General features: G+C 35.3%; 12 protein-coding genes, 1 long non-coding RNA gene and 1 pseudogene across 19 annotated transcripts; 7 read left to right on the top strand and 7 right to left on the bottom strand.

The window, feature by feature from the left end:
- Positions 1-22089: 22089 nt before the first annotated feature.
- Positions 22090-23279, top strand: LOC133861087 (vascular-related unknown protein 1). Its single transcript, XM_062296792.1, has 3 exons — positions 22090-22638; positions 22768-22842; positions 22953-23279. The coding sequence occupies exons 1-3, from the start codon at positions 22327-22329 to the stop codon at positions 23106-23108; spliced, it is 543 nt and encodes a 180-aa protein (XP_062152776.1). The 5' UTR covers positions 22090-22326; the 3' UTR covers positions 23109-23279.
- Positions 23280-38924: 15645 nt separating this feature from the next.
- LOC133859572 (uncharacterized) lies at positions 38925-39500 on the top strand. The gene has a single exon (XM_062295004.1). The coding sequence runs from the start codon at positions 38925-38927 to the stop codon at positions 39498-39500; it is 576 nt and encodes a 191-aa protein (XP_062150988.1).
- A 4519-nt stretch (positions 39501-44019) lies between these two features.
- Positions 44020-51642, top strand: LOC133861203 (syntaxin-132-like). 2 transcript variants are annotated; one of them, XM_062296933.1, is made up of 13 exons: positions 44020-44212; positions 44885-44998; positions 45271-45327; positions 46268-46316; positions 46750-46838; positions 46912-46985; positions 47090-47132; positions 47207-47267; positions 47500-47525; positions 47613-47690; positions 48622-48702; positions 48776-48841; positions 48952-49301. In XM_062296933.1, exons 1-13 carry the CDS (start codon positions 44195-44197, stop codon positions 49123-49125), a joined length of 930 nt encoding a protein of 309 aa, XP_062152917.1. In that variant the 5' UTR covers positions 44020-44194; the 3' UTR covers positions 49126-49301. The 2 variants fall into 2 exon arrangements, with proteins under 2 accessions (XP_062152917.1, XP_062152918.1); XM_062296934.1 differs by lacking the exon at positions 48952-49301 and adding an exon at positions 51227-51642 and having other exon boundaries at positions 44062-44212.
- Positions 51643-52229: 587 nt separating this feature from the next.
- LOC133859934 (uncharacterized) lies at positions 52230-56462 on the bottom strand. The gene is made up of 3 exons (XR_009898830.1): positions 56323-56462; positions 53468-55131; positions 52230-53285 (listed from the first exon to the last, which is right to left on the bottom strand). It is a non-coding gene; the product is annotated as an uncharacterized LOC133859934 (long non-coding RNA).
- A 2489-nt stretch (positions 56463-58951) lies between these two features.
- Positions 58952-63179, bottom strand: LOC133859581 (isocitrate lyase). Its single transcript, XM_062295022.1, has 5 exons — positions 63150-63179; positions 61458-61697; positions 60119-60999; positions 59388-59869; positions 58952-59199 (listed from the first exon to the last, which is right to left on the bottom strand). The coding sequence occupies exons 1-5, from the start codon at positions 63177-63179 to the stop codon at positions 59102-59104; spliced, it is 1731 nt and encodes a 576-aa protein (XP_062151006.1). The 3' UTR covers positions 58952-59101.
- Positions 63180-75170: 11991 nt separating this feature from the next.
- Positions 75171-76261, bottom strand: LOC133861249 (transcription factor CPC-like). The gene is made up of 3 exons (XM_062296988.1): positions 75980-76261; positions 75572-75659; positions 75171-75481 (listed from the first exon to the last, which is right to left on the bottom strand). The coding sequence occupies exons 1-3, from the start codon at positions 76026-76028 to the stop codon at positions 75394-75396; spliced, it is 225 nt and encodes a 74-aa protein (XP_062152972.1). The 5' UTR covers positions 76029-76261; the 3' UTR covers positions 75171-75393.
- An 8306-nt stretch (positions 76262-84567) lies between these two features.
- On the bottom strand, positions 84568-88212 carry LOC133861093 (protein translation factor SUI1 homolog 1). Its single transcript, XM_062296798.1, has 5 exons — positions 88072-88212; positions 85525-85632; positions 85203-85408; positions 84936-84989; positions 84568-84852 (listed from the first exon to the last, which is right to left on the bottom strand). The coding sequence occupies exons 2-5, from the start codon at positions 85559-85561 to the stop codon at positions 84808-84810; spliced, it is 342 nt and encodes a 113-aa protein (XP_062152782.1). The 5' UTR covers positions 85562-85632; positions 88072-88212; the 3' UTR covers positions 84568-84807.
- Positions 88213-90645: 2433 nt separating this feature from the next.
- On the top strand, positions 90646-91410 carry LOC133859584 (uncharacterized). The gene has a single exon (XM_062295026.1). It carries the CDS (start codon positions 90646-90648, stop codon positions 91408-91410), a length of 765 nt encoding a protein of 254 aa, XP_062151010.1.
- A 5003-nt stretch (positions 91411-96413) lies between these two features.
- On the bottom strand, positions 96414-97178 carry LOC133859586 (uncharacterized). Its single transcript, XM_062295028.1, has one exon. It carries the CDS (start codon positions 97176-97178, stop codon positions 96414-96416), a length of 765 nt encoding a protein of 254 aa, XP_062151012.1.
- A 2491-nt stretch (positions 97179-99669) lies between these two features.
- LOC133860707 (APO protein 4, mitochondrial) lies at positions 99670-110542 on the top strand. 6 transcript variants are annotated; one of them, XR_009898911.1, is made up of 4 exons: positions 101319-101587; positions 102385-103238; positions 103929-104021; positions 110142-110542. XR_009898911.1 is itself a non-coding variant. In XM_062296286.1 (3 exons), the coding sequence occupies exons 2-3, from the start codon at positions 101325-101327 to the stop codon at positions 103118-103120; spliced, it is 999 nt and encodes a 332-aa protein (XP_062152270.1). In that variant the 5' UTR covers positions 99670-99737; positions 101323-101324; the 3' UTR covers positions 103121-103482. The 6 variants fall into 6 exon arrangements, 2 of the variants coding, with proteins under 2 accessions (XP_062152270.1, XP_062152269.1); XR_009898912.1 differs by lacking the exon at positions 110142-110542 and adding an exon at positions 104640-105036 and having other exon boundaries at positions 103849-104021; XR_009898910.1 differs by lacking the exon at positions 110142-110542 and adding an exon at positions 104640-105036.
- Positions 105558-106321, bottom strand: LOC133859594 (uncharacterized; annotated as a pseudogene).
- Positions 110543-112932: 2390 nt separating the features above from the next.
- LOC133860706 (senescence-specific cysteine protease SAG39-like) lies at positions 112933-114700 on the top strand. The gene is made up of 2 exons (XM_062296284.1): positions 112933-113421; positions 114033-114700. Exons 1-2 carry the CDS (start codon positions 112992-112994, stop codon positions 114638-114640), a joined length of 1038 nt encoding a protein of 345 aa, XP_062152268.1. The 5' UTR covers positions 112933-112991; the 3' UTR covers positions 114641-114700.
- Positions 114701-115796: 1096 nt separating this feature from the next.
- LOC133859601 (uncharacterized) lies at positions 115797-116258 on the bottom strand. The gene has a single exon (XM_062295052.1). The coding sequence runs from the start codon at positions 116256-116258 to the stop codon at positions 115797-115799; it is 462 nt and encodes a 153-aa protein (XP_062151036.1).
- Positions 116259-123065: 6807 nt separating this feature from the next.
- LOC133861371 (peroxidase 3) lies at positions 123066-125140 on the top strand. Its single transcript, XM_062297155.1, has 4 exons — positions 123066-123350; positions 123592-123783; positions 123901-124063; positions 124467-125140. The coding sequence occupies exons 1-4, from the start codon at positions 123141-123143 to the stop codon at positions 124880-124882; spliced, it is 981 nt and encodes a 326-aa protein (XP_062153139.1). The 5' UTR covers positions 123066-123140; the 3' UTR covers positions 124883-125140.
- The last annotated feature ends 16826 nt before the right edge of the window (positions 125141-141966 follow it).

The raw sequence follows: 141966 nt of genomic DNA on the forward strand, positions 1-141966 counted from the left end.
TGATTAAAAAAAATTGGTTTGAAAATCTTTCAAATAAAGAGTTAGGAACTTTGGTAACGTATCACATATAACATAACTTTTCTTGATGAAAACTTTAGAACCATCTTCTCATCGTCCAATTTGTCTATCACCAGAGATTTTGGAAAATTTGATCCCTTCCTTAATTGCGCAGGAGGATAATGAGATTCTTTGTGCCATCTTGGAGGAGAGAGAAATCAAAGAACAATTAAACAGGGTCCCACAAAACTCATGGTCCGGATGGTATAAGGACCATTTTTTAAAAGCACGCACTAAAAGAAATTGTGCCATTAGCGGCGACCTAAAAGTTGCCGCTAACGAGGGCTCATTAGTGTTGACCTTTTAGTCGACGCTAATAACTTGATGGAAATATTTTCTGGCACGCACGTTGAAATGGGAAGCTATTAGCGACGACGTTCTACCACTAGCGGTGACAAAAATCGACACTAATAATAAAATATCAATGTCGACTCAAATGTCGTCTCTGATGTTATCTAAATTAAACATATTAAATAAATAAACATACATTAGCTTCGACTTAAAAGTCAATGATATTGATTCCAAATTAAAAATAAAAAAAAAATAAAAAATAAAACACACACACAGTCTTTTGTCGACGATAATGACTCTAAATGCAAACAATTAAATAAAAAGCATTAGCATCGACTTTTTGGGTCGACGCTATTGATTCTAATTTTTTTTTTTTTAAAAAAAGAAGTCTATCAATGCTATAGACTTCCCTTCTCGGTCGACTAAGAACCTTAGCTCGGTCAATTAAGCGAACTTTAAGTGTTGGTCCAATCTTCTTTTGCCATGTGTCATTGTTTACTGACATGTGGCTACTATTCATTGGCCTAACTTTGGCTCCAAGTTTGTTGACACATGTCTAGCTGCCCATGTCCACATTGTGCACTCTCGGTCGACATGGAAACCTAGCTTGGTCGATCAAGCTCTTGTTTGATCGAAACTGTAGTTTCGGTTCTTGGTCCATTTTGTGCCTGTTTGCTCATATTTTTATAGGGCATTCCTGTACCTCATTTTTAAGCATTATAATAAGTAATTTTATGCATTTTGACAATACTTTATCATTATTTTATATGATTTATTTTCTCAGGCATTACATTCATCTCTCCTTATAGAAATTTTGTCTTCAAAATTCGATTTCATAATTGCATGTTATCTTATGTAAATCACATAAAATAATTTAAGTCATAACATAAATTACCTAATCCTAAGGAGGATTCTCAATCTCGTGCTCAGTTACTTCTTGTGGGATCTCATCACATCCATTTTTTGGAATTGGTTGAACCTCTTCTTCGAAATCATCTTCAAATTCTCCAAATGCCTCTTGGTTATCCCTTTCATTTCATCTATTTTCATATCCTCATGGAAGTGAACACCTTCTGGGATATCACTAGGTTATGTGATAAGCATGTCATTCACAACATGGTAGTCAACCACCATCATGATCTTGGGGGTAGTACTCATATGACCAGTACCAATCACCCTTAGGATATTGGGGGTATTTAGCTCATGTTTTAGTTTTTTTGAAAAGGAAATGAATTCATTTAGTCGTTTTCCCCACATCTTATCTTGATTTCAAAGATATGGATGATATATTATGAAAATACCTCAAAGGAATTTCAAACCTACACAGATGTGGGTATATGTTTCTCATCTCTTATTATAATTCCTATGAGGCTTTTTCTATTCCATGATTTCACCAAATATCTTAACAAGTTGGATCATTTTTGTCCACAACTGTTGTTCCTTGTAGTCCAAGACTTGAACTGGCACCTCTTCATAAGTCAGGTTAGCTTTGATCTACAATGGCCTAAAGTTGATTACATGCAAATGGTCGTACAAATATTTATGTCAAACTGATACATGGAATATGTCGTGTGTACTCCGGCCAAGTCCTGTGGTAAAGCAACTCTGTATATTACAGGACCAGCCTTTTTGGTCACCTCAAACGGTCCGACATTGGCCGGGCTTAGCTTTCCTTCCTTGCCAAACCGTACAACTCCATTCATTGGCAAGACTTTCACAAACACTTGGTCACCAACCCAGAATTCTAGCTCTCGGCGGTGCTTATATGTCTAATTCTTCTGTCGAATATGAGTAGTCAACATCCTTTGAAGGATAAGTGTAATCTTTTTCCTTTGTATCTTGCACAAAACTCGGTTTGAATAATTGTCGCTCACCAACCTCATCTCAATACAGGGGCAATTTGCACTTGCGTTTGTATAACACTTCATACGGTGCCATAGCAATAATTGCTTGAAAACTATTATTGTAGACAAACCCAACTAAAGGCAAGTATTGAATCCAACTACCTTTAAAGTCAAGTATACACATCATTTGCATGTCTTCTAAAACTTGGATGATTCTCTCTAACTGACCATCGATCTATGGGTGGTATGCCATGCTGAAATTAAAATTTGTCCCCATCGCCTTTTGCAGATTGAACTAAAACCTTGATGTGAATTGAGGGTCTCGATTAGAAACTATGGCAGCTGCTACTCTATGTAATTTGACTATCTCTTGAATGTATAGCTTTGCCAATTTTTGCATCGAATCAGTGATCTTAAAGGCAAAAAAAATGAACACTTTTTATGAGTTTGTCGATTACCACCCAAATGACATCTTGCCCGCTTGATACTCTCAGCAAACCAACAATGAAGTACGTGGCAACTTTCTCCCATTTGCATTATGGGACGTGAAATGACAAAAGTGGCCCCATCGGCCGCTAATATTTAACCTTCACTTATTGGCAAGTGGAGCATTGCACTACATACTTCGCAACATCCTACTTCATATTGTTCTACTAATACTTCTTTTTCATATCCTGGTACATCTTGGTGCTACTTGGGTGTCCCGTATACAAGGTATGATGAGATTCTTCTAAGATATCTCTCTTTAGCTCATCATAATCAGGTACACATGTTTGATTGTTGTTGTTTCTTAGAACATCATCCATCATGAAATAGAAGTTGGGAGCTTCTCCATTCTTCGCTTTTTTTTTTTTTTTTTCTAAGTTCTGTCATTAGTGAGTCCTCCTTTTGCGCTTCTCTATTCTGACCTCTGTAAGTGGCTGGATCACTAGAGTTATGACGAACACCAATTCTTCACTTGGTGTGATGTCCACGAGAGAGTGAGAGAGAATGTTTTAGATTATTATTATTTTTTATTTTTGCATTGTATTGAAGTGCCTCTCCTAATATAGAGAGACACTATAGCTCAAATGTAGTTTATATTGGAGATGGCTAATCACATGTAATTTTTTTTTTTTTTTTTTTTTTTTTTGGGGGGGGGGGATAGCAATCTATTTTAGCTAACCCAATATAGATGCTATAAGATGGCAACAAAAGAAAGATTTGCTCAAGGGAGTCTTCTCCAAAATTGCAAAGCGAGCACTTGACAACATTTTTGTCTGGGGTAAGAAAATAACCTTTTATTTTGGATTTGATGGGGAGATTATGAGTAATCTTATACAAAGTCCTACTTCCACACTCTTATTCCCATGCTCCTTGACGGTGATTTGAAAATCACCATTAGATTTAAGATGGATCACTATTGAATTTTGATCCAATAGTGATTTTAAAAACCATGTCAGGCAATATGGGAGTGAGATCGTGTGTGTAGCATTTCTGAGAGATTATGCCATGCTATCTCACAGGTCAACACTTTCAGTCTTTCGTAAATTTTAGCCTTCCAAAGGGTTTTCTACCTTTTTTTTTTTTTTTTTTTTTTGAAGCTTTTAATATCTCTAGAGGGATATGAGATAGCTTTTAATGTGGACAAAATATACACAAATTAAAAGCCTTAGAGATAATAAATTAAAGCATTAATAATTTTGAAAAGTCAGTTGAGATAGGATCATAGGAATGCTGATTTTTTTGCAGGCATATATATTAGAGATAGAGATACCAAAGACGAAGGGTCTCTGTCACCAAGAACCATGCTCAGCAAGCCAAGTCTCCACCACCCTATATTCATATCTATCATTCAACTTCCTCAAATTCAAATGTCCTTTCTGGAATTAATATGATTCAGCCACGTCGTTATGGCCTCTAGCCACAAACTTTGCTTTCGTCTTTCCCTGGCGATAGTACACTGTCCCAATATTAAATATACATGCATGATATAAATAAATAAAGGCTAGGATAATCCTCTATTTGTCTTATAATATAGATGCCATATTGCCATTCCTATGGTTTCCCAATTTTGAATTTTGTCTGACATATATGGGAAAAAAAGAAAGATTTATTGGAATAGGTATATATATAAGGGTTTTATTTATTTATTTATTTTTTGAACTATTGAATGTTGAACAACCACATGTACTCATCCATAGAAATAGCCAGCATGTAAATGAATGTCTATAATTTATACTAATGTTTTAACCCTTAGGAATTAAAGAACATAATTTGGTTTTGCTTGCCTTTTAACGGTGTTCATGAATCTTCTTTTAATTACTCTCTAACTTGGTCTTGGGTTTTTCTGACGTAATTTTCTAGTTTTACTTGCTTGTTTTGCCTCTTTGTGAGCGCTTGTTTGTATAGGCCTGACTTTTAAGAGGTGACTTGTAGATTATCCTTTTTGTTCTTATTGAGTTTCTTCAATAGATTCTTAATTATATATAAAAAAAGAACATAATTTGGTTATTGAAGATATTATATTTGAGCACTTAATTGGTGGTTAATGTTTTTAAAAAAGAAATAATAGAGAGACGCCGGTAGGAGCTAGGCAACACGGCTGTGATATATGGCAGGTGATGAAGTGTTTGTGGTGGCGGGTTGCCAATAGGGGTAACAACATTGTGTTAGAGTACATTTGAGATTCGATATTATTTACGATTATAATCAAATCAAATTTGAATACATTCAATTCTGATTTGATTTGATTTTCATTAATTGTAATTGATTATAATCAAATCATATTTGAATATATTCAATTCTGATTTTATTTGATCTTCCATACCCTTTTGTATTCTCTTTATATCTCTATAAAAAAGGATTATTTTTTTTTGTAAATTATCAAGCAATAAGAGTATAATGTAGCTTTTTGGGTTTTATTCTATGGACGTAAGTCATAGACTGAACCACGCAAAATTCTCTTGTCTCTATTTTCTATTCAAATCTGATTCGATTATAATCATAAATAATATCGAATCTCAAATATACTCTAACACATTAATGGGGGTTCGCAGTCTGGTGGCGTTGGGTATGATATTATAGTTATGATAATAGGCTTCAAACTTGAAGGAAGCAGCAGCAGTAACAACAAAGTTAATTAGTGTAGACTAGAAAATAAAGCAAGTGGTGATATTCGTACGTAGCTGCAGGGACATTGCAAGCCCAGAACCCAAAAGAGGGAAAAAAAAAAGAGAAAAAAAAAAGGTAACTACCCATGGAAAGTGGTATGGGTTTTAGCTTGTGAGGTGTAGGACTATAACACAATTCCTAGCAAACTAAGAGCATAAAGAGAGAGAAAAAAAATAATATACTTCACTTATCCCCTAATGTTTAAGAAGTACTTTTACAATTAAAAAGTTGTAATATCATATTGTCATGTTTGAAAATTTTGCAATGTCACTAATCCATTAAGATTTTTTTGTTAAATCCTATTAAAAAACGTGAAAATATCTAAAATACCCTTGTTTTTGAAAAAGAAAAAATAGTCGTCACTTAACCCACGACCAAGCCATGGGTCGCTAGCCTTGGTCGTGGGTCTGGCCAAACCCACATGCAGCCAAGGCCAACCGTGGATTAGGAGAACCACGGCTAAGGCCAGCCGTGGGTTAGCCGACCCACGGCCATTGAGTTTTTTTTTTATTTTTTTTTTGTCATTTTAATTTTAAGGGTTTTTTTTTTCTTAGTTTTTATAGAGGTGTAAATGATATTTTTACCACTTTACCATCTGATTTAACTTAATTTAAACCCTAACAGTAGGGGTGGCATTGAAAACTTTTCAAACATGAAAAATCCGACGTTGCAACTTTTTAAACTTTGAAGGTTTGATTGCAAAAGTGTCAAAACATCAGCGAGAGTAAGTTTCATTTTTTTCTGGAAAAAAATGAAAGAAGGAAAGAAAAAAAATCAACGAAACATGTCACGATAGACTAATAAACTAATATCACGTATTCTCGTTAATTTACCGTCCAATTAATTATGGACAGTGCCATGGTATAGTTTATGCTTAAAAAAAAAAAATTATGTATTGAAAAGAACTTTTATGTAGCTCAGAGGAAGGTGAAGTGGTAACGTCTGACTTTTTGAAGCCAAACGTAGACTCCAAGAGAATATGGTCATGCCCGATTCCACTCATTGAGGACCTGATCATGTGATACTATTTACACCAACTGTCTTTGTCTTTGAAAAAACCTAATTACTTGATCCGCACGCAGTACGTACTTCTTTTTCAATTTGATAATCTCTTTAACAGATCGAATTAAGATCTTGTGATCAATAATTCCTTGTGGGTCTTTTGTTTATTCAATTAGGGAATGAATTTCTGATTGATAAAAATTAACCTATTCCTGCATCCCCACCAAATTTATTATTCTCGTGATACTTCGGTGAGAGATCTTTAATATATATACATATATATTCCACTTTTTTATTTTTGTTATTATTTATTCATTGCCACTAAGTGATGATAAGACATGCTACATATCCTGAGAGAATTTGATGGTTGGTGAGGTTCGTGATAAATAAAAATGAGTCCATCGAGCATTTATTTTGTGAAGATATATATATATATATATATATATATATATATATATATGGGAGTGAAGTTGAATAAATTTAAGCTCGATCTAATTAGCTTTTCTTGCCTAATTCATATGTTGGGACTGCTTAAGTTGTTCAATAACTTAGTAGGTAGCTAGTCACATGCTTCCCCAATTAAACTTGTACCCAAGATAATTCTATTGAAATCTCATATCTCTAACACTGCAAATTAGTGATTAATTAGTTAAAAAGAAAATCAGAAGCCTAGCTAGCTAGCTACCGGAGATTCTTTGCTGTTCCCCTATTCGTTTTAAAACAAGATAACCATAAAAATACAGTATTATTGAAGATAGCTCTTTTTCATACTCCTAAGTCCTAAGAGCTTTTCGCAAAAGATAATTTGTACCCAGGAAAACCAAAAAAAACCAAAAAAAAACCTCTTCAAAATTTCAAATGCAAAATGCATTAGTGCAACTACAGATAATTTTTCTATTAGGATTCTAGTGGAGTCTAATTTGAGTAGGGTAACACGATTCACGAATTTAATATAAATCCAATATAAAATTAGTGGATTATGGTTGAAGAGTTTGACCCGTTTAATTAAATGAGTCTAGTTTAGAATTGATTTATATAGTCTTATTAACTCTTATACACATCCATCAATACGACCCGAATCCAACACGAGATATTTGGAGCTGACATTTTTTGATATGATCCACAAACTCGACACGAAATTAGAGGGTTAAGATTAATCTATATCATCTTATATTTATTTTGCTTTTATATGACATTAACTCAACACACAAATATAAATTACCACCCCTAAATTTAAGGTATATATATATATATGAGCGCGCACCAGATTAAACCAGGCTATGACGTATTGGTCAGGTACCCAACGCTGTCATAGATGCCTAACTTTAACGCCACCATTAGCAACTTTTATTTTTTCTTTGTCCGGTCCTACTTCAACTGTTTTCTTGTTTTCTTCTAAGTTTCTTGCTGTCTTAAACCAGACCAGAGCTTCATGACTGATGTCACGCCAATATATGTCTTGGGGGGTCTCTCGTAGCTGTCATGGCCCTCATGGCAAAGGCAAGTGGCTCAACTTAATCATCATATATAGACTTGGAAAAGTTCAAGTACTTTTTTGTTGTTTTTGTTTTTTCCTCTGAGAACTTGGAAAAGTTCATGTTAACCCTAAAAGGTTTATCGAATTGAAGGGGTCAAACAAAGAAGTCTTGGCAAGGCCACAACGTAAAGTCTACTTGGCTAAGTCAGTGTCAAACTGTACATGTGGCATGCAGTGCACCGGCGCAATTGAATGTTTCTTTTTTTCTTTTCTTGTTGCCATTGAATAACCAGTCTAATTATTAAACATGTCAAAGTTGATCAATGCAGTTATGTTTTTCCGAGCAGTTGTCAAACTTAAATTTGTTTTGATTTAATTTGGTCACCTTTCTTAAACATTTGGATCAATTAACCTAGTTTGATCGATGTATATATATATATATATATATATATGAGACCCATTGACAGTGTCACCAGACCAGGTTGAGAAAAAATGGAGTGGACTTTTTTGCAAGATCACGATCACAAATTAATTATTTGTTCCCTAGTATTAAGACTTGTGATAACTAATCTCGTCTGCAAATTATTGCTGGAAGTAAATAGTAATGTTACGAACAAGCTAGGAGCAATATAACTTAATTTTAGTATAGGATAAAATTTTTCTTTAAATTGGGATGTCAGAAGAAAGTTCTTCAACACAGTCTATTAAATTGGGATTTGTCTTTAGAGCTTGTAATCTTTTAATCCTATATATAAAAAATAAAAATCAAAAATCAAAAATGCATGTGAGAATTACGTGTTACAATTATAGATGTTAATTTAATAGGCCGGGTTGGAAAAATGTTTTTCAATCCAATTTAAAGGAAAACTTTGTACTTCAATCGGAAAAAAACTGTCTTTTGTGTTTGAAGCCTATCTCATAACAGTAACAGGTTATGTTAGAAACAAAAACTTTACATGTTCAAGAACATATCCAGGCCCTATTGTTTTTCCCAAATAACTTGTTGAGGATATGCACTGTTGGAGGAACTGTTCCAACTGTGACAATTGATGGCGGCAAACAGTCAAATCCTTGATAGCAGTTGCCCACTTGTATAATTTTGCACCCAGAAATTAATATTGTGAGTCAATATAGAGCAGTACTACTCACTTGTATTAAACTTGCAACTTCTTTTATTAGGATTTGGAAAGTGTCAGATGAATATTGAATCCATTGACCTTAAATGTTTGAGATACTCCTTTAAATAATGTTGGGTGTTCTTGGTGAATGATTTATTATGAAATTTAATCTTCTTTCTTCATGCAGTTGGTAGGAGACAGAACATTTCATTCCTTTTGGATAACAACACTAGGGCTTTAATGGGGGAAAAAGGTTCAGGCCGGGATATTTCTTGCATTTTCTCTTACATTAAATGTTTTGAGGTAATTACAAGGTGCAGGAAGATTTCAAGGAAAATTTTATTGTGGTGCATATATAATCAGCAAAGGAGAAGAGAATTTTGGAAACAATGTGGAGCAGGCAAGATTAATTTTGGAAAAACTTCATAAAAGGGTATCAAACTATCGCACTTTTTCAATTAAGGGTACCGATGTAGCAAAACGTTCAATTGAGTGTATGCATTTATCAAAACTAAAACCGTGCAATGTCGGGTATTCTATCAGGATTCAGTGTTAAATCCTAATGGAAGTGGAGTCACGTGACTTCCACGTAATTTTTAATGGCGTTCTTCCTGTTATGCCCCACAAGAAAATGCTAAAATACACATAATGGACAAAACTTATGAAATGCTCCAAACGACGTCGTATTAATAGCCCCAAAACACCCTAGACATTGTCTTCTTCGGTGATACCACCCCACCACTTTCCCTTCCATCTCGGTCCGAGCCTGGGACATTGATGGTGAGTTCCTCTTCATCGAGGCCGTCGTCCACCTTCCCCGCTAACTCAACCCCAATACCAGACCCAACCGCGTCTTCGTTCGCCAAAACCACCTCTCAAATCTCCGGTAAGCTCCGGCCTTGATGCTCCTTGTCGACCCGTCCAAGCGGCCGGACCCAAAAAGCCCTCTCCGGGCACAGCAGCTTCATGAGCCCCCAGGGGTAGCAGTAGCACACGGCCGCGAGGGGTGGGCTTTTTCGATTTTGGTGTTTTGGTTCAATGGCAGAATCGGGTGGGTTTCGAATCCCCAATCGAATCCCCTTGTTGTGTTGTGTTTTTTCTCCGATTCTTTCCTTGGCATCAGAACAATAAAGATGAAGCTCTGAATCATAAAACCTTAACGAAATTAACAGAGTATATACAACAAAAATTAAGAATTGGAAGAATATTTCCCTATTGAACAACGGAAATTAATAGGGTCTTCCTCGTGGCTGAAAGACGTCGTTGGCCGAAGGTTTTGATGGCAAAAATCCCTAATAAAACACTACTCAATTCCTAAATGCCAAAATCAATAATCCCTAAACAGCCTAAAACAAAAACCCAGAGATTTTGACGGCAAAAATCACGATCACGGTCGACTCCATGAAGACGGCAAAAATCCCTAAAAATCACAATCGCGATCACGGCAAAAATCCCTAAAAATCACGATCATGATTTCAAAAATATGATATTGAAAATCTCTCCCTCTCTTCCTAACAAAGATTTTGACGACAAAATCCCTAATCACGGTCGGTTCTGATTAGGGTTTTTTTTTTTTTTTGATGATAAGTTTTTAATAGATTAATAAAAGATTAATGAATATATATTTTTAATAGATTTAAATGAATATATTTTTTTTAATAGAGGGGCATAAAGGGAAGATTTGCTTAGAAAATCACGTGACATGCACGTGATGGAGGTTCCGTCATGGATTAACAGCGAAGCCTGGCGGAATACCCAACATTGCACGGTTTTGATAAATGCATACACTCAATTGAACGTTTTGCTACATCGGTACCCTTAATTGAAAAAGCCCGATAGTTTGATACCATTTTGTGAAGTTTCCTCATTAATTTTGTACTTCATCCACATACCATTTTATTTTTCAAATAATGGTCTTGTTTGTTAAAATTTTTGTTTTCAGTTTTTTTTTTTTTTGTTTTTTATTCTCAAAACAAAAATATAAACAAACAACACAAAATACAAAACTCACAAAATATTCATCAAAATACAAAAACAATTTTTCATTTATTCATCAAAATACAAAAACAATTTTTCATTTATGTCATGTCAGAACACTTTTTAAAAACAAAATAAGAAATAGTTCCAAAGCACATACATTAACAAACAGAGCAAATATTGTTTGAATTAGTTGAACTTACAGTGTTTGTCCATAACTATTGGTACAAAGAAACAACTTCAAGAGTCAACTGGAGAGCACCTCTCTCCTTTCCCCAACTCCTCTGTGACTCGTTCCCCCATGTTTTTTATTCCCTCCATTGCTCCTCCTTCTTCTTTTCTTGGGAACTTGGGAGTCAGATTTATCATGTTTCACCTATTTCCTTTGTGCACGCGCCTCACCACCCCATTCTCTGGCCTACTCCGCTCCTCCCTGCTGCCTCTGCCTAAGCGCGTGTTTGCCACGCGCCTAGTCTTTGGCTCCCCGCTCTTTCCCATGCTGGATCTCCATAGTTGGTTTCTTGTTTTCGCCTATGGTGATCTCTATATTTGGTTGCATATCATTTTGAGGTGTTCTCTAAGCACCGTGCTAGTGCCTCCCACCGGTGGCTTTGATCTGACCACCTTCAGTTCCTTCCTTGATGCTATGGGGGTTTGGGAAGGGTTGAAGGACATTTCGAAGTTTGTGCCCCTTTTCATGCCTCTTGTCAATGCCGTTTTTGGTATGCCATCCCAAACCGCCATAACTGGCGGCCATTTTTCTTAGTATTCGTGCCAAGAATACATAGGGTCGTGTTCTTCATTTAGTTTACCAGCACTGATTTGGTTGTATTGGGGTTTATTGGTGAGTTGCCTAGCCATTTTTCTGTGTCTTGTTTTTGTGTAATCATCCCCCCTATTATTGTTGGGGATAGTGATGCAAAAATATTATTGCATAGTGAAAAAATAAAAAATTTCCATTCCAAGATCGAACTTTGTAAAGAACATGTGAAAACAATGCTATTTTTAAAATTAAACAAACAAGAAACAAGAACACCTACATGGTATTATGGCCACTCCTTAGCAATTGGACCAAATCTTCTTGCTTCTCAATGAGAATCACGTATAGCATTAGTGATGTTGAGACCTTCAAGTCTTCACACCAAGTTGTGGGCTCTCAACTTGCTCTCACAAAGTTTTTAACTTTTTCGTAAGAGTGCTCAAGAATATAAAAGCTAGTAAACACTGAAGAACTCAAGTAATAGTATGTGTTGAGAGAGCTACAGGTTTAATTTCTCTAATTATAGGCTTAGCATATTGAGAGAGAAGAGACATATTTTATCAATGCGGGACTAAGTTCCCACTACATAGTGAACGGCTAGGGTTGTGAAAACTCCAACCTCCACATGCTCCAAAAACACTGCTAGGCTAGGGAATTTTGGGGATTAATTCCCCAGCCCAGGCACCAATGTTGTGGACTTGTGATTGAGTTTTATCATCCAACCCAGTCTCCTATTCATACATTTCATTCATTGTTTCTTTCTACCCATGTTTTAATACATAAAAACAAGCAGTTCAATAAATGAAACACATGACTTGGTTAATTTATATTAGCTCGGTGAGGGGCCCAATGGAAAAATAAAGATTAGCTTCAAATAGGTGTGTGTTACTTGTCATCTCATAACTATCACAAGTTACTATTTAATTACAATTGACTTCACTAAAACAATTGTAATTGCACTCTAGTTTATATTATTTTATTAATTCAATTAATCTAATAGACAATTCTCAATATTTGACTTTTGATTACTCCATGAAACTTTCATGGCAGAATTGAAGTCAATAACACTATTACTTTAATTATCTACCTCTTTATCATTGAGTAATTGATTTTATTTATTATTCTCATACTTGTGAAACTTTTTTCACCATGCACATAAGTATTTTAATAACTCTTACCAAAGTGTCATGGGCAGGGACTGAGAATAATTCAATCTATAAAATCTATTTTAATGAAAAATCTCTTCTCCCGTAAAGAAAGGACTTGGTTCCTTCTTGAGAAATGTGTTTCTACAATATTGCTACATGTGATTACATAACGCACCGAGAATTTTGACTGCTGTAAATGTCTCACTTCTAAATGCATCAAAGTGATCGTAATTTGACATTTGAGTTTACAATCTTCTCAGGATTTAGAATTAATATCAGAAGAAGTCTTTGTGAGCTAAGTTATTCCTATTGAAAGTGTTTCATAGGAATGCCGACTCACATGATCCATTCAGTGCATTATCTACACATACACATCAACCCGAAGTCTCTATTTCACTAGATCGAGATAGATCATGATCATAATTGATGTGTAACACTTTTTGCAAATGGAATGCCCAATTTCATTACCGACTACGAACAAAAGGGTTTTTAGACTACAAGGTTTATAGTTTAAGATTTTGTGTGATAATCTCATTACTTACACCACAGACTATATTCAATATAATCCAAGAATCATTTACATGAAAAACATAAATAAGCATGTAAAAAGATTATATGACATATCCTCAATTAAATAAATTAGTAAATAACAACTTTATTCATTACAAACTAGAATCTCATTAGGACATAATTCCCTACAACAGTCACTTTAATTAAAAAAAAGAAAAAAAGAAGCTATTAGTACGAAGCTTAATTCTTGGAAATTGGATTATGTTGATGTATGGTGAATTTTTCTTCAATGGATCTCCCTAGTAAGATTGATTCTAGGGAAGTGGTTAAAGTTTTGGATAAATACCATTCTTTTTCTTCATGCATATCATTTTTTTTTAATACTCATAGTAATTGAATTGCAATTTGTATTCAATAAATCCGTGCAATATTCATGAATTTAAGCACAAATTTTTCCAAAAATAAAAAATAAAAAATTCCTCCAAATTGACTTCAAACAAATTATTGAAATACAATCTATTAAACTAATATATTTTCTTAGAATATGTGATTTTCACATGCATTTTTAATTCACATATGCAGTACATACTCTAAGGATAGATGTCAATTTAATAGACTAAATTGAAAGTTTTTCTTTCAACTTTCTTTCTTTTTTCTTTTTCTTTTTTTTTTCTTTTTTTTTTTTTTTTTAAAAAAAGAACCTCAATACAACCGACCTTTTGGTGATCAAATTTCACAATTGAAGTTCCCCTAACCTAAGGGTCTCCCGCCACTTCATTCAAAAACCTCTGTTCTCTCTCCTTCTCCTTCTACCTGACACCTGCTGTTTATCTTACTGGTTTTGGTTTTATTTGTGTTTTTTCAAGCTGTGCAACTGTTCTTCTTCGGTTTATGGCAGTGCTTGTTCTTTGGTTGGGGCCTTTTGAGCCCTTTTGCCATTTGAAACAGCTTCGTGCAGCCATTGGAGAGGCCCGGCTTGTTTGTGATTCTTCTGGAGTCATGGGTGATAACCATTGCTTACTGTTACTTGTTTGTTTTTGTGTTTGGTTACCTTTTCTATTTGAGTTTAGTTAGTTTATTGTTGTTCTTTCTGGGTTAGTTGTTGGGGAGCCCACCCCTTCTTTGTTTGTAGGATTCTCCACTTCTTCTTCCTTTTGGATCAAAAGTGGAAATGATCTTCCCCTGTAACCCTTTTCCTCAATCAATTAAAAAAAAAAAAAAAAAAGTTTCCCTAACCTACTCATAATGGACAACCAAATTAACTACAAAAAAGTTCGGCTAGAAATGGAAAAAGTTGGTACTTGGTACTCAACTTAATTTGGCCCCTCCTTAGCTAGCTAGCACTAGCACATCCCATCCCTTGGTTTCTCTCCTCGTATGTATGCTGGGGGCTGGGGGACCTTCCCAAAATATTTGTCTCATGCACCTCTTCTTGTCTTCGTCTACATTCATAATAATGAAATAAAAAAAATAAAATAAAATAGTGAAATAAATAATAACAAATTAAAAACTAAAGATTTTACGGGTGGTTCAGTGTTAGACACTTTGATTACTTAAAAGCTAAGAGGTTAAATCAGATTTAATCATATATATATATATATTCTAACACGGAAAATGTTATATTTACAACACCAATACAACAACTGTACAACAATCCCTCACATGAGGGTGAGTCCCACATACTGGGGCCCACCCTCATGTGAGGGGTTGTTGTGCAGTTGTTATATTGGTGTTGTACAAGAATCAAATCCCTTCTAACACATACCGATGATGATGCAGTGTTTTCATTTTTCTTTGGTCTCGGTTATTTTACAAAAATCCAGACAGTCTAAAAAAGAGAATTGTGGAATGCATGCAAGTGCGTCCCACATTTTAGACTGCTCGAGACAAGTAGAATTCGCAATCTTTCTTTCAAGCAACATAAATTTGTATTAAAAATTCGAACAGCGTAATAATAGAGAATTTTTATTTAGGAGGCATCTAATTCAACTTCTAGTTGGTTGTTGAAATTTTGGGCCAGGTTTAATACGTACAAAAGGCCCATGTTCTGGAAGAACAATTGACTCAATACTGCCCATTCTCTTGCCCAATAAACCCATCTACCCTTGGACCAAGAAACCCCACCTACCCTTGGACCAAGAAACCCCACCTAACCCAGCTGGGTACCAATGGCTGACCCATCACCGTTTAATCTGGCCCATCCACGTGGATGAGGTGTGTGATGGATCTTTTACGCTTTTCTGGGCTAAGCTGGGAGTCCATTGACCTTAATGCAATTGCATTTCTCTGACCCAAAAAACAAAAGGAAGTTTGGTTTGTTAAGTGACCTTAATCCAATTAGTCTGAATTAGAGGCTTAAAAAAAAATAAAAAAATAATAATAATTCAAGAATCGGTTGAGACTGATTCGTCAACATCATCAAATATTAGATAAAATTGTAATAGATAGAAATATGAGTAGGTCTCAAACCCAATTCAAAAGGGTAACTATTTATAACCCTTACTCATATGCTCCTAAAATATGGGACAAAGTTCATTTTCATCCAAATTGAGTTCGAGGAATTGACATGTGTTCAAAATGCATGTGATTCTCATATATATTTTTATTTTTAACATCACATGCTAGTTTAGTAGACTAAATTTCTTTAACCTAGTTTGAATGAAAATCTTATCCTAAAATATGTAATGCTCGTGCCCATTTGGTCGGCGATACGTATATGTTATCATTACTTTATTACTAATATTGTTTATTCATGTTAGGGATTGCGCCGGCTAAGCCTCAATGACTCGTGGGCCAGGGAAAGTTTGGCCCACAAGCAAAAGGCCCAATCAAACTAGCAGTACCAGTTGAGGATCTCAATTCTCACGCCAACTACAAATCATCAAAATCCTTGATATCCCAGCCTCCCAGGGATAGGATATCAAACGGCTTAATCCCTATCATCAAGGAATTAAGCCTAACTGCTACAGGCTCCTAAACTTCTATAAAAGGAGCAGGAAGTCTAGGTAGGGGGGATCAACATTTTTCTATCCTCAATACGCCTTGATTATAATCTATTATTAAGTCCATTAATATTCCTCCTATACAAGGAACTGACTTGAACGTCGAAATTATCTTTATTGGACCATCCCGATAAGCCCTGATTTTTGTCTATTTTGCAGGTCCTCGTACACGAATCCAGAAGTACTCCTGAAAACCGAAAACTGTACAACAATTCATATATTTATTTAGTGAACATATTTGTAATTGGTCAATATATATATAGCTTTTGGAACAACTTTATCCCGATATATATGGGACTGTGGAATAATAGAAAAACATCATCAAAGATTCAAAACAAAGCTTTGTTGTATTCAGATCTTCCTTATTCTTCGGAAAAATACCCCACTGAAACAGAATAGAGAAAAGATGAGATCGTACGTTTGATCCCCACGAGTTTCTATTTTGCTGTCTCTTGCAGTGCATAACACACACACACACACACACACACACACACACACACACACACACACACACACACACACACACACACACACACACATATATATATATATATATATATATATATATATATATATATATATATATATATATATATATCTTCGATTTCGATTCCCATAGATTTCGATTCATATGGGAAATCATTGAACTACAAATTTGAAAATAGAACCTTAAGACAATGCCACGTGAGTTTGACTTTCTGTGATGGTACGTTTTTCTTCTACCTTTTTAGTACGTTGGGCCATATGTGGTTTATGGGATTTGTTGAGCTGTCTATGAACTCTTGGCTATGGTGCATTTCGATTCTTTTTCTGCTGGAAATAATGGGTGCCCTCACCATGATTAGTGGTACAGAAACTGTTAATCATTTATGTCTATGGTCCCATTCAAGCAGATGAATTTGTACGAAAAATAATTCATGAAATATATGGCCGTGGTGTGAATGCATGTTTAAATATGGATCGAGTTCCTAACTCACAGTTAAATCATTTTCTTACTAGAATATCTTACTGCTATTCTTGGATGATAATGCAAATTTACTCATAAAATTCATGCTTGTGCTTCGTAAATGCCCTGTATGCTATTCAGTGATATTCGGGATCCAGATCGGGTGCAATGCAATATTGAACAGCGTCATCTGAGAGGGCATCTATTGCGTTATGGCAATGCATCAATAGATTTTTAAAATGATGCATTAATGAAGCTAAGCTGACAATGGTAATTAATCAAAATTTGCAGTGAAAATGTAAATAGTTATGGAAAGCTTTGAGTTGCATAAATTTTGGGACCTATTGCTTCGAGTAACAAATGTTTGGCAGACAAAAGGGTTTTTTATTTTTTATTTTTTATTTTTTATTTTTTTAAATGAGTCCTATATCCAATATAAGGAAAATATGTAGACAAATGGAATACTCTTGGGAAAAAAATACACTAGGAATTTCTTTGTGAGATTATATGATTTGCTGCTGCCATAATCATTTCCATCACCCCATTAGCCTTTTGAGTTTCCTGCTGGATTTTCTTTTTTCTTCAATAATTATTATTAGAATATTAATTAAATGATTGAACCAATCATTTCTTATAAGCTTACGTTTTTGAAATAAGTGGTGATTTAATATAATATCAGAGTAAAGATCCTAAGTTCAAACATTGTTTCTCTCAATTTTCAACATATTCTAGTTAAATAATATTCTGTAAGTTAGCCCATTCGTAAAGGGAGTGTTAGAATATTTAATTAAATTATTATTATGGGACCATTGGGACAACCACTACTGTGATGTGTCTGTCCATTTCAATCAGAATGTTGCAGGCCTTTTTCTAAGCTAAAGATAGATAGATAGATATCAGTCCAATCAGTAAAAGGTGATCGAGCATGATTTCCATCTTTGAAAAAGCTCTAGTTATTGATGATTATAGCCATACATGTTTCAAAGACTTGCATTTTTAGAGGAAAAAATTCTATGACTGCCATTATAAAAGCTATCCAGATCATATCTTTTTGTTCTATATATATATCAGAAATGGCAAGGAAGTAGTAAAGACAGAAGTACAGAGTTCTGTAAATCGACAACCCACAATTAATCTAAATTCTTATCAGTAAATCTCAGAAACCATATTATCAGTAAATTTCAATGCAAAGAGAAACAATATGCATGAAGAAAAACACAATCCCAAATGAAAATATAAAAGAATGGCGGAATATATTAAAAGTAAAACAAATACAAGGATTTTACGCAGTTCGGTTTATGATCTACATTCACATGATAAAACTCAAAAAAATACATTTTGTTCTTATTTTTTAATAAGTTTATAATACAAAATACTCTATCTATAGAGGTTAAAAACAAAATATAATCCTAATCAAATCCTTCCTCAAAATGCATGTGCGCCTATACACTGCCTATTTTCCTACGAACCTTGTCCTTTAAGCCATAATTGACAGAGGTTGACACAATGTTCATTGCTTTCACCAATGAAAACCCAATGTCGCACGCTTTTGAGTCACGGACGGTAACCTTTGAGTAGAACTAGCTAGCCATAGCTAATGGCTACAGATTCAGTTGCTCCAGTAGTTCTTGTCACATTGAATTATGTTAGGTTGCTGCTGCCCAACCCACTAATAATTGGTGAAATATCTCAAACCTAACCCGACCCAATAAAACCAAGATCCATTAACGTACTTTGGTACATTTTCAACTATCATGCTGAAAGTTTTCGAAAAATACCAACAAGTCTGCTAAATATATATAATTAATCATAGTAATTTCGTGGATTAGGTGATGTTACCCTACATAGCATGTAGAATAAACGTTGGGAAAATTGACACCTTGAAGAATTTTTTTAGTGGGATCGTACTATAGTTTAAGCTTATGAATTTGGCCTAACTATGCTATATTAATTGTTACAAATTAACTTTTTTTTTTTTTTTTTTCTTTTTTTTTTTTTTTTTCTTTTTTTCAGCCAATTTGGTCATTGACCATTATCAAGATTTACTTTGTTTGTGGGAAACGTTTGGTCATTAAGAGTTTTCATGACCATTGAATTGCTAATGGTTATGACCGAGTCTTGGCTTATCATGATGACCGTTTGGTCTTTTAGAGTTTTCACGACCATTGAATATGGTTAATGACCGTTTGGTCATTAACCAGTATCAACCTTTTGGCTTCTAGCTCTTTAGAACAAGGCTAATTATATTCACGACTATAAAAAGACTCACTAGAGACAACTATATATATATATATATATAGCTCTACAAAATTCCGAGACTATTATTATATATATTCACAATGAAAGGACTATAGTTAGACGGAGCTTAAGAGGAGAAGCTAGCCTTAGACTTTACCTCTCGGAAAATAAATCTGAAAGGAGGAAGATCTGCTTACTCCTCCTATTTCTTTCCCTTTCTACTCCCTATTCCTACCATCCCTTTTCCATTCTGGTTGTTTACTTTTGTTTGTAGGTGTTCTCCCACTAGATTAACAATTTTGGCATCTCCGCTATGCATTCGTCCATCTACCATCGTGTTGTGCCGTTCATCTTCTCATTGGCCACTGCTATTGTTTACTGATTGTGTTTTTATTTTGAATAAGAGTTTTCTTCTCTTTAGATCTGCCATCATGAGCGATCTATGTGATGAAAGTTAATTCGGTGTGAGGAGTTATATTTCACGACCTGAATAGTTCGGTGTGATGAGTTATCTCTCACAGCCGATTTAAATAAATTTTTCTAAAAAATTTGGCTACCATTATCTTAGATCTAGTATGCTCGTAGCAGATTTGCTCTTTAACTATTATTATACATAGGTTAGCGAAAGATGAAAGTCATAGGTAGCACTTTATTATAAGAATTTTGTTTGTATCTATGACTATGTAACCTCATAGGCTCATAGCATGTGACTATGATTTTGCAGAACTTTATGCTTTGTCATGTAATAGCTTTATGTTCGTGATCTTTGATCAATTAAATACTCAGATATTTCGTTAAAGAAAAAAAAAATTCACAATGAAAGACTGAATGGTTGTTCATAATTGACTTTTGTACTTAGAAGTGTGTCCTTAATAAAAGTAGACGTTGTAGTCTAATCATCGGAGGTCATGTGTCAATAGACACAATCGCACCGAATTGAATACTCCAAGAGACCCGAGCCTATGAGGTTACATAATCATAGATACAAACAAAATTTTTACAATAAAGTACTATCTACGACTTTCATCTTTCGCTAACCTATATACAAATAGTTAAAGAGCAGATATGCTCTGAACATACTAAATCTAAGACAATGGTAGTCAAATATCATAGAAAAATTTATTTAAACCGGCCGTGAGAGATAACCACTCACACCGAACTATCTAGACCGTGAGCGATAATCCCTCACACTTGGCTAATCTCCATTCCATAGATCGTCCATGATGGCAGATCAAAAGAGAATAAAACTCATATTCAAAGTAAAAACACAACCAGCAAATAGTAGCAACGGCTAAGGAGGAGATGAACGGTACATCACGAAAGTAGATGAACGTATGTACAGTGGAGAGACCAAAATTACTGATTTAGTCGGAGAACACCTACAAACAAAAGAAAAACCAGAATAGTAGGGGGAGGGTAGGAGCGGGGAGTAGAAAGGGAAAAGGAGATGAGGAGGGAGGAGATTTGCTCCTCTCATATCTGTTTTTCAAGGAGTGTTTTTTTAGCCATACTTGTAATTAGAATTAACCACACAATCTTTTCAATGTTTACACTCAAACGTGTATATATACTCAACAGTAAACTCATCCAAGTGGGTGTAACAGAACATGGGATTTAGATTAGCAGAATTTAATCCATTAATTGTGTGAAATGGCATACTAGCTAGTCTTCTTATCTCAGGTGGGTTGGTAGTCATGGTCAAAATTTTCTAGTAGAGGCTTATTTAAGAATCTTTGCCTCCGAGGAATAATATTAAATTCTTATAGTTAGTCTCCATTGGAGTAATTTTATAATTAATTAAGCTTACCTTCTGGACACTTATCTCCTCTTGTTTCAGGTAAAATATTGGCAGCGTGCCCCGGCCCTATGACTTCCAAATTGGAGAACAATAATTGCTATATATTTTCAGCACCAACTGAAGAGGATATGATCGAACCTGAGGTATTGTTCATCATCCTTAGCATATATAGTTTGTGGTGTAAGAAATTTTTCAATAAAGTGTGGTTTAAATTAAACTCAATAATGGGTGTTCCATAATTTACTCAAAATAAGGAATTATTTGTGGAATTGAAATCAGAATTGGCTTTTATTTTGATTCTAGCTTATTCCTTGATGGGATGAATAAATAATTAAGATAAAGTCTGATTGAGGGTTGCTGTGTATTTCATCAATATGGGCATGAAGGTTCAATTAGGTACGCATAGGTTAAAGTACTAATTAAATGATTAAATTTAATAATTTTAATTAACTTAAACTTTAAGAATCCTCTATAAAGTCCAAGTCGGGGTGCACATTTTCATCCCCAAAGGCTGCAACCTGAAATTTCCACAGGTCCTGTGGGGACCTAACCATTGAATCAGTTCACGAGGGTTTGAGTCCGTCAGCCTTGCTGAAATAATTAGTTCTTTTTTTTTTTTTTGGGTTTCTTATTGACTCATTTATTGGTATGGTTGAAAGTAACTCCTAACAAAGAAAATTGGTGCTAATGCTTTGTGAAAATCCCCTCATAACCACAAAGGTCAACCCTTCTCCTTCTATATAATTTTGTTTTTTCTTTGCACGTTCTCTCTCTCTCTCTCTCTCTCTCAACCTCTCCTTTGGTTTCTGTTGCAACTGCTGATTAACTTCCCCACCACACCTGGCCCACAATGAGATTCTACAAAATGGGTTCATTTTTTTCCCATCATTAATCATCTATCTTTCTCGATCTGTTATAAATCCTTCTTTACAAAGAGGCTGCTCAACCCCGGCCTGGCAAGACAAATCTAGCGTCTCTCTTTTATTTATTTTCTTTGTTAGATTGATGGAGAACTCCATGAGTTCATGTGTGAACAAACCTGTTGCTTCCAAAGGAACAACAAAAGACTGTCCTGAGGAGAGTGGTTGGACTGCATACTTTGAAGATTTCTCAAGTTATAGAGAAAATAGTTTCTCTTCTAGTTTAGGTACCTCTTCTTTGGTCTCTGATGCTGCTTCTTCTGCTGCATGGAAAATCACCACCTACAACGATCTGAAGACTCCTAAGAGATTATCTTTCAAGAAAACAAGAACCAAAGTAATTTCTGTTGATGATTCTTTGGAGGATACTGCCAGCTCTCCAGTTAATAGTCCCAAGGTCAGATGAAACATCTTTGTCATCACCTTATTTTAATTCCTAGCTAGCTTCCTCTTATTGTAGCTGTTTTCTGTATTGACTTTCTTTTTTCTTTAGCTAATATTTTCTGTTAACAATTCTTGTGAATAGGTTAGTGATTTGGAACGGCCAGTTGATCATATGAATCCTAGAAAGGCACATCATGATCCTATAATTAGTTCTCTGGTATTCTTTTTTAAGTTCTTTTCATATAGGAAACTTTCATGGGAATTAATAAGATTGGTTTGGTGTTAAGAGACTAATAATTTTTTTATGGGTTCTGATGATTTTTGTAGGGAAAGGGAAGTGCTTTAGAGCATTTTCCAGAACTCCAGGCAGATGAAAGAAGCTGTGAAACGAACTTTAGTGGAAAGAACAATGACAGTACAGATTTAAGGAAGAGGGGGCTGTGCTTGGTTCCATTGTCCAAGCTAGTTAACTATTTTGGTTGAAAATCTTTATCACTGAAACATATCTCTCTCTCTCTCTCTCTCTCTCTCTCTCTCTCTCTCTCTCTCTCTCTCACCTCCTTCATGTAAAACAACCAGTAGAAATGTACAAAGAAACTTCCTGCATGTCAACTTGTTGATTATATATAATGGGTACTGCTAAACTCATATCTATCTCTCTGTCTCTCTATTATCATCTGTGAATCAAACTAAATCTTGTCAGATCTTCTATGTTGTGTCCATAGACAGAAAGAAACTGATGATCACCCAATGTGATCTCAAAGCAGGTGAGATAGGCTAGGGATATGTTATTAGTAAACTGCACCAAGCCACCAACCAAAAGTTTCATAGAAATGCCATTAAGGCTGGTTTATGTTGAAGAATTATAAGCACCAAAATTAAATAGGAAAAGCATCATTCAAAATGATGAATATAAGATTAATAAGAAAAATAAAGAATCACCCGTAAAGCCCGGATCATCAGGATCCTCTTCATTTCAAGTATTTCCTTGTCCAAATTAAATTTTACAGATTTAATAATATATATATTGCCTTGCTATCGTATTCGGCCTTGGCGGCATTTTACTGTTATGTAGAAGAAAAAAAATAATTAAACAAATTAAGATGTTACTGCTAATAATTAAAGCAAAAAGGTTGCTTTCTACATATTCCAGCAGGTAAATCAATAATGCCTCCCCATCCTTTTTCTGCTTTCCTTAATTATAAAGAAAATGTTAGATTTACAACATCAATACAATAACTGTACAATAATCCATCACATGAGGGTGAGTCCCACATATACTGGTGCTCAACCTCATGTGAGGGGTTGTTGTACAGTTGTTGTATTGGTGTTGTACAAGAATCAAATCCCTCATTATAATATTAATTCTCTTACAAATGACTAGACATCTTAGGGAAAATATTGACCCCACCAGAGAAGATACACTAGGTTTATTTATCTTCATATAATATGCTAATGGATGTGTAAATTATTAATCATTTGATGCATTATTCATGGTGGGTATGAGAATCAGAATTGAATCCAAAAGGATAGAAGTTCCTTGTACCTTATTCAAAGCCAATAATATTACACAAACTATGAAAAATAATAGCATTAGTAAAAAGAAAGAAAAAAGAAAAAAGTAGATTGATAGCTTTAAATATTAACCCAGCTCCAACCTCTAGCAGTAGCAGGCCATTGAATTAAAAAAAAATCAGACAAAAGACCCCTCCATGTGCATAAGCATTTAAAGGCTGGTGAGCACAGAAGAGCACGCAGTTGTTAAGGACATTCAGTGATAATCCGACCATTAACTCCTCTGGTTGACTCTTTCCCCATCACATTCTTGTAGATCCTCTAATTCTTTCTATATTGAGAATATGTCAATTGGATAGGAAATCAATATCCTTTTTTTATTATTATTATTATTTTATTTTTTTACAGTGATTACTATTCTATATCTAATTAGAACACAAGTTAAACTTGTAATTAAGCACGTACGGCTCATTAATTACACAAAAACGAAATTCTTGTAAGCAAGTTGTTATTAATTTAAAATTTTTAAAAATTGATGATTTAATATATATATATATATATATATATATATATATATATATATATATATATATAGTATCAGAAAGGGTTAGAATATTAATTAAATTATTAAATTGTATATATTTTATTATTATTTTAAGTTTTTGAGATAAAAAATAATTTAACAGAAATTGTACCCTGAATATTTATTGTGTTATTATCTTCTCTTTCCTTTTTCTTTTTTTTTTTCCTTTTTTCTTTTATTTTTAACTGTGATAGGGTTTTTGACAAAGCTCTATATATAGACAAAAAAAGCTCTATTACCACAACAATTCCAAACATATGCCCTAAGGTGATTTTTGTCACTACATTAATTGCAAGAAAAGGATTGTTGATGCATGGAACTATATATATATATATATATATATATATATATATATATATATATATATATATATTAATTAACCATCTATCCAATCGTTGTTTAATTAAATATGAGGAAACTCGACAGCAAAAAGGGAGCTAGCTAGCATCTTTGCAAGTTAAAATTGCTCTGAGAAATTACAAATTACAACATGCAACAGACTTTTTTTTTTTTTTTAAAAAAAAAAAGAAACCCAATTCCCCTAAAATATGTGCTAATTAAAGAGTTTCAAACTCCTGAAATATGTATGTAAATCTAATGTTGTTGTTGATAATGAAAGCTCCTTTTCCGCACATGGCCCTCCACTGCTATTGGCTAATATCAGTTAATCATTTATATCTTCCAAATCAATTATATATGTAATTATAGAAGACGTGCGATAGGATATATATAATTTAGCTTAGGAGTCATGCTGTGTTTGTATTGTTTTCAAGCTAGTCAGCATCATAACTTAGATTATATGAAAGGGGAAATGCATATTGCTTGATGACAATTGAAGATTAAATTAAATTTCACAACTTGGATAGTTGGATTAGACCTAATTAAGAATGCTAATTGGATAATTATATTAGCACACAAAAATAAAAGACAAATTTTTTGAACTAGTGGCTTTAAATCGATTAGCTAGCATGCAGCCCAATGAGTTAGGTAGCCAATCACATAGTTAACAACCACTAATGTTGATGTGTTTTGAACTTTTGGAGGCATGTACATATCAAAGGTATATATGGACGGAACTAAGAATTTAACTCTAACGGCGTTGGACCGCATTAATTTTTTTTTTTTTGTTTTTTTAGATGCCATTATTAATGAAAAAAAAAATATTAAAATATTCTTTTTTATCCAACCCGGCCCCTATGGTCCATCGTTGATCATCAAAGGTTCATCAATCTCATGCTGGACTTCAAAGAGATGAGTCTTCTTCACCAGTTGCATTAGTTAATCTTGACCATGAAGTGATAAAATAGAAACGATCATAAAACCAGTCTAAAAGTGTTTAATTATGAGAAACATTTTAATGAACATAGTAAAGAAGTATAAGCCCCAATAGCCTTAAAATAAATAGGAAAGAATATTGGATTATTAAATTGTAATTAACTATATATTCAAATTATTAAGGTGGTTTTGGTATAACTGTTGTACCTTGCCATTCCAGAAAAGACATGTTCTTTTAAAAAATAATTTTAATTAATTAGGTGTAGCTAGACATGTGGAGGGGGTAGAAAATGACTCCCCTGAACAATATCTATATAATTTCTGCCGTCACATCATTATCTAATGTAATGTGGCTTCTCAACTGTTTGATTAGATACCATAATTTATCTCCTAATTATCAACACATGCCGGCCTTGGTCATGCATTCACCTTCGAAACACCATCATTGCTTGAATAAAACTTTATATATATATATATATATATATATATATATATATATATATATATATAGGTTCATCTCAAATACCCTTCAATTTCATTTTTTATTTATTTATTTTGTGTTCAATTATTTGAGTTAAAAAAGATTAAAAAAAGAAGAAGAAGAAGAAGAAGAAAGAAGAAGAGAGGTTACCCATTATTTATCGTGTATATATATGTACTATACGTCGTAAGATACCACCCAATTATATTCGACATTACGTCAGATTCTACTTCAATTGTTTGAATATTGTGTTCATCTAACAGAAAATTTGGTAATTGTATATATAAAAATATATTATATATGTCCAAAGTTATATAAGTTTTTGAGCTTTTTGCCTCGTGGCCTTTTGGTTCATGAACTTGTAATTCAAGGTGAAATGTGTATTATATATGTGTGGGCATGCACGTCTTGTTTTTTATGAGATGCAATTTGTTGATTAATGAATTATTTCTTTGAGCCTATTAAATCAACATCTATTGAGGGTCAGAATTAGGATTTTTTTTTTATGTTTGAGGTCCGAACCTACATAAATAAATAAATACAGATTAAAAAAAAATAGTTGAGTACATAGCTAAATCTGCATATCATTTAGTCATCTAGAGAGTGAAAAAGCCATCATGCACGGGAACATGATATAGAAAATAATATTTTTATGAAGATTTTTTTTTAAAAAAAAAAATTGGAATTACCAAAGACCCTCCAACCTTAGAGGTAGGTCTACCCCTGCAACTACCCTTACGATATATGTGATTATCATATGTATTTTTAATAAAATAACAGCTCATGTGCATTTTAAATATGAGATGTGTTTGGTGACATTCTCATATACATCTCTTGTCCATTTTTTTAAAAAATCACAATTGAATTTATAGGACCCATATGTAGGTCTCACAGATTCAATGGTGGATTTACACATCTCTTGTATAGAGATAGACAAGAGATGTGTATAAGAATGAAAACAAATTAAAGACTTCTTTTTAAAAATATATATGAAAAACATATTTTCTTTTACCCCGTTTAGAGATATGTGTTTAATTATTAACGTGTTTTGAGGGTGCCTTTTCTTTTTTGCTTAAAAAAAATTGTTCTGATGTGATATAAAGGTAAAAAAACGATTTCTGTACTTAAAAGATTATTTTGTATTAAGAGTTGTTTATTAATAAACATAGCCTTTGTCCTTCCATAGGAGAGACGTGCCAAAGAGGTAAGTTTTGGGCTCCATATATACTTTCTAAAAGAGGTGAGATTATTTGGGTCCCTTGACTTTAAATGGTAATTAAGATCAAAGGGTAGAATTAGGTAAATCCCATGATTTTCAAAGTTTGTCTTGTAATTAAAAAAGGGTATCTGAAGGGACCCCAACAGGCTGGCACGTATATAAGGAAGAATTGTTTATATATTTAATTATATATTATATATCTCCAATTATGGTTGGCTAATGGAATGTGCATAAAGCAATTTTGGGTGCTTCTTCTTCTTCTTCTTCTATGAATCTATAATGAGACCTCCCTCAAATCCATGACGACGGCTAAGCGTGATTTTCGGGAGTTTAATTGGGCGGCCAGCAAGATTAATTGATCCAATGGCTGTGATTGTATTTTTTATAAAAGCCCACCAAAAAGGGTGGGGTTGAATTATCGTTGATTGATAAACCATGTGCAACATGTTGAACTCCCATGTAATTTGTTTTTGACTTTTTAAAGGGGACATGTTACTAATGCCCCGTGACAAAGTGAAACAATTCTTGTGGTCATTTAGGCCCCGTGACTACCAGGGAATTGCACTCATTTATGGCTGCAACCAACACATACCTCTAACTTGGACAAAGATTTTTCATCGAGGCGGTGGCGATTTGCATTCGCTTGTCGGGTTCATATTGCGTCGACGTCGTTGAGGCATGAGTATAAAGCTAATTATATAGGTTAACTCTAGCTAATTCAGTCCAATTAATTAAACGGCTCAGGCCCCTTAACCTTAGTTCGCTAATTTCGTATTGGGTTCGCGAGTCATGTAAAAAAATATTATCAAGCTAAGATTAAATGTCGCGTGCCGGGTTTGGATCTTATCAAGGCAAGTGTGTAAGACTTTATAGGTCAACCATAACCGGAACTATTTAATTAAATGAATTAGACCCCTAAACCTTAAATTGATAATTTCGTATGGAGTTTGTAAGTCGTGTCAAACTTGACTTGCAAGTCCTAAGTCTATTAAATTGATATATGCAGTTCAAGAGTACATAACGCTTACATGTATTACATATTTTGTAAATCCTATTAAAAATACATGCGACTCTAAGAACAAATGACAGTTTGATAATAGACTGAGTCAAAGAAAATTCATTCATTTACTTTAAGTGCGTTTTGCATTGCGATTTTGCTGACAAAAAGTGCAATTTAAAACCAAATCGTAGAAAATGAATCATTTGAAATTGTGTTTTTAAAAAAGTCTCATTTTAAAAACACAAAAAATTTGTATTTTCAAATCGCAGGTAAATGAGTGATTTTTCGAAAACGTAGAATTTTAAAGGCTAAATTGCGATTTTTAAGGCCAAACTATGAATTTGTCAAACGCTTAAGTGAATTTTTAAAATTCGTGTTTTTCAAATCGCACATTTTAAAATTGTCATTTTTAAAATCTCATTTTTTGAAATCGCAACCTGAAATGTACATTCCAAATTCGGTTTATTACTGACTTCTTTATTTGCCGTCTATCAAGAACCTCTCAAAACAGCATAAAATCGTGGAACAAAATCTCATATATCTTTTATAAATGAGAGAGAGAGAGAGAGAGAGAGAGAGAGAGAATGGTAAATCAATCATTTGCAAGAATCAGACAATGCTTATTAATTATAGTATTAGTAGGTTAATTAGATGAATTATATAGGTCTCCTAGTTTTTCATTCTACTCGGTCAAAAGAATTTTGGTCCATGTGTACAATGTTCAATATTCCTCTTTAATTCGTTAAGTTTAGACCCTCCAACTAATCACCTTCTAGTTTATTTATTTAAAAATTAAACTTTAAATTTAAAGATTGAACCTAGCTACCACAGGTGCACAAGGTAGAACTTATCTATCATTAGGTCAAAAACAATAATAAACAAATTAATAAGGTGGTGAAGGAAGCACAAAATATGGTCTACATTCTCTCCCAAAAAAACCATATATGATGCATGCGAGAGCGAGAGGCCAGGCTTGAATTGTTGAGGCCAAATACGAGTTCAAATTCTCAGTACGTATCAGATAATTAATTAAGAATTGTGTTCAAATATAATAATTTATTAGGGGGAAAAAAAAAGGAGAGAGAGAGAGAGAGAAAAAGAGTGCATAATCTTATGTATAATCGTATCTCATAATTCAATCATCAAATTAATTAAAGACCAAGTATATATATCGAAATCCTAGAGCATGCTCGAAGTCTTGTTATCTTTCACAATCACAAGATATATATATTTATAGAATTAATTAAGATTCCAATATTTTTATTCCATATATATAAAACATTTATTGAAAGATAAAAAATACAAAATATTATAGTCGTATCTCATAATTTAATCACCAAAGACCAAGTATAACTAAATCTAAATGCAAGCTTAAAATCGTTTTATATTTCCCAATTACAAGATATTTACATATACATTGTTTTTTTTTTTTTTTTTTTTGACATGACATATACATTGTTACGTGCTCGATTTCTTGATTCTCTAGAATTCCATATATGTAGTAATGCAAATAAATTCAATTCGCTCATAACATATGGTAATGAAAAACAATATATAGTTAAATCACGGGATGCTAAAGTACATATATGATCATATTCACAAGCAAATATATAGTAAGCATTTATCCATTTAATACATTGAATTTAAGCATATTGCCCCCACTTAATAATTAGGTTGTTAAGCATATCATATCCGCTTAACTATTGAGCTTGCTAGTCGAATCGCCCCCTCCTAGCATTGGGTTGTTAAGGGTATTTTTCCTCCTTAACCATTGGTTTATTAAGTGTATTGCCCATTCTTAACCAATATTGATTTTTCTAAGTATATTCTTCCACTTGACCACTAGGTTGTTGAGTGTTTAATCCTCACTTAATGCCTTGGGTCGTATCGAAACATTTTCTCATAATCTTTTTTTCGTTTATAGAAATTATTCTTTTCCTTCCAATTTTTTTTTTCTTCTTTCAAAACCTCTTCTTTTTCAAAATTCGTTCTTCTTCTAAAATTTATTTTCATACAAATCATGCAAATCTCAGTGCAACATACGTACATTGACATATACGAACTTAATTAAATTCACAAAGCTCATTATCACAACAACATATACTTGTATCATTACATAATAGCATATGTCATGTGAAACAATTTGTAAATGTTGGTTTATGAGTTTATACTTACAACTTTTGCTTAATCCACTACAAAAAATAAAAATAAATAAAAATAAAATTAAAAGGGAATTTAGTGTCATCTACTGTATGTTGAAACGGCGCTAATTAAACTTAGAGTTAGTACTGTTGGATCCTAAAATGTTACCTGAACCCTAACGGTATTTTCTTGAAAAGTCTTAACTTTTCATTTCTAGGCGGTCTCGGTTGAACGGACCGCGACTGCAATGTGGTCTGAGCTCCGGTCCTGTTCTTCACCTCGATTGAACAGTCTTCAACAAAAGCTCTCAGGTAACATCCCGGTCACTATGTGTTCGAACAAGGATGTGTAGATATTTGCGCATCGACTAAAAATATTTACATCATTCATAACCCACCATACAACTAAAAATCTTAACTTTTACGTTCAAAGTCTTCCTTATTACATGATAACCTATTTTTCTTTCAAGAATATAATTAATATCTGGCCAGAAAAGGTTCACGTCCAAACTTGTTTGACACGCATAGGCACATGCACACAAGAAAATTGTAGTCAATCCTCTATCACTCCTTTAAGAATATCCGTCTAAACGTAATGACTTTTTTTCCAAGGGTACTTTGAATTAATTTACAATCTGACTTTCTGCATGCAAATTGAAATGCATAATTGTCATTCTTAATTGTGAATCTAAGCTCAAAATCTTAATATGTGTCATAAAGTCAGTATGTTTGGTTTTACATTTCCAAAATGTGGTGTTTAAAAAATTGTGATTCAATTTAAAACGTGTTACTTGAAAATGTAATTTTTTAAAACGCAATAAAGAGTTTAGTAAAATTATGGTTTGGCTTTTAAAATCATGCAGTTTTTTAAAAACGTACTCTCTTACCTGCTATTTAAAAACATAATAGATTTTTTTCTTTTTCTTTTTCTTTTTTTTCAAATTGTTATTTTTTAAAAACGCATTCTCGCTCGGACGAGACAGTTTTGATAATTTTCTTTAAAAACATATTTTTGGGCCTCACTTGGTTCGTGAAATAGACCTCTGGAATTGAATGATTATTTCTATAAAAGTCATTTATTTGTTTAGTAGGGGTCTATTCCTTGGAATAGTTATTCCAATGAAAATAACTATTCCCTTATGAAGATGAATGTTTTAAAAAATGAGAGGGATAGCTATTTCAATGGAAATAGATTATATTTTTCAAAAAAAAAAAAAAAAAAAAAAAAAAAAAAAAAGAGAAGAAGAAGAAGAAGAAGAAGAAAGAAAACCCCAACTGCCCTTTATAGTGGTTGGCCGACCACCCCAATGGGTGCATGGTCGGCCAACCACATATGGCACCAGGGGTGGTGGAGTGTTTGGGGGTGGCACAGGCCACCCTCGGAGACAACTCCACAGCCACCCACTTAGCTTTCAATTTTATTTTATTTTATTTTTTTTTAATTTGAGTTTTTTTTTAATATATTTATAATATATAATTTTTTAGTAATTTTGATTTGATTCCAATTAAAGTATATAAGTTGTTACCAAACTAAAGATTAGAAATAACTATTCCATTTCACTCTTTTTTATTCCTGATAATAACTATTCCATTTCTCAATATAATATTCATTCCGCAAACCAAATGATGCATTCTCGTGCGAAATTGCATAGACAAATGGACTCTTACAAGATAAATTTGTGTCCAAACAAACGGTTTAGTTCAAGTTACATGACACAAAATCTTGTGACCAAATATACAGTGTAATATACATATGCACACGTGCATGAAAGAAGGTAAAGAAGGAAGCTTATGATATAATTAATCTTAAATTCAATCATTTGCCACCAAATTTGGCTTGGCATTTTAATTCTTAAAAATCAAGCTACCCGAGATTAATTCATTTAAAAGCGTGATCATTCGAGACTAACAATTTAGTGTCGGACTATGATCATCTCCATTTCAAGCAAAATTGAGAGAGGATCCATATTATAGTCCATAGTAGATTTACAAATCTAATAATATATATATTGCCACATAATGAATATATTACTATATTATTTAATATAGATCACAAAATAAATAGCCCAAGATACTTTCTTCCTGCTAAAGCTACCTAATGAGCTGCACTAATTTGATTATATCAATATATCTTTTGGGATCTATACCAAACTTACTTTTGTCTTGACTGTTGGGCCACGGCCCAAGGTGAGTTGGACTTGGCCCGTAGAGTTTTCCTTGTTGGGTCTTAGGCTTTGGACTTTGGAGTTCTTTATTCCTTTGGTGAAGATCCAAGGTTGCAGGCCCATAGTGGCCCATCAGCATCACTTCTGGTCAAAGTCGTTTAACAAAAAAATAAAATAAATTAAAAATCATTAGGGCACATCAAGGAAAGGGAAACGACAGAACATGGAACGTGTCAAGAGAGAAATTGTGATCAATGACAACTCAAGAAATCAAAATCAAGCCCATTTGGCCATTTGATTTGTTATTTTCTATGTAATTGTTTTAAAATCTCCATGCATTCATGTCTTGTCAATTTAGTCGCGCGGGGGTAACTCACCTCCCAATTATTTATTTATTTATTTTTTCATTTCCTCCAAATTTTAGATTTTAATTTGATTTTCTTCATAATAATTTTATAATTTATATTAGATTTTACAATAGCATTGTACATAGTGCCACATCATTTAAAAATTTTAAATAACATAGTCTATGAAGTTTAATGTGGGCTATGAAATAATTCCTCTCCTTTTCAAGCCATGTTCCTTATAGTTGGATTTAGGGCAAGTGCCAAAATAGTACATGTAAAGGCTAAACATTGACCACGCCATTCATTATTCCATCAACCAAACGCCTTCCCCATTAACGACGTAAATTGCATCAAACTTTGGTCTGGTTTAAAATATGTGACTTGATAACCAGTTTAGACCAGAACACTAGATGATTATGTTTAAGTTACGGTGTGTTATGTTATGATACTTTTAGTATACTTTGGTTGTTACTCTTTTATAGGATTGTAGAATTGCCTTTTTAATATGAGATAAAGTTTGTCATTGTATGCTCTCTTATGAGGATTTTAAGATTCTTTGCTTTGATCAACTACCAAGCAAAGGGTGCTCTAGAGAATATGATCATACACTGGCTAACTGACTCGTACAATCTAATATTGGGTTTATATATGACCATATAGTCATATACTGGCCAATTATCCAATTTAAAATGAGCCATAGATTATCGACAATAGTATTATGTGAGCCTTACTTGCAAATTTTCGATGATCATAATAGATTACCTGCATCACGGGCTCTCAGTAATTACACTTTTATAGGGCTCTAGGCCTCAACTCTAGCTTTGTTCAGCTGCATTGTGGTCGTTCAACGGCCTTTTGGCCACACAACATCGACCCCTTTGGCTTTTGTCAATGTTATTATGTGGGATTGTGTTGTTTAATTAGTGGTCTCGATCTATGCCAGTGCAGTAGCAACCTTTTAGTCAAGGGTGAAACTAGAATTTTTAGTGAAGGGGGTGAACTTATGTGGACGTGGATGACGGTGTTGATGAGGGGTTGAACTTCCACTCCTATGAAAATGTATTTGAGAATTATTTAATTTGATGAGAACATTAAACGTTGAAATTCTTTGTCATATGCAAGTTCAAGTATAATAGTCGCTTCAAGCAATAGGGTCAAGCACATGAATTGAATTGGGAATGAAAGTATAGAAAAAGTAGAATGAGATCTCAAGTCATATACAGTCGATGCATATGAGGACTTTTGGTGGATTTGGAAATCACATGGAGGAGTAGCGGTTGGGAAGACTTGAAGGAATGGCCCTCGATCAGCAACTTTTTCTGTATTCATAGTCTATGTTCACTATTTTCACTACTTTTATGAATTTTCGAAAATATTATATGTTACATCTTTTTCACTATTTTCTATTTTTCTGAATTAAAGAAACATTTTTTTAAAAAAAAAATAAAATAAAATAAGAACATCTTGCTTAACATCGAAAGCAAGAGTAGACGTTTATACACACTGAATCTACAAAGGAGTGACCCTTTTTACGTGAATGATTTTTCAAACATGCAACGAGATAATTTGATAAGTTTTGAGGACGCGTAGACCTTTTAGATTTTGAGAGAACCTAATATTTTCAAAACACAAGGTTTAATTTGTGATTAATATGTTTATTTTTTGTTAATCACTCACACATATAAATAAGAGAATTACAAAGACATAGAATAAGAGATGAACTCTTACCTCTACCGTAAGATAAACTCCTAATATAAATAAACTACTTAGAAATAACTCCAACTGTAACTTGGAGAAACTTACTACTAAATAATTTTTGCATCATAGTACTACAAATAATTAAAAGACTCGACTTAAATATATAACTATAACTATATTTATTTAATTAAACTACGATTACTCTAAGATAAATTAATGCAAGTTATGTCAATATCTTCTACATATTGTAGAATTTTACTTTCATAACACCCTCAACGAAAAAAAATTAATTTATATCTATTAGAATTTAGTTTTTGTTTGATTTAGCGACTTCGAAACTTGCAGTTTTTTTTTAAAAAAATAGCGTTCTCAAAATGTAATTTTTAAAAATACAGCGAAACGTTTGGTATGCCGCCGAAAAGGAATTAGTTCAATAATCAGGGAATGGAATATAGGCAATGAATTAACTTAGCTAGATGAGGAAGACATGGCTAACTTCGAAGTGGACAAGGAGCTCTTGGCGTGTGTTCAGGCCGTGATTTGATTGGGAATTGAATGGATGGTGAGGGCTGTGGCCAGAATGGTCTTACGTACCTTTTGAAAGTTTGTTTACATGTGTGGAAATATGGTTTTTGATCTTTTAGTACATGGCTGATGTCTCACGTCTCTTGGCCTGTGAGTGAAGTGATCGAGATTATTCTTTCCCTAATCTGTGGGTGTAAGTAGTTTGTCTTTTCGGAATGGACCCAAAAAAGAAAAAAAAAAAAGAAAACAAGAGCATGAAGAGCTTTATTTAATAGTACCGAACTTTCATCATTTTTAAAAAAAGATAACTGATCAAATTTCAAAACGTCTCTGTATAAGGTATTCATTTTTCAGAAAATCTCAATTAGGGGTTTTGAATTTTTTGTTAAATCCTATCAAAATTCTCAAAATACCTCTCTTTTTTAGAGGGGAAATTGTTAGGATTTAAGTGTTAGTTAAAATTTAATGAAATTTGAAAAAATACTCATGCTTGAATCTTTGAAATTTTTTATAATTTTTTTTTAAAAAAAATTGAAAACACAATGGTATTTTGGAAATTAGGAATTAACAGAAAATCCTAATGGAGGACTCCTGATTGAGACTTTCCGAAAAAAAAAATGGTACTCTATATTGAAACGTTTTGAATTTCAGGTATATATATTCATTAAGAAATTGTAAAAGTTTGGTATGCTTAAGTGAAGTTCTTCTAAATATGTTTGTTTAATAATGTTAAGGGGTGTCCTCCACCACAAAGCAGGCTTTGCACAGGTTCCTCCCCCACAAAGCAGGCTTTGCACCGGAATTATCTTTCCATTTTCCTGCTTTCTTCTTGCTTCCCTCTAACCAGCAAACTTGTTTTCACCTATTCCCCTTCATCCACCATGCTTTTGAAGTTCGGAGTCGGTTTTTTGGTTTTGATCTACTCACTACCTTCCTCTCTCTCTAGTCATGCTCCTCAACACTGGGTTCACCGGAGTCTCTGGAGTCTGCCGGTGGTCTTCCCCTTCTCCTTCGTCGCCTGGAAGATGGCGCGTACTTCTCACTCGCCAGAAAGCTCTTGGAATCAACCAGGGCGTGAAGCTTCCGACAGCACCTTCCTCCACTTTCCGCTCCAACCCACGGTGGTTCCAGACGATTCTACCATTCCCTACTGTTGAGAGGTGGTCTTTGGGCGGCGCGTGGTTCTCCCGCGCCTCTCGGGAGGGCTCCCACCCTGCCTCCGCCAAACTTGCTGCTGCTGTTTTTATGTTTGTTTGTTTGCTTTACTGGGTTTTTTTTGTTGTATTCCTCTCCCCCTGTTTACTCCTGTGTTGGTGATTGAGTCATTGTGACAAATGCCTCGAGCCAAATGACTCGCATCTTCAAAAGCATTACTCCCGCTGTAACAATTGTCTTCAACTGTTATGAAAAATCAGTGTATAAAATGTGAGAAAAGAAGAAGAAATAAGGAAGAAGAGAATGAATATCTAAAATTGTATAGAATCAACCAAATTCGAGAAGGCTACTCTCCGGGCACGTTCAATAGTGCAAATCTCCTTTGTTCAAAGAACAACAATGATCCAAGATATCTACCATCAGCCAACCTACAACTATTTATACAAGTGATGAATTACAGCAAGAAATGTTGAACTGTATTTACAACTAGAAACAGAATTAACTACTCCTCCCAACTCCCAGAATTTTTCTCAAAAAAAAAAAAAAAAAAATCTAAAATAAAATAAAATTTTGTCCTTAATTTTGTTTACTTTTTTAGGTTTGCCCCTCCAAATTTTTTTTCTTTCAATTTGGCCCTCCCATATTTGCAAGGCTGGGTCCGCCACTGTGCCCAGCATAATCGCCTTGCCTCATGCAATAGTCTTCACGTGTACTGTTGACGGTCAACCCATCTTCTACGAGCTTCCCGCATCTTCACTCGAATCACTACCTTCCACTTACTAAGTTAACTATCATGCATCCTTAAGCTTCCCATAGAACTCCTCTGTAACCTCAATCTATCACCGTTGATCCTGCTTACTAAAATCCACCCGTGACACCCGCGTACTTTTGTTCATAGTTTAAATTTTGGGCTGCTCAATCCCTCCTGTGTTTGTGCTTTTTATTTCTTGTTGTAATAGTTCTATTGTATTTATAAAAAATAATAATAATAAGAATAATATTAAGGGAGAAGTAATATTATATTATTTGGTTTTAATTGGGGTATTGTCCAAACATGCCTCAAATTCATATTTAAACTAAATTGGAATTTGTTTTAGCAACCAAGAAGCAAGTTGGCAGAAAATGAGGAAAAAAAAAATAGAAAATATCTTCTGAAATTTTCAATTATTAGGAGATCGAGCAAGTACACATTACTTGATGGGAAACAACCAAGAAGCTTGGAAGAAAATGAGAAAGATCATAGAAAATATCTTCTGAAATTTTCAATTATAAGGGGACTAAGTACTAGATGGGATACAACTAAGAATCAAGTTGGTTTTGCGATTGTGAAAGGATTTAACTCTTTTGAGATAATTATTGATTTGTATTCCATAATTAAAGGATTTAGATGATTTGATTATCTAAAATTAGAGATATGATTTCCTGTCAACTTTTTATATAACTATTCTATGTGACAAGAAATCATAAGATAGTTATGATTTTTTGTTTTCAAAGAGCCAATGATTTCCTGCCACATAGGATAGTTGTGTTTTTAGTTATGTGAAAGTTGACAGGGAATCATATATCCTGAAATTAAGGGATTTGATTTGTATTTAAAATTATTTAAACATCTGAAAAGTTTTATAAATAAAACATTGTACTCAAATCGTATATAAAAGAAAGATGTAAACTATAACGCTTTAACGTATCCTTATTCTCTGTGTCTCGATCTCTTTATATTATTATCGGTTTCTATATATATATATATATGCATGGAAGAAAATTAGAAAGAAAATAGAAAATATCAGCTGAAATTTTCATTCATTAATCATAGAAGTTTGGATAAGATTTACAAGGTTTGTGAAGACACAGTTTTTGATGTGTAAAATTCAGCGTTATGTTCTTCTTTTTGTTTTACTTTTCCTTTTCCTTTTAATTTTCAAATCCTTAAAGGTAATTAACCCAAACCCAAACAACGTCTCTGTCTGCCACATAAACCTCAATTAGGATTCAACAATCATGTTCGTACAAGGAAACAAATGCAATCAAATTAAATTAAATAAGGATCACCCTAGAGCCCACGTTTCTTCTCCACCTAATTACCCATAAATGCCACCCATTATTGGCTAAACATAACTTGCAATCTCCATAGCCATCTTCCAAACTTTCTCGATCTCTTGAGGCCTACTTTTACAGTACTATAATCTTCTGAGAACATGGCTGCCGGAAAAACTTCTCGTAGAGGTCTCAAACTATGCTGTGTTTCAACGGCAGTTTTCTTAGTTATCATTGCAGTTGTTGTCATAGCCTTGGTCTTCACCATCTTCAAGCCTAAAGACCCCAAAATCTTCCTCCACCCAGATGGCCTCCAAAACATTAGGCCCTCAATTTTTATGAATGCTACAGTGAATGTCACGTTCAGCACGGTTATCTCAATTGAGAATCCAAACTATGGAAGCTTCAAGTTCAAGAACACTTCTGTTTATGTCAATTACCATGGGGATGTGGCCGGGGAAGCTCCGATTGTCGGACGACGGGTCGCTGCCCGAGACAAGCTTAACATAACAACTGCTGTGAGTCTTGTGCCCCTTAAGTTGATGGAGAATCCTCATTTTCTTGGTGATCTTGGAGCTGGGAGCTTCAATCTGACTTCAACAGCCACTTTGCCTGGGAAAGTGAGGTTCCTCAATATCTTCAAGCTGCATGCCACGGTTTATAATAGGTGTAACATATCTGTTTTCCTTCAATCTCAGAGTGTTGACTCCATATGTGAGACCAAACTCAAGATATAAGTGTTCTTCTGCACTAATTTTGCCTGGCTATTGTTATTGGGAAGCCTAGTAGACTTTATTACCTTTGTCAAATTAAGTTCTTTTGTATGCTTATGTTTTCTCAATTCCCTTAGACAGATGAGGGTTTTTTTTTTTTTTTTTTTTTTTTTTTTTTAAAAAAAAAATTATTATTATTATTTAAATTTAGTCTTTTCGTGTTTTGTATCATAGAAGAATCTAATTATTTCCAAAAATCAAGCTAATGGTAGATTGAATCTTGTTTCTCCGCCTTCAATGATAAGAGAACGACAATTAAGATACGAGTTTATTGATCTGCAAATGAGATATCTATGCTTTTAAATGCGACTGACCTAAGTATCAGAGTTCTTAGGACCGGCAGTTTTTCAATGACCGTCGGCGGTCTAGAAATTGCTGCAACAGTGTGCTTATGCTTTCCCAATTTCCTTATGCAAATCCTCTTTTTTTCTTTTTTTCTTTTTCTGTTTTTTTTGTATTTTGTATTTTGTATGATAGAAGAATATTCTAATTATTTCCAAAAATCTGGCTCTTGGTAGATAGATCGAATCCTGATTCTCCTCCTTAAATGATAGGAGAATTACAATTAGGCTACAAGTCTATTGGTTTAATTTAGAACTGAAATATGTTTACTTTAAAAAAGATTCAACCTTTCACTAGGAAAAAGAGACCTAACCAAAATGAATGTAAACAGAACATTAGATTATTGACAAAATATATCACTTTGAATTCTATTTTGTATGGACCTGGCCGCCTAATGCTTTACAAAAATCAAAACACAAGTCTTGTTCATATAAAAGAATCGGATAATAAGAGAACTCAACTCTCACAATGAAAAAGATATCTAATCAGAATGAAAACAAACAAATTTTTTGGCATTGCTAAAAAGTTCAATTTATTCCCTAGTGATCAATTTATTCAATTATTCAATTTATTTAAACGTTCAATTTATTCAAATTATCATTAAGAGTTCAAGTTGTAATACACTTAAGGGTTGTATAGATAACCTAAGATCATTAAGCCTGAAGATGAACATGATCTTTACTTAAGAATTTATTTTAATTGGGGTATTACAACTTTTATTATATTCTTTTTACAAATTGATGTGGCAGTTAATCTAGTATTGACACGTTAATCACAATTAAATTTAATCACGTCAATTTATAAGAAATTTATAGCAAAAAGTGGTAATACTCCTAACAGTACCTAAATATATAATGGGATTTTTTGACGAGGGGGTGAACCTACCCTTCACTTGGACCCTCACAATTTCAAATTGTTACTTTGATTGCTGTTGTTTATTTTTTGTTTGGCTAATTTAATGGGTTTGATTTGATTAATTTATATATATATATATCTACGTCTTTATTTATATACATGGGTTTGGATCCACAGGCAAAAAATTATGTTATTATGTTCCTTCCCTGTCCGGCTGTCGGGCCCCAACCCAATAAATTTTGGATCAATATGAATAAGATCTAGTTATTAATGGGATAGATACAAGTCAATGTCATTCAGCTTAAAATGTTGTCCCTACTCTAGCTCATCCCAACTAAATTTTTTTTTAAAAAAAACCCACCAATTCAACTGGATAATTAGAAGAGTTGCAATATATATATATATATATATATATATATATATATATATATATATATATATATATATATATTCAAACTTAATCTCAAACTTGAACGATTAGTTATGAAACACCATTAACTCGTATGTACGTGTATTAATTTATACGAAGAGATCATTTTGTTAGGGAGACATATATACCACATGGACTCAGGGCCGGCTTTACCATAGAAAAAATTAGGATGTTGCCTAAGCTCCCAATTAATGAATATTAAGAAAGAATTTTTTTTTTTTCAATAAAAAAATATTTGAAGGCTTAATTATAGTCAATATTCTTTAGTTAATGCCTCTAATTATAGTAATAAGTAATTAAAAAGGCATTAATATCATTTAATTCTCTGATATACATTTCATTCTTAAAATAAATCTTAAAAATGAATGGTATTATAAGATAATCAAATAATATTAAAGACATTCTTAAATAAAACCCATTTTTTAACTTTAAACGTTCTATTTTTAAAAATAATGAAGATAATGAAAATAAAAATAATATTCAATTACGTTGTGAGTATAGATTTTAGGCATTGTGATGAGGGAGCAGCAACCAAGATTTCAATTAAAATTTAAAAGGACATAAATAAATTTTGATCTCAATTGTCAATTGGATCATTTGGAAGAGACAAAGATTGATTTAACACTCAATGCTAATAATACATAATTTATTCCAAAGGTTAAAAATATAAAAATTATACTACACAAGGACTCCAAACAATGCTCAAGATGTATGGGCCGGGTTGTGGTCTCAGATAAATCCCTAAAGGCATAGATGGGGGCCCCACTTTCTTTGCTATCTTTGAGGAACTTATGGGGCCCTGTGATGTTTTGGACCTTGAGCTCGTGGCTATTATGGCTCGAAAAATTTGGTTCCGATGAAATGAGGTGGTGCATGGAGGTGACTTCACTCATCCCCAACAAGTACTTAGTGAAGCGAGTTTCTCCATTGAAGAATTCAGAAGAGTTGCTAGACTAGTTTTGACAATACCAATCTCTATCCATGCAGGACCTCCCACACTTTGGAGGCCACCCTCCTAGGTTTGTTTAAAGTTAATTGGGATGCAGCTGTGGATAAAAAGCAAGGTCAGATCGAATATGGCTTTCTTGTTAGGGATCATGAGGGGGGCCGTCTTGGCTGTGAGGAGCACTACTAAGAATTTTCTAGCAACATCAGAGGTGGTTGAAGCGCTAGCAGCTCTCCATGCTGTGGAAACAAGTAAAGAAATGGGCTTTCATGATATCATACTAGAAGGAGATACTATACAGATTGTCAATGTGATTAAAGCGACCAATAACAATTGGAGTAGCATCGGTCATATTGTGGATGACATCAAACTGGAGTTGAGGTAGCTGCGATCTTAGAATATTGACTATGTCAAGCGGAATGCGAATCAAGCAACTCATACCATAGCCAAAAAGGCTATTTTGGGTGTCATAGATATAGTTTGGATTGAAGAAATTTCAACTTGTATCTATAGTATTATATCTAGGGAGCTTGTTTCCCTAAGTGATTGAAGTTCATTCAATAAAGATTATTATATTTTTTAAAATAAAATAAAATAAAATAAGCACCTCTCAATTGTGCCCGATTCTCATTTCTATTTTTACAATCACCCCTACGCCAGCCTATACATCAATAAAAATAAAGAAATGCACCAAAACCAGTTGGTCCAATAAATATTAAAAACAGCTTACTTGTTATAAGCTTTTTTATTCTTCTCATACTTCTATTTTTCTTTATTATATCATAATAAATTTTAGTAAGAAGTACTTCTTAGTGTATTTATGCACATATATGTTTTTGTATATATTATTTTAGAGTGACAATTTGTAAATAACGTTCTTATAAAAAATTATACCAACAGTTAACAATGTGAGCTGTACTTAGATGATGTCATTGGAGAACTCAATCAAGATCTCTTCCTAATTTATTTATTTATTTATTCACATGTTATGATGTTAGCTTAAAAGAAATAGGAAATCATTGTTGTTGTGGGAAACATAAATTATGAGAATTATAGGAATAATAGCAGGAGTACGAAAGTAAAGAGAAAGAATTTAAAAATGGTTTGGTGTTATACACTTATTCCGTCACTACGATTTAGTCACAAGGGTTACATTATGTTCATTAACTTGTTTTTTTATAATACAAATGTCCATATTAATTTATAGGATTTAAAGTAAATACAAGTATGGTAATCAAATCCTCATGATTTAATTACAATCTCAATATTCAATTACAATTAACCCGAAAGTATAGAATATTTCAATATCTACCAAATATGAAAATATACAACTCAATATATTGAGTCGTAATGACTTTTAAGTGCGTGAATGAGTTGTTTGCATGTTATTTAAAAAATATAAATAATGTAGCATTTCGTTTAAATGACATGACATTATATATAACGTTAAGCTGATATGTTATTAATAAAACAGAGAAATGGATCGAAACCCGGTCCAATAAAAACAACTTACTTGTTATATAATCTTTGTAATTCTTCTCATACTTCCATTTTTTATTTTTTTTTTCACATGCACCATATAATCTTCTTTGTTATATCATAACGAAATTTTAGTAAGAAGTATTTTATAATGTACTTATGCACATATATGTGTTTTCTATATATTATTAACATTCTTATTAAATTTTTTGCCAACAGTTAACAATTTGAGCAGTACTTCGATGATTTCATTGGAAAACTCAATCAAGGTGGCATTTTTTTTCACATGTTAGCTTAAAAAAATAAATAAATAAATAATAAAAAATAAAAAATGTTGAGGGTAAAGAAGAATATATTGGTTTGTAACTGTTAAAAAATAAATTATTTAATTAATATTTTTTACCTTAACGACTTTTTGTGTGTGTGAATGGGTTGTCTGCCTGTCTGTCGTTTTGGTCTACCTTGTGTCGCCGGCCAACTATCATAACGTTGATTATTATTTTAGTACCAACACAAAGCTCTAACATTCCTGGGCTTTCCTTTTCATTCAACAGTTTTCTTGCACTTACGATCTCTCCCTCTCTCGCTCTCTCTGTGATTTTCAAGATGAACGACCTGCTCACGGTACGTTGATTCTAGCTTTCCAACTTTTGTCATCTGGGTGTATCTGTGATTGTTTTGCAATTGTTGTTGATTGATATCACTGTCTTGAAGTTGACCAATTTATTTTAATTACTGGGATATAGAAGTGGTGATTTGCTATTTGGGTTTTGAATTTCATGCTCTCTGTGTAACGGCTGGATTGGTGATCTTTAGGTTGGATTTAGCTCTCTGTTGTTGATGATGAATTTATAGTCTGATGTTTTTCTTTTTTCTTTTGTGATTTCTGTGTAGATTTGAGACTTCGAGGAATACCCACTTGTGATTTAAGAAAAAATTGCAATTAGATAGCTGACAAATCTCGCCACTTTGTTTTAAGTGGCTTTTTTTTTTTTGAAATATTAATATTTCTAACTTGAATTGGTAACCAAATTAAGCTAATGGCACTGATATCAATAGTTTATGTTTGTTAGTGATCTATTTGGCACCATTATCTAAAACTTCATAAACTGATTCACTTGAAAAGTGTAGAAATTGAATTGATTTTGGGATGGAGAGATTACTTTACTTAGGAGTGTTCTGAGTTTTCTTTCTTTCTTTCTTTTTTTATGGCAATTTGATTGTTGATTTGAAGACAATTATACGGTGCTTGTTCTCTCAGTATATGCTAAAGAGAATTTATTTTCTGTGGTTTAGGATTCATTTGTTAGTGATGCCAAAGGTCAGCCTTCCAGAGAAAGTGATATCGAAATGGGAACACGTGTTCCTGAAAGCAACCCTGATATGGGAATGGCAGCTTTCAACAAGCAGGTATATCCTACACATGATGTTCTATTTTCATTTGCAAAGCTTATATGTGATTTGGAAATCTGTCTTTGTGCCATTTTTAGCGAACTTATACTGATAGTTTGCATTAGTCAGAGGGGACAAGTGAAATCATCTCACTTGTGATTCTCTTTATAATTCTGTTACCTTCCCAGCACAGAAAAAAGTTGATATCTAATTTTCTTTTCTTTAATTAGATTTTGCTTCCTAACAACTTGTTCTCCCTCCTCCCTTTTCCTGCTGTTCTTTTTTATTAGATGCAAGAGATTGAGAAACAGGTGGAGAAGGTCTCGGGGCTTCTTAAACAACTAAAGGTATGTTGATTCTCATCCAGGGCTAAATCTATTATGCTTTTGCATTGAGATGTTCATAAGCAATTTTTCCAGAAATGAGATCTGCCTTTGCTTAGTTAGTTTATTGTATGTGCTGTGGTTCTACAGGTGCGAAATGTTTGGTTGTCTTAATCTTATATTTTGGTGTAGCACTAAATTTTAACTCTGAATGAATTATTTAATTTTATTTCTCGATCTCTATACCTCCTGGTGGGAATTGTTGTAGCACCTAGTTTTTGTCATCCAGAACAAAGGTCAAGCTGGGAACCTTTATGGCAGCATCCAGTTCAGTTCTTCAACTTCTTAGTTGAGCCACCTTGTTCATGATGTAATGAGAACTGTGAGGGGGAAAAGGAAGGACGGGATTAATTTCAGAAACAATTTTGGAAATTTGAGTAAAAAATCTAAATAACATTTTTAATAATTTCAAATTTAAGTACCTAGTTAGACTAGGTACTGGTCCTAGTGCTCTAAAACTGGCTTTCAACCTGGTTGACTAAAGGGATGGTTTCTGGACCAAATGGAACAATTTTCTAATCTCCTTCAGGATACATGAGTTGCCAGCCAGATTTTGTTCACAATTTCTAAAATTTGATATCATTCTCATTATTCTTAACCATTTTGTTATTAGTGCTCAGTGGAAGAAACCAACCATTAAACCTTTTGTATGCTTTGAAAAAAATAGGCAATTAGAGGTTGTGGTTATAGACAATACTACTGCAAAGATATTCCACCATTAGTGGATAGTCCAGGTGTTGAACAGTGTTAAAATCTTTGAGCATGTGAGATCCTGCTTCTATCAGAGTCAAGAATGAGAAAGTGATGCAGGACAAGGATTAATGACAGGCACTCAAAATTTAACTAGAGAATCTCTCTCTCTCGGATAGTATTATTAAAACACTATTTGCAAACTTTTCTACAGGATGCTAACGAGGAGTCAAAGTCTGTAACCAAAGCTTCCACCATGAAAGGTAATTATTTTTGTCCATGCCCTTTACAGTTGAAAAGCTTTTATTTGGAACTAGTACTAAAATCTCACCTCATTAAGTCAGTATTATTTTTTGAAAAGTTAGCTCCGTGTCAGTTGCATGGCTAAGTGTTGACCAACTTAGGTAGGTACTTGACTGTGTTCATCAATGTTGCCACAACACAGACCGACATTAACTTTTGAATTATTGGCGACATTGGTGAAATAAAAAGCATTGGCAGAATCTAATAGGATAGAAATTTCAGATAGACTTGGCCAGTTGATTCGAACTTAGGGCAAACTCTTATAAACTGTTTCAAGATTGATTTAGTTGACCAGTTTTGAGTATCTATTTTATCTTCTTGAGCTTGTTGTTTAATTGCATGTCTATTGTACATACAGACTCATATTAACAATTACTCTTAAAATATATTCAGCTATTAAGAAGCGGATGGAGAAAGATATTGATGAAGTGGGGAAGATTGCACGAGGTGTCAAAGGAAAACTAGAAGCAATTAACAAAGATGTAATACTTTAATCAATTACGGAGGGTAATTAACCTCTTTCAGGTTTGTGCACTGACTGCTTGTTCTTTTCAGAACATTGGGAATCGACAAAAACCTGGATGTGAGAAGGGAACAGCTGTAGACAGAGCGAGGATGAATATGACAAAGTTCGCCGCGAGTGCAAATCTTTAAATCTTAGACTGCTTCTTAATTCATTTCTTTTACAATAATAATCTAGAAAATTGATATATAAATTAATACTGAATGGCAGTTCCTCGATGAAAAAGTTCAAGGAGCTAATGATAGAGTTTCAGGTATATCTACATCTTTTGCTTGTCACTGGTGTTTAGTTTCCACACTGTCTTCTCATCTATGTATTATGTTTCAGACCCTTAGGCAGAGAATCCAAGATGAATACCGGGAGGTTGTGGAGAGAAGAGTCATTACAGGTTAGAAGACTTCAGCCTTTAGATAATGAAAACTGCAAAATGACAAAATTAAGAATTACATGTTAAAGTAATGGTATTATATTACTATCGTCTTTTTGTGTTGGTGACCATGTTTCAATTCTTTTTTATGCCATTACATGTAAGAGTAATGGTTTTATAGTGCTATCGTTGTCTTTTTGAGTTGGTGATAATGTTTTTATTCATTTTTATTCTTCTATGATTTGATGAGCAGTCACGGGAACCAGACCAGATGATGAGGTAAGCTTGAATCCTCATAGATTATGATTTGAGCATTGATAAATTTGGGTGTTATTTTAATTGGTTATCGTTTAATGACTTTTTCAGACAATTGACAACCTGATAGAAACTGGAAATAGTGAGCAAATCTTCCAGAAGGCAATTCAAGAAATGGGACGAGGACAGGTATGCTCCTTTTGATATCTAAAGTGAAGTATAGTATGTAGATTTCTGTTTGTTTTCTGGTTTGCTCAAGACTGATGAGGATTATTCGAAGGCTTCTTTTTTATCCATGTACATTGTTGTTGCTTCTGTTACTGTTCTTTACAACCATAAACACAATTAATTATATAGATTATCTAATGAGCGGACTCTTCTCTGGATTGGGTTTGTTGTATGCTGTGTTTTATAGATAAATAATGCCAAGGGTTAAGTTAGAGAGAGGTCCGTTTACCATATCAAAAGGTAGGACATGTAAGTATATGACTTGGAACAGTCTTGATGGAGCAATGTCAAGCATGTTTCTTGCTCAGCTCCACGTCACTGGTCATCAGTGATGGAATGAGCAGAGATTTTTCTTGGTATAGTATTTAGGTTATCATGGCACTACAATTACAGAGTTTACTACCATTTTCTGATCTAGGTCACTGATAATGTCCCCCCAAATAGATTATTTGGGTCTCCAGTCCAATGATCTTCCCTCATTGGACCAGTCCTGTGATCATTCACTTACCAAGCAAGCTTTAATATTGTCTCTTAATTGCTTCATCATCTTAATGATCTCTTGGAGGATAGCAAAGAAACTTGGCTTGGAAAACGAGACTTGAATGTTTGATCTCCCCTCACCCCAAATGTGCATGTGAATGTTTTGCCTAGGCCTGCAATTAGCCCATTGAGCTTGAACGTTTTCATCACTTTGAGGACTGGGGTAAGCTTACTCATGCATTTGCAGCTTCAATGCAGTGAGAAAGAAAAATTTCCATCCACCTTCTTGAGTGCATTATAGCTTTATCATGCATTAAGGGCACAGGGGAAGAAAAAAGTGATGGTTCTTTGATTTTGCAATCTCAAAGTTCTGCAAGCTATCATACTAAGTTTGCTTTGGCCATGGTTGTAGGTGCTAAATACCCTTGAAGAAATTCAGGAGAGACATGATGCCGTGAAAGAAATTGAGAAAAAGCTACTTGACTTGCATCAGGTATCTCTATAGATAAGTAAATTTACCCTACCTGAAACCAGATGTATGATATAACTTTGAAATATTTCGACAGATTTACCTCGATATGGCGGTTTTAGTCGAGGCTCAAGGAGAGATCTTAGACAACATTGAAAATCAGGTTTGCTTTTTCTTTTACTTTTACATCATTGAGCATGTGGATCCAAGCATTTGAATGTTGAATGCTAGAATGTGTTGCTCGGTATCGGGTGTTAACGGGGTCTTGTCCAGGTTACAACTGCGGTTGATCATGTCCACAGAGGGACAAGTGCACTTCAAAATGCAAAGAAACTTCAGAAGAACTCTCGAAAATGGATGTGCATTGCCATTATTATTCTCCTAATAATAATAGCCGTTATAGTTGTTGGTGTCATCCAACCCTGGAAGAGTAACAAGGGTGCTTGAGTGGTGCTTGAGTGGTGCTTGAGTCTGTCCCTTTTGTCTCTTGTCCATGCTTTTGGTTTGCCTGTCTTTGGTGTGGCTTTAATTTTTTTTTTTTATTTTTATTTATTATTTTTTTTTTTTGTGAAGTTGATTTGATGGTGGTAGTGTGCTTTGTGGATGAAAGGTTTGGTACTCGTGTATACAGTTGTTTTTTTTAAAAAAAAAAAAAAAAAAAAAAAAAAAAAAATCAAGCTTCCTTATTTGCATTGCCAAACAATTGATCTTTGCTGCTGATTTTTTTTTTTTTTTGGTGCAAAAAGAAAATAAAACCAAGTTAACGTAACCATCCCAATTCTCTTTTGGACAAAGTTTGGAGGGGGTCGGAGGAAATTCTTCAAACTCGGTCTATTATTTTGTCATTTGTAGATCTTTAGCAAGTGATTCTCATATGTATTTTTAATAAAATTAACATACTAAATTTTTACGTGTAAGAATTTAAAAATGCATATAAAAATCACGTGTCCTAAAAATACACATCAAATTAATATACTTTATTAGAAAAATTTAAGAAAAACTTTATACTTGTCAAAATCTACCGAATTTTCTGACAGGTCAAATCTTTTAACGGTTGTTTTCATTGAGCTAGACATTGGCGTCAACCTCCCTCACAAAAAGTCAAAAACTGTGTGCCAAGGATAAAATCATCCCAAGCCGGGAAAATAAGAATTTTAAAAGGCAATAATAGAGAAAGGAACTCATCAACGATCAGATTTTTTTTTTTTTTTTTTAATTTTTTAATAATAAAAACGATCAGATATTGTTATATTGGATGAACCCTTTTTGTTGGTGTTATGTCTCTTGGCAGTTTTGACGTATCATGCTTGCCTTGTACTCTGGTTGTCTCTGCGTTTATAACTTTCCCATGTTTACAGAAAAAATAAAACACCATCCTCGTAGCCGTCAAAATTATGGTCTTACTCTTCCAACTAGTTGTATTGTAGTCTCATTTAAATTGGTTTGACACTAATATGTTTTCAGCATAAACGTTTGTTTTGAAGTTATAACCGTTTTGTCTATATTGAGCGGCTCGCCTCTAGTCGAGTTAGCTCATGTTCTCTCCCGTTTGTGGCTTAAATTTTGCTACTTCAGCTCAATGAAATATAACAATCCAATGTAATCCCCCAACCAATCACCCACCCCTATTCTTCCATGCCCAAATGTCGAATCACCATAGCCGTTGCTGCCGGCGTCGACCATACAACATTTTCTCAACATGGTGGTTTGACAGCTTTGCAAGAAATAAACAGGCCTATGAGGCAAATGTGAGGGTGAACGAGAGCTAGAGTCTATGGTGGCGGATGACGACGATAGTGCTAGTGGCGGTAGCAACTGTGGTCGGGGTTGGGCGTGAAAGAGAAATAGGGGGTGAGTGATTGATTGGTATCTAGTGTAGTTGGACTAAACTGATCTACACTATTTCATACCCTTAGATTTCACTTACATGATGTGGCAAAAAGAATGCAGACTTTTTCTTGCACTCGTCCAATGGAAAGCATGGACTAGGGTAATTGGGTAATTATCACAAATAGTGATTGCCAGTTCTTTTACTATTTGAATTGCTAGCGTGAGAAAACCCATGTAAGATCCATTTGCCCCAACAGGTCTCAAATAGCTTACTCACTTGTTGAGGTAGGTATGTCTCAAACAGCAATACAAAAAATTGCTGAAATCCAAAACTAATGGTCACTGATCATGGCAAGACTGCAATGCCTTCACCAAAAGGAATATCATCACTGTAGGGTGAACAACAGCTCTCCATTTCTGGTCATTGCGTGGCCAATAGGTTGACATTGTTCACACTTAAAAGTCCTTAAGATTGCACACAATTTGCTGTCCTATGTTACTGCTATTCCCTACCTTTCTAGGCTACTTTCTATTGCTTTTTTCTTTGTTTTTTCAATTCTTGGGGTACATTAGTCTTACTTCTTAGAGGTTAAAAACAAATTCAGTTACACTTGTCAAAAAGAGAAGCAAGTTAAAAATCCTTGATGTCTTGAAAATTGCCGTGTGGTAGATTTTCCCTGTAAAATGAGTCCAACTTTTTTGCATTTTTTGGGTGCAGGTTACAAATGCAGTAGACCATGTGAAATCCGGTACAGATGCTCTCCAAACTGCAAAGAGTCTGCAAAAGAGGTCGAGGAAGTGCATGATGATTGCCATTATTTTGCTCCTGCTTATTGCAATCATCGTCATACTCTCAATTTTGAAACCATGGAAGAAGTGATCAACAGAGGAAAGTGAACTCTTATCTGCTCACTCTCTCACTCATACCAACTTCCCATGGTATACATAAACCAAAAGGACAATTACTGTTACAAAGTGTATGCTTTCTTTCTTTCCTTTTCCTTTTCAATTTAATTGCATCTGTATCACGTTTCTTATGAGATGCATTTACAAATAATGGAAGCTAGTACAGTCACTTTTGATTGTTTCTTTCGGGACGAAAAAACTACATAAATGGATGCATTATGTTTGCAAGGCTGGTTCTCCTCTCCTTTCCTCACCATCCATAGTTTGGAAAAAGATCTCTCCATTTCGTTTGAAATGGATAGTACCCATTTTATAGTCAGAATTTAAAGTTGGTGTATCTAACGGTATACATGATTCCACATTATTTGATTTTTAAAAAAAATGTGACAAACATTGACTTTATATATATCCGTTAGATGCACCAACTTCAAATTTAAATCATGATTCATTTGAAATGGAGGGAATCCTTGTCCCATAGTTTTCTTTGCCTTGGGTGAACTAAATCACTGGTTTCAGGAAAATTTAGGCATGGCTAGCAATTGCTAGACTAAAGTTGGATTTGATTGACTGCATACTCTTGAGGTAAGTTACAAATTTTCTCAATCCCAAACAGGTCTAAATTGATATAAATCATGATAAATAATTATGCAAAACATCAACATGCAGAAAAGGTGGGGGGGGGGGGGGGGGGAGAGGAAAACTCTACAGATAGAGGGCCAAAATATGAGGGGAACAAGGCTTTAAAAAGTGTAATACCCGCAAGAAAATCACCTGTGTCTATAAGGTCTTATGTATCATTACTACCTGTTACAGTAATCCAGTGTTAGCTGCAGCAAAAGTTCATATTCCAATCAGTAGAGTAATTGTAAAAGAACAAACAGATTTAGTTTTTGAAACTATTCTGTCAAGTCACCAAATTAGTGCAGGTCAACCACAGAGCTCCAGTGCTGTTAAAATTGATACATAATTAGGGCAAATAGAAAGCATTGATAGCCTCTTCTTTTTCTTTTTTGAGGGGGGGAGACGGTTAGAATGAAAGGGACTTTACTTCTTTTTAAAATATCAGAGACCATTTATTCCTAAAGATTATATATCTGAAAGGGGAAAACTGTTCCTGGAAACATGCATGGAACTCAAGGGAAAACCTCCTAAACCATAATTGGAAGTCATCAAGGAACTGCTCATCACCTGCCCATCTAGCATGGTGATGAGCAGTCTACCTGAGGCAGGTCCAGCGAGCTCGCTGCCTCTCCATGTTTAGTCGCTCCAGTTCTTTAATTTCCATCCAAGTGAATGTGCCCTCCTGCTTTGATCCTTCAATTGATTTCTCATAATGAACATCATCTTTTTCACAAGTATTGCCAGTTTCCAAAACTAAGGCATAAGACTAAATGAACCATCCAAAAAGTGTCAAGATTTTCTTCACTTTCTCCTAAAGCTTTCTTGTTCATATCAATTTTACAATCACCCCCCATATTCTTTACCTAATCATCATCAAGCTCTTAATCCTTTGTCTTCCTCCATTTCACTTAATTCTCAACTACGAACATAGACGCAATCAGAGGCTCAATCTCAGCTTTGTTCAACGGCCTCAGCTACTTAACCATAAACAAACTTCTTAATCCTTCCTTCCTCCAATTCACTTAATCCTCATCTAGAACATAGATGCAATCAGAGGCACAATATAAGCTTTGCTTCAGGTACTCATGGGTGTCAAAAACGACCATCTCCAGAGTACCAAATAGATGAAGGCACAGTTATATTATCAAAGATGTATGACTTTCCTCGCTAATATCTATTCCACAACAAGTGTTCATAGAACTACTTTGGAGATTCTCTGGACCGCATTCCATGTAATTTTGTCATGTGTTCTGCTTCAGGGTTTCACTTATTCATCAAAAAATAACTGAAGGAACTTAAAATCATACACGTACATATGCATTTTCATGTGCATCAAGTATATAATAAAATAGAGGAGAGAAATTATGAACTCTTGTGTATCTATTATACCGTTCAAGTCAACCATTTGAAAAAAAGTCATGGTAACACTTACCCAGTAAATCAAGTGCTGATACTACTTCTCAAACATGGTTATCAGCCATGAGATTACAAATTCACTCCAGAACAAATCTACCAACGAACGTCTTTAGTTATGAATCCTGTGAACCAAAATCACCTTAGCAAAGTTTAAAGCAATCAAAACACATTGGGCAGTCTGCCAGAGCATCTAGCTGTGTGCATATCTACTTTACGGAATGACTCTGACAATTGAAATCCAATCACAGGAAAAGCATATACTAGTATAAATGCACAAAGATTAAACTGGACCAGTCAACAGACAATATGTTATTCGTAGGCATTGCATGTGGGTCCGTATGTCTTCATAGCCATCATGTGTACAGTATATAGAGCATGCTAGCATCTGTGAGTGTGTGTGTGTGTGTGTGTGTGAGAGAGAGAGAGAGAGAGAGAGAGAGTTGCAAAAACTGCACAGTTGCAGCTAGAGTAAATTGGTAGTGTTTTATGACTGATTGAAAATGGCAGATCCCAATAGGATACAAAGGAGCAGAGTAACAAAACAAACTAAGAGTCTAAAATAACAACTGTAATAGTGTTGCATAGGAATTTGCAAACATGCACACACTTTTGGTAAGATGTGTTTTACAGCCTGGACAAGCACAGGGTGAAAGTGTGCATGAACTGATAAACTTGATTGATGGCATAGCAGATGTCAGGTTTAGTGAGAGTTAGTAAAAACAGTAGAGATCAGATATCCTGGATTAAAATTCAGTTTATTTTAATTGAGCATACCAATTCAGTAGTAGAAACGATATTTCTTTAAACTCAGACCAAACACATTGAACACCAAGGGATTCGAACATAAGGACACACAAGTGTCAGTTGTGAACATTACAGAACTAGTAACAGAAGTAACTTTGATGTCAATCTAAGAATAACCTTGAAGAGGACCAGATCATGTTGAGTCTGCTACAAATTCATTCAATTATTGCCATACATGATAAGAACATGAAATTGAGACAAGCACCAAACACACCCAGCATCAGATACATACCCAAAAGATGTGCACAACAAAGGTAGAGGATTACACATTTTATTCTTTAGTATTCAAGATCCTGAAGTGTGATGATAGGACAAAGACACCTCGGCCAAAATCACAATCAGCACAGAAACCTTTTAACAATTTCTTTCTTTATTTCCCTCGGATGAATTAGAAGCCTTCATTTAATTCAAAATACAAGAAATACATCTGTCAATACAAGCAACTCAAGTTACACAAATAAACAAGTAGCTATAACTGCATACCAACTACATAAACTAATCACAGCAAGTAAGACCCATTAAAGACAGAGAAGGAAATGCAGCAAAGACTGTAGAAAAAAAATTATTTGAATATAGTTTTTAACCTTCCTTCTAGCAGCAAGTCTACTTCCAACATCTCTTTTAACAGCTTGAAGCAAGCCTTCTTCACTCTTGACTTGTTCTTTAAGCACTCTTTGATTTCCATCAAACCAGAGATGATACATGGTAGCAGGCAAATCAAGTTTACAAAGAATAACTCTGAAACTCTGACCTTTCAAAGTACTAACAGCCAATTAACCCTTCACCCTAGCTTCTTTTCTGTCTAGTAACCAAACTTCTGCTCAAAATCTCCTGGTGAAAGATCTTTCAAAAAATAAGCGATCTCTACTATCCAGCCTACTTCAACAAAAAGTACACAATAAGTCACCGATATTACCCCAATTACCAATCTATTCCAGGTAGAGAACCAATTCTTTATAACATGTCAGCATCTAAATGAGTGCTTAGGCATAGCACCAGAGAACAAAATAAGCTTCAACCAAATGACTTGAGGCATCTTATTGCTAACTACTTCCCAAATATCAAGGGAATAGTATTTCCCATTCAAAGAAGGTGATGGATGAGCCCCAGAAAAAAAAAAAAAAAAATACAGATAAAGGAAGAAAATCTCACTAAACAAGTTTCACTTAGGGCTGGAAACACCACATACGCAAACTGGTTTTTCTCTACTCCCCGTCCATTATCCTTCCTTTTCTCTCTCTTATAATTACTCAATAACATAGACCCACTACACCCTAAACTACCCATCACCACACCAACAAAACTACACATATCACGCCAATAGAAAAATATCCACTACCACACTAACACAAACTATCCCACCCACAATACACACCCGTGACCCATTAGTGACCAAGTGACATAATCTTCACAGAATTTTTGGACTTCGAACAGCTTGCTTTGTATCTCCACCAAGTCATCAGACCTGGCAGCCGGCAGGTGGCCAAATCCAGTAACCATTTCACAGAACACTATCAAGTTTTGCTAACTTTGCTTGCTGAGTCATATAAATTCTATAACAAATGCATGGATAAACAGGACCAAGAGGAATACTGGAATTGATCCAGCATTTCCCTCATTATGCATCAACAATGATCCAGAAATGCCTCTTAAACAAGAATCTTCTAACAATTCCATCTTCTAATTTTGTTCTCAATCTTTATTCTCGCAATAATTACTGAGAAAAAATCGAATTTCATTTTGAATAACTGCAAAAATGCATACAAATGAAAAATCAAAGAAAACAAGGAAGAAAAACAAAACTTTTATCTCCAGCGATCTCATAAAATTAGTTGGGCATAGTTCAAGTGAGTGTGTCATTATCTTTTCGATATTTGCAGACCCAAATCAACCTAAAGTAAAAGATTAAACTTTTTCGCCTTTTTTTTAAATTTTCCTCAACTTTCTTGACAACCAAATAGAAACACAGACTTTGGTCAAATTCCTCAGCACCCAATTGGTCAAATATCAGAGGCGTAAAATCTAAATTGTCAAATATCACAAACGAAATGTCTGAGATTTGTTTACCTTCAAACGCCTTCTCATTTTGTTGAAAACCCCAACTTCTGAATCGACTCCGAGAGAGAGAGCGAAAGCGATACTCGGACTTTTGTCGCACGACTCGCACCGAAAAAGCACATCAGAGAGAGAGAGACGCGCCGCGTAGGTAGACGTAATTATGAGAAGTGTTATACTAATCAAATTTTTTTTTAAATGTTTATTTTCAAATAACGTGTAAATTATTAATAAGATCTATTATTTTAAAAAATATTTTACCATCTCACATAATAGTGACACATCAATTAAAAATTACTTTTGAAAAAAAAAAAAATTAGATAATTCCATGTTTTATTACGAGGCTTTCGATTTAAGTTATTATAATTTTTTTAACGCTGCAGTTTTGTTTACACCACCTTATTGGACAACCTTGTGAATGCGAGAAATGATTGTTGTATAACTCTTGACACAACTATTGTACAACTTCAACAACTTTTTTTCAAACTAACCACTGAATCTATTTTCCTACATGTAGGTCCTAAATATCCAATGATTGATTTTTAAAAAAGTTGTTAAAGTTGTACGAAAGTTGTAAACATATCATATCTCTTTGAAGGTAGGTCATGTCAGCCTAAGCTGTAGGTTTTATCTGTTTTGGGTTGGGAGACATTCGATTCTTCCAACAGTAAAAGTTAGAGTTTATGTTGGGGATCTGTTCGAACAGTTTCTGGTATGGTGTGGAAAGCACATTCTTCAATGTTTCTCGCGTTTCCACGATCACTGCAAAACAAAAAAGGTCAAGAGAACTTGTCAGAAGGGGGCCGGCGGATCTCACTCCGATGCTTAAATCAAACTCTAAGGAAATAAAATACCAAATGCACAAGAATTCAGCCTAGATTTCGTACCTGATGTAAATGTTTATTTATAGGCTAAGAGGTGGAGGCAAACATGAATTAGAGTTTCGTCCCCAACTTGACCTAGCTAGTTGCGCCGCCCAAGCTTGATTTGGACTTGAAATATTTATCATACCCGAATTGGAATTCTTTCCCTATTCGTCTTGGAGTAGGATTCTTTCCTTAATTATTTGTCTCAAAGCAAGATTCTAACCGAATTCCCCAAGATTATATATGATACCAGGTCATTCGAGATCGTGAGCTAGCCGCCTTCTTCCGTAGATCAAAGAACAACCGACCTTCACACTCTCAATGATCAGATTGACGCCTCGTTTCAGGGGCACACTCTTTTCAAGGCTCAATAGGAGAAATCAAACTCTAAGCCTGGAATATGTTTATTCCTTGAGCCATATTGGGGTGCACCGATCACGCCTCCCCAAAAATGACCTTTCCAAGGGGTGGCTTATCCGAGTGCCTTTTCCCCGAGGGCTCCTTTAAGGGAGGCGTGTCACGTGGGTTTGGGGCCTATAATCCTCTTTGGGTTGAGGCTGGTCCGGAGGCCCATAACCTTTCAAAAGGGTCGGGCCAAGTGGGATTATCCCCAATAGGATCTACCTTCCAAGTAGATAGGCAGACAGCCTGACTCAGGTGAGTTTTATAAGAATTTTCTCATATTTATTGTCCAAATTACTAACAATTTAAATAACAAAATTGCTACAAGTCTTTCTTTGTTTGGGCGAATAAGCCCTTTACTTGTCCTTTCAAAAAGGTTTGTTTAATTCGCTACAATTAGGACAATTAATTATGATTCCTTCACATACGGATCAAGATGGCTTGAAATTAGATTACTGAAATTCGGACAATTTACGAAGAAAGAGTGGGCCTACTTGTTTTGGACAGTTAGGTCCCACACCATAGGCTGCCTAGGACCTAGGACCCAAGTTTTCTGTTATTTTCTGCCTAAAGAAAAAAGGTAGGAATAAGAACAGAAGATAGTGAAAAGGGGCTCCCACACAAAGGTCTCTATAGGTGAGTTTCTGCTCGAGCAAAGCTCCCCTACTCGGACAACGGAACTCCTCTCGCATAAGAGGAGGGATCCCAATTGTAAGGGCATCAATCTGTAAACGAATTCTGTATAAATTTTTAGTATTATTAGCCGCGGGTTTGAAAATATAGAAGGTGTTTTTGAAACGGTTACCATATGAAACCATGACCACTTTTTTACATAATTTTTTAAGAGAGTAGCCTAGGTCAATCTTGGGGGATTGTTGAAACAATTCCATTTAGTGAAAAGTAAAGAAAAAATAATACATAGAAAATAATTTTATTGGGGCTTCGTCCCCGGTATCCCTGAACTATTATTCGACATTGCCATAACGAACTTAAATTAAGCTATAATGGGTCGCATGGACTCTATTATGTTATGCTCGTTTCACTTTCGCTCCCTTCATCAGGCCTTTGTACTAAAAACCACTGTATTTATTCAAAATATGAGGCATCGTCTCTAACAACAAGTGACTAAGACAATTAGCTTATGTTAAGTGGCCACTATGAACTAGATAGATAAGCAGCATCAAGTTCTACTTCCTATGTTCTCTCCTCATTGTTGTCACATTCTATAGGAGACAACTTCTTCCCATGGCTACGGAGCAAAATCAGATTCCAACTTCAATGTATGAAGGAAAATATCTTATAAGAATTGAAATGCTTAACGATAGTGTTTCAAACACATGGAATAAACCAAATTACAGGAATTTTGTCCTCAATACAACAGCTTTCGAGCTAAACCATGAGAAAACATGCACCGTGTGGCCAAAAATTCGCCCAGAATATGCCTATGATCAAATTATTACAACGCATTATTCTACCCAGTTTCCAAAATATAGGAACTGGGAAATGTTCCCAAGAGATGTCTCCTACATTCTTGCCTTGGCAACCACAATATCAGTGCCTTCACCCATGTTCACAGCTCCTGGCCTAGTCCACGTTTCTTTGAATTGCTCTTCAGTCACACCTGCAAAAACAAACAAACAAACATTAATTATCGAAGTGTTCACTACAAAAAATACCATCTTTGGTGTCGCTTGTACAAAATGACGTTAAACGACATCGTTTATTGTTCAAACAACGCTTGTAGTCGTTTTCACGTTTTTTCTCTTGTGCATCAACATGGACTGAGGTTTTAATTATATGATGACTTGCCTTTGCCCATAGCAGCAGTAGAAGAAATGCCTCCCTGGACAGTCTTGAGGTACTTATCATAGTAGTTTGCGCCTGACCATTTTTGATGAGCAAGTGTGTCAACCCCATTGCTCCTCTCCTCCCTCTGGATCCTCTCCACATAAGCCAGCATTCCCCTTCTTGCATAATCCTTTGCAAAGGTGTCGATCACAAGAGCATCAGCATGGAAACCTGCTAGCGTTATGAACTGCCAGCAGTAGCCCAACCTGGCTATCCTAGGAATGAAATCCTTCATCTGTTCATCGTTCATCCCCGACGCATCCCAATTGAAAGAAGGTGAAAGATTATATGCCAACATGATCTCCGGATGCACAGATTTGACCCCCTCAGCAAACTTGGTGCATTCTACCAAGTCAGGACTTGCAGTCTCCATCCAAATAAGATCAGCATGTGGGGCAAAAGCCCAGCCACGGACAACAGCCGCCATCACAGACCCTTTGAACCTGTTAGGATATAAACTAAATGATTAAATTTTTTTTTTTTTATAAGCTTTAGCTTTTGAGATAAGTCGTGAATTAATATGGTATTACAGCAGAAGTCTTGGGTTTGAACTGTGTTTCCGTAATTTATAGCTTTCATTTCAATTAAATATTTCATGGTAAAAGGGAATGTTAGAATATCATTAAATGATTAAATTCATCATTTTTTATAAACTTAAGCTTTTGAAATAAGAGGTGGCTAGTTTAACATACCTGTAAAAACCTTCTCTGGTTCTAGGCAAGTCCCAGTCCCAAAAGAGGTTCTTGAACCCGAATCTGTCAGCAATCTCACGAGCTTGCTCATTTGAGAGACACTTCTCATAACTAGAATGGTTCATCCACTCACTCAGTCTCCTTCTCTTCTCATTCTCTCCAGCGTTCATATTCTTAATGGCATCCACAACACAATCAGAAAATGTCTTCATCTGTGCCATTGACAGCCACTGATCTTCAATAGCTTGAAGCTCAGCTCCTGGTTTGCCAGCAGCCATTGCTTCTGACAAAAGGGTGGCCAAACCCTTTCCCTTAAGGTTTGGATTTGTCACGCCCAAAATGAACTGATGGTCTCTTGTGTCGATATTGCTTTGGATCAAAGTAGCCGCCTCTGCATCAGTTCTAGCCACCAAAACTGTCTCAACCCCCATCACATCAAACTGCAACCTTGCAGCCACCAGCCTGTTGATGTGTTCACTAACAGCAACAAGAACTTTCCCAGCCATGTGGCCACATTTTTTGGTCACAGACGACTGGTCTTCAATATGAACTCCCGCTGCTCCACGCTCCACAAAAAGCTTACATAGCTTAACAGTTGCTGTAGTGCCGCCAAACCCAGTATCACCATCTGCTATGATTGGTTTCAAGTAATCAACATAAGGGGTTCGAGCTCTCTCCTCCCTGCTCATGCTCATTCTTGCCTCTTTTTGCTTTCTGTCATGGTACTGCTGTGCAAAGAATAGATGTTCTACTTTGTTTGGGACAGTGTCATAGGGGTAGTCGGCGAGATCAGGGCCAGGCTCATTGGTGCTGGTGTGGGTGGATGAACACTGCCAACCGGAGACATAAATGGAGTCCAGGTGCTTGGCCATCATAGTCACCTGTGTTAGAATATAAATTAAATGATTAAATTTATCTATTTCTATCGACTTAAGTTTTTTGGATAAGTGGAGATTAATATGGTATCAAAGCAGAAGTCATGAGTTCGAACTCTATATCCACCATTCACCACTCGTTTCAATTAAATATATCACATGTTAGACCTTACTTATTGATGGGAGTTTATGTAATGACATAGGAAAAAGTACTAACCGCATCTTTACTATCACTCCAAAAGGACTAGTCAATTTAGAGTTTCCTAAGAATTTTTTATAAAACTCAGTTTCACCTAATAACTAGACAATGTGGGACTTAGCACTCATGACTATTTTTATAAACCATCCGATGTACTCTATGTGAGTTATTTTTCATCTTCCCAATATAAAACAGAAGTGTTATAATTTAAGCCCATACGTGAAGATTAGCGTTAGAATATAAATTAAAGTGTTGATTTAACAACCTGGACAGGGTCAAGTGCACCAAAAGTTCTAGAGGCTGTGCCATTCGCTTGGTGGGTCTTGAGAGTTCTCCATAGCTTTTTGGCCATTTCATTCGAGCCATAGCCTTGTCTCAGGCTGCCTCTTAGTGCGACAACATCTCTTGCTGAATATGGACGCCGGGTTAGCTTGAACCTCTCGGAGTTCCACCATGCTTGCACCTCAGCAACTTCGGCTTCAAACCTTCCTTCTTCCTCCATCATCTGTTTTACAAAATTAATGACTTATTATGATATAATTCAAGGATAATTTATTAATCTTATCTCAGTTTTAATTGAAATAACAGAAGTACTTTGCCTTTTTGGAAATTGCATGAAATGCCCTAGAAGTGGATTGTGCTATCCACCAAAAGAAAAGACAACAATCCCTAGTGAGGTAATTCTTTAAGAGAGTACAGGTCATAATTTCAAGGTGGTAGTAGTCTCTATAACACTGCCGCAGGATACATTTACATAGACTATGTTTCATGCTTCTTAGCAGAAAGGAAATTAAGCGATTTTACCTTAAACTTTGAAAAGTACTTATAAATGCTATGGGGAAATTTTCTTGGGAAATTTGGATAAATACATGAAAAAAGGACAATTAAAGAAGAAGATATGTATATATATATATGAAGAAGATATGTATATGTATATATATATATATATATATATATATATATATATATATATATATATATATATATACTTTGTAAAAAACACTCAAAATCGACTTTATTGTTATTCTGACGTCGTACTGTTGGGACTCGAATCTCTATACACAAATGAGCAAATTGGATAGCCAAAGGAGTGGTTCGGTCACCTCAACGCCATCCCTGTAGCTTGTAAGTTGTGCAAGTTACTTCTACCATCTCTTTTTTATCTGTTGACTGTTGTCATGTTCTAAGCCATTCATTTAAGATGAACGATTCAGATTAGAGTTATTGCACCACATGCAATACCTAGATATTGCATGCGATCCAATCTGTTTCAGACCGGCAACAAGTAGAATAGAGATGCTCAATCTTCTAAAAGACTTGGTCCAACATGTTCTGTGTTACTTATGGTAACAGGGAATGAACAGTGTTGCCGTTCAAAATTTCAGTCTGGTTCTCGGAGACAACACCAAAAATTGAGAGAGAAAATGATAGGGAGAGAGAGAGAGAGAGAGAGAGAGAGAGAGAGAGATCCATGGATGATAAAATAGTGGTAGAAGGATGATAGATGTTAGATGCATCAACTGATCGTCTTAATTACTTTATTGAACAAATCATATCGAATTATCTAAAACTATTGCATGTGTTTAAATATAATGTTTTTAAGCAGTAATTATGCGCAGAGAGTCATAGAACAAAAATCTGATGGGAGACAGGCATTGATGCTGTTATGAAGAAACAGTGAACAATACTTGGTAATTATTTCAAAGATGGTTATGATTATGTATCATTTCAAATACTAACACCACTCTCTGTAAGTGGGTGTGGCTCACCATGATTTGTAAGAAATTCTACTGCAACATATGAACTCAAAAACATGCAAGACTCATTGCATAAACACCCACGTAAGTCTTGAATTATCTTGAACCACAAACATAGCTCAAGTTATTGAACTACCAATGAGAGGGGCCAAAATAAGCAAATGAAGAAGAAGAGATATGGGGGTTGCTGGTATGCTTACCATTGAAGGTACTGAGTAAGATGCAGCCATGGCAGAACTTTTGGCAGAACTTTTTTTTTTTTTTTTTTTTTTTCTTTGGTTAGGAAATAATATCTTAAGCAACTAGGAGAAGTTCATGCAAAAGCTATCCCAAGTCCCTCAATTTATAATACAAGGGGGGGGTGAGGAACCGATTCCCTTGTGGATAAGAAAAAACAAAAACCAAGAAAACTCCCTACGTATTTCTCCATTTATGTTTATCTCATCTCTTAAAATAAATGTTGTCATGCGTTGTTATCCTCAAAGAAAGTGAGTGAAACTTGTCCGAATGGGAGCAGCATTTGCAGGCACGTAGGTGGTGGCACTTCTCCACCTATCCTGTTGCACCATGCTTGTTCTTTCATTCTGTGTGATGTCAGTGTTTTTATTGATAGCTAACTGACTCTGTTTTTCCCTCCCTATGCAGCATCTTCGTGAGGAATCCGGATTCTCTGCGGTAGTGAAAATTACTTCATATCTGCTGTGATATGTATCAAGGGTCCAGATGCAACCAAAGGAGTATAAAGCAAAAGACTGACGCCGTCTACCAAAAAGTCACCTTTCCGTGACTTTACTCCGTTCCTTTCTTTTTTTTTTTATTCTTAACCAAGCGTCAGTTTTTTGCTTTAAACTCATTTGGTTACATCTGGACCCTTGATCCATATCACAGCAGACATCCGGTAATTTTCAGTACCGCAGAAAAGCCGGATCCCTTGGTGAGATACATCTTCCATGCAAGGAGTAAAACTAAACGACAGTGTTTAGTTACTAGTAATTTTTAAAAGTTTAATTAAGCTGATAGGGAAGACTTGTGGATTATAACCGCTCATTAACATGGTGAGACTTAGAATTTGAAATGTTCAACTGAAATGAGGATATTTTAGAGTATTTTTGTTTTAATATCATGTTAAATTATTAATTATTCTAAAAGGTTAAACAGATATAAAAAGATAAATTTAATTATTTAATTAATATTTTTCATAACTAGTCCGACAATGTCAATGGTTTTTTGAACACTAAACACACAAACCACAATGTACAAAAAATGCAAAACATATATTGCCTAAACCAAACAACACGTGAAATATGAAATACTGCACAGAGTACAAGGAGCCTAAATTTGTCTTCATTGTCCTAAACGTAAGAAGAAGTGTTAAAATATTAATTAAGCAATTAAATTTATATTTTTTTTTATAAATTTAATCTTTTTTGGATAAATTGTGATATAACAATAACAACTATACATTCTCTTTACCTCTTTACCATATTCAATAAATTTCTCCCCATCTTTCATGATAGATGTAATTTAGAGCACGTTTGAGATTATGTTAAGAAAAAGTTTCATTTTTAAGTTTTTTCCAAAACTGTGTTTTGCTCTTTTCTAGAGCAAAAAGTTGAAGAAATACTTTTTGAGTTTTTTACCAAACGGACCAACTTTTTGTTTGATATACGGCTTTTTATGTACTAAAAGTATTTTTTAAGCTTCTTAATGCAATCCCAAACATACTATTAACCAATGTCTCCACATAAATCTGTGTCTTTTTATGTCTTACATTATTCATGTTTACTATTTTGCACTATACCCACCCTTTTTTTGGTTTTTTTTGGTTTTTTTGGTTTTTTTGGTTTTTTTTTTTTTTTTTTTTGTCTTTGGTATTATACCCACCATCTTGATTGCACAAGTAAAACTAGTTACAACATAATTTAGTGTGTTATGTAGGGTTGTAATCGAGTCGAACTTTAAGATTTCAAGACTAGCTTGTTTATAAAGATACATATTTGAGCTGAGCTATGAAATGTGTGTCCAAGTTCGACTCATTAGAGGCTTAGCCAAACTTGAGCTCTCAAGCTCGTTGAGATTAATGTCATTCGAGCCGAACCAAGTACTTGACATCCTTGGCTCAAATTAGGGTCAAGCTAGGCTATTAAATTTTTGAATGTTTGATCTAAGCCGAGTTCGAAACCAAATTTGTAAAAAATTACTTTAACTAAATTCTTTTGATCAGTCAACTTGAGCTGACAAGAGCAGCATGTCAAATTTGTAACAATAATTTTACTCAAGTCTCATTTTAGCTAAAGCCAACAAGAGAGGTGTTGTGAGCAAAGCTTTATATATATATATATATAGTACATAACTAAAATTCTATAGGTGACCATAAGTTATTTTATATATAGAGTTTTAGTTTTATATATATATATATAAAAGTTATAACAATAGACTATAATTTGTGTGACTTTGAGTAATTACTACTAGTAGATTTATCCATAGTATAAATATATAATAGGAAACTATATAAAGCGTATTATACAATAGTCTAAGTATAGTATATAACTATAGTTAACAATGTGCATGTGATGTCTCATATATCTTGTTTATATAAAAAGTTATATACTTATATATTAACTATTTAATATATTTATATAAATATATAACAACTATTTTATATTGTTATATTTGACTATTAATAACTTAATATGTTAAACAATACTAAGTTAGTATATATTTATACACACATATATAAACTGAGCTAGGTTCGTGAGCCTTAATCAAGTTGGGCGAGTAAGTCGGATCAAGCTTTATACGAATTAGGCTCGTGAATCTTAATCGAGTTTCGTGGAGTGAGTTAGGTGTATGTCACTTAATAATCGAGCGAGTTTCTACCGTCACAAATCGAGTTTAGCTTTTCGCAAATTTCGTTATTTATACCCAGTTTTAGCTTATTTAAGTGTAGGAGATCTCTGTCACATTTTTCATGTACCGTTTATTCTTAATCATATGAATGATATATTATTCATAGTAGACAACCTATCTTTTTCCGAATTGAACTCAATTAGTTGTTTCTATCTTTCAAAGGAGATAGTAAGGTTTCACTTTTAACCACATTAATTAAGCAAAGTGTAGTTACCATTAATTAGATAGACGTTTCAAATGATAGCTTCACCTGAGGGTTGCAAACAGGGTTGTTAACCTCTTTTGAATAGGTTCACCCAAGAAAAAAAAAAAATTGAAAATTATTTTTTACCAGTTCCTTTTTCTTTTCTCTAGTTGGAAGATATACAGACCTTTCTCTCTAAGTGGCTACAAGAAGAACATGACACATGTAAAGTAAATAAAAATAGTAATATTAATATGTGCCAAATTTGGAGGTAAAATGGATAATGGAAGAAGTTCCATGGTTATCTTTTGAAATAGAAAAAGAGCTTCTCTTGAATTCAAATATATACATTTTCTTGGAATTATTGTACAATATTGGGTAAGTTGAGGGGCATGAATGTAAAGGGCACACCCTTTTTGTGGGTGTTTGGTATGGCGGTGACGATATATTATAGACCGCAGAGAATTTGGAATTGGGATTCCCGAGGAGGTGAAGGATAAGCCTATCTCATCTCAAAACTACATGGCAATTCTATCCTCAAATTTTCTTTTTCCCATTTTATATATATATATATATATATGTCATGCACTTTAATAGACCAAATTAAAATAATTCTTTCCAATTTAATTTAAAAGAAAACTTTGTCTTATTATGGGTGAGATGCAATCATTTAAAGAAAAAATTGAATAGATTAAATTGGGCCTAAAAATTTGAAAAAGGATATTAAAAGACATAAACATATCTAAGCCATCTAAAACTATAGATTAAGGACGAAATTAGGGAGGACCGGGACGCCATTTATATATATAAAACCAACGGAGGATATGGCATCCTCCTTTGGTTAATTAATACAAGGACTCCTAAAAGTAATTATTGTGAGATTTTATTTGTGCCAGAATATGTGCAGCTGAATTTATCTGTTTTGTATGATAGGTTTTTCAAATATTAAATCCAGTAAGAACTGCTTGAATATTAGTAATAATATTCTCATACTTGCTCCAATTCTCACTCACCTATACAGTTAATGGCCTGTACCACAATAAGAGAATCTCCCTCCAATACGAAGACTCTTAAAACCAAGCTCATGTTTCATATAGTGATATAATTACATGACACAAGAAATGCCATTTTATTGCCTCATGCTTTATTGTAACAAGAGAAGCAAATAAAAAATTATACAAATAGACAAATTAAAAGTCTAAGAAAGTGGCATTCAAATGCAGTCTGGATTGGTTGGAGCGTAAAAGTATGCATAGAAGGATTGGGATCACATGTCATGGAGATGGGGGAGGATGAATTAGAGATGAGGTGGTCATGGACTGTAGCTGAGTTTCTAGAAAAACAAAAGGATGATGGCGGTCGTCGCAGCATCGAATCAGAATTTTCTTAAATTATTTGTTTGAATTTAAAAAAAATCGCAGATAATTGTGAGATATTACTTGTGAAACTCACATGATCAAATAAAAATTGAATTGTCTGACCATTTATCCGGTTAGGTGGGTCTTACAAGTGATCTCTTATAATCATTTGTTCAAATTGTCTTAAATTTAAACAAATAATTTAAGGCCATGGCAATGATAAAAGGGATATATAGATGACGATGTTTCATGGAGTTTCTTTCTTGGGAGCTGTGGCATTCACAATTTATGGGCTTCTGGTTGAGGATTGGGACAAGGCATTTAGCGGTCCCAAAGTAGTGGTGGCGATCCTGGTAAGGGTTACGTTTTTAGCATTTCGAGGAAAATAGAACCTTCACAAATCACAATCCTCACATTTCGTTGGAGATTGGTAACCTTTTGTGGTGTTTGATAACTCCTTTATGATTTTTTTTTTTTTTTTTTTTAAATTTATTTTTACGTGACGTCAAAATAAAAGGAGTTTTAAATTTTTTTAGGAAAAAAAATACAAAATCAATCTTTATAATTGGTCTAAATTACAAATCATTTTATGTCGTATCAAAGTGAATTCAGAAGTCCCTTAAGTATACAAAAAAAATATAATTTCATCCTTGAAGTCAAATTCTGAACTTTTACAAATCACAATCCTCATATTTCGTTGGAGATTGGTACCATTTTGTGGCATTTGATAACTCCTTTTAAGAGGGTTTTTTTTTTTATTTATTTATTTATGTGACATAAAAATAAAGGGAGTTTTAAATTTTTTTAGGAAAAAAAATACAAAATCAGTCCTTGTAGTTGACCTAAATTACAAATTGTTTCATGTCGCATCAAAGTAAATTCAGAAGTCCCTTAGGTATGCAAAAAAAAAAAAAATAGTTTAGTTCCTGAAGTCAAATTCTGTTAAAACATTTGACAGATTCTGATTATATTGTTTTTTCGACATACTCCAAGGACCTCTGAATTTACTTTTATATGATGTGCAGCGATTTGAAATTTAGGCCAAAAACATAGACTAATTTTACTTTTTTTTTTTTTTTTTTACGTTGATGCTTTGTGAAGAAAGTTGTTAGTTAATATTTTGACTTTTTTGGATAAAAATGAAAAAGGAAAGATAAGTGATTTATCTTTTATTTTTTTATCATTTTATTATTATTATTATTATTATTATTATTTTGGCTTAAGTGTATAGATATTCTCTTTAAAGCATTCACAATCGTTTATGCATTTTAGATTTTATGTAATATGTCTAATCAAATTCCTTCAAAAACATTTCTATCCGATTCTCTAAACCAAATGTATTTTTGCATTTCATCTTCAAGCCTAAAAAATTTGGACTAAAATTAGGTGCAAGAACCTTTTTATGTATTTTTGTTTATAACAAGGAGATGTCAGCCAAATTTTATACTACATGACATTAATTATAAATAGGTGCAACCATGTAGACTAATTTTATATTTTTTTTTTTCTAAATTAAAAATACATGTACTTATTGTGAGAATTTCCCTATCTTTTAATGCGACATTGCTAGAGGGCCAAAGTGAGTTAGGTTCGCTGGAGACTTGACCAGAGTCAAGTAGGGCTGTGGTTCGAACCAATAGAACTTTGGGCAAGAGTTTGAAGGGAAAGTATTGGGCTTAGGTTAGGGCTCTCAACTCTCATGCATGGTCCTTGGTTCCTTGCGATGCACTTCTTATCAAAGAAAAATAAGCAAAAGACGCTTTGAGAGAGGAAACTGTATACATAATTTTGGCTTAAGATAGTTTATTACCCTTAACCATATCTAAACCTAAAACTTAAAACCTCATCCTAGATTCTTCACAACACCAATTGGGTTCAATCTGTTAGGGTTCTAAAATTGTTAGGCCAAGTTGGAAAAGATCAGGATTTTTTTTCGATTTCAAAGAAAAAAAATTGTAGATTTTCAAATTAATGAATTTAGGCCGTTTCTACACATTGAAATGCTTGAAAAATGTCACCTATTAAAAATGTGGCATATTATCGAGACAACCGAAATAATTTTCCTTCCAAAATGGTTCTTTTTTACTTTTACAGAAACGTTTCTTTTTCATAAAACAAAAGAAAAAAAAAAGTTTTTTACTAAAAGTTTTTTTACAACATAAAAAACAAGAACTTGATGAAAATATACTCAATTTTCAATTGTAGCATGACACATTTTTAATAAGTGGGATTTTCCAAGTATTTTGATGTTTAAAAATGGCTAAATTCCGTAATTTGTAAGAAATTGTAGAGGATGAAGTTGGGTTTGGGCAGCCTACCTGCCTGTGACAAGTAGGTCTCGCAGCTCTTTCTCTAGGCCGTGAAATTCAGGGGAAATGATAGACGAGAGACGGTTGTCCGTCCCCTGTCCATCTTTTATTATTAAAATTATACATTTAATATTTTTTTTCACTTATCCTGTCTGATTTTTTCATCTTTTACTATTAAAATGTATTATTTTAATAATAAAAGATGGACAACAACTGTCCCTGTCTATCATTTTCCCTTTTTATGAAAGAATAAAGCCCAATAAACTTTAATTGGATCCTCTCACGTTGACACTCACGTTAACCAATAATCAATACAAAAGAAAACGAATCTCACCACCCAGAAAAAGGAAGACGTGCGACTCACACACGGAAAGCAAATATCAGAGCAGCAAGACTTGCGTCTCACACATGGCAAAAGAAAACAAATCTCACCACTCAGAAAAGGAAGACGTGCGACTCACACATGGAAAGCAAATATCAGAGCAGCAAGACTTGCGCCTCACACATGGAAATCAAACCAACACAGCAAGCGCCAACACATCAAACGAAAATGTTAAAATTATTTTTCAGAAACTATTTTACGCCGAAACAAACAGAACATAAATCATAAAATCAGGAATTCATTAACCTTCCGGAATAATTGTATTCATTCCATATCAACTACACCTTCACATGTGAATATAAACCCTGCATCATATACTGGAAAGTGTGGCAAAAATAAGACATTCAAAGTTTGTGGCAAAAATGAGACATTAATCAAAGTTTGTAGCATACTCTCTTATAGTTGTACGTTGCCTGTCTCAATTGAGGATTCAGATAGGTTCGCTTTAATACGTGCTCATTTTGCTTCTCTAACCACCTCGTGCGGCCTATTGAAAAAACCGGGTTACTTGTTTGACCAATTTCTTACCTTTTATAATTATTTTCACATTGTTATAGTTTGTCTTTTGTATGTTGTTGGAGAGCCAGCTTCATTTTTATTTTTAGGATCATTCACTCCTTCCATTCAGAGCGGAATTAAGTGGAAGGATCCTTCCCTATATATTCACCTAGAAAAAAGAAAAAATTATGGCATATTATATTATTTTTTATGTGCCTTGTCACTAAAATTTGTTTATAGTGTCATTCGTCTTCGTCATCAGGGACAGAATAAAGATTTATTATTAAGAAAAGATAGAAATATATTAAAAAGAGACATGTCATGAACTTAGGCATGTTTCATGTGTTAATTCCATTTTATTTTATTTTTCAGTTCTTCATAGTTTATAGAAATAGATGGGTTGTGGGTTAAATGGGTATTAGTATTAATTAAGTTGATTACTTTCTTTTCTTTACGAGGTTTGGATTGCCTGAAAATGACTTTTTTTATTTATTTTGATAGCGATTAAACCTAATTTTTAAGCTCAAATATATATAAATACATTCAAGAAAAAAATTCAAATACTTACGTTTTAATAATTAAAAATGTTTGCAATTTCAGTTCTACAGCATGTAAAGGTGTAAATTTTTATCTTATTATTTAAGGCTTTAGCAAAGAAAATACTTGTTAACACAAGACCTTCAAAATCAACCATTTCTTGCGACGATACTTTTTTCCCATAAGGACAAAAGTTTAGATAATCTTTCCCATCATCTAATCATATCAAGCGTTAATCATTTGTCAAAAAGAAAAATAGTTTTTTTTTTTTTTTTTTTTTTTTTTTTTTTTTTAACAAAATAGCATGTGCTACATTAATACTGCAAACAACCCATAGACTTACAACTTGAAAGTAAGGGATAGGACCACCCAACTCTCTAAGCCAGAGGGATCTGGCTTAGTAAAATAGTTGCCTAAGCAGAAATACAAATTTTACAAGAAGGACATTTAAGCCTCTCTTAGAGCATTCCTAGTAGCCTCATCAAAATAGTTTTTTAGCTATTTTGGTGAGCCAATTTGATGAAAATTCTGAAAAACCACTCACGGCAACCTCACCATTTTAACCAAAAAAATTTGATGACTGAAATTACTAACCAAATTAGATTAAGCATTTTCACTCAACAACTCACTCACCAAATTTTGTTTCACATTTCTCTTTCACATGATTAGCACATTTTTTTCCTTTTTTCTCTCATTTTCTTCTCCTATCTCCCATCTCTTACATGATAATGTCCTTATTTTATTGATATGAATGATTTTTTGTAAAAAGATTATATAGAGAAAAAATAAATAAATATGAAAAAATTATTATTTAAATGGAATAGTAAATATTGACTAGTTAAAATAGTGAGGCTGCTAGGGGAATTTTAATAAAGTGGCTCACTAGAATAGAAAAAAGTGATTTTTAATTATTTTGGTGAGTAAAATTTGGTGAGACTACTAGGAATGCTCTTACAATAACGCTCATTCTTTAAATAAAGAGGGCTGATCTAGTAATTTGCTAACAAATATTCCCATAAAATTTGATCCAAACACAAGCAGGCTGAGACCGGAAACAAACAACATAAAAAGCACAAACACAAAAAGCAAAAAACCCAAAAACAAGTTGCCGGCAGTGGGAGAGGAGGCTGAAAACCGCCGGATGGCGGCGCGTGTCCTACACACTCCGTCACCGGACCCACCTAGACGAAGATCCGACGCCGGAGAACCCGATGCCACCGAGCACGGCCCGAAAAAAGGTGGAGCGTGACCACACGCGCACCAAGGAGCAGAGAGCTCCCAGGCGCGTATACACCACGCGCTGATCACCAACGACCGATACGACCGGTGCTTGTGGTGGCAGGGGCGGAAAACGCCGGGGAACGCAATTGGGGGGCGCGTGTCGATCAAAAATCGGCGGAGACGTGCAGATCTGGCTTCCAAAATCAAAAGAAAAACAGTGAAAAAACCGGTCGATGACACTTTGGTTCGGCCACTTCCCCAAAAAAGACATCTTGAGATTAACAATCCTGCCAAAACGAAAGAAAAAACAAAGAAAAACTGATAAACAAAGCCACCATAGCCCAAAAAAGCTAAGGGATGGTCAGCCTCCACCGGATCTAGCCGGGAGGAAACAAAAGCTCCACAACCCTAGAGGTTGGGAGAAAACTAACCCCACTGGACCAACTTAGGGGGAACAAAAAAACACCCTGACTCACGAGGAGCCAGAGGGAAATCAGCACCGAGAGGGGGAGGCGTGAAAACCACCCCCTCCCAGTGAAAACCATGCTCACAGGGGAGGGGCTCTAGAAGAGAAAAGAGAGAATATTATTTCTTTGAAAAATAGTTATTTATAGTTATTATTAGCAACGTTCTTATTAAATTATAAAATTTTGGGAGAATTTCATTTATAATCTCTAAATTTTTATCTTTTTTGAAATAAGGTACCTAAACTTTAAAACATTTTAATTTAGGATATCAACTTTTCAAAAAGTTTCAATCTCAGTCATTCATTAGAATTTTCTGTTAAATCTTGTCTAAATTCTCATCAAAAAAATTGATAGGATTTAGGTCTTGGTTAGAATTTAACAAAATTTGTAAAAATACAAATGCCTGAATATTTGAAAATTTTTATAATTTTTTTTTTAAAAAAAAAACAAACACAAAAGTAATTTGAAAATTTTGATAGGATTTAACAGAAAATTCTAACTAACAAATGAATGAAATTGAAACTTTCTGGAAAATGAATACCTTAAATTGAGACGTTTTAAAGCTTAGGTATCTTCTTTCAAAATGGATAAAAGTTCAGGGGTTATAAATGAAATTCTCCCTAAAACTTTTACAATTAATACAAAATCATGAGATTAATTTATAATGTTCACCCAAACATCTAAATAAGTGTCAAAATTAATAAATTAGATTTATGTATATTTATTTGCAATGCCCTCCTTATCCCTTTAATTTATATCTATTAATGCTGATAAAAAAGGCTAGATGTACCACTGTTTTTAATTCTCTTATAACTTGTTGACACATGTCAACACGTAATTAAAAATTTATGATTGGCACGACTCCAATTACGTGCTGACACATATCAACAAGTTATAAAATAGTTGTAGGTGATATTGGTTTTAATGTTGGGTTGAACATTAAAAATTAATCTTGAATTTGAGCGTTGATTGCAAAATCTTATAATTTGGGAGATATATTGCAAATGCTACTATTTTTTAGGCTGCATTTAACAAACGAAAAAATAGTAACTTGGATGGTAACTTTATATTATGGTGTGGACATAAATAATCACCAATGGCCCATTCAAACAGCCCCATTACATGAAAATGATCAGACTGCTATAAGCTTAAAAGGGGCCACCATCCCCCAAAATCAGGTACATGCCCTCTGTCATGAGCGGATGCAAATCCGCCATCTGGGTGAACACAGATCCGTTGAAGATGAATGTAGATCTACAATGGACAGACATGGATTTTCCTGCAATTGTTCCCATTGGCAGTGCTAGTTGTTGATGCAATATTTCAGATTATTGAATTGGCGATGGGGATCCTGCAAGAGAAGGCAAAATGTCAACAAAAAATTATCGATTCCTAAGGGATTAGGGAGCCTTTGATAGTTAAGTCAGTCGGGTATTTCAGACCCTAATGGAGAGAGTTTAGGGAGAGAAGGTGTGTACCTGATTTTGGAGGGTGGTGGTGCCCCTTTTATGAGAGGCTCCTTAAATATGGTCTATTGAATGCTTGCCACACCAGTAGCCCCGCATCCCTTTGGCCGACCTCATTCAGTTGGTCTTCCGTCTTGGTACTAGGTAGCAGTTTTGAGATTTGATGTACATAAATGGATACTAGTTAACACATAAACATGGCCGACGGCCGAGTACTTTTCGGTTACAAGGGCTATTACACATCCTTTTCCTGTCCACTATTCGATGTTCATACCTTTTGCAAATTAATTATTAAATTTGTAGAACTCATACATATAAGTGCTACAAATTTAATGAATTCAAAATATTAATGAAAAATTTGCAAATCTCGTTGTATATGGACAAGATAATGATTTGTATAATTTTTCTTGAGTTATAAAATAACTTGGATCCTCGGGATACTGACATGGGACATTACTCTGTACTAACCCAAACCCAAAAAAAACATCCAGAGAATGTGCAGTGTACATAAGATAGAATTAAATTCAAGCTATCTTAAAAATTTTAAAATTCGACTTTAAGAAAAATAAATAAATAGATTTTGAGGACAAGAATCCTGCAATTGGGGGATATTGGACCATTGGCCATCCTGCTATTATTCTTTACCCTGCCCTCCTTTTTAGGCAAAGAGTACGTGAGGTGGGTTCTCCCTCTTTAGATTATTAGTTCATGTCACCTAACCATAGTATAATTGTGGTGAGAAGAATAATATATATTTTTATTATCTTATAAAATAATGTATATTTCACCCATTATTCAAGTGTTTAGGGTTTATAAGCATTTTTTAACACCATATCCTACCAAAGAAGTGTTCCAGGAAGCAAGAAGAACATTCACATAATAGAAAATATGATTTGAAATTCCACACATTCTTGGTCATACCAATAAGAAGAACACATTGTACAGTTACTAGCTTAAGCTTGCTTCAGTAACATGCCCCATTCGATTGAGTTAAAACCCATAATAGGAAAAGAAAACTGGCATATTTTTCAAACAACCAAACTTTTTCTACAACCCCCCCCCCAAAATTTTGCTGCTCTGATGGAGAAAGACAATCCATGTTATGGCCTTTTTCATTCACTTGTCGAGTATCTTGAGGTCCAGTACTTCCGAATTTCCTCTGCTGTTCTTCCAGGAATTCTCCCAGCAATTAGAGACCACCTAAGGATCAGCACCTTATGCTCATAAGCTCAATGAAACTTCAAAAAAATTTACAAACAAGAAGATAGGGAAACAACTAAACAAGCCCACCTCTCACCGACAAGGTTATACATCCTAGTGATAAGGGTTTCCTCATCTTCAGAGAATTCAAGCTTGGAATCTTGACTACTATTATCCTCTGCAACAAAGAGAGAAGAAAAGTCATTAAAATCTTTGAAATAGTAGTAATCTGGGTTAGGTTGGTAGGAAGAGAATTAAGGCAAAGGCATTTTTACAGAAAAATTACTGAGTTTTGACACATGGGCATCTCTAAAATCAACAGAGGTATTATTACACAAGTGTATAAACAGGAGGAGCTAGAATAATTAATCCAGGTGTGTCATAATTTGACATGTCTACCTACTGAATCCACAGAGGTTGTCATCAGAAAACAGTTCACACAAAAGTTGGAAGATGTGAAATAACTTCAAAAAGAGCCACTAATTTCAAAGGGGGTACCTCTAGAATCCATAGAAGAATTATCTGAGGAGTGACCCAAGTCAGCCATAGTAATTGAAAACGAAAGACAAACTCAAAGAGCTACTAAATCCAGTGGAGGAAGCGTGTGTTGAAATTAAGGGCAGTTCTTAAGTAGTATTAATAGAAGAGCACAGAAAATGGTTCCTGTGGATGGAGAAGAATGGGCGGTGAGAGATAGAAAGTGGAAGAAGAATGGTAGTTGACAGAGCAGTCTCTAGTCCAACGTTGATAGGTTGTTGAACCCAAATGTTGGTTGGTGTAGACTCTTGCAGACTGATAAATTTCTAGTGTAGTAGCTCATACCTATATACAATGTCTGTAGCAGCAAAGAAGTAACAAGTGGCTAAAAAAAGGGATGTTGGGTCCCATAATTATTAGTTGATTGCACGTCAAATCATTGATCAAGCTAGAATATATGTAAAGACAAGAAAGGTAAATCACAAAGTGTCCCGCCGACTCGTACGAGAGAAATCTCTTGGAAAACCAAAAGAGCTCAAAGAGAGTGGGAAAAAAAAAAAAAGTGTGTTTGGTTAGAAAATGAACATATGTACTTTTCAGTGATTTAGCTTCCTCTTCCTTATAGTGTTTTCTCATTATTTGTTAGGAGAGAGTTTCATGGCCTAATGGACTTGATTACGTAGCCTCCACTCCGTTAGACACACCCTAATAGATAAGGGCTACGATATACTAGATACAGCCTTGTTTTATTTTCCTGTGCGCCCGTTATTTTTGATCAGGTCGGGCTACTAACCTATATAGGGCTTTACTGTGAATGAGACTGTTTGAGCCGGTTAACAAACTGAAAAGGCTTACTTCTTAAGGACTTATTATGCAGTACACCAACACACTTAGTTTTAAAAAAAAAATGCATGTGAAAATAATATGAATGCTATATTTCAAATATATGTGAGAATTAAAAATGCATTTTAAACAGAATTTAATAAATTGAATTGAAAAAAATTCGTCCAATCTAGCTTAATTAGAGAAAAAACTTTGTCAATTTGATATTTTTTATGATAAAATATTTTTGGATTTATGATTCAAACTTGGATGGTATTACCAAGAGGAAAATCTTAGAATAAATGTTGGAATCAAAAGTCTCGTAGAGTTGTAGTTCCTTCATCTAATTAGGCATTATTACATGGTCAGGGATTTAGTCATTGCTTATGCTTTGGTGCGAGATATACACACAAGTGTCTCCTTCATGGAAATTGTTTGGTGAGAATGTGTAATTACGTAGGTTATCCTCTGGCTGTCTTAGCAGTAATTAAGAAACTGCCAAACATGCTTTAAGACACAACAGCTAAGAATGCCCATTTAAATATCCCAGACAAGTTTCTCTCTCTCTCTCTCTCTCTCTCTCTCTCTCTGTCTGTCTGTCTCTGTCTCTGATCTGACATCTTCTTTTTTTTTTTGTTTTTATCATGTTCCTGTCCAATTTTCTATTAGCATTCTCACACCTGTTAGAAAATTAAAATACACAGCAGAATTAAAATATTAGCAGCTTATTTGTACTCTAGTTGATTGTTTCATGTGATCTTTTAAATAGTATAGAACTTGTTTGGGTGTTTGATTTTTTTTTTTCTTATATTTTACTATATTTAAAAGTGTGAATATAAAAAAATTTATTCTAGAAAATTATGTTTGAATGGTTTAGAGAATCTGAAATAAAATTGGAAAAAGATGTTTGAGAGTGAATTTAATTTAATATAATTAAGAAAAAAAATAATTGATTTAATTTATATATAACTTTATTATTATTATTATTATTATTATTATTATTATTATTATTGTTATAAATCTAAAAAACTGATTTTTTTTAAAAAAAACAAAAAACAAAATTGGGGTGGCCAACCACCCCAGCAACGGCTCGGCCACCCTCGAATTAGACGGAGGTGGCTCAGCCACCCTCAAAAATCGCTAAGGGGTGGCTCAGCCACCCTTGGTTTTTTATTTTTATTTTTTAAATTTCATTTTTTTATTATTTTTGAGTTGGGTTAAAAACGAGTCGGGTAAAACCCAAGTACAATTTTACCTTGAAAAATCGACCCAATCAATTTTTTCAAATATAATAAAATATAAAACAACACCCAAATATGCCCTTAATTTCTCTCAACAGGGAAAAAAATCTAACAGTCACTCAAATTGCTAATAAATAAGTAATTGATACTTTAACCCATGTTACCCATCCAATGAAAGGTTATTTATAGTCTTACCCCATTGATGGGAGGAGCAACCACCGTAGTAATGCTTCAGTGCTACTCCATATTTACACGGTTAGGCATAATACCTGTAATTGACAATGTAACGCTTGTCAAATTATATTTAAGATTGACATATGACAAGCACATATTGTTTTAATAGCATATGCTTCTCACATATTTAAAAAAAACGCACATCACTTTTATATATGAAGTTGTAACTTTTGGGAAGGAAAGAGATTTGTAAATTGAAAATGCAAATCGATGTAATCCCTCGTGGTGCAGAATACGTGACTTTGAGAGATAGAATACATTAATAATGGATCATTCTTTTTCAGTTTCCACTCAGAAAAAGTGGGAAGGGACCAGTCATAAAAAAGTTAAGAATTTATTGAAAACTTTAATTAGGTGCCATCCTTTCAAAAACTCTCTAACAAAACATAAATGTATTACTGGTCTAGCTATCTTGCAAGAAAAATTATACGTATACATTCTTTACGCATTTTCATACAATTAAGTTTAAAATTCGCTATTGAATTTGTAGAACTCAATGTGAGCTACATAAATTTAACGGTGAATTTGAAAATGAAATGTGTAAAAAATGTATTTATATCATTTCTCATCTTACAAACGGTCTTAGTAGTTCAATTGGAATAAAATCCTTTTGGGATAATCTGCTTCTCTATCTAGGTTTCTTCCTTTTATTGAGAGTTTTCTTGTCCTCAAGTGGGAGCCTCTTCCTCTCCTCATGAGTGTGAAGAGGAGGCCCCTCCTCCTCACCTCCCCAGCCTGCCCCTTGATCTCCCTGCCGCCTCTGGTTGTTTTTACATTTTTGTGCTTTGGAAGATCACATGTACTCTAGCTCCTCCATCTCTTATGTAATATGTAGGATGGCTACTCCCCCTTCCTCAGGAAAAGTCAAAATGACCCAATTATACCCTTGTTTGAATGGGAGTGTGAACTGTGCATTTGGGAGTCCTAATTGAATTGACCGATCGCACCCTTGTTCGAATACGGATGCGAACTCTCCATTCAAGATCTTGGTCAAATCGCCTTAGCACACCCACGTTCGAACGGGAATGCGATCATGACAGTCTAGACAGTGCCACTTGAGTAAATTTTCATTTAGTCTTTAACAATAGAGGTATAAAAGGAAATGATTCTCCAATATACAAGAATCCCAACTCAATTTTCATTCAGACTCTTCATTTAAATTTCATTCCAATTTTTGAATGATTTGTTTACTCCTCGAATTAGAGTTAATGATTTTGGGTTTATTTGTTAGCATTGGTTTTCCTTATTTTTCTTAGTTTTTCAACTTTAGGAGATTTTCCTATACATCTTTAGGCGCTAACATTAGTTAGACCCTAGCCTCTATAGTTGAGAAATAGCATTATTTGGATCAATTCTAGCCGTTAGTTTCTTTCATTTTGAAGCTTTGTAGCTACTATTATAAAAGAGATATGCTACTTGATATTTTCTTCTCCTTCTCATATTCTTTTTTTTTTTTTTTTACTTCCGCTTTATGAGGCGTGGCTCTTAACCGATTGAACGACCCTTTGGGAACCATATTCTTCTCTGCTAACTTGGCATTATTAATCCATCTTTAGATCAATCTTAATTTTTTTTCAATGATGAATTGACAATGTCACATTAGTGAAGAATGATGAGAGAATAACAAGAGAATACAAAGTAGCATTTCTCATGATAAAAAAAAAAAAAAAAAAAAAAAAAAAAAACGCTAAATGTAATGGAAAAATCGGCTTTATGAGAATGATCGACTGAATTGATAAATCAATTTTCTGATTTTCTTTGCTTTCTAAGAGTCTAAGCATTTGTTAGCTTCCTAACTTCATAGAATTGAAGTCGTCGAGTGTTACTACCTATGGAACATGGGATAGAGAACCAATAAAAACTGATAGATTTTAAGGTGATTCGAGCTACCATGAGCCTCCCAAGAACAAACCTGAGTTTGCTAATATAATACTTTCACACTTTCATTTTCAAGCAATAAGTATATAGACTTACAAGACCAAAAAGAAACATAATTGAAAGACAACTCTTAGAGATACCTACTTACGGCATCTCCTAATCTCCTACGGACTTCTAATACTATTCCAACACTTTGTATAAACCGTATCCCTCATTCACTCCTTAACCATCAACTCCAATAGATAGATAATAACTAAAATAACAAGTGAGACTCTTGTTCTCATCGTTTGCTCGTATATCTCATACGTAACCTCGACCTTCTTCTTCTTCTTTTCGTTTTTTTTTTTAAATCAATCGCTTCGACTACGTCAAACTATCAAGTGGTATCAAAGCTCGGCTAGCTTTATCCAGATTTTAATTTCATGGCCCACTTGTGCATAGTAACAACTTCTATAACGTCGCCGGTAAGGGAGGGTCTGTGGAAAAATAAATAAATAAATATAAATATATATATATATATATATATATATATATATAGTTTTTTTCTAAAACCCAAAAATCTGGCCTTCAAAATCTGGAATATATATATATATATACACTTCTTTTTAAAATCAAAAGTTTAGCCCCCCATTCTTTCCTAAATCTCTTCAACTCCTTCCTTTATCGCAAAGGTTAAAAATAAAAAATAAAAATAAAAATCAATGAGGGGAAGAATTTTGATGGGGTTATTTTATTATTTAAACTAAAGTATTTAACATGGTTAATGGTCAGGTTTGGTAAGTATCCTTTTGTTATAGATCAAAAGTGCTATGCAATCCTTTGTTTGCATCTTAAAATGTTTAACTTGTGTGCGTGTGCATGTTTAGTTTTGCCCTTTTGATTCATTGATTGCTTGTCTAGAAAGTAGATTCTTAAGTAAGGACCACTTGTCCTTTTCACCTAACCAAACCATACCTATCTTCCACAAGAGTGTTGAAGCCTATCCTAAGTGGGTGGCTGCCCAACTAGCCAATGGATGTATTGCTCTCAACTATCACCTACCTGCGTAACTCTTTCAACTTTTCAAGTACTGGAGGAGTACGGACTTTATCTTATACTTCAATTATGTTTTGTTCTTTTCATGTATCATGATTTTGCTATACATATAGTAGTGAAACTGTGAAAACACTAGCATAGTCCACCTTTCCACAGAAGCTTATGAGGTACATACATGCATGTACACATAGTCTAGGGTGACAATTTTTGTTTGCGTTGAGTTTAGGTCGTCTGTCAAAATATGAGTATTAGATTATAAAAATTAATTATAAATTGATCTATTTAATTAAATAAGTTAAATCCATCAACCTTAACGTGTTAATTTCATGTTGGGTTTGTGTTAAATTCGCAAGTCATATCAAATATTGTCAACCCTAAATATCACATGTCGGGTTCAAGTTGTGTCGCAACATGATCAGTATAATGCTCTGTTTGTTTCAACGTAAAATGATTTTCGTCATAAAATGGTTTTAGATAAGTCATTTTTCAGGAAAATATTTGTCGCCGAAAGCATTTTCCGTTGTTTGGCACGTACGAAAAAACACAAATATTTTTTATATTATCATTCAATCATATTAACTTATAAAAATCAATTTTTATTCACAACATATTAATATTAATGTAAAATAATATAAAATCACTAGTGATGAGATTCCGTCACTGATTAGCAAGATTCCAACCACTTTCACATGATTCATGCTACTTTTTTTTCGGAATCCGGAATAAAGGCTGGAATCCGAACAGTTTCGTCTGAATCTGGGTTGGCCAGATCCCGGCAAATAGGCCGGGATCTAACTGTTCTAGTCTTTGAAATCTGGGCTCACCGGGATCCGACTGTTCTGGTCGCCGGAATATGGGCTAACCGGATTCTGGCGAAAGTGGCCGGAATCCGACGACAGTGACCGGACATTGTCAAATTCTAGCACCGGCCTAATTCCGGTGATGGTTGACTGCTTAAACGTGAAGGTCAAATGCGTCGTTTAAAAGAGAGTCGAATGCGTATGCCGTTTTGGAAAAATGATTTACACTTTTAAAAAGCGTAAATCATTTACCGAAATTTATTAAGCATTTTTTGGTCAAACGGAACATAAGACTATAAATCAACCTTAGAGCATTTGTAATGAGCTCCTCAAAGTTTCCTCAAATTTTGGGGGAAAAATACTCTTTTGTTATTTTGGAGATCCACTTTTTAAAGGCATCAAATATCAAACTCCCTAAATATTCTCTACTTCAAATAAATATTATTTTTTATTAGTTTTAAAACAACCACTTTCAACTACTTTTAACTGTCACATGAAACCAAAATTTATTAGAAATCTCATGCTCATACAACTCCAACTCCCATCTAGCTTGTGAATAAATGATAATGGAAGCCACCAATCCTTGAACCGCATCCATGGCAATTACCCATAACAATACACACCATCAATTGAATCCACTCAATTCCAAAACAACCGAAACAGGGATACTACTAAAATAGGAAACACAACCGGGTACACAACCAACACCAAAACAGAGGACAACCCAAGACATAGAAAAACGTTTCAACAGAAAAATGGAGGGCTTCTAACAACAATTCAGCCAAGAATCATCAACAAACCAAATCATAGTACATGGCCGAACAAGAACACAATTTATCAACTAAAAATCAACAATAATCCAAACACTCATTCAGCCAACAACATCCAAACAACCCAAAAATCCATCAACATCAACCCACAATAATCCAATCAAGAGTAACCCACAGCAATAATAAACTGACAAATTAAACTGAATCAGGTTCAGCTGTTGGCTCACAGGAAATTTGCCATTGAAAGTTGCTGGGTCTCGGGTCAACGGGTCACGGGTTCGCCAGAATTGCCACTAGAACCGTCGGAAAATCGCGCCTCTGGTGACCCATGGAGGATCGGCCTCCTTTGGTTTCACGGCTCGCCAGACCTCTCCATGCCTCGCTGAATTTTGGTTCTAGCCACCGCCTATAGAGGATCGGGTCCCCTAGGTTCCGGGTCCGACTCCATCTGCGACTCCCTCTCCCGATCTCTGACTCTCCCTCTCTCCCGATCTCCTCAGTCTCTCGATCTCTCTCTCGATCTCATCTTTCACTCTCGGTCTCTCTACTCTCTCTGTGTATCTGGACTCGGTGAGAAGAACAAAAGAAGAGGAAAGAAGAATAAGAAAAGGAGGAGGAAGAACTGGAAATAAAGAGGAAAAGGAGAAGGAAGAGATGCGTTCAGGAGATCAAGAACACGGGAAGAATGAATAAAGAAATAGAAAATATGAAGAGACGAACGAAGCTTGGCTCTCCAGACCAGACGAGCAGATTTGGCAATCACCAAATTTACTGTAGCACTGAGGAGCTTGCTGTGGAGGTGATTTTGAGGAAACTCAGCAGAATTTGAGGAAAAAACTTATTTGAGGAGCTCATTACAAATGCTCTTAACCCAACCCATTAAATTAAACGGGTCAAACTCAACTCTAATTCAGTAATTTTATGTTAAATTCGTATAAAACAGACCGTATAACAATTTGCCGGCACTAACAAACCGTATCAGGCATGGGCTTTTGTTCATTCAGAGCCTAAACGATGAATTATCGAAGATGGAGCCCTTCTTTCAATTCCAAGAATTTAAACAGCAGTCCGGGAAAACATGGAACATACAACATGGATATTTCATAAAAGAATGCACGTAGTGCTGTAGACAAATCTCTTGGTGAGAATTGCGAATTTTGGTGGCAAAAAGTTACTCTTAATACTAGGTTTTAACAACCTTTGATCCACAAGAAAACATAATTTGAATCGAAAATGTATAGATACTACAAAATTTACTACAATGCCTTACAAATGACTGCAAATTGTGTGACACTGTCATGTTGACCACTAAAAAATTTCACTTCTACACAAAACAGTCATTACCCACTCTTGTACCATTGAGACCTTGCCACCTTCAACCACCGGCAACACCCGATTGACCTCTCTTTTTCCAGCACCATCTCAACCTCACATTTATCAATAATCAATGCCGCCTCTGTCCATCACTACCAGCAGGCAGTATCATCGACGGCAGAGCACCAGAGCTTCCACTCCGCTACTACATCCACACGGCCTTCCCATCTGTTGGGAGAGAAGGCAGCAACACACCTACCCCTCTATTTTGGTAAAAGTGGCCACACAATCATCCCTTCTACCGGAAGAGGGTTGACTGCACGACCACACTTGCAGCCACCACCCTTTGTGACCAACTTAATTTGAATATTCTGCATAATTTAGTCCAACACTCTACTATGATAGCTAATTGAGGCAATTCTTAATTCTGTAACAATTGATTAATGTTTGCTGCACTTCTTGGTTCGAGACAATTTAACCAATTTGACATCCAGAATAAACGTACAAAATATACGTATATAAAACAGGACATTATTGTCATAGATAAAGTTAAAATCCATAATCCTCCAACATAACACAGCAAGTAGCAGAACTAGCAGACTAACACAAGACACGAATGTTATATTTGAAGGTACACATACCAAAATAACATGCAGTATGGCTACGTTCTATAAGTTCAGATCATAAGCTATTCGCTACTGCGTGTTATGGATGGTGTAAACTACATATGGCAATGGGTCGGCAGGCTGCAGGAATCAAAAACCATGAATCTTGATATGTTCCTTCTTCACAATGCCGGCCTGTTAGAAGAACATTAAGGAACATTTACAAACATAATAACCCACAAAATATAACACAAACGGAAGCTTAATATAATTATTACCTGAACAAGGAAGGTGGAAACATTCTTCCTCTGATCTCCCTGAAGTTGTATAACCTGCACCCATATATAACAAATGATGTCAAGGCTTTTGTTTGATTCCCAAGAAAAAAACAAATAAAGTTACATGGAGTAGTACTACTAGAATACTGAAGTGCATCACATGAACAAGTGAGGTACAGAAACAGTATACATTTATTAGTGGTAAAAATCCAAAAAGATAAAATACCAATAATGCATGCTTATATTAATACGGGGATGGAAACTAACCTGGCCTAGCTCAGGATCCTGGACAACAGTACCATTACAGCAGAACTCTTTCTTAAGGTCCTTTAGAATCTTGTTATAGCTGTATTCCTTCTTCAACCCTTGCACAGTAGTCAAGCTTTTCCTCCCATTACGCTGCTGTACACGAACATGAACATACTCCTTTGTCCCAGCACCAGAGTCCTCAGCATTTGCCTCAGCAAAGGGATCTACCCAATTACAGAACAATAACTCAGATTATTCTCAGCGTCATGAGACATCAACATTAAATTTATCAAATCAATAAACAGATAAAGCTATTAGCGTAAGGGAAAACAAAACCTACCAAAAGCAGTAGGAATCTGAGAGTCTAGTTCAGACATGAAACTTGGCTGATGGAAGTAGAAGAGTAACCAAGGAGATTCTTTGTTTTATAGTTATAAACTGCTCAGAACTGAATTAGAGGGCAAAAAAAAAAACCAATTAGTCAAAATCCAGATTTGAAAACTAACAACCGCCTCCCGTCGTGAATGACATATTCAAATGATATATTTATAACAACACCATTATCTGTTAGTTATCATTCTTTGACCTAATCATATCAAGAAGAAAACACCAGCCTTTAAAAAACAGATGAAGCCACAAGAGGTCGCATAATTACTGAACAAAGTACACTTCAAATCCAAATTGCAATCTAGAGCTCAGCAGATATCATATTTTACCAAAATCATGTTTTTCCCGTAGATCATTTTGTTACTAGAACATAAACACAGCAAGAAATTTCACTTAAACCCTGCAACCAAAACCATGTCCATCCTTCAAATGATTTTGTTACTAGAACATAAACATGACAATTTACATAAACCCTTGGATACATAGCTCAACATACCCTTAACTATTTAAACAGCCTTTTTTTTTTTTAATTGACGAGGAACCCCTCCAAGGCAAAGCCACTTCGTGTACCCACCCATGTTAGGTATATGAATTTATGAGTGATGCCAAATACTCAACTCTCATCTCACTCCTATACAATTGATGTAACAGTGCCCATAAACCCTTAGAATTTTTCTTTTTTTAATAAAGGTTGATCTAATGGTTTATGGACACTGCCACATCAACCCAGTTGTATGGGAGTAGGATGGGAGTTTAGTATGTACAATGTAGCATTTCTCATGTATATATATATATATATATATATATCCATGCAGCTCCATATAGGGCCAAATCCTTCAATAACAATTTGGGCAATCATTTTTTCCCAAGAGTTGTCCTGAATAATTTTACAGTAGATAGTCAATAGCTCAAAATTGTTGTACCTTAGGGGTTCCTCTTTGGTTAACCCAATAAAATAAAATCATCCATTCATATTTTACATGAAATCAACGGCAGAAATACATCATCTAGACTGGGGGATCCCATAAAGGAGACCATTACCATAGTCACATATATAAGATCACTTCTGGTCGTCCAAAAGGACCTTATTTTATAACTATCAAACTGGATTACCTCACTCATAAAGATGGATTCATTGAGAAAATTATGGAAAAAAACAGAATGAACCAATTCAATTTCGCAAAAAAAAAAAAAAAAAAAAAAAAAAAAAACCCAAGTAGAACATGTATGAGTCATACTGACAAGAAACTGAACCAGAATGTAGTTTAAAATGCATCCAATAATCAAAATGCTGGGATAGATTCTTTGATCATCTAAATAGTATACAAACAAAACAACCACAAATATTTCAGTCTTTCCCTACACTTATCAATGTTCAGCACAATCCAATAAAATTAACAAGCTTTTAACCAATATTCAACCCAGCTGGCTGTCCTATATAATCATCTGTCATAATCAACTACCCAATCATGGCATCAAATGCAAGAACAAAACATGAAACAGCAGCCACAATCACAATACATTGAAAAAAAGAGAAAATAAACCATTTTTTCCCATTGTTTATGAGTACCAAAGCTCATATGGCAAGAACAACCATCAGTAATGCAGGGTTACTCACTCAGGTATGCAATTCTGACCCTAGCCAAACTCTATCTAAATTTTCCCTTAGCTTATCTTCACTAAATTAGGCGTCAGGGCGGCTTCACTGGATCCCACCCGTGAACCCTTCTTAACCTCCTCTCCGGTGGGTGGCGTTAGGTCACTGTAGTTCATTTCACTAACAAGCAGGGGCAGAACTAACCCTGGCCATTGGGGCACTAGTCCCCCAAAATTTTAAAAATTCCATTAATTTTTTTTTTTTTTTTTTTATGAGTACGACCCCCCAAAATTGATTTTTACCCTAAAAGATCTATTTTTTAGTTTTGTCCCCTATCTAAAATCCCGGTTCCGCCCCTGCTAACAAGAAACATGAATTGAAAATATCTAATATCCCAAGAAACCCAAAAACTTATTTAAAAAAATACTCATAAATTCCTGATCCTGAACCCCAACATATAACTTACTTTCTTTCTTTTTTGGGGAAGGAAACGGGAGATTCGAAATAGTAAATATGGCGTAGTCCCAAGCATCACCAAAACCAAAAAGAAAAAAGAGCCCATATACAGAATAATACCCATTAACCCAAAAAGAAACCAGCAATCATATAAATAATTTTGTTATGGGAATTATTACCGAAAACAAAATCTTACATAATCCAAAAAAAAAAAAAGGAATTATAATATAGATCAATATTAAGCACTAAGGTGGAAACCCCAAAAAGAACCTAAAGTAAAAAATAAAGAATTTTGTAGATTCCAATTCATTGAACATGAATAGCTAACAGTCAATCAAGAGACATATTTTTATGCACACAGGATCAAACAGGCCGATAGAAAATTAAAATTAAGAAACTAAAGGAACATAAGCAATCAAATCCAAAGACAAAGACGAAAGAAAATACCAGATACGAGGGCGGTGAATAGGAGTCTCTGAGCGACGAAGCAGGAGAGAGAGAGAGAGAGAGAGAGAGATAAGAAAACTGATGGGTGAGAGGGGTTTATATAGTACAGAGAAAGTCTCTGAACCACTCAACGTAGTTTTCTTTTTTGTGTCATAGATTTTGACGGCTGCGATTAACGAGAGAGATAGGTATGGACGGTGGCGATGGAGAATCACGTGGTCCATATTGGGTTGTGCGTTACAGTTCGTATGATAAGACAGAAAACGCGTGTGTTCTCGAAGAATACAGTTGGGCCGTAGGAATACTTTTGCACGAGTTGGGTCATTTGGGCCCAGTCTTATGCCAAAGAGTTACCTAAATGTTTAATAAATTTGTAAATCGTTGCGATACTTAAAATCAGTCCCTCATTTTTAAAAATTAATTTTTACATTTTAAGTTTGCCATGGATTTGAAATTAATTATTCCGTAATTTTTTTGTCCAATCTTTTTACTTTCGTTATATCATGTCATCTTTTTCTTAAAATATTGTTTTCTTATTATATTATAAATTTTAAAACTAAAAATTTAATTTTTTATTTAAAAAATTGAAAAAAGCCATCCCCTTAGGGAGGAAGGTGGCCCGCAGAGGTTGCCAGTGTCACCTCTAGGGTGGCTCACCGCTTCCCCCATGGGCTAAGGGTGGCTGCGCGCCACCCTCAGCCCCATCTAGGGTGTCTCGTGGGCCACCCGAGATTCATTGCGCTGATTCCCCTATAGAGTATGGCGGGACCCTTGGATCTCAAAATCGATCGAAGGGCTTGCTAGACGCCGACTGACTTGACTGGGCATGATCCCATAGCGTACATGTGGGTCTTCATAGTGTCAGCCGATAACATGGCCAAGTGCTCGACCATGCCGACGATCAAACCGGCAATCATGAGCTGCTAGAAGTGGAGGCCATCGTGGGCCAACACGTCCAACTCCGGGTGGAAGTTTGACGACTGTGGTACCAGCCAAAATTTCGAATTTTGGAACTTAGCCATGGTGTTTATGGCCATGGAGATTTACAATTTTGGAATAATTGGCTATGAAAATAGGATTAGAAGTCTAATGGGTTTTCTTTAAAAAGATTGAATCTCGTCGATTCGAGGGCTTGGGAAATTAGGGTTTCGGATTGAAGTCAAAATTACGTATTTTGCTGTCATACACAGCTAGGCCAAGGTGGTGGCTGGGGTATCGCGTGCGGCCACCCTCGACCCATGGAGAAAAAAAATAATATTTTAAGATGATTTTGCGAAAAGGCTGACGTGGCACTAACGGAAATTCGGAAAATTGACAGAAAAATCACGGAAGGACTAATTTCAAATTCTTGACAAACTTAATGTGCAAAAATTTATTTAAAAAAAGTGATGGACTGATATCAAATGGCACGTTGACTCAGAAATTTATTAGACATTTACCCTATATATCTATATATATATTATAAATATCTGTAATAAAAATATTAATCATCATCATCATCATCATCATCATTGAATTGAAGCCTTCATATATTAAGGAAAGAGGAAGATTACCCAAAGTAGGGTAATCTTAGCTTAGATAGTTAAATTACAAGGCCATTCACAACCCTTCTTCATTGCTTGGTTGGCAATGACATGTCCTCGTTGGGAAGGCAAGTCACATGGGGACATGTTGGCATGGTGGTTGTTTATGCACACGCTCTAGAGCTAGCATCTACGGGTCCTCAATCCCAACCCCACTTTTTCTTTTTCTTTTTTTTCTTTTTTTTTTAGAAAATCAAAAACAGGGGAAGAGGAAGCTAATCGGAACAAGGGGATCTTTCCCACCTTCCCAACCCTACTTCATTGCTTGGTTGGCAATGACAGGTTATCATGGGGACATGTTTGTGATTGTTTTGGACACTCCAAACGCTGAAGCAATGTCAAGCATCCCACCGTTAATGATTGTAGGCCATATAATTGCCTAGAAACTGAAATCAAACCTGATAAGCATCTGTTTTTAAATCCTGAAATTCCCATAAACAGCTCCAAATTTATCTTCAAAGCTTAGTAAGACAGCTGCTGCCATAGTATCTTTAAACAAGTTGCCTCCCACTTGGGCTTTGGTATCTAGTTGTATGGACTAAAATTGCAGTCCGGTTTTGTTAAAATAGTAATTAACTAATTAAATTTATCGTTTCTTATCAGCTTAAGCTGCGATAATTGATGACTTAACATGGAATCAGGGCAAATGTCCTGAATTCATGTCGCACATGTGCGTGACTGGTGTAAGCACGTATATGTGTTTGTGTGTGTGTGTGTGTGTGTGAGAGAGAGAGAGAGAGAGAGAAGTTTTGCTGCTAATTTTGCAAGTGGATTCTGCATGAAATCAGGGTGATGGCAAACAATAATGCTATCAGAATGAATTTAACATACAAATCATGGGAAACACTCATTCTTTTGACATGACTCTAAAAGTTAAAAATCCCTTCATATAGAGCTAACTTTCCCTAAAACAGTAGTCTAGTCTTAGTTCTTCTTTTCTTTGTGATTCCCACGGACATAGTAATTAAGTAGGCTTCATCTCAGTGACACAATGAAGGTATTCATTGTTACAGGAACACGCAAATTTGTCATAGAAGTGGGTCTCCAAGAGCCAGTTCTTGATATCAAAAGAAAGATAGAACAACTCTTTGGTATCCCTGTAGCTTCACAAACTCTCTCAGTGTCTGGATGGGAGTTGGTGGATGGACTTGACATGGAAGACTATCCAATTGTCACTGAAGGTACAAAAATTGACCTCACTATCAAATCCATGCTTATGTTACCTCCATTAAACCATTGTAGAAGAATCCAAATTACTGTGAAATTTTCTGGCAGGCAGTTTAACATGGAGGTAGACACAGCAGAAACTGTGCGAAGCCTAAAAGAGAAAATTCATATAGTTGATGGCACACCCATCAAAAGAATGTTACTTTTCTGTTCTGGGATAGAGTTAGAAGAAGACTTTCGCCATCTAACCGAGTACGGAATACACGAATTTTCTGAAATAATCGTGTTCCTCAAGACGACAAATCTTCTAAGGGATGAGCCTTCATCAAGTTGGCTGAGTCTAGTGGTGCAAACTTCTTCTAGCTTGCTTAATGCAGCCAGCATTCCTTTGGAAATGAAGGACTCATGCACTGTCAATGACTTGAGGCAGTTGTTATTGAGCAGAAAAATACTTCCCATTGATGATTATTTGTTCATACACAAGCAGAGGATCATGCGTGACAATTGCAGCCTCCGAGGGCATGGTGTTGAAAATGGGGACCCTCTCTATGTGTTTAAAGGGACTATTAGTCGAAGTGGAAATTTTTGAGATGTAAACCAGAATAAAGACTAAGGAGTACCAATAATCAAGAATTAAAGATGGAAATAGGTCTTGTATTAAATTTTTATTAAATTACAATTAAGTAGGAGATTGAAAAAAGAGAATGAAAGAGAGATAATTAGTAACACAAATCGAATCATAGTGAACCGGAATTCTCTGCAATTGAGATAGGCCTTTGATAGGTCTACCAGTTCAAGCAAATGAGCCTCGCACCTTAAGTTGCTTGGGTAGGTAGGCCCTATCGAGGGTCTCTCTTATTTGGTGCTCATACAGGCTGCAATTCGGTCAACAAATAGAAGCGAATCCCGATCCAATCCTAGTATTTTATGTTAGGGGAAAAAAATAAATAAATAAAGGAAAAAACTGGTCATTGTAACTAGTCTTTTCAGCTTATATATTCTTGTAACTAATGGTTCTGTTACACTCCACTCTTTTCATACTAACAAGCCATTGTTATCTATATAATCAAGATAATAATAATAAAAAAAAAAAAAAAAAAATTGGAGAAGAAGCAAACAAATTAGGGAATTTCCAGTTCCTTCTTCCATTTTGTTTGGCAAGGGAAGTAGGTCTACCCCGAGAGAGAATCAGGCGAAGTGAAGACGAAATGATGGGAGGACCCATCATCAAGGGGATTGAAAAAGAGGTAAACATGGGACCCATCTTGGACCCCACAATCCATCAGTGAAACCCCATCCTCATCATCAGTCGTCAGAATGCTAAGACGATCCTTGTCAAGGATGAGGATCAGACGGTCACAAGGGAGCTTCTGCTAGGCCTCGATTTCCCTCTTTAGATCAACTAGCGTGGCATCATTTCCCACCTGGATGTAGAAGAGAGTTCTTGTCAAGTTCTCCACCACCACCCTCATCTTCAAAGACATGATTGGCTCAATTTGCCTTTGCCCATTTTCCACTATGATCAGAGTAGTATAAGGAGAAAGAGAGAGCTTTTAGGCTTTAACACGTAGAATTTGAACAATTTTGAAAAGTTCACGTATGCTGCATTCTCGCTAGTTAGTTCGCTAGCATGCATGAGAGATGGGGGGCAGTACTGGTTGATAGCGCATGCAAATGAAATATGTGCTTGATTGGCCTTAAAACAATAAAATATATTACATTTTCCCCCCATCAACTACCAGTCATTGTCAACATGCCCCCATGAACTGACACATCGACCAAAAGAGAGCATCCAACTACCATCGTTACCCACTTTGCCCTCATCCAACAGAAGATTCCGTTAACTTGGATGGAATATTCTATTTTTGGGTGTTAATTTTTGTTTAAAGACCAAAATGCCCTCTACAGTAATTAATAAAAAAATATTAAAATTAATATATTTTTTTGTTTTAAAAAATAAAAATTAATCTAAGGGTGGCGCCCTTTTTCAGTTTTTTTTTTAAAATATTAATTTTAATATTTTTTTTATTAATTACTGTAGAGGGCATTTTGGTCTTTGTGTGAATTAGACTGACGGATGGGGGCAAAGTGAGTAACGATGGTAGTTGGATGCTCTCTTTTGGTCGAGGTGTCAGTTCATGGGGGCATGTTGACAATGGCTGGTAGTTGATGGGGGGAAAAGGTAATTACCCCAAACAATAAAATATATGTATATATACATATATTCTTTAATATTCTCTTATTTGCTTGATTATTTTCCTCAAACCTCTCGTCTCAGCGCTGACAAAAAGGATCTGGACCCTTACTTACGGTTGATGAAACTATGAAAAGTAATTGGACTAGATGAACTTTAACAATTTAATAGCTAATGTCTTTTATTTTTCTAAGAAATATGAAAAATTATGAGGGGATCCACCCACTTCAAACTTGTTCTTCAACTTGGTGAGCCTTGACACTTAAAGAGCATTTACAATGGATTTCGAATCTTTCTATTTTAGATAATGACTTTTTAATGCACTCTATATTCGATTATCTTTTTTTTTTTATTATTTATTTTATAGATTTGGCTTAGATGTTGTTAAAAAAAAAAAAAGAGAGAGAGAGAAATTGGTGTAACTAAACATACCATTCTTATTCTTATTGAGAGAAGTGTTTTCACATCTTCTTAATCTGAAATAGCTGGAGAGACCAAAGGTAGATTCTTTTTGTTTTTAGGGATATTCCCGAAACAGATCCAGTAGAGACGTAGTGGGGAAAAAGCTCAGTGACAAAATCCAGCACGTAGATCTCATGAACAAACAACCTACAATTAGAGAACCCATTCATTTATTTGAAGGGAGTGTTCATTCCATGTTGTATAAACCTGTGGAAAATGAAAATTTTTTCATAGGTTGATTCTCTCCTACTTTTTATTTATTTATTTATTTATTATTATTATTATTATTATTATTTGTTCCGAAGCCAATAAGGGAAGGGGTACAAGAGGGGTCTTTCCCATTCTTAATCCGAAAGGAAGAGAGAATGTAAGACTAATCGAGAATGCTTCCAAACACAAGTTACACAAGGTTAGCTCCCACTTTACCAGTGACATTGATGTTGGACTTTCTCGATGGTGACTGCAACAATTGCGGAAAATGTTTGCATTGCAAATTTTGGAATACTAGAATTGCCAAATAAATCATGAGATTAATAGCTTGTATAGTATGGTGGCAAACGTCCCAGAAGTACTTAGAAGTAGTACACTTCTATACAAGGCAACAAATTATTACCAATAAAAATGTACAAACATGACCATTAACCCCTATGAGTTCATGTAAAAATATGATTATATCTGTTGTTAGGATATAGGCTATGCTAACAAAATTTCCTGCTATAAGCAAAAAATGACGACCCATGAGTGAGAACATACCAGAAAAAACTATGGCCCGATGAGAGGGGCTGGAAGAGCTCAACACCCTGAAAAGTATCACATCAAGTCCCTTGAAGCCAAGCCATACGAATTCAACTTACAGCGAGCTTCAAACATTGAATTGAGCAGGTGCTGGTGATGGGGATGGGGTTTCTCTCTCTCTCTTTTTTTTTTTTTTTTTTTTTTTAACTGCATCTAAGCCAAATCTATAAAATAAAATAAAAAAAATAGATAATCGAATATAGAATGCATTAAAAAGTCATTATCTAAAATAGAAAGATTCGAAATCCATTGTAAATGCTTTTTAAGTGTCGAGGCTCACCAAGTTGAAGAACAAGTTTGAGGTGGGTGGATCCACTCATAATTTTTCATATTTCTTAGAAAAATAAAAGACCTTAGCTATTAAATTGTTAAAGTTCATCCAGTCCAATTACTTTTCATAGTTTCATCAACCGTAAGTAAGGGTCCAGATCCTTTTTGTCAGCGCTGAGACGAGAGGTTTGAGGAAAATAATCAAGCAAATAAGAGAATATTAAAGAATATATGTATATATACATATATTTTATTGTTTGGGGTAATTACCTTTTCCCCCCATCAACTACCAGCCATTGTCAACATGCCCCCATGAACTGACACCTCGACCAAAAGAGAGCATCCAACTACCATCGTTACTCACTTTGCCCCCATCCGTCAGTCTAATTCACACAAAGACCAAAATGCCCTCTACAGTAATTAATAAAAAAAATATTAAAATTAATATTTAAAAAAAAAACTGAAAAAGGGCGCCACCCTTAGATTAATTTTTATTTTTATTTTTATTTTTTAAAACAAAAAAATATATTAATTTTAATATTTTTTTTATTAATTACTGTAGAGGGCATTTTGGTCTTTAAACAAAAATTAACACCCAAAAATAGAATATTCCATCCAAGTTAACGGAATCTTCTGACGGATGGGGGCAAAGTGGGTAACGATGGTAGTTGGATGCTCTCTTTTGGTCGATGTGTCAGTTCATGGGGCATGTTGACAATGGCTGGTAGTTGATGGGGGGAAAAGGTAATATATTTTATTGTTTTAAGGCCAATCAAGCACATATTTCATTTGCATGCGCTATCAACCAGTACTGCCCCCCATCTCTCATGCATGCTAGCGAACTAACTAGCGAGAATGCAGCATACGTGAACTTTTCAAAATTGTTCAAATTCTACGTGTTAAAGCCTAAAAGCTCTCTCTTTCTCCTTATACTACTCTGATCATAGTGGAAAATGGGCAAAGGCAAATTGAGCCAATCATGTCTTTGAAGATGAGGGTGGTGGTGGAGAACTTGACAAGAACTCTCTTCTACATCCAGGTGGGAAATGATGCCACGCTAGCTGATCTAAAGAGGGAAATCGAGGCCTAGCAGAAGCTCCCTTGTGACCGTCTGATCCTCATCCTTGACAAGGATCGTCTTAGCATTCTGACGACTGATGATGAGGATGGGGTTTCACTGATGGATTGTGGGGTCCAAGATGGGTCCCATGTTTACCTCTTTTTCAATCCCCTTGATGATGGGTCCTCCCATCATTTCGTCTTCACTTCGCCTGATTCTCTCTCGGGGTAGACCTACTTCCCTTGCCAAACAAAATGGAAGAAGGAACTGGAAATTGCCTAATTTGTTTGCTTCTTCTCCAATTTTTTTTTTTTTATTATTATTATTATCTTGATTATATAGATAACAATGGCTTGTTAGTATGAAAAGAGTGGAGTGTAACAGAACCATTAGTTACAAGAATATATAAGCTGAAAAGACTAGTTACAATGACCAGTTTTTTTCTTTATTTATTTATTTTTTTCCCCTAACATAAAATACTAGGATTGGATCGGGATTCGCTTCTATTTGTTGACCGAATTGCAGCCTGTATGAGCACCAAATAAGAGAGACCCTCGATAGGGCCTACCTACCCAAGCAACTTAAGGTGCGAGGCTCATTTGCTTGAACTGGTAGACCTATCAAAGGCCTATCTCAATTGCAGAGAATTCCGGTTCACTATGATTCGATTTGTGTTACTAATTATCTCTCTTTCATTCTCTTTTTTCAATCTCCTACTTAATTGTAATTTAATAAAAATTTAATACAAGACCTATTTCCATCTTTAATTCTTGATTATTGGTACTCCTTAGTCTTTATTCTGGTTTACATCTCAAAAATTTCCACTTCGACTAATAGTCCCTTTAAACACATAGAGAGGGTCCCCATTTTCAACACCATGCCCTCGGAGGCTGCAATTGTCACGCATGATCCTCTGCTTGTGTATGAACAAATAATCATCAATGGGAAGTATTTTTCTGCTCAATAACAACTGCCTCAAGTCATTGACAGTGCATGAGTCCTTCATTTCCAAAGGAATGCTGGCTGCATTAAGCAAGCTAGAAGAAGTTTGCACCACTAGACTCAGCCAACTTGATGAAGGCTCATCCCTTAGAAGATTTGTCGTCTTGAGGAACACGATTATTTCAGAAAATTCGTGTATTCCGTACTCGGTTAGATGGCGAAAGTCTTCTTCTAACTCTATCCCAGAACAGAAAAGTAACATTCTTTTGATGGGTGTGCCATCAACTATATGAATTTTCTCTTTTAGGCTTCGCACAGTTTCTGCTGTGTCTACCTCCATGTTAAACTGCCTGCCAGAAAATTTCACAGTAATTTGGATTCTTCTACAATGGTTTAATGGAGGTAACATAAGCATGGATTTGATAGTGAGGTCAATTTTTGTACCTTCAGTGACAATTGGATAGTCTTCCATGTCAAGTCCATCCACCAACTCCCATCCAGACACTGAGAGAGTTTGTGAAGCTACAGGGATACCAAAGAGTTGTTCTATCTTTCTTTTGATATCAAGAACTGGCTCTTGGAGACCCACTTCTATGACAAATTTGCGTGTTCCTGTAACAATGAATACCTTCATTGTGTCACTGAGATGAAGCCTACTTAATTACTATGTCCGTGGGAATCACAAAGAAAAGAAGAACTAAGACTAGACTACTGTTTTAGGGAAAGTTAGCTCTATATGAAGGGATTTTTAACTTTTAGAGTCATGTCAAAAGAATGAGTGTTTCCCATGATTTGTATGTTAAATTCATTCTGATAGCATTATTGTTTGCCATCACCCTGATTTCATGCAGAATCCACTTGCAAAATTAGCAGCAAAACTTCTCTCTCTCTCTCTCTCTCTCACATACACACACACACACACACAAACACATATACGTGCTTACACCAGTCACGCACATGTGCGACACGAATTCAGGACATTTGCCCTGATTCCATGTTAAGTCATCAATTATCGCAGCTTAAGCTGATAAGAAACGATAAATTTAATTAGTTAATTACTATTTTAACAAAACCGGACTGCAATTTTAGTCCATACAACTAGATACCAAAGCCCAAGTGGGAGGCAACTTGTTTAAAGATACTATGGCAGCAGCTGTCTTACTAAGCTTTGAAGATAAATTTGGAGCTGTTTATGGGAATTTCAGGATTTAAAAACAGATGCTTATCAGGTTTGATTTCAGTTTCTAGGCAATTATATGGCCTACAATCATTAACGGTGGGATGCTTGACATTGCTTCAGCGTTTGGAGTGTCCAAAACAATCACAAACATGTCCCCATGATAACCTGTCATTGCCAACCAAGCAATGAAGTAGGGTTGGGAAGGTGGGAAAGATCCCCTTGTTCCGATTAGCTTCCTCTTCCCCTGTTTTTGATTTTCTAAAAAAAAAAGAAAAAAAAGAAAAAGAAAAAGTGGGGTTGGGATTGAGGACCCGTAGATGCTAGCTCTAGAGCGTGTGCATAAACAACCACCATGCCAACATGTCCCCATGTGACTTGCCTTCCCAACGAGGACATGTCATTGCCAACCAAGCAATGAAGAAGGGTTGTGAATGGCCTTGTAATTTAACTATCTAAGCTAAGATTACCCTACTTTGGGTAATCTTCCTCTTTCCTTAATATATGAAGGCTTCAATTCAATGATGATGATGATGATGATGATGATTAATATTTTTATTACAGATATTTATAATATATATATAGATATATAGGGTAAATGTCTAATAAATTTCTGAGTCAACGTGCCATTTGATATCAGTCCATCACTTTTTTTAAATAAATTTTTGCACATTAAGTTTGTCAAGAATTTGAAATTAGTCCTTCCGTGATTTTTCTGTCAATTTTCCGAATTTCCGTTAGTGCCACGTCAGCCTTTTCGCAAAATCATCTTAAAATATTATTTTTTTTCTCCATGGGTCGAGGGTGGCCGCACGCGATACCCCAGCCACCACCTTGGCCTAGCTGTGTATGACAGCAAAATACGTAATTTTGACTTCAATCCGAAACCCTAATTTCCCAAGCCCTCGAATCGACGAGATTCAATCTTTTTAAAGAAAACCCATTAGACTTCTAATCCTATTTTCATAGCCAATTATTCCAAAATTGTAAATCTCCATGGCCATAAACACCATGGCTAAGTTCCAAAATTCGAAATTTTGGCTGGTACCACAGTCGTCAAACTTCCACCCGGAGTTGGACGTGTTGGCCCACGATGGCCTCCACTTCTAGCAGCTCATGATTGCCGGTTTGATCGTCGGCATGGTCGAGCACTTGGCCATGTTATCGGCTGACACTATGAAGACCCACATGTACGCTATGGGATCATGCCCAGTCAAGTCAGTCGGCGTCTAGCAAGCCCTTCGATCGATTTTGAGATCCAAGGGTCCCGCCATACTCTATAGGGGAATCAGCGCAATGAATCTCGGGTGGCCCACGAGACACCCTAGATGGGGCTGAGGGTGGCGCGCAGCCACCCTTAGCCCATGGGGGAAGCGGTGAGCCACCCTAGAGGTGACACTGGCAACCTCTGCGGGCCACCTTCCTCCCTAAGGGGATGGCTTTTTTCATTTTTTAAATAAAAAATTAAATTTTTAGTTTTAAAATTTATAATATAATAAGAAAACAATATTTTAAGAAAAAGATGACATGATATAACGAAAGTAAAAAGATTGGACAAAAAAATTACGGAATGATTAATTTCAAATCCATGACAAACTTAAAATGTAAAAATTAATTTTTAAAAATGAGGCGCAACGATTTACAAATTTATTAAACATTTAGGTAACTCTTTGACATAAGACTGGGCCCAAATGACCCAACTCGTGCAAAAGTACTCCGACGGCCCAACTGTATTCTTCGAGAACACACGCGTTTTCAGTCTTATCATACGAACTGTAACGCACAACCCAACATGGACCACGTGATTCTCCATCGCCACCGTCCATTCCTATCTCTCTCGTTAATCGCAGCCGTCAAAATCTATGACACAAAAAAGAAAACTACGTTGAGTGGTTCAGAGACTTTCTCTGTACTATATAAACCCCTCTCACCCATCAGTTTTCTTATCTCTCTCTCTCTCTCTCTCTCTCTCTCGCTTCGTCGCTCAGAGACTCCTATTCACCGCCCTCGTATCTGGTATTTTCTTTCGTCTTTGTCTTTGGATTTGATTGCTTATGTTCCTTTAGTTTCTTAATTTTAATTTTCTATCCGCCTTTTTGATCCTGTGTGCATAAAAATATGTCTCTTGATTAACTGTTAGCTATTCATGTTCAATGAATTGGAATCTACAAAATTCTTTATTTTTTACTTTCGGTTCTTTTTGGGGTTTCCACCATAGTGCTTAATATTGATCTATATTATAATTCCTTTTTTTTTTTTTTTTGGATTATGTAAGATTTTGTTTTCGGTAATAATTCCCATAACAAAATTATTTATATGATTGCTGGTTTCTTTTTGGGTTAATGGGTATTATTCTGTATATGGGCTCTTTTTTCTTTTTGGTTTTGGTGATGCTTGGGACTACGCCATATTTACTATTTCGAATCTCCCGTTTCCTTCCCAAAAAAAAAAAAAAGAAAGTAAGTTATATGTTGGGGTTCAGGAATTTATGAGTATTTTTTTAAATAAGTTGGTGGGTTTCTTGGGATATTAGATATTTTCAATTCATGTTTCTTGTTAGCAGAGGCGGAACCAGGATTTTAGATAGGGGACAAACTAAAACAAAGATCTTTTAGGGTAAAAATCAATTTTGGGGGGTCGTACTCATAAAAAAAAAAAAAAACAAAATTTAATGGAATTTTTAAAATTTTGGGGGACTAGTGCCCCCCAAAATTTTTTAAAATATATAAGCAACAAGCATCACATGTTTTTTAAAATAATTGCAGTATATTTTTTAAAATATATATAAGCAACAAGCATCACATGTTTTGTCAATTTTTTATAAAAATAAATATCAATTTAATAGATTAAGTTGGAAGAATATAATTTGTAAAATCAACAATCAATTTAAATAGCTAAGTTATTTAATTCCACTTTTCTTAGAATTTTGTTAATTGCATATACAGCTCATGACAAGGTCATTGTTCTCTGATCTTAGATATCTTTTGAAAATTGAAGCCTTTCAAAAAATTATAATATTTTATGGACATAAATTTCCTCCAAATGAAACCTTTCTCTATAATAATACTTTCACCCAAATCCTACATGTCTAGTTTTTAAAATTAGGAAATGACTCAATTCTTCTTAATTTTTTAAAATTATAAATATTAAATTTGGGTGAAAACATAATTTGAATAAAGAAAAGATAATAAAAATTATTGATTAAAATAATATACTGCAATTATTGATTAAAACTATACACTGTACGACAAAGAATAGGAGAGATGATAGAAAATTAAAAGTCCTGCATTGCCCTATGTACTAAATGGTGCCGTCTTCATTCTCTTTACGTTGGTGGCGGAGTGGCCGACCTCAAATCTCACTTTTCACCGTCCTTCGGCGTCACCGTTCAAACTCTAAGACTCCGATGCGAAACCGTTCACTCGTTCTATACCCAAATAACAAAAAACCAGGCTGACCCAAAACCTTATCTTCCCAAATCTCTCATTGTGAAATCCCATTTGAACTAAAAGTTCACCCCCCACTGCTACGCCAACCGAATGTTTGATGTAATGTCTCTGTGACAACTTGTTACTAAATTGCTCATTTTTCTGAAGGGTAGAGATGGCTGTTATGGCCTTAAGGAAGAGATCATGGCAGCATGTTTTGGGGAACTTTAGTGGGTTCGTTACGCACGCGAATTTTCACAGCTCGAAGGTGGACTTAAGGAAGCTCAGGCCGATGATTCTGAAGAGAATCGAAAGCCGGGCCAAGGACTACCCGGTGCGCCGCATGGTCCCGGTGGCCCAGGAGGTCCTTGAGGCCCGAGCAATCTTCTTCCAAGGCGTGTCCGCTCTGCTCAGACTCTTTCCCATCATGGCCTGCAAGTAAGTCCGGCACCTCAAAGAGTTGTCTTTCCGTATAAATGAATGTGGGTGTTTCAATTTTACGTATGTGAATGTGTACAGCTTGTGTAGATTAAAGTTAAACTTGTTTCTTGGTTCACTCATGGGATTTGGTTGATGTCAATGAATGGTGTGGTTTCTGCTCGGTGGCGCTTGATGTAACGTTTCTATGAAGATGTAATTAATAACGCTGGAAATCCAAGTTGTGATGTTAATTCCAATGTATGATGAACTATAATTGATTTCGTTGTTAATTCAAATTTCTTCTGAACTACAATTGATTTTAGTCCTAGCATATCTTGGACGAGGACGCCGCAAGGTGTTGAAAAGAATAACTACAAGTAAAACCATCTGCAGAACCCAAAATAGCGAGAGAAAAAAAAAATTGTGTCCACTTGTCACATAAAAATCAATCCTGTGCTGCAAATAATTAGTGTGAATTTCTTTTCTTGTAACTGTAAACGAGCTGACATTTCTCAATAGTTTTTGGGCCAGGCATTGGTGGGCAAGTGTCTATAATTTCAGTTAAAGACTCAAGTTTCTTTTTCTTTGGTAAATAACTTGCACGTCCCATGGATATGAGCCCATGTCCTCACCCACGAAGACATTCTTGTGGTGGTTGGAGTTGCCGTTTAGCCTAAAGGTTATTGACATGTTTGTTGAACAAAAAGACAATTCATCTAACTCTGCTGTGATTCTCCTCACTTCCCTTTAGTACATGTTCTGTTCCTCCAAGGAGAGCACACAGGACTAATCTCATGCATCAAGTACTTTTGCAGGTTCTGTCCAGAAGTATATATTGGTGAGAAAGGTCACTTAATCCAGACATGCTGTGGTTACAAGCGCCGTGCCAAGAATCGAGTTCATGAATGGATCAGCGGTGGTTTGAATGATATACTTGTTCCAGTAGAAGCATTTCATCTGCAGGGCATGTTCCAAGATGTTATTAAACACGACCAAAGGTTCGATTTTGACCGTGTTCCCGCAGTTCTTGAACTGTGCTGGCAGGCAGGAGTTGATCCATATGATGAAAAAAAGTACTCCAGCAGTTGGAACTTGGAAAATGTCTCTGCTGGCAGTGAAGGAGTCAACTCGTTGTCACCACATGAACTGACGTTAATTGCCAATACCACTTTGAAGGCGTGGGAGACGCTCAGAACTGGCGTACAGAAGTTGTTGTTGGTTTATCCAGTGAAAGTCTGTAAACACTGTTCCGAAGTTCATGTTGGGCCATCTGGGCACAAAGCTAGACTCTGTGGTGTATTTAAGTATGAGAGTTGGAGAGGAGCCCACTTCTGGAAGAAGGCAGAAGTTGATGATTTGGTGCCTCCTAAGATTGTATGGCGGCGGCGGCCTCAGGATCCTCTTGTGCTTGTTGATGCACATCGGAATTTTTATGGACATGCACCAGCAGTGGTGGATCTGTGCACACAAGCTGGGGTTATTGCTCCAGCTAAGTATCATTGTATGATGAAAGTGCAAGGTTTACCAGCACCTGCTCAATTCAATGTTTGAAGCTCGCTGTAAGTTGAATTCTAATGGCTTAGCTTCAAGGGACTTGATGTGATACTTTTCAGGGTGTCGAGCTCTTCCAACCCTTCCAGCCCCTCTCATCGGGCCATAGTTTTTTCTGGTATGTTCTCACTCATGGGTCGTCATTTTTTGCTTCCAGCAGGAAATTTTGTTAGCATAGTCTATATCCCAACAACAGATATAATCATATTTTTACATGAACTCATACGGGTTAATGGTCATGTTTGTACATTTTTATTGGTAATAATTTCTTGCCTTGTATAGAAGTGTACTACTTCTAAGTACTTCTGGGGACGTTTGCCACCATACTATACAAGCTATTAATCTCATGATTTATTTGGCAATTCTAGTATTCCAAAATTTGCAATGCAAACATTTTCTGCAATTGTTGCAGTTACCATCGAGAAAGTCCAACATCAATGTCACTAGTAAAGTGGGAGCTAACCTTGTGTAGCTTGTGTTTGGAAGCATTCTCGATTAGTCTTATATTCTCTCTTCCTTTCGGATTAAGAAATGGGAAAGACCCCTCTTGTAACCCTTCCCTTATTGGCTTTGGAACAAAAAAAAAAAAAAAAATAATAATAATAATAATAATTAAAAAAAAAAGTGGGAGAGAATCAACCTATGAAAAAATTTTCATTTTCCACAGGGATTGTACAACATGGAATGAACACTCCCTTCAAATAAATGAATGGGTTCTCTAATTGTAGGTTGTTTGTTCATGAGATCTACGTGCTGGATTTTGACACTGAACTTTTTCCCTACTACGTCTCTACTGGATCTGTTTCAGGAATATCCCTAAAAACGAAAAGAACTTTTGGTCTCTCCAGCTATTTCAGATTAAGAAGATGTGAATACATTTCTCTCAAGAAGAAAAAGAATGGTACGTTTTGTTACACCAATTTCTCTCTTTTCTTTTTTTTTTTTAACAGCATCTAAGCCAAATTTATAAAGAAATAATAGATAATCGAATATAGAGTACATTGAAAAGTCATTATCTAAAATAGAAAGATTAGAAATCCACTGTAAATGCTCTTTAAATGTCGAGGCTCACCAAGTTGAAGAACAAGTTTGAAGTGGGTGGATCCGCTCATAATTTTTCATATTTCTTAGGAAAACAAAAGACCTTACCTATTAAATTGTTAAAGTTCATCCAGTCCAATTACTTTTCATAGTTTCATCAACCATAAGTAAGGGTCCAGATCCTTTTTGTCAGTGCTGAGACGAGAGGTTTGAGGAAAATAGACAAGCAAATAAGAGAATATTAAAGAATATATGTATATATACATATATTTTATTGTTTTAAGGCCAATCAAGCACATATTTCATTTGCATGCGCTATCAACCAGTACTGCCCCTCATCTCTCATCCATGCTAGCGAACTAACTAGCGAGAATGCAGCATACGTGAACTTTTCAAAATTGTTCAAATTCTACGTGTTAAAGCCTAAAAGCTCTCTCTCTCTCTCTCTCTCTCTCTCTCCTTATACTACTCTGATCAGAGTGGAAAATGGGCAAAGGCAAATTGAGCCAATCATGTCTTTGAAGATGAGGGTGGTGGTGGAGAACTTGACAGGAACTCTCTTCTACATCCAGGTGGGAAATGATGCCACACTAGCTGATCTAAAGAGGGAAATCGAGGCCTAGCAGAAGCTCCCTAGTGACCGTCTGATCCTCATCCTTAACAAGGATCGTCTTAGCATTTTGACGACTGATGATGGGGATGGGGTTTCACTGATGGATTGTGGGGTGCAAGATGGGTCCCATATTTACCTATTTTTCAATCCCCTTGATGATGGGTCCTCCCATCATTTCGTCTTCACTTCGCCTAATTTTGTCTCGGGGTAGACCTACTTCCCTTGCCAAACAAAATGGAAGAATGAACTGGAAATTGCCTAATTTGTTTGCTTCTTCTCCAATTTTTTTTTTTTTTATTATTACTATCTTTATTATATAGATAACAATGGCTTGTTAGTACGAAGAGAGTGGAGTGTAACAGAATCATTAGTTACAAGAATATATAAGTTGAAAAGACTAGTTACAATGACCAGTTTTTTCCTTTGTTTTTTTTTCCCCTAACATAAAATACTAGGATTGGATCGGGATTCGCTTCTATTTGTTGACCGAATTGCAGCCTGTATGAGCACCAAATAAGAGAGACCCTCGATAGGGCCTACCTACCCAAGCAACTTAAGGTGCGAGGCTCACTTGCTTGAACTGGTAGACCTATCAAAGGCCTCTCTCAATTGCAGAGAATTCCGGTTCACTATGATTCAATTTGTGTTACTAATTATCTCTCTTTTATTCTCTTTTTTCAATCTCCTACTTAATTGTAATTTAATAAAAATTTAATACAAGACCTATTTCCATCTTTAATTCTTGATTATTGATACTCCTTAGTCTTTATTCTGGTTTACATCTCAAATATTTCCACTTCGATTAATAGTCCCTTTAAACACATAGAGAGGGTCCCCAATTTCTACACCATGCCCTCGGAGGCTGCAATTGTCACGCATGATCCTCTGCTTGTGTATGAACAAATAATCATCAATGGGAAGTATTTTTTTGCTCAATAACAATTGCCTCAAGTCATTGACAGTGCATGAGTCCTTCATTTCCAAAGGAATGCTGGCTGCATTAAGCAAGCTAAAAGAAGTTTGCACCACTAGACTCAGCCAACTTGATGAAGGCTCATCCCTTAGACGATTTGTCGTCTTGAGGAATACGATTATTTCAGAAAATTCATGTATTCCGTACTCGGTTAGATGGTGAAAGTCTTTTTCTAACTCTTCCCAGAACAGAAAAGTAACATTCTTTTGATGGGTGTGCCATCAACTATATGAATTTTCTCTTTTAGGCTTCGCACAGTTTCTGCTGTGTCTACCTCCATGTTAAATTGTCTGCCTGAAAATTTCACAGTAATTTGGATTCTTCTACAATGGTATAATGGAGGTAACATAAGCATGGATTTGATAGTGAGGTCAATTTTTGTACCTTCAGTAACAATTGGATTGTCTTCCATGTCAAGTCCATCCACCAACTCCCATCCAGACACTGATAGAGTTTGTGAAGCAACAGGGATACCAAAGAGTTGTTCTATCTTTCTTTTGATATCAAGAACTGGTTCTTGGAGACCCACTTCTATAACAAATTTGCGAGTTCCTGTTACAATGAATACCTTCATTGTGTCACTGAGATGAAGCCTACTTAATTACTATATCTGTGGGAATCACAAAGAAAAGAAGAACTAAAACTAGACTACTGTTTTAGGGAAAGTTAGCTCTATATGAAGGGATTTTTAACTTTTAGAGTCATGTTAAAAGAATGAGTGTTTCCCATGATTTGTATGTTAAATTCATTCTGATAGCATTATTGTTTGCCATCACCCTGATTTCATGCAGAATCCACTTGCAAAATTAGCAGCAAAACTTCTCTCTCTCTCTCTCTCTCTCACACACACACACACACACGCACACACACACACACAAACACATACGTGCTTACACCAGTCACGCACATGTGCGACACGAATTCAGGACATTTGCCCTGATTCCATGTTAAGTCATCAATTATCGCAGCTTAAGCTGATAAGAAACGATAAATTTAATTATTTAATTACTATTTTAACAAAACCGTACTGCAATTTTAGTCCATACAACCAGATACCAAAGCCCAAGTGGGAGGCAACTTGTTTAAAGATACTATGGCAGCAGCTGTCTTACTAAGCTTTGAAGATAAATTTGGAGCTGTTTATGAGAATTTCAGGATTTAAAAACAGATGCTTATCAGGTTTGATTTCAGTTTCTAGGCAATTATATGGCCTACAATCATTAACGGTGGGATGCTTGACATTGCTTAGTGTTTGGAGTGTCCAAAACAATCACAAACATGTCCCCATGATAACCTATCATTGCCAACCAAGCAATGAAGTAGGGTTGGGAAGGTGGGAAAGATCCCCCTGTTTCGATTAGCTTCCTCTTCCCCTGTATTTGTATTTTCTAAAAAAAAAAAAAAAAAAAAAGAAAAAGAAAAAGTGGGGTTGGGATTGAGGACCCGTAGATGCTATCTCTGGAGCGTGTGCATAAACAACCACCATGTCAACATGTCCCCATGTGACTTGCCTTCCCAACGAGGACATGTCATTGCCAACCAAGCAATGATGAAGGGTGGTGAATGGCCTTGTAATTTAACTAAGCTAAGATTGCACTACTTTGGGTAATCTTCCTCTTTCCTTAATATATGAAGGCTTCAATTCAATGATGATGATGATGATCATTGATCGCAATTGACCTTGTTTTTGTTCTGATTTTGATAGGAAAACATTTTCATTTTCCTTAATTCATGTTGAATGGAGTTATGTAAATAACCTGTCAAAATATCACTTAGAGGGTTTATGAGATACACTAAAGTAGGAAAGGACATTTACAGAGTTGGTGGAACATCATTCTTCATATCCAACTATCAACTATGATCTCAAAGAAATTGCAGCAATAAGTACTCCTTTGTTTGTTAAATACTAAATACGCAGTATAGTGTTATCAACCATTCAACCTTATAGATTGTATCTAGGATAACTTGTATGGGATGAGTTTTATTTGTTAAATTTAATCACTTGTCCCAAAACTTAAGCTGATGTAAAGAGATAAATTTAATCATTTAATCAATATTTTAATACTTTCATTTATGTGTGGGCTCAAATTTCAATTTAATAGGTGAGACCCAACACGTAGAATATTTAATTGAAATGGAAGGCAAATGAAGGAGACAGAGTTCAAACTCAGGACTTCTGTTCTGATACCATGTTAAATCATCACTTGTCCCAAAAGTTTAAACTGATAGGAAGATGTAAATTTAATCATTTAATCAATGCTTTAATATTACTCATGTTATGTACCTTCGCCCCAACTCCAACTGCAAGATAGATTCACCATCCATGCATGTGCTACGTTTTGCTTCAATTGCGAAGTGGCCAGATCCAATACTCACTAGAGGAAATTAACATCTTGAATAGTCTGGTTAGTAAAACCATAATATAACATGTTAAAACACAAGTCAACCCTAAAGTTGAAGCGTATGAGTTTGGACTGTGTCATATTAGCCATATATTTACTTTTATAACATCACATCTATCCAATGTGGAACTCAATATTTGTATAATACGTGAAAATTTTAATTGAAATGAGGTGAATGATGGAGACAATGTTTGAACTTAGGATCTTCATTCTGATATCATGCTAAACCATCATTTATCCTAAAAACTTAAAGCTAATAGGAAAAGATAAATTTGAGCCTCTTGGGATTGCGTTAAGAAATAGAGATTTTGTTTATAGAGAAATCCTAATTTTAGAAAAAGTAAAAAATACTTTTAACTTTACTTTTTAAATTCTTTAACACAATTTCAAATAGCAAAGGAAAGCGTACATTTCTTAATGCACTTCCAAATAGAAGATAAGACATCACTACATTTCTTGAGCACCAGGAATCTTGTTGCTTCTTCATTGGGATTGCAATTTCATGATAGTTTCATGAGGGCACGCCGTTTAGGTCTGATCAGGATCCCCTCAATTTTTTAAATATTTGAGATTCTCAAATTATTAAATCTTAGCCATGCTTTACATCTAACTGTTCGCAATGTACCAATTGTCCACATGAAAGCATTTATTGATACCAATTTTTGCATGTTGATAGCATTTATTTCATGTAGACAATTAGCATATTGTGAACCGTTAGATGTAAAGCATGGCTAAGATTTAACAATTTAAAATTTTCAAATATTTAAGAAATTTGAGGGAATTCTAATCCGTTTAGGTCTGCATTTCTTTCTTAAATAAATCGTTAAATTTTGCATATTACAACGTTTTACCTTTTCCACAATAATCGTGACCATCATGGTTCCATTGCTTCCAAGATAAGAAATTGGATTATCATTATATGGTATTTGAAACATTATGTCAATTTCTTATTCAATCGACATATGCCACATTATATCATTCTTGATAGTCAATGATAACCAAATTAACAAGATCCAAATATTGTTGATGATGGCTATCAGTGCTAAAAATACCATTATTTTTCTTTTTGTTAAGAATCATCATAAATCTATGGCTGTCGGCAAATTTCTTAGAACTTCCTGTCAAGTCCTGTTTGATGGTTGAGTGGTATTGAATTCTTAATTATCTAGAGTTTATCTAGATAATTAATTAATTGATGTCAAGAATTAATTATCTAGAGTTGAGATAATTAATTCTTGCTTACTTTATTTATCAACCCAATGAGTTTATACGTAGGATTACAAAGAAATGTGATAAAGATAAACTACTCTTAAAGGTGTATTTTATGACTAACACTTAACAACTACTAGTAAAGATAATGATAAATAGTATCACAAACACTTACTAATTAATAAAGATAAAGATAATGATAAAAGATAACAAAATACAAAATATTAAGGAGATAATTCTCATATTCACCTAATGCTCGTCTCTTAGAGATATGATACGTTTACAACTTCAACAATTTTTTTTTTTAAAAAAAAATAAAAAAATAAAAAAATCAACAATTGAACATGTAGGACCTACATGTAAGAAAAGAGATCAAATAGCTAGTTAAAAAAAAAAAAAAAAGGAAAGAAAAAAAGTTGTTACAGTTATAAAAGAGTTGTATAAAAGTTGTAAACGTATAAAAAAATATATATTTTTATATTTTAACACTCTCTCTTGCCTTCTTGTAGGCTCAAATTCTAATATGTAGAATATTTAATTGAAATACGAGGTGAATAATAAAAAAAATGCTTAATTGATTTAATTAATATTCCAATTTTCTTCTGGGCGTATAGACTCAAATTTCGAATTAATAAGCAAGATTAATACATGAAATATTTGATTGAAATGATAAGTGGATGGTGGAAACGATATATATTTAAACTTTTGCTTAGATACTTTAATTTACTATTTATCTTAAATTATTTAATTAATATTTTAATACTATTAACATTTATTATGCAGATATGATAGCCCTTTTGTTTGGTAGCTCGTGATGCTACTTCAATAGCAAGAAATTGTTGAACATAAATTATATTAGCCTGAATCAGGATGACATAATGATTTAGTGGGGAATCTGGGGATATATAGAATTCAGATTGGTGGACCATTTTGGGAGGCTGCTGCTGGGATGACGAGATGGGAGAGTGTTGATTGGGTCGAGGACTTTACAGATATTTCGAATTAATAAGTAATATTTTAACGACGACACTACAAAACAGAACTTGTGGTTCAATCATGTAATTAACATTTACGGATAACTTAGCTTAAGGAATTCAAACTTTTATTCTTTTTTAGGGAAGGTATTTGAACTTTAAAATGTTTTAATTTAAGGTATTTATTTTTTGAAAAGTCTTAATTAAGGGTCATTCGTTAGAATTTTTCGTTAAATTTTGTCAAAATTTTTAAAATACTCAAAAAAAAAAATTGTTTAAGATTTATGTGTTAGTTAGAATTTAACAGTATTTGTAAAAATACTCATGCCTGAATTTTTGATTTTTTTTTTTTTACTTTTTAAAATAAACACATGGGTATTTTAAGAATTTTGATAGGATTTTATGGAAAATCCTAACGGATGACCTCTTAGGCCTCGTTTGGTTTGCGGATTAGACCCATGGAAAGGAATAGCTATTCCCACGGAATAGCTATTCTTTTGTTTGGTTGTATATTATTTAAGGGAATAGTTATTCCCACGGAATAGCTATTCCCTTATGAAGAGGAATAGGTATTCCACTCAAAAAGGAGTGGAATACCTATTCCTTTCCTATGGGAATAAATTAAATTCGTCTTTTGCCTAAAAACCCCAACCTTCTCAACACTCAAGTCTCTTATCCCTCTCTCTCTCTCTGTTTCTCAACTCATGGTGTGTTTTGATACGAAATTTTGACAATAAAATATAATTCTGATTCTACTTTTTTCAGAAATAAATCATATTTTATTCAACTTTTTAAAAAACAAATTATATTTTATTCAACTTTTTATAAACAAATCATATTTTATTCAATTTTTAATAAAAAGTCAAATTTCAAAATTCGCAAACAAAATAAGAATTTAATTCTGATTTCAAAAATTCATCACTCAAGTGCACTATCAATATCTTTCTCCATCTCTGCAATTATATTCTCATCCCCCTCTCTCTGTTTCTCAACCCAACTTAATTTGTTGTGGGGTAGTCTTTCTTCTTCTTCTTCTTCTTTTTTTTTTTTTTTTTTTTTTTTTTTACCTCCTCCTATGATTTAGCCTACAGAATGCACTTAGACGTAGCAAAACGAGTACCTCTTAATATCGGGGGGACTCCAATTGCCTTGCGGAGGTTTGAGAAAAACTTTGTAAGCAAAGAACGAATGTTTGTTACTAGAAAACAAATAAATAATAATAAAATAAAAAGGGCTTTGTAGATGATTTATTTTTTTTATGATGATTATGTTTTTTTTTTTTTTTCTCTCTTATAAATCATTTTACTTTGTAAGCAAAGAATGAATGTTTGTTGCTGGAAAACAAATAAAATAAAATAAAATAAAAAGGGCTTTGCAGATGATCTATTTTTTTATTTTTTTATGATGGTGATATGATGATTATGTGTGTGTGTGTGTGTGTGTTTTTTTTTTTTTTTTTTTTTTTTTTTTTCCTTATAAATCATTTTGTAGCGTAATTATATATGAAAAAAAAAAAAAACAAAACAAAAAAGGTCATAGTATGATTGTTTATGTTTCTTAAATAAAGAAAAAAAAATGTCCTCAAGAATATAAATTATATTTGTATTATAAGGGTATTTTAGAAAATTTGATTATAATATGATTCCATTCACCAATGTATTGCACTGTACCAAACAAAAGAATACATATGCAATGTTCTATTCCACCGTTACAACCAAATAAAAGAATAGGAATAGTTATTCCATTCCACCTTCATCTATTCCCATGAATAGTTATTCATTTTCCTAATGAAATAGACATTCCACAAACCAAACGAGGCCTTAGTTAATTGAGACTTTTCGAAAAATGAATACCTTAAATTGAGATATTTTGAAGTTCAAGTACCTCTGAAAGTTTGGTATCCTTGAAGTTATCCCTAACATTTAATTTGTATTACAAATTTTGTTACAAAATTCTAAGTTGTGATCTTTTTGTCAATAGGATCATACCATATATATATTGTAACTCCAGCTGATTTGCTAGGCCTATATATATATATATAGTGGACAAGCTAGGGCTTGTTACGTAGCTAATATTTAACGTTAGCTTGTGCTTTGAAGCTTCTTTTAATTAACAACTTTGTGATGCTTTTGGAGAATCACACATCATATATATATATATATATATATATATATATATATATATATATATATATATATATATATATATATAGTGGACAAGCTAGGGCTTGTTACGTAGCTAATATTTAACGTTAGCTTGTGCTTTGAAGCTTCTTTTAATTAACAACTTTGTGATGCTTTTGGAGAATCACACATCGTTTAGACTACGTACGTACGTTGTATCTTCTAAAAGACAACGTACGTTTTGCGTAGATGAGTGAAACGTTACGGTGAGACCATTTTGGTTTGGTTAAGTTGGTTTGATGTGAGATCCCCAAATACAAAATCAACATGCAGAACCATAAGAGTAATCAAACTGAAAGTATCATATATTTTATGGGTCCAAATCAGAAAATTTTATCAGGCACGGTGATGAGGAAATTAATGCAGATTAGTATGCAAATTCCTAGCCTCTATAAAGATCTTAGGAGCAGCTGTGGAGTAATTAAGTACTTCAATTAATCAAATATTAGCTGAAAGCAGTAATTAATATAAGTTCCATGGGGTTCGTTAGCCAGTGCTTTTGTTTGGTTGTGATGGTCACATTGGGAACTTTGGCTTCTCAATTAGCTGCAGCTCGCAGCCTCCAAGACGCATCAATGCGTGAGAGGCACGAGGGGTGGATGGCGAGCTATGGACGTGTGTATAAGGACACTAATGAGAAGCAGAAACGCTACAAGATATTCGAGGAAAATGTGGCGCTGATTGAATCTTCTAACAGAGATCCAAACAAACCTTACAAGTTGAGTGTTAACCAATTTGCAGATCTCACGAATGAAGAGTTCAAAGCCTCACGGAATAGATTCAAGGGCCATATTTGTTCCACAAAGTCCTCTTCTTTCAAATATGGAAATGTCTCTGCAGTTCCGTCTACAATAGACTGGAGAATGACAGGAGCCGTGACACCTGTTAAGGACCAAGGACAATGCGGTTAGTATATATATATATATATATATCAATATTTCTTTCTAATTAATTAGCAAACACTAGCTACTAGCGCGCTGTTAGCGTAAACAAACTTATTATGCTAAACAAATACGCAGTGAAAAATAAAAGACAGGAGTTAGGGTTACTTCAAACTATTTTTATTCAAGCGTTTCCAACTACTTCCAACTATCTTTGTTCAAGCTTTTCCAACTACTTCTGAAAAACAGAATAATAAGAGGTATCTTCTGATCTATGCTTACTGAATGCCGTACTGATAGAGCACACAAACTCTTTATTTATAGGCTAGATCAGGGACGCTCAAATTTTGTATACACCGTAATTGTTCATCCTATCAAGAAATAATTAATTAATTAAATTGATTTGATATCAATTTACAAATTAATGCCAATGAAAATTAATTTGATTTGATTCTATTATATTAAATTACCATACCGTATACCGTATATGCTATTTATTATTAAATATAATAAATCATATATACATGTTGGCATATAGGCCATAATTAGAAGTAAAATCTTACACTAGCTAGATATAGACAAAATGTGATCTAGATGATCTAACTCTATATAATTATTATTTGTCAAACATTGTAGGTTGTTGCTGGGCATTTTCAGCGGTAGCAGCAACGGAAGGTATTACCAAGCTTACAACTGGTGAATTAATCTCTTTATCCGAGCAAGAGTTGGTTGACTGTGACACTAGTGGCGTGGACCAAGGCTGTGAAGGAGGTTTGATGGACAACGCATTCACATTCATCCAACATAATCACGGCCTCGCTTCAGAAGCTAACTATCCTTACAAGGGTGTTGACGGAACCTGCAACACTAAAAATCAAGCCATCCATGCGGCCAAGATAAGCGGCTTTGAAGATGTGCCTGCCAACAGTGAAGAGGCCCTTCTCAACGCTGTTGCTCACCAGCCGGTTTCTGTTGCCATTGATGCCGGGGGGTCTGACTTTCAATTTTATTCAAGCGGTGTCTTTACCGGTGCCTGTGGCACGCAATTGGACCATGGAGTTACTGCTATTGGGTACGGGACTAGCGAAGATGGGACTAAATATTGGCTAGTGAAGAACTCGTGGGGCACACAATGGGGCGAAGAAGGGTACATACGGATGCAAAGAGATGTTGATGCAAAGGAAGGCCTCTGTGGCATAGCTATGGAAGCCTCTTACCCCACTGCTGAAGTGCATTTGAATTAATTAGAACAAATTATCACATTTAATATGTAATATAATATGCATGCATGTGTCTGATTGTTTAATTCTCATCTTCCTTCGACGTTCTCAGTCTTGATATATATATATATATATATATATATATATATATATATATATATATATATATATATATATATATATATATATATATATCCTGACAGGAACCTATGTATTTCTCATTTATACCAGAAATATTATTGAGAAAGTAAAAATATTAGTCATGTTAATGTCCAATCTGCATCCATGACCAAAAAATAATGGAAAATAGCAATGCAAGAAACTCTCCTTACCAAAAAACAACGGAAAGTAGCAATGCATTCTTATTCTTCTTCTTCTTCATATATATGTTGAGCATGCTTGTCTTTCTTGGCCTTTTGCTTATCGTGATTAACCATGAGAACAACTTTTGATTTCTTAGGTTTCAATCTCTCTTCATCTTGAACACATATGATTAAGAGTTGGTTTATTGACTAATTAGACATTAGCTCTGATATCATATTAAATAATTATTTGTTCCAAAAATTTAAATTCATAGGAAGAGATAAATTTAATCATTTAACCATACTTTAACAAATTTCAACTGTAATTAAATAATAATCTTCAACAGATTTTTAAGCTTTATAAAGTTGAGGTTTACCCTTTGACAGGAGTGGAACCAGGATTTTTGGCAAGGGAGGACGAACTTTTATAAATACGTAACTACGTACATAAGTATATAGATACATGTAGTTTTTCGCTATGTGTGTGTTTGTACTTGTTTATGTACAATAAAAAATATAAAAACCTTAAATTTAATTCCATATTAAATTGTATGTCATGCAAAAGTTATATGTCTATTTCAAAATCATCTTAGAAAACATCAAGAGAACTTTCCTTTGGAATACACAAGTTCCTTATTTTTTCTATAGCCATGTACCAAAAAAAAAAAAAAAAAAAAATTCCCAAAAAAGAACATAGCTTTTTCTTCAAATTATGCTCAACAATCATTGCTGATAGAATAAAATTTATCCATTATCATATCTGAAGTAAAATTCTTAACAATTTCTTTCTCAATATAAATTACTGTATGGTCAACAAGAAATTTATCTTCCAGTCTACTACGCAATCTAGTTTTTATAAGTTTCATCGTAGAAAAAGCTCATTCTGTAGTCGCAGTAGAAACATGGAGAGTTAACACTAGATGAATCAACTTGTCAATCAAATGATAGATCTTTGACTTTCCTGAATTTGCCAATCCTATGCATAACTCAGATAATGTAGACATATTTTGAAAATCTGAATGCTTTGGCATATCAAGCTTATAATGCTCCAATTGAAACTTCAAACAGAATCTTTCTTGCACGTTGAAATCTTTAGGATAAAACTTCTCAGCTAATTTGCATATATCATCAATCTCAAATGATTTGTATACATCTTTAGGACTTAAAGCAACACTAAGAGTGAGGAATTCTACGGCTTGCTCACCAAATCTACTTTTTAATTCTTGTAATTGAAAGTCTATTGCAGCAGTAAATATATCAACTCTAAAATGATGTTCAACTGTTGTTGGAGATCCTTTATCTTGACGACAAGATCGGCCTCGAGCTTTACTGTAGAGCATTCATATCAGGAATATCAATATCAATTTTTTCACAAAATGATTTAAGAGTAGCAAGTAAAGGCTCTTACCCATCTTCTCTCCTCCCTTAAATGAGTGATTGTGTAGTTGAAACTTGAGTCTTGGCATTTAAAATGTTTAGAGATTTTTGTTGCAAAGTTTGACACAACATATTTGTGAGCCCCATAAGATATTTCATCAAATGCAATATCAAAATAAATTCAAATAATGTTAATACCATGTAAGCCACTTACAAGGGCGAAAGTGCGGAACGACGTTTGCTTGCTACTGTTAGTCCATTAGTTTACCATTAGTGATTAGTCCAACAAACAACAAACAGAGTCATAGAGAGTCACAGAGAGAGACAAAGGGATGAAGGCGCTACGAAGGAATTTGGAAGAGTGACCTTTCACCTTTGTATTAAATGTAAACGTGTTGCACTGCTGCAGCCTAACTTGTGATATGATTTGGTTCAAGTATCAAGGGAAAAAAAAAAAAAAAAAAAAAAAGGGGCTAATTTTGAGTATTTGGTTAAAAAATAGGGAAAAATACATATAACCCCCTCAAACTACCACATCATTGTCAATGTACCCTCTAAACTACTAATTGTGTCAATGCCCTCCCTTAAACTACCAAAAAATGTCAATGTCCCCCTAATGACAAAAATGCCCTTCATAAAATTATTAAAATAAAATAAAAACTAAAAAAATTATTATTATTATTTTTTTTTTGGACTCAACGATACAACTAAAAAAAATTATTAAAAAATATAAAATAACAAATATTTATTCCAAAAAAATAATAAAAAATTAAAACTGTTATTTATTTATTTTTTTAAAAAAAAAATAATTTTCAGTTTTTTTTTTCATTTGTTTTATTTTTTTTTTTAAAAAAAATAAATAAATTTCAGTTATTTTTTCTTTTTTTCTTTTAAAAAAATTGTTCTTTTACGTTTTTTAATTTAATAAAAACTGGTTTTCTTCTACTTTTTTTTTTCATTTGTTTTATTTTTTTTTTCAAAAAAAAATAAATTACAGTTATTTTTTGTTTGCTTTTTTTTTTTTAAAAAAAAAAAAAAATTAAAAAATTTGTTCTTTTTTTAATTATTTTTTTTTCATTTTTTATTTAATTTTTTTAAAATATTTTTTTTTAGTTTTTTTTTATTACTTTTTTTAGTTTTAGTTTTTATTTTTTGAATTTATGAGGACATTTTTGTCTTATTCAAAAAAAATTAGGGTCATTTTTATCTTTTTGTTAGTCTTATGGGGGACATTGACATTTTTTGGTAGTTTAGGGGGTACATTGACAATTGAGTGGTAGTTTGAGGGGGTTATGTGTATTTTTCCCTAAAAAAAATAATAGAAGAAACAAAAATATTTTTAGTCTTTCAAAATGAATGAAGGGTAAAAAAAAGAAATAAAGGGAGGACAAAAAAATTATTTTTGGGGGTCAAAATATATAAAAAAAAATTAAGAGGGACAAACAAATTATTTTGGAAGAGAAATTTATAAATTTTTATATTTTTAAAGTAAATTTCAAAACTTTTGGAAAGAGGGGGGACGAATGAACGTCGACGTTCCGCCCCTGCCCTTTGAAAGAGATTGAGCGGAATCCATGGTGAAAATGGGACAAATTGGAGTAATGAGAGGCAAGCTAGGCAGGCAAAAACAGGAAGCATTGTGCTTTTGTTAATTAATTAATTAATGGCAAGTGTTTTCTTGGAATTCGTGTCAGCTGCCGACTAAATTTTGCAGCAGAAATAATGCATGAAACTGTGCAATATTTTTGGGCATTGGAATTCCTTAATTTTTGGTTGGCATATATAGACTTCATCTTGCCTCCTGATTCAATAATATTTTCCAGACAACAATTCAAGATCTTTGTGGAGGGCTTATTTATATAGCAATAGCATTCTATATGGTACGTTTATAATATTCTTTTCCACTGTTTGAATGTGTTTTGATGTGTTTGGTTCGTATAAAAAGTTGAATAATATTCAATTTTTTTTAAAAATAAATTATATTTTATTTAACTTTTTCAAATTTTTTTAAATTTTATCTCACAAAGTCAAACCTCGTAATTCGCACAGTATATTCGAATAATATTCGTATTCAACACCCAAATGCATCATTTATTATACCTTATAGCTACGGATTGCTTCCCTTAATTGGGTGACTATATATATATATATATATAACAAATGTACAGCCATTGGTATTGCCTTGTGCTGCCCTTGAAAAGTCTTGGCTCATTTATGATTATTTTGGAATTATAGAAGAAACTATTGCTTACTATTTGTACTTGTCCCTTCACTGTCATTTTTGTTGGCCTGACTCATTTATGGTTATTTTAACCATTGCTGTACTTGTACCTGTGCTGCCATTTTTGTTGGCTTGATTCATTATTGCTTTTGTACTTGTTCCTTTACTTATAATTTTGTTTGTTGGCTGTCCATCATTTATTGTTATTCAATTCCTTTAACCTTTTTCCCATATTTGAATAGAATAAAAAAAAAAAGAAAGAAACAAAAGTGTATCTGCAAAAGAGGCATTTTCGAAGAGGCCGAAGGTAGACTAAGGTTGAGCATGAAGCAAGATTTTAGGAAGAAGATTTAGGGTAAAAGTTGTTGCGAGAAGAACAAAGAGAGAGGCTGAGAGTTGGGAAAGTACTTCGTGAGAGGGGTAAAAAGTAGGGTTTAATTTGAATGGCTGAGATTTGGGTGAGAAGATCAAAGAAAAGAGCTTTGAATTGGGAGCTAGGCCAGCTGGCCATGGGAGAATTGAATTGTGTTTAACTGTTTATAGATCGATTTAATTAATGCTGTATAGTAGAAAGGGAAGTTTTCTCTTGTAAAGGTTAAAGGCCCGTGAATTGAATTGTGATAGATTAGGTGGATGTAGTAAATGCTAGTAGAAAAGTCTAAGTTATAGATTAGGTGGATGTAGTAAATGCTGGTAGAAAAGTCATGTTATAGATTAGGCGGATGCAGTAAATGCTGTTGTAGAAAAGTCAAAGTTATATATATATATATATATATATATATAGAGAATAATGATTCAATGCCATTCAAATATACAATTTTTCATTACTTTGTCTATGTGACAAGGTGATCTCTCACTACTTTTTTGAGTTTTTTTATTTTTTAAAAATAAATTAAGGTGAGGGATCACCTTGCCACATAAACAAGATGGTGAAAAGTTGTATATTTAGGTGGTAGTAAATCCCTACTCATATATATATATATATATATATATATATATATATATATATATATATATATATAATGATTCAATGCCACCCAAATATATAACTTTTTCACCACCTTGCTTATGTGGCAAGGTGGTCCCCTACTACTTTTTTGAGTTTTTTTTATTTTTTAAAAATAAATTAAGGTGAGGGGACCACCTTGCCACATAGACAAGGTGGTAAAAAGTTGTATATTTAGGTGGTAGTGAATCATTACTCTCTCTCTCTCTCTCTCTCTCTCTCTCTATATATATATATATATATATATATATATATATATATATATATATATATATATATATATATATATATATATATATATATATATATATATATATATGAATAATGATTCAATGCCACCCAAATATACAACTTTTTACCACCTTACCAATGTGGTAAGGTAGTCCCCCACTACTTTTTGAGTTTTTTTTTTTTTTTTTTTTTTTTAAAAAAAAAAATAAATTAAGGTGAGGGACCACCTTGCCTATGTGGCAAGGTGGTCCCCCACTATTTTTTGAGTTTTTTTTTATTTTTTTTTATTTTTTTTTTATTTTTTAAAGAGAAATGATTCCTACACTCATTTCTCACAACAGCCCCACAACAAGCTGACGTGGCTGGTAATATTTTATTGGAAAATATTAGATTTACAACACCAATACAACAACTGTATAACAATCCCTCATATGAAGGTGGGTCTCACATACTGGGGCCCACCCTCATGTGAGGGATTGTTGTGCAGTTGTTGTATTGGTGTTGTACAAGTATCAAATCCCTATTTTATTATTTTTTTTGTTTTGTTTTGTTTTCTTTTTGTAAAAAAATAATAAAATATTACCAGCCACATCAGCTTGTTGTAGGGCTGTTGTGAGAAATGAGTGTAGGGATCATTTCTCTTTTTGAGAAATAAATTAAAGTGGGGGACTACCATGCCACATAGACAAGATGGTGAAAAGTTGTATATTTAGGTGATAGTGAATCATTACTCATATATATATATATATATATATATGAGTAATGGTTGAATATCACATAAAGACATAGCTTTTCACCACTTTACCTATGTGGCAAGGTAGTTCCTACTACTTTTTGAATTTTTTTATTTTTTAAAAATAAATTAAGGTAGGGGACTACCTTGCCATATAGGCAAGATGATGAAAAATTGTATCTTTGGGTGGTATTCAATCATTACTCTATATATATATATATATATATACACACACGAGTCGAGTCTAACAAGCGAGTCGATGCTAATATGAATAAGTTCACAAACATTAAACAAGTCGAGCCAAGTTTATACAAGTATGTATTATTTAATAATTGAATTTAGTTTCATGTTCATAAACGAGTCAATGCCCCATTTAAAAATCAAGTCAAGTATAAATCGAGTTTATTCGATGTCAATGGCAGATTTTGATTCTACCTTCAAAATGAAACGAAGGAAGAACAAAAAAGAAGAAGATAAAAGCAATTCTTCCTTCCAAACCATCCAAACCTCAGGATCTTCCTTAAAAATGGTCCGTTTGGGTGTTGAATACGAATACTATTCGAATATACTGCGCGAATTACGAAGTTTGACTTTGTAAGATAAAATTTGAAAAAATTTAAAAAAGTTAAATAAAATATGATTTATTTTTTAAAAAAGTTGAGTATTATTCAACTTTATTCAACTTTTTATACGAAACAAACACACCATTAATTTTCTTAAGGATGAATATATATATATATATATATATATATATATATATATATATATAAAGTAGAAAGATAGAAGACAGGCCGACAATGACTAAAGCAAGCTTTGGATAGCTGGAAAGCCATTATTTCCTCCCATAATGACTTTTCCTTTTCTGTTCTTTTCTTCTTTGTTGCTTTTCTTTCTCTTTTTTTTTTATTTGACTACAGCTCGCGGGAGTTTTCAAGCTAGACCTAGCTCCTTTGTTGCACGCAATTCCATAGGAACTTCTTTTGATAATTAATATGAATATATTCTGTAGTATCTAGTATATATCCTTGCCCTTCTAACGCTAAACTAATATTCTCCCAGAACGACAAAAAGCACCGCTAATTTGATAGCTAAGGAATATATTCAAAACTTCTTTTCAAAGTGGTGGGAAAGAAAAACAAATTGCAGTAAGAACATACATTCTATTACTTTTTTGTTTATGGATGAATAAGCTTGATTACAATACAAAACAACCAATTAAACACAGTACAAACTCAAACAAATTCCTGCTGAACCAACAAGAAAGAACATATTTGGACCCTTTTCATTTGAGTGCATGAAGATCAAAGTATAGAAGTATCTAACCCACAAGTTCTTTGTATAGAGTTAATTTGGCTCTTATAATAATTTTGGCTTCATGTCTTGATCAAGGAAATGGCTTATAATTATAACTCTTGTGGTCTTCTTTGCGATTTCTGTTGTTCATAGATCCAAATTTTTTTTACAGGCTCCATAATATTGTAGTTTAGTTTATGCAAAAAGGGACAGCAGACAGATCGATCTTACGTGAGTTTTCCATTGTGCAAACTAAAACGAAAAATAAGGTGCCAGGCACAAGCAAAAGGAGATCAAATCAAACAAAATGTGTTCTTGCCCCAATGCATTAAAAATTTTCGATGCTCTGAAATATTCCTTGATGCTGATCTTAACAATTTATAATACAGATCAAGATTTGTAGAAATTTTAACTTTTTACCCAGTACACCCAATTCTCTAAAATATATAGTAGGTCATAGATCAATTATTGATCCACTTTGTTTATTCTTCATGCCTTCCACATTTTTTGCTTCTTAGTTTTCTTTATCATGCTGCTGCCAGGGGCGGCAGCAGGTACCCAATGATAGATGACAAAAGCTATCGGACAGTTCAGCAGAATAACAACATTTCCATTACAGGAGCAGGTGAGCAACTGCTCATTTTATTCTTCATAATTTTAGGCTACTAAGAGCTAGCTATATACAGAAAATCCATGTACATAATGAAGCTATTTGGCAAGCAATCCTAAAATTTTCAACACATTTTTCACTTTCTCCCAAAAAGAAATCAAATAAAAACATTCTAACTTCTTTACACTTTTTACATCATATTAATAATTTTTTTATTACTATTCAAATAAAAAAAAACTACAAAACAAAACTTTTTTCACTTTTCTATAAAATATTTTCAAATTTTATATCACTTCAATCGCTTCTTGCTACTATTCAAATAAATATTCTATTGCACAATTACTTACCAAACATCTAGCCGCGCGCCACCGACAAAATGTTAGAATATATAATTTCAATTTACATGAAAAATTAAATTAAGATATTCCTTAATTAAGGAGATGCATGTTGAAACATACAACAGATGGACCGTCACTTTTGGAGCTTACTTCATTTGTCCCATGTACAACTAATCTTTTTTCTAATACCCTTTGCTTACATAGACCACGATAAAAAAATTAAAAACATTACCTACTGCCTACTGGCACATGTTAGGTAGCTAGATAGATCTATTTTCTTCATCTTGATTCTTATCTGTCCCCTAAAGTTATGGTTATAAATCTCCCCTCATGGACTTGGAATCAACAGTACATTGATTTTGCTTCCTCCAAAAGAAGTGACACTGTCATAACATCTTTTCCTTACACAGAAAATGGGGGGGATAAGTTGTTTTACAATTATAATCCTTGGCATTTTAGGATTTGTAGGCTCAACAGAGGCTCAACTGCAGTTGGGTTTTTATTCTAAGAGCTGCCCCAAAGCGGAGAAGATTGTTCAGGACTTTGTTCACCAGCACATCCATAATGCTCCATCATTGGCAGCTGCCCTCATCAGAATGCACTTCCATGACTGCTTTGTCAGGGTTGGTTAATTCTTGTCCACTCTGCTTTTCTGAGCTTCTTCAGTTTTTGTTTTTTTGATGACTGAAGCTTTTACTAACAAAAACAGTCAGTAAAAACTCTCCAGTTTTAACAAACTGGAACAAGAATGCAGAACACGAAGTCTGCAGAAAATTAACCCTTTACAATCTTTTCAACTAAACTACAAATCTACACACTTTACAAGTTGAAAACATATGTAAATTCATGTTTTGCCTGATTCAGGGTTGTGATGGATCTGTGCTTGTGAACTCAACGTCGAACAACCAAGCAGAAAAGGAAGCTATTCCAAATCAAACTCTCAGAGGTTTTGACTTCATTGACAGAGTTAAGAGCCTCCTTGAGGCTGAATGTCCAGGAATAGTCTCTTGTGCAGATACTCTTGCTTTGGTTGCAAGAGATTCTATTGTTGCAACAGTAAGGATCCTTCAAAAAAAATATGAACAAATTAAACCCACTTACATCTTTCTTTTTTATGAGCAAATAAATGGATTTATTATTTACTTGTTCTATGTTATGTTTTGCCGGCCACAGGGAGGTCCATTTTGGAGTGTTCCAACTGGTCGAAGAGATGGGACAATCTCTAATTCCTCAGAAGCCTTGGCTGACATCCCTCCTCCAACAAGCAACTTCACTACTCTCCAAACACTATTTGCCAACAATGGTCTTGATTTGACAGACTTGGTTTTGCTCTCTGGTAAGCTAAACATCATCATTTCCTCGCACCTTCTTGACATACTCAATTGAATGGTACTACTATAATACTTTTTCCACAAGTTTCGACGGTACTAGACTCATGAAAAAAGTTATGTCTTTACTTAGAAATCACTCACTCTATACTATTTATTTTTGAAATGTAAGATTAGGGTGTTACAATCTTTCTCTTGAAATTTATGAGGGTCATGTCAGTACCACATAGCATTACTGAGTTGTTCCAATGCTATTGATATAAAACCGACTTGTAAGGAAAGTGCATGTTATGAGTACGCTAGAGCTGTGAGTAACTCTTTTGTTGCTTATCTCCTTAAGGGAAAGAGTGAGTACTAGTGCTTTTCCTGAGTCGTGTTACCGGGGGTAATAGACGTGGCCAATTATTGCAGGTGCTCACACCATTGGTGTCGCTCACTGTTCTTCCTTTTCCAACCGACTGTACAATTTCACTGGTGTCGGTGATGAGGACCCAGCTCTAGACAGTGAATATGCTGCCAATCTCAAGGCAAGAAAGTGCAAAACACCTAATGATAACACAACCCACGTTGAGATGGACCCTGGAAGCCGCAGGACATTCGACCTCAGCTACTACTCTCTCCTGCTAAAGCGACGGGGCCTCTTCCAATCGGATGCTGCCTTGACCACCAACCCGACAACCAAGTCCTTTGTCACCCAACTGCTTCAAGGGCCACTTCAGAATTTCTTTGCTGAATTTGCAAAGTCTATGGAGAAAATGGGTCGGGTAAATGTTAAGACTGGATCAACGGGTCAAATTAGAAAACACTGTGCCGTGGTGAATAGTTAATTTTTTCTTTTTCTTTTTGTTTTTTGTTGGGTTAATAAGTTAAATTCCTTGGTTATGTACGTATGTATAATGTATCATCGTAGCATCAAATTCGGCGTCGTTTTATTTTATCTGTTGTGTGCTAGTGAGAATAAATGGGCCGGGCTTCGTTCTAGTGTTCCTTTCTTCAATTTGTCTGTTGTTTCTTGGGATGAAACCGAATTTGTTGAGAGAAAAAATGTAATGAATAATTATGATGGAACTAGCTTCACTGTGAAATCTAGAATTGTCCTACTTTTGTCATGTGTGATTTCTTTCTTTGTATAATATATATACTTGTGTGTTACTTGATTACAAATAGAAATATTTAATTGAAATGGAAAAACCATTAGAGTTACGATCGATTCAATTTTTTTATATTTTCTTTGATACTATATTAAATTACTAATTATTTCAAAAATTTAAACTGATAAGAAATGGTGGACAACATAATTTAAATTAATATTCTAATAAGAGTAATGTTAGAAACCACATTTTTATCTCACATGTATCCTATATACGATGCTTATGTGATAGCTTAACCAACCGTTGGATCAGTCATGCATATAGTTAAAAAGAAAAGAAAAAAATCTAAGCGTTAGGTGGGGTTGCCACATTAGCATTGTATGATAGTTATGGAATAAAAATATAGTTCATATCATTACTATGTTAAATCATCATTTTTCTCAAAAGCTTAAATTGATAGGAATGGGTAAATTTAATAATTTAATCAATATTTTTGGCTTGTTTGGAAAACCCTTTCCCTCACCCCTCAGTTTTCTAAAAAACAAAAGCCAACTTCAAAACATTTTGACTTTTGACTTTTTACATTATATCAAGAGGAGTGCTACACATCCCAAATTTTTTTCCCAAAATTTGGTTCCCAAATGATGTGTCACAATCTCATGTGATTTATCATTTTGGGATATGTGTCATCATCCCATGAGATGATGACACATCATTTGGGAACCACTTTTTGGGATAAAAAGTTGGGAACTAGAGCATTTCCCTTATATCAATCACTTTTTATTATTCTTAAAAAAAAAAAAAAAAATTACTACAAAACAAAACTTTTTTACTTTTCTATACAAAAAATTCAAAACTTCGTTCGACTTTATATCAAATCTATTACTTCTTATTACTATTAAAAAAATAAAAAAAAAATCCCTCCAAAAACACATCATTTAACACTCTCTCATCAAGAGTGTGGGCTTAAACTTCATTCCCTTTTAAAAAGGGAGAAGGATCCTCTTTATTTCAAATGAAATCCTTATTCAAGAGGGGCAAAATTGTCTTTAAAAAATGAAATAACAATTTTGTTTTTCTTAAAAATAAGGATATGACTAAATGAAATGGAGTGAAGCAGATCCCTTTAATAGATGTGGCCCAATACATAAAATATTTCATTGAAATTGGAAGTAAATGGCATAGACAATATTCGAACTTAGAACCTTTACTGTAATACCAAATTAAATAACAAATTTTTTTTCTAAAAGATTAAGTTTATAGGAAAGAGTAAATTTAATTATTTAATCAATACTTTAACATACTCTTATAACAAAACCTGACTCGATTCTCTAGCGAGTGATGCTAAGGATTCTCTTTTTATCATCTTATAAAAGATGTGATCTTTAAGATTATTATTGAATTTAGAATGAATAATTATTATATTTTGATTCAACAGTAATTTTAAAAAATATTTCATTGAAATTGGAAGTAAATGGCATAGACAATATTCGAACTTAGAACCTTTACTGTAATACCAAATTAAATAACAAATTTTTTTTCTAAAAGATTAAGTTTATAGGAAAGAGTAAATTTAATTATTTAATCAATACTTTAACATACTCTTATAACAAAACCTGACTCGATTCTCTAGCGAGTGATGCTAAGGATTCTCTTTTTATCATCTTATAAAAGATGTGATCTTTAAGATTATTATTGAATTTAGAATGAATAATTATTATATTTTGATTCAACAGTAATTTTAAAAAGGGAAATGGTAAAAAAAACTCACAGTGCACAGCATGTGCACTCTCCCAATATGTATTGGGGTGGGGCCCACACACTGGACCCCACCCCAATGTCTCTTGGGAGAGTGCAATTGTTATGCACCGGGAGTGCAGTAATCACTCCTCGGAGCCACGTGTCTTAAGAACAACGTTTTCACACCACTTAGCATGAAGTTATAAATTTGACAACTTGTGTATGATTCTTTACAAAATGCTGATTTCAAGATCTATCACTCTCTCAATATAGTCATCCCTACATGTTAAGACCAAGATATTTGTTCAATATCTTGACAAAGATTCATGATACATCATTTTGTAGGAATGGTATTTGTAGCACTGATACTAGTCATTATCTACAATATTTGGATCTTGTTAATTTGGTTATCATTGACTACCAATAGCCTTAACTACCTGCATGTTCATGCCGAGAAATGTAGTGATGCCTTATCTTTTGTTTGGAAGTGTATTAAGAAATGTTAGCTTTTTCACGTTATTTGAAATTGCATTAAGAAATTTAAAAAATAAAATTCAAAGTATATTTTTTGTTTTTTTGTTTGAACTTTTTAGATTCATAACAATGCTTTTTTTAAAATTCTCTTTTAGGATGCTCGAGAAATGTAGTGATGGCATATCTTTTGTTTGGAAGTGCATTAAGAAATGTAACTTTCCCTCGCTGTTTGAAATTGCATTAAGTAATTTAAAAAGTAAAGTTAATTTTTTATTTATTTTTATTTTTTAACTTTTTTGATCTATAAAGAGGCTTTTCTTTTTTAAATGCTTTTTTAGGATTTTTCTATAAACAAAATCTCTATTTCCTAACGCCATTAGAGAAGAAAATGAAGCAGTGGGTTTTATTTTTAAATCTTATTTTTTAGATTTTAACTTTGAATAAAATCACAAATATATATATATATATATATATATATATATATATATATATATATATATATATATATATATATATATTTAAAAAAAATGTTGACTTGGCATTAACAGTTTATAGTAAATTTAGATGTCAAACTCACGGAATGATTTATTGCAAATAATCGAAAACTCAAGCATCTAATTTTCAAAATTAAAATGTGAGAGAGCGAATTCAAATCACGCGTTTATTCAAGGATTTATCATACATTTATCCTTAACTTTTTGTACGCAATTTATTTATTTATTTTTTTGTATATTTGAAAAAGATGAGTGACGCTTCACGCCACTTCTTGAACCAAGAGGCTTAGGTTTATTTTTTCCTATTAGTTTAAGTTTTTGAGATAAGTGGTGATTTAACATGGTATCAGAACGAAGATCCTGAGTTCAAACATTATCTTCATCATTCACCTCATTTCAATTAAAATTTCCATGTATTATAAAAATATTGAGTTCCATGTTGGATAGATATGATGTTACAAAAGTAAATATATGGCTAAAAACTCATAGGCTTCAACTTTAGGGTTGACTAATCAACATGAAGGAAAATCAAAACGTTTTCCTATCAAAATCAGAACAAAAATAGGAAGGTCAATTGCGATCAATGATCATCATCATTGAATTGAAGCCTTCCTAAATACCCAAAGTAGGGTTATCTTAGCTTAATTAGTTAAATTACAAGGCCATTCACAACCCTTCTTCATTGCTTGGTTGGCAATGACATGCCCTCGCTGGGAAGGCAAGTCACATGGGGACATGTTGGCATGGTGGTTGTTTATGCAAATACTCCAGAGCTAGCTAGCATCTAAGGGTCCTCATTCCCCACCCTACTGATGAGTGCAAAATATTGTATAATTGGACCCCTTAATTTATATTTGTTAAACCCTTAGTTTTGTTATATTCTAATACTTTTAGTATATTCTAATACTTTTAGTGTTTTGCAGATCTTTGAAAAATAATGTCAAGTCATTTTTGTGGAATTGACATAAAGATGCAAGGAAGGTCCAAATCAATTTTATCTCTAGACTTGTGGAGACCAAATCAAGCACATATCTTCCTCCATAATGGGCAGCAACTCTACACGTTATTGGCAAAAAGGTTTTGGAAGAAAATCCTTCAAATTCCAAGATTTTAATGAAGTAGCAAAATCCTTTATTTATGGAAAGAATCCAGATTGAGCACGTCACTTTATTTTCATCATAACTTTCGTCTCAAGAATCTGATTGCATTGAATTTGATGGCGTTGGACAGATAATGAAAAATTCAACAAATAAGTCAGAAATATGTTTTTCCTATTTCGGACTTTTACTATGCCCAAATTGCCCCGCAATAAAAGAGCGCAAATCTGTGCGGATATGGAGTCTTTTTCCTACTTGGATTGGAATTTCAAAGGATGTGTATGAGTAGGGGACCATATCATGCAGATTTTCTTTCCAAAGCAGATGCCTTTCATGCACAAGTTGATTTTCTTTCCATATACTCCTCGTGATGGACGTGTGGAGCACAAATCAGATTGACATGTCATGATTTCTTTCCATAATTTTTACCAAGACACATGGATTCAAGATCTGATTTATTTCCATCCTTGGGTTGCTGTGCAATTAATGCAAGATGTGATTCTTTCCTTAGCTAGACCATCAAGAAAGTACCAAAAAGACATTGCAAGCTCTTTAAATACCATGCTTAAGAACAATGTTTTCACACCATTTAGCATGAAGTTATAAATTTGACAACTTGTGTATGATTCTTTACAAAATGCTGATTTCAAGATCTATCACTCTCTCAATATAGTCATCCCTACATGTTAAGACCAAGATATTCGTTCAATATCTTGACATGTAATATTCCTTTTTTGTTGTGGCCTTTATATCACATTTACGGTGTTTGCTATGTTTATTATTTTTTAATAAATATATACGGTATTATGATTATTTATATTAATTTAGATTACCGTAAATATGGAATCGGTATTATGGTTATTTCTATTAATTTAGATTACCGTAAATATGGAATCGGTTAATTGATTTTAAAAATCAATTAACAATATTGTTTCCTTGATAGAAGGAAACAATACGGTGTTTACTATTTAAGGGTCCCTAACCTAGCCTATAAATAGAGTGCCTGTGTACACCATCAGTACAGCCATCAAGCAATAGGCATAGGTTAGAAGACACCTCATAATTTTGTTCTTAGAAGTTCTGGAGGAGTGCTTGAGCAACAATGGCTGGAGGTATGCCTAAAACTGTTCTATTTAATTTTCCGCTGCGCATGTTAGGTTAAAGAAATAATTGTTATTTAATTATTTCTAACATGTGGTATCAGAACCATCCTCTGTGCTATTTTGCTTAGCGTATAATTTTACTATGCTTTATCAATATTGAATCTAAGTATTTTTATTTGTTATCAATATTGAATCAAGTATATTCTATTTGGTATTGTTCACTTCTGTTTGTCAATATTGTTTGAGTAATATTTCGTCTTTTGTGACATGATAGAAACGCATTAGCGATTATTTTGTGAATATTTGTTGTTCACGTACTGTTTGTGAAAACCCATAAATTTGATATAACTATTTTTTGTTTTATCACTATTCTGTGTATTGTGATATACTGCCTAATTTTGAGTTGTTGTAATCTTGTTATGGGTATTTTCATAAAGGGGTGGCGGCTAGGGTTCTATTTTTAGGGTTTTCAACCCATCTGGAACATTACGGGTCGGGTTGGTTGGTGACTGGGTAGGGTTTCGACCCATTAAAGTTTCTAGGTTGGATATATTTTCGGGTGGGGTTTTTTTAAACCCATGAGGTTTTGGGCCATTTAAGTGGGCTGACCTAGTTTGGGCCAGCACTATACATAGACCTAAAGGCCTAACCCGATTAAGTGGGTTGACCTAATTGCCCAATACAGTAGCCCATTTGGAATCTTGTGACCCAGAAGCCCAACCCAATATAGTAGCCCATTACAGTAGCATTTAAATAAAATAAAAGATTTGGCTCATATGGGGTTCAAACTTGGGACCTTCATGTCCATAAAGTGACAAGCTTCAAACCATTGAGCTAAGCCTGGTTTTATGCTTTCACATTAAGGTTTTATTCCCTTTATTATTTACAGTACTGTGTATTAAAATAATTGTTTATTTAATACATGAATTGAGGAATATATTTTTAATTGTTGAATTTATATTGTTTAAATATAAATTGCTTGATGCCTAGACCTAAGAATAATTAACAATACCATATATATACTGGTATGTTTACAGTAATATCTAAGAATGTAATGTCGGAAAAAAGATTCATACATCATTTTGTAGGAATGGTATTTGTAGCACTGATACTAGTCATTATCAACAATATTTGGATCTTGTTAATTTGGTTATCATTGACTACCAATAGCCTTAACTACCTGCATGTTCATGCCGAGAAATGTAGTGATGCCTTATCTTTTGTTTGGAAGTGCATTAAGAAATGTTAGCTTTTTCTCGTTATTTGAAATTGCATTAAGAAATTTAAAAAATAAAATTCAAAGTATATTTTTTGTTTTTTTGTTTGAACTTTTTAGATTCATAACAATGCTTTTTCTAAAATGTTCTTTTAGGATGCTCGAGAAATGTAGTGATGGCTTATCTTTTGTTTGGAAGTGCATTAAGAAATGTACACTTTCCCTCGCTGTTTGAAATTGCATTAAGTAATTTAAAAACTGTTGATACAGTTTCCGGTATGGTGACGTGTCGCCTGGTGATTTGCTACTGGATCCTGATCAACTACTCCAATCCTGCAAAAATAACAAACAACTCGTCGGGGGTGCCGACTACGCCCACTCCGATGCCTAAGTCAGTTCAAATAAATTTTCTGAAGAATATCTCAATCTCAAGAACTCAGAGAATGCGTGATTTCATACCTGGTGCAGTGGTCTTTATTTATAGGCTGGGCTCGTGGTCTCACCAGACTTGCAACCCTACTAGAATTCTTGACTCCTAGTTGGATTAGGAGTTTGAATCCTAGCTTAGTTGAATCTTATCTTCAGAGAATTTGAATGAGATTGTAGAATCCGCAGTTTGATTGCGCTTGTATCTCTTTAAATTTGATTTCAGATAATAACTACCTTATCCCATTAATCATGGAATTGCGGTTTTTTCCCTGATCTTATGGAATTCTATCCTTATCGTATTCTGAGACATCCGCGGCAAACTTTCAACCAAACTCCGAGGTGATGATATCCGAGATATGTTCGCTCCGCCTTGGAGATCTCGGGATATCGCCGCACCATAACAGGGTTGTGAAAGGCCGAGACGTTATTATACCGACTTGATGTCACCTCCGAGGCGATGTTACTACGAGACCCAAATACCCGAGATATGTTTGCTCCATTCAGACTAGGAGATCTCGGGATGTTCTATATACCGTAACCTGGAGTGTTAAGACCTAGACGTCGTTATGCCTCCGAGATGTATTTGCACCGAGACGTCGTTATACCTCCGAGATATATTTATACCTAGGCAATCTTTTCTTTGCTGGCCGGAATAAATGTCCGAGGCATAACTCCGAGATGTTTCTGAATCCACGTGTCTCTAGGGTTAATTTTATCCCTAACAGTTACCCCCCTAATTCTCTGATTTCAGAGATAATGGAAATAAGGGAATTATTCTTCGTCTGCCACTCTGTACCTGCTACTGTGAAGGGCGCGTCTTTTCAATAGTTCAAACATTTAAATCTTACCGCTTCTTTTTCCAATGACGACGTCAGCTCTGTACCACCGCCCTTTTGTCATCATGAAACGGCATTGTCGAGGCAGTGCATTTAATCCTGAAATACGGAAGGCGCGCCTTTTCACCTTCGAAAATTTTGAAACGACAGCGCCTTTTGGTATTTCAGACACGTAGGGGAGGGGGTATTTAAAGTTTTGAATATTTTACTGTTCATTCCTCGTCACTTACCTATTATCTCTCTCGATCCCCATTGTTAAACTTTTCTTTCTCTATATTTTCTATTTCTACCCTTCTTCTTTCTTCCATGGCTCCTAAGAAAACTGTCTCAATTGCTCCCGCCTCATCTCGGGCTCGGACAAAGAGGTCCGACGGCTCTGTGGATCTCTCTCCTTTGGAGAGCAGGGTCGACACCATCATCTTTGCGAAGCATGAGGGTGTCCTTCGTTCAAACTATGAAATTTCTCCAACAGTGAAGTTTTTCTATCAGGCGCCTGGAACTCGGGTTATCGACGGTGGCGACGTTACCCTGTACGAGAGAATGTTTCTTGCTGGGCTCCGATTACCGTTTCCGGAGATTACTCGGGACTTCGTCCTTTTTCTGATGATCGCACCCAGTCAAATTATGCCCAATGCCTGGCGGTATCTGTTTGCCTCTTACATCCTTTGGAGGCTTGTGTTGAAGAAGGAGATGAAAATCCAGCAATTTTTCAATATCTACAGACCGAGGCAAACTGCAGAGGGGATGGTTGAACTCTGTGTTCGTCACCTGCCTGTCTTTATCAAGCTTAAGAGTGGGTTAACAAACAACAAATTCTGGGAGATGCAATTCTTCAGAGTTTCTGGGGAGTGGGAATGCCCTGAGGGTACCCTTCTGCCTGAAGACCGTAGGATGCCTCGGACCTGGCAATTGCTACTTCCTGACCGAAGCGACCCCCCTTCACTCAGTATATCCGACTTGGAGGATGTCAAGGAGATAAGTGGGTGGTCAGCTGCTAGGGTCAAGGCTGAAAGGTTTGAAGAAGTCGACTTTGACAGTCTTGTTACCGAGGAGAATTTAAGGCAATTTCTCGGATACGACATCCCGAGAGACAAACAGCTCATTACCAAGAGAGGAGCTATTAAGAAGAGGAATGACGCTCCTCCATCTCCGAGGCCTGCTACTAAGAAGAGGTTGTTTAAAAATTCTGAAGAAGTTCTCGAGGATGTCCCTGTGCAAAAGAAACAGAAAATTCCTTTAGCTGCCTTGGGTGCAAGGAGAACTCCTCCTTCGGCTCCGTCGTCTGGAGTGAATGTTGTAGAGGGATCTGCAAGCTTTCGGGGTTTCATTCCTGAGGTTTCTCTTACAACCGAGGTTAGTCCTGCTCCGTCCTTTGTTCTAAGGGATGAGTCTGGCTTCGAGGCCTCGTTCCAGGGTGAACAATGTGCAGAAACTTCTTTTGCTGAACCTCCTCTCGGGACTTCGACAACGGATGCCCCGGAACCCGAGAGGTCTGGAGAAGGAGATGAGAATGTACCTGAGGCCCGAGACATTCCCGTCACGCGCAGGGTGAAGCATCCGGCCAGGAATCGGAAGTTCACAGCCCAGGACCGAATCGCTGAAAAGCTTTTGGAGGCAGAGCGGATGTGGGGCAAGGCGGTTATAAGACCTTCCAGTGCTGAGGAAGTGCGTCAAGAGCCTTCTGCTTCATGTGGTGAATCTCTTGAAGAGATGGACAAGGAGGCTGGCACCCCCCGAGCTGAGCCTCTTGTTGAGGAGTTTGAAGCTGACGGTACTCCCCAAACTTCTTCTCCGGAGCGTCGAGATGATCCACCACCTCCTGAGGAAAATCGTGAAACAGGGCATACCACCCCTCAAGCTTCATGTCCTGCCCCTGTACAACCTGAAACTCATACTGGGACACCTGAAGTTGAAAACATTGAAGAACCTAGAAGTTCTCGGGAAGCGGTTGATCAAGATATGCCGGGCGCCACATCTGAAGTTCAAAATGTAGGTCAGCCCGAAGTATCTGTCCCTCTCGGAGTTCCTGAAGAGTCTCGGATAGACTCCGAGAATATTATCCCTGAAGCAGGTGTGCTTCCCGAGACTTCTACTAGGAGTGGGTCTCGTGTTGAGGCCAGCCCTTCTGGATTAAGATCTGATGGGTCCGAAGCGGCTCCAAGTGTAGGGACTGTACCTCCTGTGGGTCCTAGCTCCTCTTCTAGGGTTTCGGCCGGTTTTGAAGTTTTAGGCAGGGGTCTTCTGGGTCATCCAATGGAGGCTATAAAGAACCTAATCCTCGATGGGTATCTGGGAAATGCAGGGGCGTCTTCTCCTGAGAAGATTGCTCAAGGCATTCTTATCTCCCATTATCAAGTAAGTTTCTGGAGCTAGGCCTTTTCATTCTGTTTGCATCTTGATCCTGACTTTGCTTACTTTTCTCTTCATAGCTTCTTGTGAAGATGACCGCCCTCTGGCAGAAGTACGAGAATCGTCCTGCGCCCCCGCCTACTCCTGCCCTCGAAGTGCAAGCTCGTATCTCTGGTTTAGAGAACAAAGTCGCGGCGCTGAAGTCTCTTCTTCAGTCCAAGGACGAGGAACTCGCCTCTCGGGACTCGATCATATCCGAGATGCGTTCTGCCAATGCTCGTTTGAAGAACGAAGTACTGGAGGCCAATGATCGGTACACACGTTCTGTTGCAAGTCTTTCTTCCGAGCTGGATCGTGCAGATCAATTGTCTATTCGTTTGTCGGCTGTGCAGAACGAATGCTTCGAGGCGTGCAAAAATGCTTTGAGTGCCGAAGCCGAAAAGGACAAACTCAAAGATGAAGTTGAAAGACTTGCAGCCGAGAGAGATAAAGCTGTTAAGGCGCAGGATCACTCGGAGAGTCTCTTAATTAGGCTCAGGGCTAGATATGACACAGATCGGGCAAAGCTCAAGCGTTATTTGAAGCAGTTGAGCTATGCACCACACCTTCGGGATCAGAGTTGGGCTCGGGGTTGCCATTGGGGTTTCAAAAATTTTCGAACCTTGGTGACAAATCCCCAATATAAATTTGACCCCAAGACGGTTGGACCGATGCTTGTGGGTTTTCCTAAGGAAGCCATCTTGGAGATGGACGAGTTCGGTAAGGACTTCATGCCTGATGTTCCGAATTGGGGTGTTGATGCGCCAGATCCCCGAGAAGATCCTCTTGACGATCCTGCCAGCTAGAAGCTGTGCTTTGTCCTGAACTTTTTTTTTTTTTTTTTATCAACCTGTACAAAACTTCGAATATGAAATCTTTTGAATGAAACTTTTACCTTTTAATTCTTTCTTTTCTGATCGTGGCATTCGAAGAAGCCTTTTACTTAGGCATTTTTCTTTTCTGTAGTCTTTTCGTATCATTTGAGGAATAGACTATCTTTTTCTGTTCTCGGTGTTGGACTAACCGAGAGGCTTTTCCTGCTCTCGGTGTTGGACTAACCGAGAGACTTTTCCTGCTCTCGGTGTTGGACTAACCGAGAGACTTTTCCTGCTCTCGGTGTCGGACTGACCGAGAGACTTTTCCTGCTCTCGGTGTCGGACTGACCGAGAGACTTTTTCTGCTCTCGGTGTCGGACTGACCGAGAGACTTTTTCTGCTCTCGGTGTTGGACTAACCGAGAGACTTTTCCTGCTCTCGGTGTTGGACTAACCGAGAGACTTTTCCTGCTCTCGGTGTTGGACTAACCGAGAGACTTTTCCTGCTCTCGGTGTCGGACTAACCGAGAGACTTTTCCTGCTCTCGGTGGTCGGACTAACCGAGAGACTTTTTCTGCTCTCGGTGTCGGACTAACCGAGAGACTTTTCCTGCTCTCGGTGTCGGACTAACCGAGAGACTTTTCCTGCTCTCGGTGTTGGACTAACCGAGAGACTTTTCCTGCTCTCGGTGTTGGACTAACCGAGAGACTTTTCCTAAGTATAAATTAGATTGATTCTTGGATTTCTGCGATTTTCTATAAATACTGGAAGTAGACATTCTTTATTGAATATGAAATTGTTTGGAAAAAGCTGAAAAAAAAAAGCAATAAATTACATAAAATATTTTTTCAGGTGCTTGGCATTCCATGATCTCGGAAGTATCTTCCCTGTCTCGGTCATCAAGCGATAAGCTCACTTCTGATGGCATCCTATTACTTTGTAGGGACCTTCCCATCCGGGTCCCATTTTGCCTTCCGTTGAATCTTTCGTCATTAAGCTCACCTTCCTGAGTACCCAATTTCCGAGCTGGAACTTTCTGGGCACCACCTGTTTGTTAAAGTACCGAGCCGTTCGATTCTGATATGCCGCCCATGTGACATGAGCGTCGTTTCTTTTCTCCTGCAAAAGATCCAGGTGTACCTTAGCATTTTCGTCGTTGAGTCCTGGATTGTAGTGAGCCACACGGAAGCTTGGAGATCCTACTTCCACAGGTATCACCGCCTCGGTTCCATATGTAAGTGAGAATGGTGTCTCGCCTGTTGGAGTTCTTCTGGTGGTTCGGTAAGACCACAGCACTTCTGGAACATATTCAACCCATGCTCTTTTCTTCTTATCAAGCTTCTTCTTCAGAATCTTTACCAGGGTCTTGTTCGTCGCCTCTACCTGACCGTTCGCTTTTGGGTATTGTACCGAAGCATAATGGTTTCGGATACGGAGCTCTGAACACCACTTCCGAAATGGTTCATAGTCAAACTGCTTCCCATTATCTGTGACGAAAGCATGAGGAATCCCAAACCGGCATACCACCGACTTCCAGAGGAATTTTATGACATTCGCTGTAGTTATAGCTGCTAATGCTTTTGCTTCCGCCCATTTAGTAAAGTAGTCAACAGCTACAATCAAGAACTTCCGTCCACCTTTCCCTACCGGCATTGGACCAACTATATCTACCCCCCATTTCGCAAATGGCCACGGAGAAGTGAGGGGGGTGAGCTTCTCAGGACTTGCTTTCATGATTCTTGCGAATCTCTGGCACTTGTCACAAGTTTTGACAAGAAGAGCTGAATCTTTCTTGATCGTAGGCCAATAATAGCCTGCTCGGATGGTTTTTTTTGCCAGCATCCTTCCTCCTGAGTGGTCTCCGCACACACCTTCATGGATTTCCCTGAGAACATAATTTGACTCGGCCTTGGAGAGGCACTTGAGCAGGGGTTCGGAATATCCTCTTTTGTACAGTATCTCCCCGAGAAGGCAAAACCGTGCTACTTGTATCTTCACCCTCCGAGCCGCAACCTTGTCTTCGGGCAGCAACCCATGTCTGAGGAACTGGATAATGTCCTTTTCCCATTCTGGCTCCTCCGGTGCTGATTCTACTTCCATAACCTTGGCTCTCGGGGCTATCGAAGGCTCGGTCAGAACAATAATTTGCCTTCTTGATGCTTCAATCTCTTCCTCTGTTCCCGAAGCGATCTTTGAGAATTCATCGGCTCGGATGTTTTCCTCCCGAGGTATTTTTGTGATGACGAACCTTTTGAAATAGGTTTGGAATCGCTGTACCTCTTCCAAATACCTAGCCATTCTATCTTCTTGTGCTTCGAATTACCCTTGGACTTGGCCTACGACCACCTGAGAGTCACTCCGGATTTCGACATTAGTTGCCCCCATCTCTCGGGATAATGCCAAACCTGCTATCACAGCTTCGTACTCTGCTTCATTGTTCGTCGTAACGAAGTCCAGTTTTACAGCAAAACCGAACTCTTGCCCTTCGGGATTCTTGAGGAGGACCCCTACTCCGCTTCTGCTCTTTGTAGAAGAGCCATCTACAAACACAACCCAGGTTGACTCCTTAGGAAGTTCTTCTGCTTCAGGAATGTTACAGAATTCTACCAGGAAATCTGCTAGAACCTGTCCTTTGATAGCCGTCCGAAGATGAAACTCGATATCAAATTGTCCGAGTTCCACCGCCCAGTTGACTAATCTTCCCGAGAGGTCAGGTTTTTGCAACACCTTCTTCATCGGATACTCGGTTAAAACTCTGATAGCGTGAGCCTGAAAGTATGGCCTTAATCTTCTGGTTGAAATGATCAAAGCGAACGCCAACTTCTCGATCCGAGGATACCTCCCTTCCGCGCCATGCAGTGCTTTACTTGTAAAGTAAACCGGTTTCTGAACTCCTGAATCTTCTCGGACTAGCACCGAGCTTACTGCTGAGGGAGAGACTGCCAGATAGAGATAAAGAATCTCCCCTTCGGTTGGGCGGCTCAACAGTGGTGGGTTGGCTAGATATTCCTTCAACTTCCTGAAAGCTTCCTCACACTCCTCACTCCATATAAATGCTTTTCGTAAAATTTTAAAAAAGGGAAGGCACTTATCTGTCGACCGTGATATGAATCGGTTCAAGGCCGCAATCCTTCCTGTCAGTCGTTGGAGTTGTTTTGTTGTTCTCGGGGCCTCCATCTCGAGGACAGCTCTGACCTTCTTTGGATTAGCTTCAATGCCCCTCTGCGACACCATAAACCCCAGAAACTTGCCTGAAGAAACTCCAAAGGCACACTTCGCGGGGTTGAGTTTCATGTTGTATTTTCTTAGAGTCCGAAAAGTTTCTCGGAGGTCTTCTATGTATCTGTTTGCCCGAACACTTTTAACTAGCAGGTCATCTACGTATACCTCAACGTTTCGGCCAATTTGACTTTGAAACATCCGGTTCACAAGTCGTTGATATGTGGCTCCAGCATTCTTCAGTCCGAAGGGCATCATCTTATAGCAGTAAAGTCCTCGGTCTGTGATGAAAGCAGTTTTCCCCTGGTCTGTTTCCTCCATGTAGATCTGATTGTACCCCGAGAAGGCATCCATGAAGCTTAAGAGCTCATGTCCAGCCGTCGAATCCACCAATAAATCTATCCAAGGCAGGGGAAAGCTATCCTTCGGACATGCTTTATTCAGGTCGGTGAAATCTACGCACATCCTCCACTTCCTGTTAGACTTCTTCACCAGCACTACATTGGCCAGCCACTCGGGATAATCCACCTCTCGGATGAATCCAGCTTTCAGCAACTTCTCTACTTCTTCAGCAACAGCCATGTTTCGTTCGGCAGCAAAAGCTCTTCTTCTCTGCTTCACTGGGCGATAATTTGGATCCACATTCAGCTTATGGACAATAACAGAGGGATCAATCCCCGGCATATCTTCATGGCTCTAGGCAAATACATCTTTGTTGCGCCTCAAGAACGCCACCAGATCTTCCTTCATGGGTTGAGGGAGTTGTGAGCCTATATGAACTTCCTTTCCCGAGTCGCCTATCTCGAACTCCTCCAAGGCTTCCACAGGCTCCCCCAACGGTGACTGCTATTTTCCATCCTCCTTAGTTTTCTCCCCCCGACTGTGCTGCCTCGGGGTATCTTTCAAGGACGGATTGTAGCACCTCCTAGCTTCTCTCTGGTCTCCCTTTACCTCTCCAACTCCTTCTTCTGTTGGAAACTTCATGCTGAGATGTGGTGTTGAAGTCACAGCTTTGAAGTCATTGAGAGCCGTACGTCCTATAATGGCATTGTAGGCCGAGACCTTATCAACTATCAGGAACTTCACCATAATGACTTTCTGCCTCGGATAAGTCCCGGCTGTCACAGGTAAATCGATAGAACCGAGAGGCAACACCTTCTCTCCAGCAAAACCCTGTAGCTGACATGAGACTGGAACCAGCTTTTCTGACGGAACACCCATGTGATCGAAAGCTGATTTAAAAAGAATATCAGCCGAGCTCCCAGTGTCAATGAGGATCCGCCGGGTCTGATAATTTGCTATGGTCAAGGTGACCACTAGGGCGTCTGTGTGCGGAAGCGAGACTCCAGCATAATCATCATCAGAAAATCCTATAACCAGAGGGTTATATTTCCGAGACTTTGGGGGCTTCTGGACCGAGTAAACCTCGAAATCATCTAGCTGCCTGGCATACGCCTTCCGAGCCGAGTTGGACTCACCTCCTCCTCCGAATCCCCCCGAGATGGTGTGAATGATAGGGAGATTGCCTTGCTGCGCCCCCCGAGGCCTGCTTCTGCTTCTCTCCCTTCTTTCGTCCCTCTGAGGCCGAGGTGCTGGCTCTCGGCTTCTTCCTCTTCTCTCATCTTGTCTCGGTTGATAGTTTCTTCTATTATCCCGATCCTCTTCCCTCCTAGGCCTCGGATAATGGTCTCGCTCCTGTTGATTCCTCTCATTGACGAGGAATCGGACTAGCTTCCCATTCTCAATGAATTTCTCGATCAACTGCCTCAACGATACACACTGCTCGGTCAGATGACCGTGTGAATCATGGAAGGCACAGTACTTGTGAGCCAAGTGCGGAGGGGGATTTCTTGGAATGGGTCTCAGTCTCTGGTAATTCGGATCTTTCTTGAGTTCCATGAGCACCTCGGTGATGGAGGTGTTCAATGGTGTCCACTTGTAATCTCCGAAATTCTTCTTCGCCTTCTTATACTCTGCGGGACCAGCATCCTGTATGGGCTTAGAATTCTTCTTTTTCTTAGGCTTCTCGGTGGACGGCTGTTGTTGTTGCTGGGAATTATTGAGGAGGGCTCGGAGCGTTTCTTCCTGGTTGATGTACCTGTCCATCTTCACCATAAAGGTATGAAGATCTTTCGGCGGTTTCAATGCCAATTCTGCCATCAGAGGTCCATTTTTTTCAAGCCTTGAAAAATTGCACCATAGATGAAGTCATCTGGTGCACTCTCTGTGTCCAACTTCTCCTGGTTGAACCTCCACAGATAGTCTTTTAGAGACTCATTCGGTCCCTGCCGTACCGAGAGTAGGTACCCTCGGGGTTTTCTTCTAGCTCTCCCGGACACAAACTGGGCTAAGAATTTCCTTCCAAGAGTGTCAAAACAATCAATAGACCTCGGTGGGAGATTCCTGAGCCAGTCTCGGGCCTTTCCTGACAAGGTGAGGGGAAAGGCTCGGCATGCCACAACATCTGGTGTCTTGTGCAGGGAGACATGAGACCGGAAATTGTCCAAGTGCTCTACTGGATCTTCACTGCCTGAAAAGACAGGAATGTCAGGTACCTTGAATCTTCCAGGTAAGTCGCAGTTGGACACTTCTTCGGTGAATATGGACTCCTTGCGCTGGAAGAGGTTGTCAACAAGGGACTCCTTCCCATCACGCTTCTGGTCAATGGTCTTTGATAGTGCAGCATATTTTGCACCTAAGTCCTGGGCCATCTTCTGCAACCTCCTTTCGGATTCTGTAGGCGGTGCTGGGTTCGCATGCTCTCCATGATCTTCGTTCCGCGGCCCTTCTTTCTCTCCTGACCCTTCGGGATTTCCCTCAGGGTTTGTCCCATCGGCTACATCATGATTAAATGGCGGCGGAGTTCGAGCGGCCAGGAGCACAGCATTCTGAGCCAGCAAATCCTCCACATTCTTCTGCGCCTGGGCCAACTGTTGACTCAGTTGGGTTATCCGGGCCTCTGGTCCAGCAGATTCTACTTCTCCACGAGCATCGTCTCGACTGGTAGGCG

Source organism: Alnus glutinosa, chromosome 2 (genome assembly GCF_958979055.1).
Source record: "Alnus glutinosa chromosome 2, dhAlnGlut1.1, whole genome shotgun sequence".
Classification (NCBI taxonomy): Eukaryota; Viridiplantae; Streptophyta; class Magnoliopsida; order Fagales; family Betulaceae; genus Alnus; species Alnus glutinosa.

Excerpts from the sequence above, each read along its gene's own strand:
- LOC133861093 (XM_062296798.1), bottom strand. The coding sequence starts at position 85,561 with ATGTCTGAACTAGACTCTCAGATTCCTACTGCTTTTG. Across the intron at positions 84,990-85,202 it reads AGGATCCTGAGCTAGGCCAG|GTTATACAACTTCAGGGAGA; the intron begins GTTAGTTTCCAT and ends ATATGGGTGCAG. Across the intron at positions 84,853-84,935 it reads TTTCCACCTTCCTTGTTCAG|GCCGGCATTGTGAAGAAGGA; the intron begins GTAATAATTATA and ends TTCTTCTAACAG.
- LOC133860706 (XM_062296284.1), top strand. The coding sequence starts at position 112,992 with ATGGGGTTCGTTAGCCAGTGCTTTTGTTTGGTTGTGATGGTCACATTG. Across the intron at positions 113,422-114,032 it reads TAAGGACCAAGGACAATGCG|GTTGTTGCTGGGCATTTTCA; the intron begins GTTAGTATATAT and ends CAAACATTGTAG.
- LOC133861371 (XM_062297155.1), top strand. The coding sequence starts at position 123,141 with ATGGGGGGGATAAGTTGTTTTACAATTATAATCCTTGGCATTTTAGGA. Across the intron at positions 123,351-123,591 it reads TCCATGACTGCTTTGTCAGG|GGTTGTGATGGATCTGTGCT; the intron begins GTTGGTTAATTC and ends TGCCTGATTCAG. Across the intron at positions 124,064-124,466 it reads AGACTTGGTTTTGCTCTCTG|GTGCTCACACCATTGGTGTC; the intron begins GTAAGCTAAACA and ends CAATTATTGCAG.
- LOC133860707 (XM_062296286.1), top strand. The coding sequence starts at position 101,325 with ATGGCTGTTATGGCCTTAAGGAAGAGATCATGGCAGCATGTTTTGGGG. Across the intron at positions 101,588-102,384 it reads TTTCCCATCATGGCCTGCAA|GTTCTGTCCAGAAGTATATA; the intron begins GTAAGTCCGGCA and ends GTACTTTTGCAG.
- LOC133861249 (XM_062296988.1), bottom strand. The coding sequence starts at position 76,028 with ATGGCTGACTTGGGTCACTCCTCAGATAATTCTTCTATGGATTCTAGA. Across the intron at positions 75,660-75,979 it reads TTCTTCTATGGATTCTAGAG|AGGATAATAGTAGTCAAGAT; the intron begins GTACCCCCTTTG and ends TCTTTGTTGCAG. Across the intron at positions 75,482-75,571 it reads TATAACCTTGTCGGTGAGAG|GTGGTCTCTAATTGCTGGGA; the intron begins GTGGGCTTGTTT and ends GCTGATCCTTAG.
- LOC133859572 (XM_062295004.1), top strand. The coding sequence starts at position 38,925 with ATGGCTGCCGGAAAAACTTCTCGTAGAGGTCTCAAACTATGCTGTGTT.
- LOC133859601 (XM_062295052.1), bottom strand. The coding sequence starts at position 116,258 with ATGCTCTACAGTAAAGCTCGAGGCCGATCTTGTCGTCAAGATAAAGGA.
- LOC133861087 (XM_062296792.1), top strand. The coding sequence starts at position 22,327 with ATGGAGAACTCCATGAGTTCATGTGTGAACAAACCTGTTGCTTCCAAA. Across the intron at positions 22,639-22,767 it reads CTCCAGTTAATAGTCCCAAG|GTTAGTGATTTGGAACGGCC; the intron begins GTCAGATGAAAC and ends TCTTGTGAATAG. Across the intron at positions 22,843-22,952 it reads ATCCTATAATTAGTTCTCTG|GGAAAGGGAAGTGCTTTAGA; the intron begins GTATTCTTTTTT and ends TGATTTTTGTAG.
- LOC133859586 (XM_062295028.1), bottom strand. The coding sequence starts at position 97,178 with ATGAAGGTATTCATTGTTACAGGAACACGCAAATTTGTCATAGAAGTG.
- LOC133859584 (XM_062295026.1), top strand. The coding sequence starts at position 90,646 with ATGAAGGTATTCATTGTTACAGGAACACGCAAATTTGTCATAGAAGTG.
- LOC133859581 (XM_062295022.1), bottom strand. The coding sequence starts at position 63,179 with ATGGCTGCATCTTACTCAGTACCTTCAATG. Across the intron at positions 61,000-61,457 it reads GTGCACTTGACCCTGTCCAG|GTGACTATGATGGCCAAGCA; the intron begins GTTGTTAAATCA and ends ATTCTAACACAG. Across the intron at positions 59,200-59,387 it reads TACTGCTGCTATGGGCAAAG|GTGTGACTGAAGAGCAATTC; the intron begins GCAAGTCATCAT and ends TTGTTTTTGCAG.
- LOC133861203 (XM_062296933.1), top strand. Across the intron at positions 44,999-45,270 it reads TGGCAGCTTTCAACAAGCAG|ATGCAAGAGATTGAGAAACA; the intron begins GTATATCCTACA and ends CTTTTTTATTAG. Across the intron at positions 45,328-46,267 it reads GGCTTCTTAAACAACTAAAG|GATGCTAACGAGGAGTCAAA; the intron begins GTATGTTGATTC and ends ACTTTTCTACAG.